The sequence below is a fragment of the Rissa tridactyla genome, chromosome 4, assembly GCF_028500815.1.
Source record: "Rissa tridactyla isolate bRisTri1 chromosome 4, bRisTri1.patW.cur.20221130, whole genome shotgun sequence".
Taxonomy (NCBI): domain Eukaryota; kingdom Metazoa; phylum Chordata; class Aves; order Charadriiformes; family Laridae; genus Rissa; species Rissa tridactyla.
The window spans coordinates 29,316,455-29,428,801 of record NC_071469.1 but is presented as its reverse complement, the minus strand read 5'-3'; the positions used below and the strand labels follow the sequence as shown (position 1 = coordinate 29,428,801).

The following is a 112,347-nucleotide window of genomic DNA, read 5'->3' as shown; positions in this document are numbered from 1 at the left end:
GAGGGGTACGGATACCCCAGTGCCTCCTCTGTGGCCTCCAGCAGTTGTGCTCCTAAAGCCTCTCCCAGTTGAAACCAGTGGCTCCAGCTCCCTTCTTCCCATTGCCCCTCACCTTTTACTCCTTCTTGGAGCACAGCAATCCCCTCCCTGGGATGGGAGCACTGCTGCCTGCCCTCTGGGGTGTGGAAGAGCCAGGAAAAGAGTGGAAGCACAGGGAATGAATCTCCCAAAAGCACACTAGGTCTGGAGCACAGCAGGAGCCCAGCACATCCCTTGTGGCCAGGTCCCTGGCAAGCGAGGGAGAGGGGAGGTCACTTGGCAGGTAAGCAAGTTTGACAGGAGTGACAGGGCTGAGTGGGTTCAGGCTTTGACCTTGGCGCTGGCAGTGGGCTTACAGAGCAGCGGCATCAGAGGAAATACCAGCGGGTGCTTTGGCACTTCCTGGGACGCCATCAGCTCGCCTGCCTGCCCCGCCAGGGCAGAGCCAGTGCTTGGGCAGGAGCTTGCATGGCCCTGGATGCCGTGAGCAGTGCCCGATAACAGCCGTGGCTCGTTTCTTTGTTCTGAGGAAGAGGAATGTCCTTTCCATCCTCACCTAATTACTTTCTTATGGAGCAGTGGAAAGAATGCTTGTGCCTAAACCTGACACGAGAAAATTATCAACACCATAAACAAAGCCATAAACAAAGCAGCTGAGAGCCCGGGCAGTGCTCGAAGCTAGAGCAGGCAACCCCAGAGCAGGCTCAGTTGGGGTGCAAGCGGATTCCTGCTCCCCGGAGGCACTGGGTCACCCTGGGGAAGAAGGAGACTTGTGGCATCCCCAGGGGATCGCACCTCCACAGAAGCCTGTGCTGGAGGCCCTGATGGCTGCAGGGCTCCTGGAGCCTGTGCCTCCCCGACAGGGCTGGGGAATGAGATGTGCAAACACAACGAAGCCATTGACGTCTCTCCAGTAACTCTCGCAGCCGCCCCTGGCTGTAGCGGAGCCCGGCGCAGGGAGCTGGCATCCCTCCTCAAATCAGCTTTACTCCGTGTGTACACTAACACCCCCCCAGAGCTGGACACCGAGCTCCTTCCAGCCTCACACATGCAAACGCTCGTTTACTTTTGTAGGGACGTGCCGGTGCCGGCGCCGTAAGCGCTTTGACAGAGCAGGGTCCAGCCAGGGGCAGCAGCGAGCCCCAGCCCCGTGGACGCCTGGCACGGGGGACGCAGGCTCAGGTGCTTGGGGAAGGGAGTGACTGCATCCCCGGTGCAGGTGGGCGATGTGCAGGTGCTCGGGCACGGGCTCGCTGCCTCCCCGCCCCATGGCTCGCTTCATATACAGCCATCCCTGAAAGGGAACCCACTGAAAATGAGGAAGCGCAAGGGAGTTGCAGTGCGGGTTGAGCATCAGCGTGCTGCTCGGCGGGGGCTCAGCGGGCAAACATGAAATACCTCATTCCTCAGGAACTCGCGCAGGCAGAGTTTGGATGGCCGGGCTGCTCGCCACCAAGATCAAACCCAGGCATGGGAAGAGAGATCAGGAGCGGAGAGAGGATCGGGCAGAAAGCCCGCAGGGTTCGACAGGCCAGCCCCTGGCAGCGGGGAGCACAGGGCTCCTCTGGTGGAGGGGGGAGAGCTGCAGGTGGGCAGCTCAAAGTGCTCTTTGGGGTTTTCACTTCCCCTTAATACACCAGACAAGCTTCTAGGCAGCAGAGATGGCACCAGAGGAGAGACTGAGGGCAGACACAGCTGCACCACCTCTCCACGTCTACGCTTTCCAGGGCCAGGGCACTGAGGTGAACGAGGCAGACCTGGAAGCCAGCACAGAAAGCAAGGGGCTCCTCAGACCCTGCCGAGGAGAGGAGCAAGGATGGACTGTGCGGACAGCATGGCCCTTCTCACCTGCCATTGCTACAGCAGAGGAGGAGGAGTGCTTGAGCAGCTGAGGATCAAAGCCATGGGGCCAGAGGCAGAGGGGTCAAGGTGGGCTGTGCCCTGGAGAGATGAGTCAGGTCTCCTTGAGCCCTCTTGAAGGACAGGGAGAAGCGAGGTCTTCAGGACTGCGCTGATGGGGGTCCCTCTGCACCAGGACCCCTCATTCCCCTGCCCATTGTGTCCGCACCACCTCTGCACTAACCCCTCGGGAGGGTAGCACCTGGGAGCCATGCTTCAAGGGCCAGTTGGCCCCCAGATGTATCTCCTGGCACTATATCCCTTAGATTAATTAGCCCCTTTTCTTCCTCTTCAGAAGGGTTCACAACCCACATGTGCTTCTTCCTCCGCTGTGAGCAGACCCCTAACGCGCTGCAGATGGGACACATTCCATGGATTCAGGAGCCGCCTGCAGCTCCCGCAGAGGAAGAAGGAGCGCTCCCCCCATGCAGGGCTGAAGGGCGAGGGAAGGCTGGCCAGCCCCACCAGCTTAAAAATGAGGGTGCAAGGCCAGCCTTTCAGAGGCACAAGTCACAGCTTCTCTAAAAAGAGCCATCTTACACTATGAGGGAGGACATGGCAGCCCTAGGGAGCTGGATGGAGAAACAACTTTGAGGCAGCAGTGCAGAGAGACCTCTGGAGAGGACCTCTGTAACCACGGGCATCAGAGAGGCAGGAAAAGAAGCTTCTGAATTTGTGAATACAACCAGCAAATCCTCCACGGACCCCATTCCCAGCCCTTAGCTTTGCCACGAGATACACGCAGCTCAGCACACTCATGCTTACGGCACCCAGGGAAGGAGACGTTCCCACAAGACAGATGAGCCACTCCAGCCAGACACACACCCTGGCCCTCCAGCCACCTCCGCCCATTCTTGGTGTGTCCCTCAGAGCCTTGGGGTACCTCCCAGCCTCTGCCCATGAGGCAGCGGCCAGCAAGCAGCTGAGAACCGTGTAAGTGACAGTTTGTTGTCAGAAAATAGAAGAGAAACTGTCCAGCAGCTCCTAGTTGAAAGCCAATGTTTGCTGGTTTTATTGTTCCTTCTGCTTTCATTTAACCAGCACCATCTCTGAGACGGAGGAGGGAGGCACGGACCAGCCAAGTGGGTGTCCCACAACTGGACTCCTTGGGCGTGTTGTTGTCCAAATACATGTCTATGCATTACCAAGGTCTGAGACCACACGCTGGAAAGGAGGTTACAACAGGAGACAAAAACATGCCGCTAGGAAGAAGAAACCTGGAGAGCAGGACCAGATGGCAGAACCCGAGGGACGGGAGTGCAGAGTGAGGCCGAGCGGAGGTTGCTGTGGGCTACTGCTGCAGAAAGGCTCTGGTGGGGCTGGCTGCAGAGCACAGCTGGTTCCTTATTTATCCATCACACTATTTCAAGCCCCTTCAGCAACTCTCCAGGAGAGAGAAAAAAAAAAATATCTCAGCTACAATGTGACTCATGCAGAGCTACAGCAGCTCAGGGGAACCTGTCCATTTATAATTAATGAAGTCCTGTTTGCAACGATCCAACTGCAATCTCCCCTCTCCCCAGGAGGCTGTCCTGGCCTCTCTGCTTCTTCCATACCTGCGGCTGGAACCGCACGTGGCAGGGAGAGGGGCCTGGAAACCAGGAAAGCCTGACTGTCCCCCAGGAGCACAGAGGCTGCCCTGACCAGGAAACCCATTCCATCACGCTTTCCCTGCAGGAGCAAGCCTGCTCAGGACATCAGCCTGATGAGGGGCTTCAACTGGAGCGCTCATTAGTCAGCTGTCCTCACTAAGGGAGGAAAGGAAAGAAGGAAGCAGAACCTCTTGCCATTTTTAAGGGCTGTGACCCATGAACAGGGAACGCTCCCCATGTGGTCAGGGCACTGTTGAGAAGAGTGTGGAAAAGGCCCCAATAGTGTGAATTTCCATAGCCTTCTCTTTCCCCTTTTCACTGGAATCGTAACGCCAGGAGGCTTTTTCTGCATCAGCCATCAAACATCAGCTTGTTGCAGACTGGAAGGGAACAGGGACGCAGGAGCAACAGCTTGAGGATACGCAGGGAGCGTATCCTCAGTGGAATGCTCTCCTCAGTGGAAAGTCTCCCTTCCTGATGTCCGGTACCACTTCACAGGCAGCGCTTCCCAAGGAGCCTGCAACCTGGAGAAGAGGAAAGATAAAGATCCGAGCAAGATAATCTGATGGCAAGGACAGAAGAAACCAGGCAATCCCCAGATTGTGCCGAAGAACCTCTTCCTGAGAAATTCCTCCCACACTGAACTTCTCCCCAAAGCACCACATTTCCATTGCATTATTTTAAACAACAAAAAGACCAGAAGAAAACAGACCTGAATCAAACTTTGAATTCTACTGAGTGTTTGGGATTAAAGTTACTTCATTCCTGCTTCTGATTCCAAAGCAATTTTCCTAAAAAGCGACGACTCTCATTTCCTTCAAATTGCGGTTCCTTCCTTAAGACCCTCATCTTGGCTGCCCAGAGCACAGGGAACTTGGACTGGAAGTCCCTCAGCCCATCAGCTTTGGAAGTCAGAGGAAAACTGATGATGGCCACAGAGATCCTGAAATGGGAATGATCAGTGGGACTGACGTTATATCTGTATTTTAGTTTGGTTACTCTGCCATCCTGAAATTGCAGGCTTGCTCCCAATCACAGGATTTTAGGTGCTTTCCTACCAGTTTGGGCGCTAGAATGGCTGTGTGAGCAGTGATCTCAGCTCATTACAACGCAGTGATTTCAAGTGCATGTTTAATAGCTTATTAATAAGTGAATCTTAGGGAACTGCAAAAAGTGGCAATTATTAGGTGGCGTGTGTTAGAGCTAAAGTAGTCAGTCACCAAGCAATAGACTAGTTCATTGACACTTTACAGTCCCATTGGGCAATTATTGGGATTAGGCTGAGTACCCAGTTTCCCAGCTATGACTTCATAGGCTGGGAATCCAGCTCTGCAGTGACATCACAGCTCCAGAAGTCTCCCCCAGCAGTTGCCACGCTGACTCTGCTGTCACCCACTCTACACATAGGTGTGGCACACCCGGAGCCTTAAATAAGAATAACGAGGAATAAGAGCTTGACAAGGAAATAAATGCAGGGCAAAGCAAAGAAGATGAGCAAAGCCCCTTTCCATGCTGCGTCGGATCAAGCCGTCATCTTCTCAGAAGAGCAAGGGGCTTGGGATGGGGAAGCATCCGCTTCCCACCCAGACAGGGGCCACGCCAGGCACAAAACAAAAACTCCGTGACAGGATTACAGACATGGCACTCATGATTTTCCTGCCTCTCCCAGAACTATGTTTGGACCTCAGGGCAGAAGCAGAGATGGTATAAGCCTGCCCTCTCTGCCGATGATTAACTCTGCCTCCGTGCTGAGCTCTTGCACACACACTCAGGCCATGCTTCTGCCTTCCCTCCCTCTCCCCTTCCCCTCTCAGCCGGGCTGAGCAGGCAAGGCAGCCCCACACAGCTCAAACGCGCAGCAGTGCCAACAGCCCGGGTGGCTGCCTGCACTCCCTTGAGGCTGGCAAGCCCTGACGGCAGGGGTGGCAGCCGAGAAGGCAGCTGGCACTGCGGACATGGGAGAGACCTTCTCCTTCCTCCCTCCCACAGCCTGGCCCTGTGCATCCCGGAGCCAAGGGAAGCATGTCCTGGAGGGTGCCATGGCTGAAGGAGGTAGGGAGCTCCGATGCCCCTGGGGAACATCCCCGCAGCAGCATCAGGCCATAACCTCCTGCTCCGAGGCTGTGTGAGCTAAGCCGATCTACAGGCAATTCCTGCCGCAGATGAGCAGGAGGAAGGCAGGCAGGGAGGGATGTGGAGCAGGAAAGGTACTTGCACAAGCCAGGAGTGAAATCTGTGAGCAGAGGAAAATGAAGCAACAGCAACAGCTTGCCTTATGACCACCAGAAGGGTCAAGGGGATGCTGAAGGCTCCTGGCTGGGCACAGAGCACAGCCAGGGCCACCACAGGTGCAGCAGAAAGTGCTGACTGTGGGCGCCCCCTCTCAATGCCACTTTGGTCTCCTGTTCTGTGAGGGGATGGGACTGATACAGCCCTTGGCTTTCCTCAGCACTGCCCGTGGCCTGAGTTACCTCTGCCTCGCTGCCCCTATGGCATGTTGCTTGCTGCTCTCAGGCAGGCTCTGCTTTCCTGCAAGCTTGGCCATCTCTACAGGGGCTCTGGAGGGTATGAACATCACTGACAAAGCCTTTAGGCTACACCAATCACCCAGGGGTACCAGTGGAGCTAAAATCCTACGTGAGAGCAGGTTGGGGGAGTAGAAGGGGCAGGATAGGCCAGCAGCGTGTCTCACCTCTGAGCCTGCAGGCACCATGAGTAGCTAAGGCAGCGTGGTATCAGCACTTTGCACCCTGCCTCATCCCTGCCATCTATAGTCTTCCTGCCAGCCTGCACCCAGGGCTGGCTGTCTCCTCTGCAACCAAGGGCTGGTGCCCTCTTTGGCATCCTGCTGCTGCTGCCTGCCCTCCCACTAGGTCTGTGCTTTTCCCCTTTTCAGGAGCCAGATCCAGGCCAGCAGCAGGACACCTTCCCCAGCCCAGGGGGGGCACCCGCTTTTCAGACCAAAGGCACATGTGAAGTTTGGCCCAAGGAAGCAGCTGCCCTATTTCATTTTCCCTGGCAATGCTGGTGGGGAGCTACTGTGACCCATGGTGCCTCCTGGACCACAGAGCTGCTGGAGAGGTTGAGGCAAACCACAGAAAATACCACAGAGGCTGGTGGCCAGCTCTAGCCCCATGCTTCCTCACTAGGACAGATCCAACCAAGGCTGATGCAGCCCATGGATGCATCCAGGTTGCCCACACAACTAGGGCAGCCTCTCCTGAGACAGCTCCAGCGCTGCTGAGAAGAGACTGGGGGTTGAAGAATATTCTAGCATGTCCCTTTCTTCCCTCACAGTCTGACTGCAGGTTGCCATGAACTACGGCTGACCTACAGCTCTCTGCCTCACCTGTCCCTGCCCCGGTATCCATATCCTATATGGCACCAGCCCCATGGCCCCTGCTCAGCTCAAGCCTCCAGCTGGCTTTGGGGCCACTGCTAGAAACATTATAGCACACCTGTTCTTCAGATGAGGGTTTACAGCCAAGGCTAGCACATCTGGATTGTAAAATAGACATTTGGAAGTTTATCAACATGTTTCCAAACAGTCTGGGTATGGCAGGGACTCTGTCTCGATGCTTTAGTGGAGGAAGCAGCTGGGCTGGAAGGATGGTTCGGTGCCCTTCTCACGCCCCGTGCAGGCCAGGCCGAGCCCCACAAACACACGCACACACCCCAGAAACTGAACTGCCTCTTCCTGGCACTAGTGGTCCAGGAAGCCGTGTCAGCAAGGCTCTAGGAGGGAAACGGGGAAGTGAAATCCAGTGCCCTTCCCACCCCAGAACCCGCTGACGCAGCTGCACCGAGCTTAGACTTCAGCCAAACATCTCCCAGAAACACCGCCTGCTCAGAAAATTGGTTGGGAATCTGCACCATATGCGCTGGAGGTGGGGGGAGAAAGAACTCACTCCATCAGCTCAGTCCTGTGCAAAGCTCAGCTGCCAACAGCCTCCAGGGCTTCTGCTCTCAGCAAAATCCTGATCAGCAGCAGCATCAAGCTGCCACTAATGGGTTTGTCAGCACCAAGCAGATCTGAAGGAGGAACGTGGCCCACTGCCCTGAGCTGTTTCACGTGCACAGCCCCTCTCATCATATTAGTTTCTCAGATGTGCAGCTCTCACACCCGTGCTAACAACAGACCTCCCACGCAAGCGTTCAGTAACATACTCTGATTTTGGTCTCTTCCCAGCCATCCCTCGCCAACAGAAACACAGCTGATGCTTCAGGGTGTGAGCGACACAGAGGCAAGAGGCACAGAAGACCTGTAAAGCTGATGGAACAGGAGGCAGCTCTGCCCCCAGCTTGCGGAATGGTTGCTTCCCACCAGACCTTCAGATGGCCTAGGTCTAAGTTCACAGCAGCTGATTAATAATCCTTCTCCCGATAGTGAAGCAAAGTGATGCTAGGTACAGACGTGCTCTTCAAAACTGCTCCTCCCCTCATTCTCACCCCACAATAGCCTGGCTGGCAGCTGGTAGGGTCTCCTCATCTCCTTCCATTTCGCCCATCCACCTGCAGATGAAGGACACGTTCCTGTCCTGCAGTACTGACTGCCATGCTATGCTCTCATCACCCCTGAAAGAGGGACCACTCTGCTAACCCAGTGGCTGAGCACCGTACAAATATCTACAGGAATAGGCAAAGGTGGCACAAAAGGAGACCCGTCTTTCAAGCTGAATCAGTCTCTTCACTTCTCTGCAATGCGGTAGACTATAAATGTATTTATACCTATTTTACAGCCCTTTGAAGGCTTGGGCAGACCTGGATTCTTTCATCAGCTCCACCTGAGTGAATCTCTTCCTCTCTAACCCACGTGCCCTCAGTGATATTGAACTACCTCTTTAGAGGCACTAATTCAAAGTAGTTCCAAGCTCAGAGCACTTCAGTGGAGGAGGCTGGGGAGGGACGAGGTGTGAAGGTCAGGGGAGCACCAACCCTTCAAACACTGTACCTGCAGCAATGGAGATGCAAATGCATTTCTATAGCGCTTTGCACTCGGCCAGATTCTTCATCCTTATGTATCTGTTTCAAAAGCCTGGTGCCGAGGCTGCAGAGCTCCCCAAAATTCCGAGGAATAAGAGCAACCTGACTTAGGTGAATGTACGGAAGAGCATCAGCACAGAGAGACCTGACAACTTCTAAACAGAGCCCATGACAATGGGGCCAGGGCACTGCCCCTCAGTGCTGACGCTGGGACCCGTGTTCAGTCCTGGCTCTGAACGCAGGCTGCTTCTGCGATCTCAGATGAACCATCTAGCTTCTGCCCTCAGGTACAAAGTGCAAAAGAGACCACCCCGCACGCCCACTCTGTGTTTGCCCATATCCTTGCTGGGCCCTCTGGCACTAGAGTGAGCCACATTACTTAGAACAAAGGGCATACTGTAGGAGAAAATGTCTGAATTAACGTGAGAGCTGTACGCATGCCACTGCTTAAGGAAAACAAGCATACTTAGCTGCACCTACCACTGAGCACATCTAACATTGTCTGAAATCCATGCTAGGGCCAAGTTTGCTACTGGATACTTCTTCTATGGGACCTGGAGAACCTGCAAAGATGCTAGCAGCAATTCAGGGTGAGAGGCACTGTAAGACATGACAGAGGAGAACAGGTTGGAAAATAAGGAAAGGGGATTCAAAACATCATTTGTATCTCACCAAGCAAGTTTTCCTCTTGCATCTGGATGTGCCAGTGGGCCCATCTGCCCAGACTGTCCCAGACGGTGCATTTTTACCAACAGAGGAGGCAATGCAGCTTTGTGTTTCTCAGTAAATTGAGCTGTTCACCTCTGAGCTTCCAGGTCAGTGGATCTGCTGTCTCTTCCTCCCCTCTGGAGCATAAATCTGACCCCCACCCCAGGCCCTCCCTCCCCAAGGCAGGCAGGTCCTGCTCATGACAGCCAGCGCTTTGTTCAGCGGCTGAGCCAACACTTCCTCCCGAGGGAGAGCGTAACTCCGCAGAGGCAAAGGTCAAGTGTGCACTTCTCAAAGCTGAGGATTTGTCTTTGCCACTTAATCCAGGCTGAGATCTCACAGCCGGCACAGAACTTCTCCTGAGGCCGGGAGCGGAGCCTTTGCGGGCAGAGGAAGGAGTGTGCCTGGGGCACAGGCAGGTACAAGGGGCAAGACCAAATCTGCCCTTCACCACAAGCCTTTGGGGCACTAGCAAGGAGGCAGCTAGAAAAACAAACCCCCACCAGGTACTTCATCACTATTTTGTGAAAAAAACCTGCCCTGGCCCCCACCAGTTCAGGCCTAAAGCCAAAGATGGCCAAGTGGCTGTTGGTGCTAAACTTCCACGTTGCTTTACAGCCCTGCCTCCTTCAGGGAGGAGTGGAAGCAAGGCAGCTTCACCACTGCAGTGCCCGGAGGCAGCAGCTCAGGTAGCTTCCAACATCACCTTGGAGCACTCCTACTCTGCAGGGCTCGGCCGCAGCCCTGCAGGGAGCAGCACGGGCAAAGCAGCAGTGAAGGGCCCCATCACTCTGGTTTCACAGTGGAGGTGAGAAGGAAACAGGCTCCTACTGTCCTCACCTCAGACAGGCATGAGGTTCCCAGCCATGGCCTAGTAGGCAGGTGGTCTTGGCAGTAGAGAACATCCCCGATACTCTTCCATACAGTCACAAACTGGTTGACGTGGGATGGGACCTCTGGAGATGGTCCTGTCCGTCCCCCTGCTCAGGCCAGGATGCTCAGGGCCATGCCCGGTTGGGTTTTTGGACCCCTCCAAGGACAGAGGCTCCATAGCCTCCCTGGGCAGCCTGCTTCAGCGTTGTTCACTCTGATCTGACCTCTAACACAGGTGGCCATTGGCTACCTTTGCTGAAATGGGTTTGGTCACCACTGGATAAGCTGGGGGTGCCACTCAGGGACATGACACCCATAGGCCCGCACAACATTCTTGGCTGCACCTTCTGGCTCCAGTCCCCAAGGGGCTTCTTCAATCCCCAAGTTACAGGACCATGTTCAAGACACTAAGCCCAGAGCAAAAGAAGGGTGTCCCCTTCACTCGCACTGACCGTGCAAACACAGCAATAGCAGATCAGCCTTTGCCATTTCCCTCCATTTCTTGCTTTCTGTTCAAAGCAACTGAAGAAGCTTGGGGAGGGAGGGGGCGGGGGACATCATTTGGCAGAAAGACTTTCTTTTTTTCAGAGTTGATTGCTTCTGAGATTGAGGAGGATTAACCCTACAGCCCCTCCATAAACACCAGACTCCCCCACGGCCATCCCCTCTGCCGGCCCCACAGTCAGTACGGATCCACAAGGATCCCAGGCCCACAAGCCTGTTTTCACGGATCTGTGCCATTTTACCTCCCGGTGCTTTTCTGGTTCTCATTATCTCTGCAGAGCTGATGACACTTAGACATTTCATCTCCCTGGAGGCTTCTTCTGGCACTTTAAGCTTGATTTATGCAATGCAGCCGTGGCCGTCCTGATCACCCATGCTCACCTCTGGCTTGTTAACACCTTGGCTAGCCAAGGACCCTTCCCCTCCCACGGGTAGATCCGAATCAGGCTGAACCTCTGCACCCATCAGAGTTAAAGCCTTGGCAGCTTTCTCCTCCTTTCCCTTCCCCTCTCATTCATCGCTGGTCATTAATCACAGCAGCTTCTTTCCATGGGGGACCTGCCTCCACAGACCCAGGCCTGCCCCTGCAGCTGCCAGGCAAAACCGCAGGGGCAGGCAGTGAACAAGGGCAAACCCAATTAGCAGTTGTCAGGTAACACTAGCAATAACCTTAGCCTGGCCATTAACCCCGGCTTCTTGGAGGGCATCACCAGTTCGAGATCCTTCCCCAGCCCAGCAGAATGCTTCTGGTGGGGGAAGCAGCCTCTTCCCCAGCTTTGTGTCTTCTGCTCTAGCTAAAAACCAGTTCAGAAACGCAACAGTTTGGGATCTAAACAGCTCTTAACACTTATCACTGCCAGTCCCCAGAGGCAAATCCAAATGCAAAGTATGGCTACAACACATGTATATCTGTTTGCAACACCTCATTGGAGGAATTAAAGAGTGACAATGATACTGTACTCGGGACATGATGACAACTGCTTCCATCAAGCCAAACAAGACTGAGGCCAAAGCTGGTCCAGCCTACTAAATGGTGCTAGAGCTTCAGGCTGGGCATGGTACCAAACATTACAGTAGAGCCCCTCTACATGGCCCCTAGACATCTTTGCATTTGCAGGCCTGGCGACCTTTCCAAGCTTCTCTCCACCATCCTGCTATTCCTTTTCAGGCTGTTTCTTGCTCTTTGTCCACACTGCCTGCACAAGCTATTTTGCAGGAGGAAGGGTTGTCTCTTATGAGCTGTCTGCATCGTACCTAATGCAAGGAGGGGGTGAACTGCCTCTGCAAGACAAACCTTGCACCTCTGTGTTCTACCTGGACACATCTGTCTCACTTGTGTTTGGGAAGAGCCTGTCCTCTGTCCGAGTCAACAACTCTTGTCACCTGGAGAGGAAGGGCAACAGCACTGAACACCGTAACCTGGATACCCCGCACATTCACTCTGAGACCTTTGCAGCGCTCGCATCCAGCCAGGCCCGTCAGGGAGGAGGATCGAACCAGGGCAGCTGGACAGGAGCCCTGCAAGTCAGCCAGGTCTCCACGTACCGGCCACAGAATTTGCATTCAAAGCCGCTAACAAATGAGGTGAAGAAAAAGTCTGGAACAGGGACCAAGTCTGGATGTGGTTTGAGTCCTGACTCCAGAGCAGCTGGTGCAGCCTGGCGGGCAGTACACAACTCAGCTGTCCCAAACACCCCTGCTGAGCTGAAACATCCTCCAGCGTGGGCCAAGGGCACCCTTCCACCTCCTCTAATTCCTGCAGTCTGTTAAAATTACAGGTACGGAAAGGACCCTCTGCCCCCCTCACAAAGCAGACTTTATGCATCCAGAGAGTGTGTGTGTGTGGGGGGAATTCAAGAGACCAGCTGTCCAAAGTGGTTTGCAGTGATTCACCACAACTGAACACCCCGCACCCCCAAACTCAGGCTCGAAGACCCCATCAACACATCATCTGGAGCGCAAGCATTCCTCTGCTTTTGCCGTGCTGTGAGCTCCCCTCATCGTGCAGATGCCCCTTCCTACTCTGCTTGCGGAGCTGGGGCAGGCTCTCTTCCAGCTGGATGCCATCCAGCGCCTCCACTGAGGTCCAGAGAAGGGAGCAGGAGGTGCTCGTGGTGGTGGAAGAAGGGACACGGAGGACAAGGCTAACGGGGTTAGGTGGCACTGCAAGAACCCAACACCTGTGGATGTTGGGGTGAGAGGTACCATGGGGTCAGACCTTTCTATTGCTACAGCTTCGGAGATTTCCCTCTTTCCATCTGCCTTCCCACCATCTGCTGAGGCAACTGCAGGGGAGAGGAGATTTGCAAGGGTCACTCTTGGGCCAAAGCAGATGGAAGGGACCTGCTGCGAGCATTTTACTAGAGACGGGCCAGACAGCTGCAACATGCCCTCCAGCTCCGCCAAGGGCTCACTGGATCATCCAGCGCATGGAGAGTACCAGGGCCACGGGAGCTGTCTCACAACTGCACATGCCGCCCTGGAGGCCCGCTTGCAATGACAAAGGGTCTGCAGCTGGACAAAGGAGTGAATTAACAAGCTGTTTAAGTCCTTCCTCAGGGGCCTGAAAAAACAGATGCTGACAGGAGCTGGTCTCTCCCCCCTCCTGGGGACCATCCCTCTTGGTCAGAGATGGTTTTTCACGGCGCTCCCCAAGGTGGGGAACCAGCAGCACCTTTGTTTGCTACACAGAGCTCCAGGGCCTTCTCCTCCCCCTGCGCCTTTGAACCTGCTCCAGATGTCTCAGCCCTGCAGGCCTCCAAACCTGGCTCATTGTGGACCTAATTAACTCCCTTGTTCATTTATGGTCTTTTGTCATTAAAGCAAGTAATTGATGAGCAGAGGCAGCAGGTCCTCGTGTGTGCTCACATGGACTCAACTGCTCCCTTTGGTCTGCTGGGGAAGCCCTCTCCAGCTCGCCAAGTCCCCTGCTGCGGCCAGCCACTTCAGGATCAGCTGAGGAGAGCACGCTGCCTCCCTCTTTCCAGCAAGCTCCCTCACTACTTTTGCGGCCATCAGAAACCACCCAAGCCTTTTCAGGGCATGACACCTTTGAATTCAAGCAAGAACGTTTGCCTGGACCGTGGATCACACCCTAACCCCATCTTCCTTGCTGGCACCGAGACACCCCTTGGGGTTTTCTCCTCACTCCCTTTTGTTTGACTGCTCTTTTACCCACACCCCCGCCATGTTCCCTCTTACCCCTGGCATCACAAGGATGAGGAGCTGAGCAGGGTGGGGAGGGGGCTCTTTCACAGGGGGATGCCTGGGTAGGATTATCTGAGGGCTCCTGGACCAAACAGGCAGCTTCTCAGCCTTTGGAAACCTCCCTCGCCTTTGTTCTTTGGCCTTCTAGGGTTGGGGGAAGGGATCCCAATGAGCATGTTTGTGCTGTTCTTCTTAATAGGGTGTTGTGTAACACAGAGGGAAGTGACTACACTGGGGACCCCAGCTGAGAACAGAGACTTTAATCCTGCTGCTCAGAGAAAACTTGGAAAAAATACCTACATCTGTTCTGTTGCATTAGGCTCATGGCTCAGAGGCTGACAGCTGACCCTGGCTGCTCATGATGCCAAGGTATGGCCCCTGCCAAACAGTGCCAGGGTAAATTACCATGACTGATTAGAAAGGCAAGAGGCAGCCAGAGAAAACTGGGGACGGAGCTCTGCCTGTGCAGGTTTCTGGAGAAGGGAGAAGGCCAAGCCAGAGCGAATCATGGCACTTTGTCTTCTCCACTGCCACAGTGGCAAACAGAGCAGAGAAGGAGCAATAGTGGAAGAGAACAGGATGAGATTCAGGGAGACGGAGGAAGGTGAGGAGGCAGAGAAGAAATCACAGCTGCATTCACCTCTCCATGGAGCTCACTAAGGCTTCAGGAGACAAACCCCCTCCTCATCGAACCTGCGCTAGGCTGAGGCCACAGAGGACAAAAAGATGCTTGTGTCTACAAGCAAAGTGCATGGCTTGAGAACGGTTCAGGGCAGACGTTGGCCTCGCAGAGCAGCGCACACTCTTCCTGCCGTGAGTCTGCCAGCTCTAGGACATGTAAGAACACAGGTGTGGGGCTCCCTCACCCAGCACCACAACACAGCTCCCTTCCAGGCTCAGGCTTTGTCATCACCTCACGTCCCCCCAACAGCTCAGAGAGGAGCATAAAGGAAATTAGCTATCCAGGGAACAGAACAACGCTTCCGAAATTTGGCTAATAGCGGACACTTAGATGCTCTGGAAACATGTCAAAGACTTCTCACCATATTTGGCCGGGCTCTACATTGATAGACACACTGGGAACATGCTAGATGCTGCGCTGGGACCACAGGGCATGAGGGAGAGCCCCTTCTCTGCACAGCCCCTCTTACGGGCACCATCGGGATGCTGAGGGTGGCCCTCCCCTAGATGGGAGAGGGTTTCTGGTAAGCCATTAACACCCAGTTCTGTGAAGGATCTCTCTGTTCCTTATTCAAGTATTAAATTGGCTCAACCCTAATTAGCATGACATCTATGACAGGATTAAAGCAGATTTTGCCTTCCTCTTCCTGCCTAGGGCCACCAGCTGCCAAACACTCCTCCAGGTCAGCATTCTGCACAAGACGGTGGTTAGCTTCATGAGAAGCAGAAAGCAAGCTCCTTTCTAACTCCTGTCCACCAGGGACAGGCTTTGGCCCTAAAGCAGGAAGGTTTGTTTGCTTTAAATCTTATTTAACCATGGATGTTTTCATTATCCATATCCATGTCACACTTTTATCCGCCCTTAGGAGGACAGGGAGGAAAGCTTTTGCTTTCCTCAGTCCATCTGTGGAGCAGACAGCTTTGATTAGCCACATGCTTTTTGCCTTTCAATCCCTGCTGGCTGTCACTTTGACCTTATTTGACAAGACAAAGGGATCAGGAGAAGCTGTGTGTTTCCTCTGCACCCTTCGGCCTTTTATAAACTTCTACTTCAACACCACAACCTGGTATTGGATGCTGATCCTCTATTGGTTGCCACAGACTACATCTTCACATGATCCTACACCTCCAGCCCTGAACCGAGGAGCAGCAATCCTGCCAAGAAGTGCAGCCAGAGAGATGCCTCCTGATCCATAAGCATTTCTGCACTAGAATCTAAAGATGTCTCTCGGATCCAACACCACCAGTCTCATGACTCTACCTTCCTCCCTCTGCTGTTGCTGTTTGACCTGGTGCCTTTCCCTCTGCTCCTTACACTGCCTGGGAGCAGATCTGTCAGGTCTGAACAGGGCACGGCAGCATCAAGTGGTATGTGGCTCCTCTGAAACCCTGCCACTTTGCACTTCAGTTGCAGCTCAGCCCTGCTCAGGAGGAGGAACCAGAGGGGTTGAGCCACAGCAGAGACAAATCCTAGAAAGACATTCCCAGCGCACCTTCCAAAGACACTTCCAACAGGCCACTGAAGCCACTAACTGCAGAGTGCGAGATCAGATGGGCCAAGTCAGCTCTACTCAAAAACAGCCCAATGCAGAGAGTGTTCAAGGCAGGCACTACCTGTGCAGGGACCACTTCAGGCCAGTTGGCCCCCGATGGTGGTAACAGGGTCCTTTTCGCCCCCTGTCCCTGCAGGTGCTGCACTGTTGCAGTCATCTACTACAACTCATTCAAGCTTGTGTCAACTTCCACTCCCCCAGGCTCTCTGGAAAGGCCAGTGGTGCCTGCAGTTAATAAAAACAGTCCATTTGGTTATAATGAGCCCTAAAAAGAGAATATCAGCTCTCACTGTGCATAAGCTGCATTTTGTTTTCCTGGTCCAGGAAGTTTTCCTGGTGTTAAAACTCCCTCTCCCCTGGCAAACTGATGACTAATCTGTCTCAAAGCCTGAGGGGATACATCTAATCTGGTTAGTGTTACTGCTGTTGTTTGTTCAGATTAAGCACGTTATTCTTACTAAGCTATTTGTCCAGAGTCTCCTGAGAGAGAGTGCTGCAGGTTAATCATACATATGTAAATCCAGCTTCCTTTCAGGCATTTTAAATGTGTTGCCCGTTGGAGAACAAAAGGCCAAGGGGGTGCGGTGCAAGAGGGACTTGTGCAGAACCACACTTCCTAGATGCTCCCTTCTCATAACGTTCCAGTTTGGGGGTTAGAAACACAGCAAGAGAATCTGCCAGCCGGCTCCTTTACTAGACTAAGAGGTTTGCTGAACAAAAGAACAAAACAACAACCAACCAGACAACAGTAACCCAACCTGCAGGGTTTCAAGAGAGCTGAAGTTGGCCACTCTTAAACCTGACCAGCTCAAGTTGACTATCGGTCCCCCTCTGGTGGCCAACCAGCCACAGTCACCTTCTGTCGGCAGAACAGGGCTGCCACATTGCTGCTACCTGTCCCTGCACCGAGGCACCTTGGGCATCCCTTAGCACTGCATCACCTTGAGCATCCCTGAGCCCGGGGCAGCACGGCTCTGCTCGGAGGACTGTCGGGCAGCAGACTTCTGGGCACGGAGCTGAGTCAGGGAGCTGTCATGAAAGTCTTCTAAACAGGAAAAGATTCATTATCAGAACAGCCAGCATCTGCCCAGTCCTTCCAACTTGACAGCCTTAGGGCTATCTACAACTAGGCCCTCAAATTTTAATAGCAATATTGTGTAGCACTAGGAACCCTCACTTGAAACAGGGCCCCATTGTGCAAGGAGCTAAACATGCGGACAGAGAGAGACCGTGTGCTCTTTGGGATGGGGAATGAGATGGAGAGAAAGGACAGAAGATGAAGAGAGTGAGCAGAAGGAAACAAGACATAAGTCAGCATAAGTGACAGCAGCCCAGTGAGCTGCTCTCAGTGGGTGAGGACATGCAGCAGAAAGACCTAGGAGAGGGAAGGCTGCAAACCACTGCTGACCTCTTGCTCTAGTCATAGACAAGGGAGAAGGGGCTGCCAGTTGTCCCTAAGTAGAAGTTTGAGTCTGTTCCACACCAGCAATAGAGGCCTCCGCAAATCTGAACTCGTCTCTAAACAGCAAATAGCTTCTCCAGACAAATCTGAACCCCCCCGGACCTGGTTCCATCATCCCCCAAGAGGACTGCAAAGAATTGTCTTTCCCTGTGTTTCTTCACCCACTGCTGTAAGCGGCACTATCTCATCTTGAGGCAACCTCACACTTCAGCTACTGAAGCACAAGAAAGCCTCAAGCAGCTGTTCCTTCTGCTAAGAGATGAGATTTCTACAATTACTCAGAAAATTGCATCAGTTTACAGGCCATCAGAATTATGTTAGCATAAATGCCTAAATAAAGGGGTGGGTAGAGGCCAACACACTTCTCACAGCTTATCAGAGAATTGCCTCAAGAGGGAGAGAAGAATTTGGTCTTGGCCACTGCAGAGTCACTCCCCCAAAACCCACCCAAACTCAGTCTGGCCTTCACATGCCTCAGAGAAAACTGGAGCAGCCGTAGGCCAATTCCAGTTTCTCCATCCCTCATATGGTGCAAGAGCTCCGCTTCCTTCATCTGTATTCACTGCAGCTTTATACCAAGGCTGAGAGGTTTGGCTTTCGCCTCACTCCCCACTTCCAACCCCATGTGCAATTGCCCACGCCTCAACATACTTTGTAGCACGCCATCCCTGCAGAAGGGTAGCTGGAAACGACTGATTGGGAATTTTGGGTGAACTTCAGCTACAGCTGTTTCATTTTACTGCAAAAAAAGTTATAGCAAATTATGTCTAAAAATGAACACATTCATGCAGTAACACCTCCCTCCTACAATCAAGTTTCATGCTCTGGAGAGCAGAGATTAGGGTTTCTCACGCATTCAATGAAAAAAAAAAATCAACAACAAACAAGGAAAGAGGTTAAGGGGAAGATTCTAAAATCTCAGATTCTGCCCCATAAGGCTGAAGCCAAGGGAGGCTGAGGTTCTGGTGGAGTTTGCCATTTCCCATAAGTGTTTTCCTTTTATAGTTCCCCTAATCACACGTTCAAACTATTTCTGCTGTCATGTGCCAGGTCAGTCAGACACAAGATGGTAGCAAAACAGCCAAAACCATACAAAACATAGTAGTTCACTATGGGAACCAGGAGTTATGGCCCAGACCAACCAACCAACTCAGCCATAACACTATGAAAGCAAGAAGAAATCTTATCCAAATCAAGCATCATTTCCCCATTTTCTCGTTAAGGTATCTGAAGAAATTTCTTCTCCACAGTTCTACAACTGAGGCAAACAGAAAGCTGAACAGAGGAGCTGAATGCACAAAAATCCAGTTTCCCAAGCAGCACACCTTGACACGTCTCAGGTCAAGTGGCCGTGTATGGAATCGAGGATCCTAAGACACCTGGCAACTCCTTGCTATTGCTGGAGACGCAAGCTGGGGCGTGTAGGATTCCAGCATGAAGTGCATGGGCATGCTTTCTCTCCCAGCCCCATCTCTGTGCCAGGATAAATAGAGGCTGTGGGGTCAGCAACAGGTCACTGTCACCACTCCCTCTCCACGACATCACAAGAAACTGGTGATCAGGACAGACAACGTGGGCAGCCAGATCATATCGTGCATCCTGCAAAGACAGGCAGAAACTTTAGAACCTACTTCATGCTAAAGTGATCCAGCAAGCTGAGCTCTCTTCTTCACACCCAAACAAGATAGTGTTTCTGAAAACTCCAGCCTCAACTTGGTCACCTTCCCACGAGTAATACTGGTCATGGCATGTAAAGACATGTCCGCATGGCTCGCTGTGTATCATTTTGCTCATGCCAGGTTTGCAGACAGTCACCCACCTTTTAGTGCCCTGATTCCAACTCCAGCAGCTCTAGACTCACCACCTCTGTGATTTCCAGGGGACACTGGAACTTCAGTTTCTGGATTCTTCATAACACTCACCACTGTTTTATCTAACCTCTGTCTCCTCTGAGTTCAGCACAAAACAACTTTGTTCTCACAAGGAGCTTCTAAATAATACCATCACCCAGCACAATGCTACAGAGAGAATCCCTGAGACTTACATACACTGCGCACTCTCCTTTAGCTAGTGCTCATGGTTTGTAAACCAGAATCAGGGCTAGGTGCTGTTTTCATACTAGGTGAGAACATCTGCCTAGCTATATGGTGCAAGACACGCAGCCAGCCAATGCTACGCTGGCTAAAGATGTACCGAATCTTTATACAGCCCAGGAAACAGTGTTTTCATCGCTCTACAGGCAGCAATGCTAATGGCCACAGAATCACGTTGCAAAATCTTCTCAAGCTTTAAAGTTATTATTTTAATCCTTAAGCTACCAAAAAAAAAAAAAACTCCAAGGAGAAACAATGATAAATTTAATGCTTTTCATCAGGGCTGGAAACAGCTCAAGCCCAGAGAATTACAGAAATCGGATATTGCCCCTGAAGGCAACAAGCTGTCAACTTACTCATTACTCCGTTGTTTGTTGGTAGAGATTTGCAGGTACGCTGTTTCCACCCTGCAATCCGAAAGCATTTTGTACAACTCTGAAAGGTGCAAAGACTCAGATGCTCCCTCTTCTCCTGGCTTTGTCTAATCCTCTTGGCAGTACAGTGAAGCACAAGCGGTAAAAATACCTGCATCTCAAAGAGGCAGGTAATACACAGTGAGATGAAAAAGTAATGACACTAACTGCATTATTAATTTACATAAGAGTGTCCTTAAAATACATTGCTGGCACTCAAGAGGGGAGTTCAGCTGGGGAGAGGGAACTTAGCTATGGTCTCTACCCGGCAGAAAGCTGTGTCTTCTGCACTTGCCAGAGCAGACGTAGCTACATGGACAGAGCTCCCATGGAAGCATGCAACCACCCACTCACGCTGCAGGGAGTGCCATAACCTCTCACGGCTAATGGATGGTAGAAGGCCATGTTCAAGGGGTTGCAGTCAACAGCTCAATGTCCAAGTGGAAACCAGTGACAGGTGGCGTTCCTCAGGGGTCAGTACTGGGACTGGTGCTTTTTAACATCTTTGTTGGCGATATGGACAGTGGGATCGAGTGCATCCTCAGCAATTTTGCCAATGACACCAAGCTGTGTGGTGTGGTCGACATGCTGGAGGGAAGGGATGCCATCCAGAGGGACCTAGACAGTCTTAAGAGGTCGGTCCATGCAAATCTCGTGAAGTTCAACCAGGCAAAGTGCAAGGTCCTGCACCGGGGTCACAGCAACCCCAGGCACAAATACAATGGATTGAGAGCAGCCCTGAGGAGAAGGACTTGAGGGTGTTCATGGATGAGAAGCTCAACATGAGCCGGCAATGTGCGCTCACAGCCCAGAAGGCCAACCGCATCCCGTGCTGCATCAAAAGAAGCATGGCCAGCAGGTCAAGGGAAGTGATTCTGCCCCTCTGCTCTGGTAAGACCCCACCTGGAGTACTGTGTCCAACTTTGGAGTCTTCAGCACAAGGACATGGACCTGTTGGAGTGAGTTGAGAGGAGGGCCACAAAGATGATGAGAGGGATAGAACACCTCTCCTATGAAGACAGGCTGAAAGAGTTGGGCCGTTCAGCCTGGAGAAGAGAAGGCTCTGGGGAAGACATTATAGTGGCCCTTCCAGTACCTAAAGAGGGTCTACAGGAGAGATGGGGAGGGACTCTTTACCAGGGAGTGTAGCAAGAGGACGAGGGGGTAACGGTTTCAAACTGAAAGAGGGGAAATTTAGATTAGATATTAGGAAGAAATCTTTACTGTGAGGGTGGTGAGGCACTGGAACAGGTTGCCCAGAGAACTTGTGGATGCCCCATCCCTGAAAGCATTCAAGACGAGGCTGGATGGGGCTTTGAGCAACCTGGTCTAGTGGGAGGTGTCCCTGCCCATGGCAGGGGGGTTGGAACTAGATGATCTTTAAGGTCCCTTCCAACCCAACCCATTCTATGATTAGCAGCTGCTTCAGCCCATTTTCCAGCCTACTGTGCAGAGGCCTCACAGAAGTCTGCGAGCCTTAGCCCAGAGTCCTGCCTCTTCGCAGAAGCTCACAGGTCCTGGGTTCAGTCAGGCATCCTCAAAGGCTGCAGGTGGAGAACCATCCTCTCCCCCCTGCGGCAGACCTCAGCGAGATACCCGAAGACCTGGAGAGGCCCCTTGCCCATGGACAGCACTAACCAGCTTGATTCCTTCCACACAGCCCCAAAAGAACACTGAGCTGAGAAGGCAGCATTTTTAAAATATTTTATTTATTATACAAACTATTTACAAAATCAGCTACTACAACCACAGGCTTCCAAATTTTGGCTGAACTCTGCCAGAAATTCACCAGCAGGAACTAGGATTTCACCTGTATCATTCACAGCTCCTGGCTTCTGAGAACATGCAACATGGCCTGCAGGTGCAGGCTGAAGCCAGGCCCTCTGCACCTCAAAGCGCTTCAGGAAACACAGAACCTGTCTGAGATGATACCAGAATCCTGAAGATTTCTACAGAAGGGCCTCTATTAGGTGCAAATAAATAAAGGGTAAAAAGAAAAGTAATGAACCTCTGCCAGAAGTAACGTACAGTATAGGTGACCAAAGCACATCCCCATTGCCAGTGTTAAGGGCAGCATAAAAAGTGACTGCCCTGGGAAAGGGTATAAAGCTAGACAAGTTTAGAAACATTGTGATGGATCTCAGAAACATGGAACCAGCTAGGGGCCTGTGGAAACAATGGGGATGGGTTTAATTGACTAAGAGCACCCATCACAGTTCTGACTGCACTTGTGTTAAGAAGAAAGTCCTTGGCATCTGCACAGCTGCTGGGAAGTATGAAGTGCTGGCTGCAATGCCATGAGAAGCATTTAGGAGCTCTTTCCAGCAGAGGAAGACTGCCCAATGTCCAACTACTTTGTCCTCAGAATAAAAAAGTCCAGCTCAAGAGAAGAAGGGAGAAGGTTCCTGAGGAAGATGTCACTGGCATAGTTGGCCCATAGCTACAAGGCTGAAAACATCCTCACCAGGTGAGACTGCAAGACAAGGCTGCAACACGGGAACAGCACCAAGCTACACCTCCTAGCAAACAGGAGTTAAGCCGAGCACTGCCACCTCCTCTCAGTCCCTGGAGAAAGCAGTGAAGTGGTGGCATGGAGAACACAGTAGCTGTAACTCTACTGACCATGGAAACCATCTGCAATAAAATAAATAAAATGGTACCACGCTCTCCACCCAAAGGAGGCCAGGACCTTGCAGAATGGAGCCTGCACTAAAAAAGGGAGAACAGCCACTACTAAAGTGATCTGTCAGAGCACAACAGTGGCATCTCTCAAGCTGGCAGCCTCACAGCACCTCAGTGCCAGTGAGGGAATGAATTCACAAGGCAAAGAAATCCCCCTGAGTAGTCTCAATGCTCAGCTGGCTGCTTTTTGGCACCAAAATGGCTTATTTTTTTCTGTACAGAAGTAACACAGCCCAAGAACAGCTAAGATGCTGCCTTGAAGACATCTTCTAGGTGTAGAATGTTTCCCCCCAAATTCCCAGTCAATTCATCTGAACTATACTGGAAAAGCATGCGCAGTTATGTTAAAATATCCATACCATGCAGAAGTCTGCCCAGATCAGCTTGAGGACAGCAGAAGGGGACTGAAGAGGATGATGTGACTTTTTATCTAATATGGTGTTCTAAAATTAGCTTAGGGATGCCAGTCTGAGACTCCATTCTGGAAGAAATCCAGCGTTTCCGTAATCCAGTGAAAGTTTACATTGCAGGTAGTGGCAATACAGGTTTCTCACATTTTGACTCCTGCATGCTTTTGACTCCCGACCTGACCTAAGGGACTGCTGAGAACTTGAAGATCTTGAATTTTTCTTCACTGAAGAACTCAAAAGATTCTCAGATTCCCCATCCCTTTATTTCCCTGGAAGGGGTGAATGGACTGCCAGCAACAACAAACCCCAATCATAAGCTTACTTCTCGTGCTGGTCTGCCCACTCTTCTCCCCACAAGCCAGACAATGGTGAGTGCAGGCTGTTGAGTGATCACTTGAGCAAAGTTCTAGTTAACATTTTGTGCTGGAAAACCAGCAGCACTGAATGGAACAGGAGAAAAGGAGAGCTGAAGAAAGAAGGTAGGCAGATTGGGAGGACAGAAAGCCAGCTGCTCTCCAGGCACCAGCACCCTTCTGGAAACTCTGCCTGAAATGCAGTAGAGAAAGAGAAGCCTCAGGTTGCTGCATGATAGAGGTAGAAGCCAAGACCCTGTGGGATGCCCAGGTGGAGGTACCACATTCTGCCCAGTACCATCACCCCAACAACAAATGCAAACCCAGTGCACACTGTAGCTGCTTACTGACCTGTCACTGCTACTACATAACATACATACCCTGAAGGTGAATGTGGGATAGGCATTGGTGCTCAGCATTGAGGGATCACGCTCATGCCCATACTCTCTCTCCTGAGGAAGGGAAAAGAAGGCAAGGGCATGGGACAGCTTCCTGTGCAACATCAACTGTCAGAAACATTCAGTGGAGGAGAAACTCCTCTTCCAGTTAATTTGCAGGGGCTCATTACCAGCCACTGCTGGAGAAGGACGCTTCTGCTGCTGGACCCTGGCTGGAGGTAGTACAGGATCACTGTCAGGGCCAGCACTTGTGCTCCGATGAGATTGTTCTCCCCTTTGGGTTACTCCCTCCAGTGGATACTGCCCATTTTTCTCTGCGGCACAGGTGACAGCAGTATCCAGAGCAAGATGGAGAAGAAGAATCAGAAACCCTTCTGGGTCAGGTGCTGAAAGGAAGGGCAACCCTATACTCTTCACGAGTCACAGAGTTAGATGAGCTATTGCGGAGCATCACTGGGGGAGTTGAGCCAAGACATGGAAAGTTACTAAGGCTTCCTGTGAGCCAGGTTTCCAGCAGAGCTCCATGCTGGTCTTTCCTCTTCATCCCAGAGAGCTATGATAACAGCAGCTCAGCACATCTCCTGCACCTCACTGTAACTTCTGCTTATGAACTTCATCTTCTCACAGAAGGATGGGTGTACAGGGTACAGGGAAATCAAGTGCAAATCTTCTTGATGAATGCACCGCAGTCCTTTTGCTGTTTCACATTGAACCAAAGGGAGAATGAGGGAAAGGGAAAAGGTGAGCTCTTGATGACATATTTGGGATACGGAAAGGCCACGTGACATCTTCTGGATGACAAATTCCTTTACATGGAGTCTTTACTCTGCCTCCGTTGCCCATGTGAAGGGAAGGAGAACAAGCAGAGGACTGAACCTGGGTCTTGCCACGAAAAGCCAGGAGGCTAAGCAGTCTCCTGGAAAGGGGAAAATCACAGCATGCCAAAGCCCTCACAACCCTCACTGATAGCTAGCTGCAGCATCTTGTGCACTTCTTCATAGGAGTCATAAGTAGGGAGGCACAGCTGGTTAAAACTGTAAAACAAAAGAAAAACTCTGTTCAGACTGGAACTGAGAGGGGACCGTCCCCTTTATCAGCTGCTTTTAGATGGGTAGACATGAGCGTCACACACACAACATGTTATATATATACACTGCTTGCCCACCACAACTAGCTGGTGTCATTCCCAAAAGCACAATGCAGAAAGTCCCAACGCCCCACGATACTTGCCAAGTGTGGGCTGTTGGCAAAGTACTGTGAGTTGGAGCTGCAATGATCTGGAAAGATGGACAGAGTGCAGCAAACCCTCCTGGGGGCAGCTGGGAGGAACCAGTTGTGAACTGCAAGAGCCTGGCCAGCTCTTCCTGCGTGAAACTCGAGACCACAGTCCAAAACCACCTCATGACCTGTTAGGAAACAGGAAACGTAAAGCCAGGTCAGTCAAGAAAATCAAATAAGCATATAAGCAAGTTGCAAGAAGATCAGTCAATTGCCCTTTGCAAGCAAGTGCTGTACTAAGAGTCAGATATTCTTTTTGTTTTACCAGGGTGACACATAGAGGCAAGTATTACATAGTTTCTTCTTATCAGTTAAGAGATGTCCCACGCTACTACCTCCCACCAGTCCTTTCCCTTAAAGCAGAAAGGCTTCTGCTCTCCCCACAGAGATTTAATTTTAGCAATACCTGCACATGCAATGAGGTAGGTTTACAATGCAGTTCATTTGATTCTCGCACTATGCTAATCTCTTGCTTTTTCACATCCTCTGGTACTTTTGCAGGAAGGTGGAACCATCAGTGTTTACAGCTGGAAGCTTGTACTCCCAATCTCTTTTTATCTTGGGCTTTTTGGCAGCTTCCATTATTTTTTTTAAATGAAGTTGCTACCATTCCCATACCCCTCCCACTGGGAAAGGGAGGGAGGGATGTGAACAATTACAAGATACAAATTTAGGCTACTACATCAGTAGTCTTTACCACAGCACTGAATTCCAAACACTCCACGTAGGCTGCAATCATGATCTTCAAGCATCCCTTAGAGATAATTATATCACTATGAACATCTTCAGTAGCAATAATTCCCACCAATTCCTCCCGATTCCCCGCTGAACTGTTCTTAATTAGTGCTTTGTTGTATTTTTCTTAAAAAGACCACTGCTGATGATTTTTTTTTTTCCTATTAGTAACAGAGAAGCATCATCTCTAGCCAGCCAGGCTGACGGATATCTCTAGGGGGAAACATTATTTCATAATGCATGCAGTCCTACTCCTGACCCCGAATCTTCCAGTTTGTCCTTCTGGAAGTCTAATTTCCATCCAAGAAATCTGTTCCCAGTTTAAGTTGTCTTCTGCTGTAGTTGGGCTAGCTGTTTTCAGCAAGCAAGAGGCAGAAATCCTTTCACTTGCCTTTTCACGGAAGTGCCAAGATCCTCCCACCACTACAGCATGTGCCTTGAAGTCACAGACACTGATATCTCCAGTACCGCACATAAGCAACTGAAAGGCAAGAGACTAGTCAGAAAGTCAGGAGCGCAAGAAACAAGGCAACAGCTACTGTGCAAATTACAAACGTTCAAACTGCTTAGAGAAGAAACATTTTGGCTTTATTTCAGATACAGAAAACGCTTCATTTGTCAGAGAGGAGGGGAAGTAAGGATAGAGATTGCTTAGGGAGGCAGCACTTACCTCAAGCTCATTCTCATCAAAAATAGCCAGAAGGTTCTCAGGAACTAACTCATTGAGACCTGGAAGAGAAGAGGAGAGAAGAGCAGCAAATGCCATCCCCTGGGAGATGAAGCAGAAAGGAGCAGGGAGCAGACATCATGTTACCTTTCAGGAAGTGATCCACCTCCTCCCTAACCTGATTAGCCAGCCTGTACTGCGCAAGCAGATTTAGATACAAGATTTTGTTTTCATTGGTCACTGGTATTTGAGCGCCTCCTGTCACCAGTTCCACCACCTGAAAACAGGAGAACACTTGATGTGAATGTGACCAGCAGCATTCCCCAAATCTGAACTCCCAACCAGAATAAACCTAAGCAAGGATCTACTGCCCAGAGTAAGCTCAGTTGTCTGGGGCACAGGGCAGAGTTCTCAGCCTCCCCTGCTACAGGCAGAAGGGGTTAAACTGCCCCACCTTCAGAAACTGTCTCCCTCACCTTCTCCAGTTGTCCTGTTTTGCTATACTTCTCTTCAGCAAAGACCAGATCCATCTCACTCACATCATTGTTCAGTATGAAACAAACTTTGGATTTATAGAATTCTGGGTCATCCGTTTCAAAATACTGTGTGAAAGAAAAAGGCAGGGACATGGAGGGAATTAAAAAAGAAAAAAAAAATCACAACAAACCACATATATTGTTAACCAGGGCTCTGGATCTGCTTCTACCACACCAATGTTCAACCTCTCCCCAGACCATTACAAGCTTCAGACAAGGCTGGGAAGCTTTACCTTGTAATGCATACGAAGTCCTATGATCTGAGCCAGGAAGGATCGGGTGAAGCGAGCTCGAACCAGCTGTTTGTAAGCACCTCCCAGAGATGATTCATAAAGACACTTTCCTACTAGACGACCTGCAAATTCATACACTTTGAGTCGTAAATATGTGGGACGCCCTGGATTTGGATGCACCTGTGAAGAGGAAGCAAAATGAAACATCCAAGTACCAGACAAGGCTAGAACAAATAGAAAGTATGGGACCAGTTCAAGTCACTGCATCTCTCGGGTTATCCCAGGAGCTTTAGTGTTAATATGTTAAGATCATTAAGTAAAGTTTTGAGAGAGGCACTGGAAGTGACTGTGCAGCCAAGTTACAGAATGAGTAAGGTTGCATACTTAATGAATTTTGCAGCAATATTATTTAACCAGCAGCACGTTGACGCACACAGTTCTGTGCATTCCACGTAGGAACTGCAGACTCACCAAGGCCTGGTTGTTATCACTAAAGCGAGTGAAGAGTTGATTGGTGGTATCAAATAATGCCTTACAGATGAGCTCAAACCACTCTCTGCGTGGACCTCCCCAGTCCAGAGCTAGAAGATAAAACAAGCTTGGTCATCTGTGGCTCATCAGTTCAAGAGTTTGATGCACGCTGCTCCGTATTACCTGACATGAGAGCTCATCGCAGTGAACAGCTCCATAGCAAAAAAGCAGTAGAGAGGGACTCCAGAACTCTAGGTTCTCCTCCCAAACCTAGTCTTAATATTTTTTGGGCCTCGGGTCCCTACATAAAGTAGTGATAGAATAGCACCAACAGGATAATTCACTAACATCTATGGGAAAGTGAGAGGGCTGGAAAGCCACAAAGGATAGACATGCTACAAGAAACCAGAATTTCAGACAAACTACTCCACTGTCATTCCTTTCACTTCCTCCTTAAATATATTCACAGGACAACTCACCTTCTTCATCCTGAAAAATCACTTCAAAGTTTTTGCTCCAGTCAGAAACAGAAAAATTTCGCGTTGCTTTAAAAGACTGAAAAAAAATAAAGAAAATAGCAGCAGCTGTTATTGCTTGGCACCCCGTAACCAATATGCAATCCTGCACATGCAGATGGGCAGTTTATGCAACACAAAACCCAAGAAACAGTCTAATACTTTAAAGTATAAGACAGAGAATTAGGAACTCCTAAGGTCTAATTCTTATTTGTCCAAAGCCATGGAAGCCAGTTTCTCATTTTCTATTATGAGAGACATTATCCATATAAGTACAGCTCATCTTAAAAATCAGTATGAGGTTTTAGCACAGCACAGATGTATTCCTCTCAAGTATTGTTTAAAGTATTAAAATGCTTGTGGGAAGGAACAGTTTCTGTAAAGCACTGTCAGCCCACAAGTTAGATTTAAAAAAGGAATGCTTCAGAGTGCATTAGAAAATAGCTTGAACAGTTCACTGAGTTCATACTTAAAGCAAGTCACAATGCAGAAAAGTAACAAAATATTTCAAGCGTGTAGAACTTCCTGTGTCTCAATGCTGGATTCCAATTAAAGAAAATTTCAAAAGCTACACAGCAGTCCTCAGCCATACAGGTAGCTTTGGCTTAGCTTATCTTCAAATAGGTTAGAGTGTCACGCTAGTTACACCTCTGGACTGAACACAATGGTCACATTCATTGTGCCAGTCAACCTCGGACACCAAAAGTTTACATTTATTATTATTATGGCCCTTAATTTATTTTGCCTTACACCAGGCTGTAACACCGGTGCTCATGACAGTGGAGGAATTTCCAAAATAGCAGGGAAAAAATAGTCATGGAAATACTGTTTAGAAATGAAGTCATTTTGTAGCAAGCTATTAAGCAAAACATAATTTCGTAAACACTGCAAACTCGTACGTGCAGAAGATATTCCAAAACACAGATTTACTGAGTGTAAATCAAGGAAAATCCCAGCCACTCCTGCTTTCCCCAGAAATGTTCTTTTCCATCTTTATGATATTACTGTTGCGAGACACATGTGGAAACAATAAGTTCGGGTAACTGCCTGCCCTGCGTACACAGTGTTTAGAATGTCAGTTAACAACTGTATTACGTGAATGACTCTTTTTAAGTTTGATTTCAGAAACACATCAGCTCAGGTCAACATAGGTGAAGACTTAAGGACTCTACAGAATATTTTATCATCACGCTGAAACACCTCTAGAAGCCTGTCGATGCAAGAGTTTCATGCACGCAGATCAGTGACACCTGACTTGACAGCTTATCTCACCAAACAGCTCTGTACCAGAAAAACAGTAGATAGAGACTCAGGAGCTCTAGGTTCTGCTCCCAAATCTGGTCCAGGTAGGCAGTCTCTCTCTGGGCCCTCAGATGCCAATGTAAAGTGGGGACAGAATAGGACCGTCAGATTTCCTGCTTTTACAGGCTATGCATGCATTTACCCTAGACATCTCTCAGGGCTTGATTTACTCTGCAATGAGTTCCTTAAATATTTATCAGCACTGAAGTTTCCCAATTACTTAAGAAATTGATCTGATCTTAATGGCTGTAGAGAAGGAACACAGCATCCCACACAATACCAAACCTGAACACTGAGGAGCTACCCTGAGATTATTTTTTTCCCCCTGCCTTCTCAAGCTGTCTACTGGCATCTGCCTTGAAAGAGGACTAATCGTTTTTTGCACAGTTGTCCTTGCACATGCAAGTCTGGATTTCCTTAGGCACTGAGCAGAACAAGAAGGATGGAGGAAGCACTGGGTTTAAGCAAAGTGACCTGTACACTCACCGACTCCAGCAGACAGTGACGGCTGACCTTCAGTGTGACCTTCGAATGAGGTCTTTTCATATGCACCTGACGTAGCTCTCGCTGAAAGAAGTTCACTTTGTCCTGGAAGGTCTCCGAGCCTCCTGAGAATAGTGACGATTTGGGTTAGGCCTGAGCTGTCAACACCTCAAACATCTAGAAGGTATTCCTAAGACTAACTGCACAGGTTAGCTTTACAGCCCAGGATGAGTTTATTGCAGCAAAGTTTGGAAACAGAACTCTAAAGGCAGCCTGCAGTTAGTCTTGCTGACATTCAGATACTCACAGGTGCGCTTTCAAAGAGCCTGACAGAAAAGCCAAACTGAATAGGAACAGCCGGCACGATGAAATACATTCATTGGAAGCACCAACAGGAACAGAAAATGAGACTCCAGGAATCAGTTCTCATCAGAGGTCATTCAGTGCTGGCCATCTTCATCCCCAAGGGAAACTAGCAGACTCAAGTGCTAACTTCCTGACTACCGTACCCACCTCACCACCCCTTTACCTATGTTTTTATGCAGAGAGCGAATGAAAGTGGCTGCCAAGATGTTCCTCTCCTTGCAGCTGAGCTCCACAGGGGGTTGGATCCCATCATCCACCACCAGTGTCAGTAATTTGTGCACAGGGTCAGGACCAAGGTATGAAAACTAGCAGCAAAAAGATGCAAGAAAGGGTAAACCCATCATGCAGAAGGCACAGCATGTTCAGTAGACAGAGCAACATCACTTGCTCTCTAAGACTTTCTCTGCTTACCCATGCAGATGCAGTTAACATCCAGTTCAAGCATCTGGACTCCAGTTAGGAGGCTGCTTCAAACCTCACACCCTACCCTAGGGGCTTCAGTGGATTTTAGCAAGGTTATGAGGAAAATAAACAAGAGAAATGCAAAAGAAATCAAGATTTTTGCCTAGGAGTGGGACAAAAGGCAGGTAGGAGTGATACAACTGGCTCCTATTCATAAATACTAGCAGGATTTAGGCACTGAGAGGGAATTCCAAACTCTGAATTTTACACAACAAAGTGTTGCTCTCTGGGTGGCAGCCCTTCTCTCCAAAATCAAAAATCAGACTATCACTCACAAGGACCACAAGCTAATAATAGGGAGGTGCAGTGACAGCTAGACAGAAAGAGGCTCACCTTTGTGCCAGGACATACTCTAAAGGTGAAAAGGCGCCATGGAATGATCTTCAGGTAGAATTCTTTCACTGAGAATTGCTGAGTAACCACAAGGAAAAGAAAATGTTAAAGGTCACACATCTGTTAAGGATTGCCTCTGAAACGCGAGGCACAAGACAGATCTGTAAGGCCAGATCTCCCTCCAACCCCAGGGACAAGTTTCTGCAACATTTGGTGACACCCTCCTCTGGCACAATGTGTAAAAACCTTTAAAGCTGTACAGAACTGTAAGCAGCTTGTCAGTAAGACTCTACTGCATGCATTTACAATACATATGGGATACCAGCATGACACAGATTTTACAGCAGTAAGCTGTTGTGTTCAGTAGAACATTACCAGTCCAATTGGAAGGTAAAGTTAAGTGGACTTGGGAGGCTGAATTCAGGACAAGATTGTAATACATTGACAAAAAGGTTTTGGAAAAGGTCACACTGCCTAATAGAACTATTGCTACTACTCCCCGATTTCCACAACCATTTCAAACAACTTTTAAAAAGGATTTGCAATTGCTAAATCCAGGACATTTATAGAAATTTCTTGTCAGTGTATTTCTGCCAGAAGAAATAACTACTAACTGTGGAACTGTCACCCTCTGGAGAGCAAGCTAAAATGAAATTTTAGCATCTTTAGACAAAACACAAAACCATTTCCTCCACAAGCCTGTTTTAGCTGCAATGACTGGAAAAAATGATGAGCAGCATTTCTCCAGAAACAAAGCAAATATGAACAGCAACCCCTTAAAGAAATAACAGCATAGTAACAGTTATCTACTGTACAGGACAGATACTCTGGGTATATATAGAGATATCCACGGATACAATTACACAAACGTCAGAATCACATTAATAACTTTGACACTTAAAGGGAACCTGCAACAGTACCCACTTCTGGTGATCTTTTACCAGGTAATGCAATAGAAAAGAGTACAAACGTCCAGAAAGATACCCCAAGGATGAAAGGATGCTGAGCTCATGAGGACCCAGCACTCATTCCCAAAGTCAGTTTTCAGAGCCACATGCAGCAGAGATTTAGAAATCTCTAGGAACACCTTCCCTCCCTCCTATAACAGTTTCACAGTCCTTTCTCTCTTTGTCAGGAAAGCAATTCCTGGATTAGTCTTTTGCTTTGATATTTAGCACTGCATTTTTCAGAATGCATTCAGATCGATAGATTAATCATAGAACCTTAGAGTACCAGGCAGAAGGGACCTCAAAGATCATCTGGTCCAACCTTTCTTGGCAAAAACACAGTCTAGACAAGGTGGCCCAGCACCCCGTATAGTCAAATCTTAAAAGCGTCCAATGCTGGGGAATCCACCACTTCCCTGGGGAGATTACTCCAATGGCTGATTGTTCTCATTGCAAAAAATTTTCCTCTCGTGTCCAATTGGAGTCTCCCCAGGAGTAACTTGTACCCATTACCCCTCATCTTCTCCATGTGACACCTTGCAAGAAGGGAGTCTCCATCTTCTTTACAGCCACCCTCTAAACACTGGAACACGGTGATAAGAGTCTTCCCTAAGCCTTCTTTCCTCAAGGCTGAACAAACGCAGTTCTCTCAGCCTTTCCTCATACGGCAGGCTTCCCAGTCCTTTGATCATCTTTTTTGCCTTTCCCTGGACCCTCTCCAGCCTGTCCACATCTTTTTTTGCGTAGCAGGGACCAAAACTGAACACAGTATTCCAGTTGTGACCTGAGAAGCGCTGAGTAGAGTGGGATTAATATCTTCTTTATCTCTACTGCTGATGCCCTTGTTGATGCAACCTAGTATTCTGTTGGCTTTCTTTGCTGCAGCAGCGCACACTTCACTCACACTGAGCTTCTCCCTCTGGACCCCCAAGTCCCTTTCCACACAGCTGCTCCCCAGCCAGGTAATCCCAGCCTGTGCTGCAGTCCTGGATTATGTTTTCCCAGGTGCAAGACCTTACATTTGTCTTTGTTGAACTTAAGGTCCTTGTTAGCCCACTCTTCCAGCCTACCCAGGTATACCTGCAGGTATACCTACTTCCCCACTCAGTTTGGTATCACTGGCAAACTTCACCAGGGTACACTTGATCCCATCATCCAGATCACTTACGAAGATATTAAATGGCATCGGGCCCCACACCGAGCCCTGGGGGACCCCAATCATGACAGGTTGCCAGTTTGAAAAGGAACTATTTACCACCACCCTCTGGGTAGGACCTGTCAGCCAGTTCCCACTGGCTGACACACTGCACAGACCACTTGTCTAGACCGTAACACATCAGTTTCTCTAGTAGGAGGCTGTGGGAAACCATACTGAAAGCCTCAGAGAAATCCAGGTAGACAATGTCCATCACTTGCCCCACGTCAGCTGGGCAGGTCACTGTGTCATAGGAGGTAATCAGGTGTGTCAAGCACAATTTGCCCTTGGTGAATCCATGCTGGCTTTTCCCAATCATGTGCTTCATTTGACTTGTGATAGCCACCAGGAGGATTTGTTCCATAACTTTCCCAGGGACTGAAGTAAGACTGATGGACCTATAATCTCCTGAATCCTTCTTTAAGCCCTTCTTGTAGATGAAGGTGATATTAGCCTTCTTCCAGTATTCTGGGACATCACCCAATCTCCACGACTTCTCAAAGATTACAAAGAGCGGCCTCGCAACAGTGTCAGCCAGCTCTCTTAACACCCTCAGGCAGATATTATCAAAGTGAATTTAAATTTATTAGTAGATTTAGTGGAATTTTCTTTCTTATTGTATTTATTTATTCTTACTATAAGAGAATCCTTAGTTTCTCTTGAATTGCTTGAATCCTGTTTCTTCTACTTATACATTTACCCTTTGTCCTCTGTCCACTTTTTTCCTTTTCTTTTCCCTGAAACATTCAAGAAACGGGGCAAAGACATTAAATCTGAGAAGTGTCTTCCTCTATGTTCCAATCTACAGGTATCGGAAACTGGGAAAGGGAAATGCAGGTCTGACCTGACCAGAGCAAAAGAAAGGCAAACAGAATATCTACCGAACACTCAGAGAGAAAAGTCCCAATAGACTTTGGATCAGACCTAGAAAGACACATGGAGTCTTAAAACTTCAAGGAGCATTTTAACATTATTCTCAGTCATGAGCTCCAAGTTTGCTGGCTAGCCTTAGGCAAACCTTTTTTAACCAAATCTGAGGCACCTAATTCTGGAGATAAGATATAGGGCATAAGGAAACTCTTAGTTGCAGTGTACTTTAAACATGCACTCAACAGTGGTAACTTTATGATATCTACCTTAGGTGACACATAGCAGTACACTTTTTTAGGTTTCTTCACTTTCTCAGGGGTTTGGCTGTCAGAGGGAGAATCTTCATCTTCATCCTCAGTTGCAGTAGAAGGACGGCGCTGGGAGGAGCTCAGGTGCGTTGGTGGAAGTTGCCACTGAGTGTTGGTATAACTAGGAGCATCGTAAAGGTAGGCTTCAAAGTAAATACTGACACCTGAGGTGGACACATTGCGTTCTACAATGTTCTTTTCATTTTCTGAGGGAAATAGATATAAAAGAGTTGTGTAAATCTTAATGGAGACCAGAATAAAAAACCTAAAGAATCCACAGACCACCACCAAATTAGTTATTAAGATTTTAAAGAAAAGGCTACACATCCAAAGGAAAACCTGGTCAAGGGAAACTCTGATAAAGAGAACCCAGGAGTGGATGAAAGGATTTCAAGACAGCAGTTTGTCTGTTCTGGCTTCAGTGACTGGTTCAAGGAAAAAAGGCATACAGAACCTCTGCCTCAGAGCACCAGCCTGAAGGCATAGCCATGTGTCAGCCACATTGCAGACTAGGTCACTCCTGAAGAAACCAGGAATTACAAAATTGTAAAAAAGCACACAAGTTACATGCAGTGTTCTTCAGCCATACAGCTTACCAGACAATACATGACTGGCTCACAGTATGGCTCAGATGCCAAGTTAGCACTTGGCAAGCAATAAAAATTGCCTAGTTTCAAAGGTAAGCTTCCTGAGATAGGTGAAAAAACACGTGTGCCCTTATCTGCTGATGGAACAGAGAATATCAGCCTTCAGAGATCTCCCTTGTCAACAGCAAATTCATTTACCTCGGCATTTTTAAATGAATAGGCATTTCTTTAGCAATTAGGCATGGCTAGCCTGCAGGGAAGTCACATTTAGCTCTGCTACACCAAGTGTCCAAAGCATCTATTAAGAGGACACCTGGAGAATGAATACTGAGTAGCTCTTGACTCACCACTTAGAACAATGATGTCAAAATCACCATTGCTTATGGGCTGGTTCTGGTAGGAGATGCAGGCATGGAAACACCCCCTACAGTGCAAGGTGAGTCTGAAGAACACTTCGCAAGTCTGCCGATTGGACACCACAGACTTCTCAAACACAACATCAGAGCTCTCTTCTTCTTGAGGACCCAGCTAAACAGAAAACAAATTAATAAGGTGAGGGTCTCTAGCTCACCTGAAGTCAAGCAGCAAGGGATGAGGTTGCACTCACCTCGTAGATGGAGATATTGTAATTGTGCTCATCTATCAGGGACACAGAATTGCTGGTGGGATTGTCATACTCATCTCTGGGAACTATCTGCAGAGTGTGCTGCTGCCCACAGGTCAGCACCAGGGTGGAGAAATGGCAGACAATTTTGGTTTTGGAGGGAACCACCATCCCTGAAGCAGACAACAACAGTTTAGAGTCAAACAAATTACAAGGTGAAGCTACAAAGAACAGAAGAAAAGCAATCAGGGGCACAATACTCTTGAAAACGGATCAAAGTTAAACACATTCTATGCCCCTACATTAAAAAAACCAAAGTATCTGATCACTGAAATACACAGTGCGGTGCACAGGGTTTGCCTTGGGTCATAAACTTCGTACTGATAAAGCAAACCTAGTTACTGGCCCTCCAACAGATGCTTTTTGCACCACTCTAACCTTCAGCTTAAGAACTTGCTCCCACCGCACATACAAACAACAAGACAGCTGACATCCAAGGAAACCTGCAAATTCAGCTTGCCAAACCAACTTTAGCCTCAAGGGCATCTGAGTTAAATGTAAGCTTCCTCTTTCTGAAGGGGTATCTCAGCAAGCCTTGTATCTATTCACCATGCAATGGAATAGAGGTACTTTCAATGAACACATATGTGAAGTATAAAAGATGCTGACTGGGGTCAAAATACAAAAGTAGAAGGAAACAAATTCAAAATGGATAAAAAGGAAATGTTCTTGAAGACTGTATAATCAAAGATATCAACTGCTCCAGGAGCTTAAAGGAATAGAGTAGGGTGTTGAAGAGTCAAATCATGACAGTATTTCCACAAATAAATCAATACTTTCACAAAAGGCATTCTCTGACTCTTCTCTGATCATGGAGAAGTTACTACAAAATGGAGAACGTGACATAAGTGGTTAGGGAGTTTAAGCAGCACTAATTACTTATTCTGTAAGGCAGTTTCTATTCTGACACGTACTGGTAGTCACAAGTATGTTTTAGTCATGGGTCTATTGCTGGAATCTACACATGGCAGGAGGTAAATGGTGAAAGGTAACCCTTTCCCTGTCACCTACCTATTTTAGCTGGAAACACATTTACCTAGCTGCCTCCAATACCTCCAAATGTATTTTGAATCATTAGAGGGCCACTTAGACCTTACCTGGCTGGAACACCTTGTAGTAGGGGCTGTAGGCCACATTCAAGCCACCAAGTTTTACAGTGATCTCGTATCTCCCAGCCCTGCGCACAGTGAAGGCCACTTTTACCACATTGGAATTAGGCTCCTGAAGAACTTCTTGGGTGACAGGAATATCAATTGCTAGCTCCACATGGCAGATGTGAACTCGCAGCCCCACAGGCCGGTGAGCAGGGAAGGGTTGCCCATTTTTATAGAATAACTGCATGGGAAATGGAGAAGTCCAGGTCAGCAAAAATATGCAGTGCACAGAGGAAGAGAAAGCAAGTCGCCTTGGGGAAACAAGGGCAAGAACCTCAGCTCAGCAAAGGAAAAAAAATTAACATCCAGCACTGTCACACAGGCTGTGTTCTCCCAAGCGAACAGTGCACAAGTGGGTATTGAACAGCCTCATTCTCTTTTGTGCTGGGGTTCAAATGAGTGCCCTGAAAAGAACACGCCTCTAGGCACTTTTTCTCTGCACTATTACTGCAATATCAGAGCAGAAACTAAGAGAACCCGCTACCAAAAGGAAAAAAGCAAAGCCACATCCTTTCAGAGAAACAAGCAGATCTTGAACGTTTGTACAGCTAAGCTCTGGAAAAGCTCTCACCAATCTGTCACATAAAACAGCATGGAGAAGATGCTGACCTAAGGAGCTGAGCCAGTCTGTACTGACAAAAAGCATCAGCATGACAACAATGCGTTAGATAAAAAGAAATCACAGACAGCTCAATCACAGAAGTGATCTGCTGTACAATTTCAGAAGGTAACACACCTTGACCAGTACTTCCTTACAAGGAAAGAATTACACCTTGAAACCCTATGTGTCTGGCACTTCAAGAGCTAGCAGCTTGTGGGCCAGATCCTGCCTGCCATCTGCAATCAGCCTGTAGTCAGCAAAAGGTTACTACTATTCCCTGTTTCTAAATAAGGGAGGGCATGGGGCCTGAAGTAGCATGGGAATAAATTCAAGCAGCAAGAACAGAACAAGTCCCTCTCCCCCTAGCTCTTTTTCACTGCCTGCCCTGGAGTTAGAACTTCTCACTCACCCTCAAGCAGAATGGTTTTCCTCAACTTCCCGAGAGGCACGAGTATGGCAACCTAGCTGAACCTTTCTTCTTATTTTGATACCCTTCTGGGTGGGGAAGGTGGGGCATAAAGGTGGGTGCATGAGCCCAGCAAAACCTGTTCAAACTTTCTCCACATAACTCCAAACTCTCAGTATTCAGGCCCCTCACACATCTTATTTGCATACTTGTCCCATTCTCCTAGACTTGGCCTTTTGAGATTGGAAGGAAACAAGTGTTCTTCGCAAGCTTTTCCAGGTCAAACAGAATAACACTCAATTTTTGAGGAACGAGGCGTGGCCATAAAGCTTTACAGCTCTTAGGTTGGTAAAATGCCCACTCCCACGCTCCCAACTTCAGCTGCACAATCAAAACATAACACCAAGTCTGTTGAAGGCAAGGCTCAGCCCACTCACTTCCCAGTAAAGGAAGCACTAGATTGGACAAGCCTGGTCCCTTCCGGCTCTTCAGAGGATTCTAAAGAGAAGGAGACGAGATTTTAAGGAGCGCCAAACCTCATATGTACTTACAGAGTTCTGCAAGACAGTTACAGGGGGCAGAAGGCATAAACACATAGCTTTCCTACTCCTAAATTACATCCAGCTTGGCCCCAAGAAAAAACATTTGAAGAGCCCATCCCTAACTCAGACCCCTGTTCCTGCCTCCAAAACTGCATAGAAACAGAAATATTCCCTTACATGCACTCGGAAGGCCATGCTGTGGCCCACCTCACAGGGGTCCTTCCAATCCCAGGAGATTTTGCAGGACCGGGGATCCAGGTAGTTGCCTCGCACGTAGTCATAAATAGTTCGCTCCCCTCGACGTTCCCGGTCCTCATGCTGAAGGAAGCTGACTATACGTGCGGCAAGCTCAAAGAGGAACTTAATGGTGAAGAAGAAAGCTACCACAGATACCGTGATCCCACCTGCAGCAAGGAGAGAACAGAGGGTGGTTGCAGCAGCATGGCTAAGTCAGACACCAAAATCCCTTACGCATCAGCCAAGATACCTTTTATTAATGACATTCTACTCAACTACAAATTAGGTGTTTAAGGCAGAAGCTATTGTGTGAACATTTATGGTTTGTGTTATGCTACAAGTAAGGTTAGAGAATAACAAGTCCCTTAAAACTCTGCAAATGACTGCAAACAGAGGAAATAGGTAAAGCTAGTAGAGTCTCAGGTATGGCTAGCGGACATCCCAACAGAAGCACGGAATTCCCTTTGAGTTGCAGATTAGAACTACAGAGATTCCTTCAAGGGAGACAGTCATATAAGCACACAACCCCTGCACATCACATTAAGCCTGGATTAAGAAGCACCACAGAGGCAACAACCCTGCACTAGTTCTCGAAAGAAAAAGTAAGGGGATGGCTTAGGAATGAAGTCAATGGAAGGACTTTAGGAACAAGAAGAATGGTGGAGAGGCAACTCTGCCAGGTGGAGGGCACAGTGCAGGGTGACAGTAACTTCATGTTTGTTAGGTAGACTCTGAACTAACATGAAAGCAGAGGCTTTCAAGAAACCCTTCTAAAGCCTATGGATAGGTCAACGAATACAGTGGCAGCCTTTCCTTCACTTACCAATAATGTAAAACATCAGGTCCCTTCGGTGAGACACACAGCCGAGGATCACAGCTGCATCTAGAACACAAAATAGGCCAAGTCCAGTCCAATGACTCTTCCTCACACACATTGGCCTAAATTTAATCTATGATTCCTCAGACAAATACCTATCAATCATCTATCTTCCTCTCCAAGGACACCCCTAAATCCCATTATTCCATAAGACTGTGAAATATGCAAACACCACAGCATGCTACAAAGAACAGTTCTCCCTTAATCACAGATTCCCATTCAGATTCAGCGATCTACAAGAAGGACAACATATCACCCTCAGAAACCAGCAAGGGCAGGCTCTGGGTACTGGAAGAAGGAGCTACTTTTTGCAGGATCACCAACTTCGACAGCAGCAGCCAAAAGCCACCCATCCAAACTGACACCTGCTTGCTTCTGCAAGTCACAAAGTTAACTTGTAGTCTGCCATGAAAGCACATCACAGAGCCACCACCAAAATGGACAGACGCTCACCCTCAACCAGCAACCTTAGAAGAAAATGCTACAGAATAAAAGAGTTGCAGTCAAGACCATCCCCATTTGTTCAAAATAAACAAAATCCTTCTAGGGCAGAGCTGAATCAATTTTTTTTCCCTGTAGCTCTACTATGAAAATATGAATGCAACTGGAAAACAGGCCATCTGTATTTTCCTACTCAATTCTGCAAAGTGAAGCCTCTCCACTGAAACTCTCGCTGATCAACACGCAAGCTAAAACCTTGGTTTTGTACACTATTAAGATTACAGCAATTTTTGAGAGACACCAATCTAGAATCAAGTTCTCACTGAGGGGACTGCTAAACAAACATGTAGTAAAAAGACCGCACCCAGAACAACAACACGCTGTTTGGTTGATAAGACAGAGCTGACAGATGGAACAAGAGCAGCAGCAAGGAACGTGTGTGACAATTAGACAAACGATTTGGCATACACTAATGCACACAATATAGCTCGCCATGTCACCATTCAGTTAGTGAGAAGCTACATTGTGCATTCAAGCTGCTTTTGCTTTTTTTTTTTTTAAACAAACACAAAAGGGGAGTTATTCATCAGTCATCTCAACAGCAGCAGCAATGGACACCAGCATGCAGAAAGCTTAAATGAGGTATTTCCCCCCAACAATAGCCATGACTTTCCAGCCCAGCATATCTCCTTTGCTGGTCCCCACAGATACCCCATCCCTCCAAGGCCTCCACAGATACCCCATCCCTCCAACCAAAAAGCAATCACGTACCTTTACACAAGTGCCCATGTTCTAAAAGCCAAAAGGCGGGTACCCATTCTTCAGCATCCTTCCTCTTTGTGCCCAACACTGGGGCAAACGTCAGCAAGAAGAGGCCATAGAGAAGATTATTACAGAAACTCCTGGAACTCGCAGCACAGAATCATTGCTGAAAGGTGAGGACTTGAGCACAGCAATTTCTTCCTCTTTGTGGAAAAGGGCTGTCCTGCAATGCTGCTCCCTGGAGCCTGTCGTTTGCTAGGTTCCCTGGAAAAGGAAAAAATTGGAGAGAAAAAGGTTAGATCTCTCCATTGTTGTGGACAAATCTAGCAAGTAGAAACATGTGAGAGGTGTAAGATAAAAGAGTATCACTAGATGTCAAATCCGTAGGAGAGGTGCTGTAAAGGTATTGCTGTTGATGAGGTGCTAGGCTTCACCACATCCTCAACCTGTCACAATCGCATTGCATTATATGACCCCTGAAACTAGCAGGTTCGATACGGAACAAAATACATCCTGCCTCCACAGATTTCCATCAGACTCATGGGTTTCATGGAGCAGCTAAGAACCTGTGTGCCACTCATGAGGACTGCTAAGATCAGGTACCACTTCAAGCCTTCACACCCCCAAAAATGCCATGTACTATCCTGAAACTGATTTTGCCCAGATTTTTGCCCAGACTATTTATAGTCAAGCCTAAAAATAAAAATCTTTAAAAGTTCTTGGACCCCAAAGCAAATCACATAAAATTTTTTTGCTGCTGCTGTTTTAGGTATTCAGGAAACCGATATCCTCACAAGGAATTTAAGTTTCAGCAGCACTATCCACTAAATTACAGCTTTTCTGTTAGGATTGACATAAAAAAAACATAAAAATCTAACAAGAAGGATTGATGCAGCCCACAAAAACCAGGACATATGCCAGAAGAAAAGCCACAGAGCCTACCCAGTTGGTATCTACTCATTCAGATTATATAAAGGAGTGAGAATAAAATGAACAGATCCAGGCTCACCACAGCAGCTGTCTGTAAAGACAGTCACCTCTTCTGGGGATGTAAGCGATACGCTCCTCCTGCCTGCCATACCACCACCTCGGCTGCCACTTCCTCCTTCCTCCCCCCTCTGCCTTCCTCTTCAGATGGCTCTTATTTCCCTCCATCCCAATAATCATACAGACCTGGCTGCCTTTGCACACTTCCACTAAGCTTTCTAATGCACATGAAAGCCGACAGGTAAGTCTGTGCAGAGCTCCGACTGCGCTGCAGAAGCAGCCAGACTCTCACTGTCTTTTCCTCCCCCACATCTCAAGGAAAATCCCACCCACTCAGCTATTTTCTTCTCTCCTCTGCTTGAGCGAACAGTATTGCAGTTCCCAGGGCACAAGTTCTCATTCTCAGGTAAAGCTTCAGGTTTCTAAACTCATATCTCTGTGCATTAAGAATCACAGACTTCACAATTTCCTTAATATTTTAGTTCTTTCACAGTACATATCCAAGATGTGTGACAAATGCCTGGTTGAAACTCTGCTCCAGCTTGGCCTGGCTGTGGAAGGTGTGTGTGCCTCCTCCCCACAAAGCTGAGGAATTTCACAGAAACTTATCAATGTTTGGGAATCTGTGACATCTCCCTCCAGCATCTTACAGAACCAGGCTCTTCATGTCCCCAAAAAAAACATCAGTACAGAACTGGCACTGTGGGTTCATCCATCCAAGCTATTTCTGCCTCAGTCCATAACCCATTCCCCTCTGTAAAGCACACCACAAGTCACACAGCCTCTTTCTCTCACACTTAAAAAGAGAAAGACCCATCATTTCAACTACAAGGGTTTTTAAGTCAATTGAAGCACGAGTCTCTTGACCTGTGTTGCAGAATTTCAGAGCTCGCTGGACACAGGGAATTAGTTATTTCCCTCAATCAGCACAGCAACTTCTCATTTATTATCTCTACGTGAAGTGGTAAACAAGACACCATGTCAGGTGGCCACCAGAGATGAAGTGGCCATCATACAATCTACTTCCTTCTAGCAGACGCACTGCCAGCAGCTTTAAGGATGCTCTTGCAGCTGGGATACACTGGGGTAAAGAACCTAGTTGCAAGTAGGTGGTATCCAAGATATGTTGCCACTCACTTATCAGAATGCAGATCTAAATTAAAATAGTGTCTGTGCTAAGAACTGCCAGCTAACAATCTGGGAAAGGAATTCTGAAAATCAGCAATATAAGGTGCCATCATAGCTAGGCTGGAAAAAAATACTGAATTGTCCGACAGGTCTTAGTGATCTTGATCCAAGGACAGAATAAGAAACTGCCTCCTGCCATCTGCAGGGAAAATAGGGATTTGGAACACTTCACCTTGGTTTGACTCAAGGAGTAGTGGCATAATTGGGATACACAGCATGGAATCATAAAATAAACTATATTAGCGCCATGCTTCTATCAAGTTAGCAAGGAAAGAAAGACCAGTAACAGGAATACATTTTGTTTGTATTACTGCTGCTGTGAAGGCAGAGGAACACAGTGCAAAGCTCCAGAAGGAAGCACAGCTGTAGCCACACATACAAAAGGAACTATAACACAGCAATGGCACATTCATGTGGCTACAGCTACAAAGCCAGCTGGGAGCATGCTATACAGAACTGATTTACTGAGGTCCTAGGAAATCTGTTGTGCCTCTTGGGTTTTTTTGGTGCACTGATAAATTTAACTTCCTTTCTTCTCTCTCAACAAGTTCCAAAATTCAGAAGAAAGATGGGTTTAAAAGCTTTCTGCACGTTGATACTACCTCACCCAACCAAGACATGAGAACCCTTCATCTCTGCACAGAATGTCCTCTCAATCCATGTCCACGAATGTCCACCACCAATGGCACACGTGTCTCATGCCATGCACAAGACAACAATTCTCTGACTGAAAAGGCACAGTATTTTCTCACATTAATTAAAGCATGCACCAACCAACCAACAGGAATGCCCACAGGAACCTAACTTTAAAATACACCCACAGAAGACTGAAGAGTCAGGGCAAAAGGCACTAAGCAGGCTCCAGTATCACCTGTCAAGGACAAAAGGCACATCAATGGCCAGTGTCCATACAAAACAGTCATTCCTCATCAGGGCTAGAATCCATCACATGCATTTACACGCAAGGCAAATAAAATAGTAACAACAGGAAGAAAAACACACAGGAAACCTTTGCCAACTGCCAACGTCTAAGGACATTTCATCGCAACTGAACCACCACCAGGGCTGTGAGCTCCTCCTGTCCTCTTCAAACAGAGCAAGTCAGCCAGATGGCAACTTCCAGGCAGGTCTCACCTTGACTCCAGATCTGCTCCCAAGCCAGGACAACATTCAGCCACTTGCCACCCTACACACCTGTGGGGAGAGCAGATTGTCCCCCTTTCTCCTTGATTATTTCCTTCACTCAAACCACTCAGGTCACCTAAGCAGCACCAAGGGAAATCCACCAACTGCACTTCCTCAGCCAACAATTAAGCCTGGTACAATCAACCAGGCGGAAAGCTCAGCCACCATTTCCTCGGTGAACCCAATTCTTCTTTCAGGCTAATTTTCTTCCTCATTGTTGGGGCCTCAATTAGAACTTTACCGAGGCCAGCATTTCAGGAAGAAACTCCTGCATAGCACCTCGCTGGCTGCGTAGCTGCCTTGGCTGACCAGCATACCAGATAAAACTGGTTGCATTTGGAAGATACCGACAGCTACAGGTTCGCACTAATCCCAGAAGCTTGCACAAGAAAGATAACAACGGGGAGACCTCTCTCTCACCCTGCCCTGCCCAGGACACTAGAAACCAACTGCCGGGGACTCTCAGAATTGCCTGGGTTGGAAAAGATCTTTCAGATCATCTAGTCCAACCATCAACCTAACACTGACAAAAACCATCACCAAACTATATCTCTAAGCACTCTGTCTACCCGTCTTTTAAAAACCTCCAGGGATGGTGACTCAACCACTTCCCTGGGCAGCCCGTTCCAATGCTTAATAACCCTTTCAGCGCAAAATTTTTCCTAATATCATCCAAGAACCTGGAGAATGTTACAGGTGCAGAAAAAAGGTACTTTGGGTCAGACTACACCGTTACGGCTGCAGAAGTTAAGCTCATTTGTCAGGACTTCGGGTCACAACTGTCGGCAAGAATTAGGGATAATGACAACTCGCTGCTTTTCACGAAGAAGTTCACGATCCAGAGGGCAGCAAGGTTAGGAAAGAGGGCAGAAAACCTCCGGAACCTCCCAAAACCGGAGAGAAGCGGGGAAGGTGGGCGGTCGGGGTGTTGCCGTTCCCCATCTCCATCCCGCACCGGCTGTGGCTCGGCGGGGCCACCGATCCCCGCGGCCTTCCCGCCCCCAACCCACCCGACGTGCCGCCGATAACACCACCGACGGTGAAATCAAAAGGGAAAGAGCCAGAGGCCGCCACCCTCCCCGCTCCCCGGGAGCGCCGGGCCCACCCGCCGCGGTCCCCCCGGGTCTGCCCCCAGCACCGGCGCCTCCGGGCCGGCGGCGCTCGCGTCCTCCGAGGACCCCCCCCCCGCTTTCCGTGAAGCGGCGGGGAAGGGGGGAAGCGCCGTTACCGGGGTCTCCGCGGCGTCGGGCCCTCTGCTGCGCGCGACCAACACCGGCTCCCGCTGCCCGTTGCTGGCAGCCGGAAGTGACGGGTCCCCCCCCCCGGCACCTTCCCGGCGAGAAGGGGCGGCACCGGAAGTAGCGGCGGCAGCGGCAACATGGTGAGCAGAGAGCGGGCGGCGGGGGGTGGTGGGGGGGTCTGGGTTGGGGGTATCTCCTCAGCTCATCGGGGCCGTGCGTTTGTCTCCTTGCAGGGGAAGCAGAAGAAGGCGCGGAAGTACGCGGTCATGAAGCGCATGATCAGCCTCCGGGATCAGCGCATGTGAGTGTGGCCGCGGCTGGGCCTAGTCCCGGTCCTAGGCGGGGCCCTGCAGCCGCCCGCGTGGGGCTGTCCATCCCCATGTCCCGGAAGGGACGGAGGGAGGGGATCCCGGCCCAGGCCTCTCCGCCGCTGGCCGCCCTTCCCTGCCGCCCCCCCCCCAGGAGTGCCCGTGTTTCCTTGCAGTAACGAGAAGGAGCGGGCGAAAGCCCCCGTGAAGAAGAAGGAGGACCCGAGTGCCATCAAGGAGCGGGAGGTGTAAGTGCTGCCGAGGCTTTGGGGAGGGAGGGATGGAGGGCAGGCGGGCCAGCCGGACATGCTGCAGGCTGCAGCCAAAGGCAGTTCCGAGCAAAGCTGTCAGTAGGAAATGGTGCCCCAAACCAAGGGAGTGGGCTTAGGAGGCCTGACGTGTCACCCTCCCACCCTGCCTTGTGTTGTTTCTGCTCGTTACCCTTCCTTCATTCTGCGCAAGTTGTATATACGTTGTTAATTGCAATTAACTGATTTGAATTCTTTGTCTTCCCGGCAGCCCCCAGCATCCCTCTTGTTTGTTCTTCCAGTATAACACGCAGTTGGGCCCCCCTTACCACATCCTAGTTGACACTAACTTCATCAACTTCTCCATCAAGGCCAAGCTGGACCTAGTGCAGTCGATGATGGACTGTCTCTATGCCAAATGTGAGTGTCTGCATCACTCGCAGCTTCTTCTGGACCCCATAACACCATGATGTGTTGGTGATGTGCATTATCGTCCTCAGGTCAATAGCTGAGGATAACAGAAATCTTGAAAAAAAGATATGTGCTATAATAATCAAGCTCATGGCTATGGTAACCCTGGAACTGTCTTTGGTTTCAGTCAAACAATGGTCTTAAATGCTAATGTCAACAAAGGTAAAGCATTAGTAACTTAAAAATCTAAAATGACCATAGCATGGTCAAACTTGGTGGCTTTACATTTTGTCACTTTGCAGCCTTATCAGTTCTCACAAGTTTAAAAATGTAAGTAGTATGTTGTAAAGTTCCATGATAATTAACTGTTCCTGGGCATGTGGCAATACTGTAGGGGTCTGTAAAGAAATACTGCTTGGCTTTAATACAGGCTTTTTTTGTGTGTAGGTATTCCATGCATCACAGATTGTGTAATGGGTGAAATTGAGAAATTAGGACAGAAGTACCGTGTGGCATTAAGGTAGGTGCAGGTTGTTCTCCGTTTCTAGAACTTAATGTTTTAGTATAAGTAAATGAAAAGCACTGTCCATGATGATGCTCTTGCACTAGAGAGTGGTTAGGTTGTTGCAAAGTCCCAACCTTGCTTTTGTTTCTCTGGCTGTATGAGATTGGTACAATGGCTCGAGTTTTGGATATTTTTTTTTTTAAACTGAATGCTAGGTCTGAGTGCACAATATTGATCTGTAAATCTTTTTTTCCCCCTAAGACTTTGAAAATAACACTTCCTCCTTTTTCTCAATATATATATAGATTTTTTTAATTATAGAAATTTATAAAAATAAAGAAATGGCCCAAGTCTTATGGAACCTCATGTTATTCCTGTAGGAGTAGATAGGACATACTGATAATCTAGAGCCACGTTATTGTGTGATCTGTACAAAACTAGTCCGATGTAGTTCGTGCTCTCCAGGTGTACCAGTCAGATGTATTGTTCTTGGCTTTTTATTGTGGCCTGTTGTGCTGTAAAGTATCCGAGTGCATCCCCTAAACAGCTTTGATGTTCCCCTTCAGAAAGGAGCTAAAATGTTTCTAGATGCATGGTACGAAAGATCAGATACTAGCAGTTCTAGTTCTTCCCACAGATAGCTTTTTTCAAATGACTTCGTTAGGCAAGAGCCTAACATTGTCGGGATCTTCAACCCAACTAACAGGTACTAAGAAATACTTAACCTGTAACAATTAACCAGTCAAATTGCATTCTTTTTTTGCTCTTAATTTCAATTAACTCTTGTGTACCATTCGCTCCATCCCTTCAGCTCTTGTTTTGAGAATAACACACTGCGTTCCTGTTCCTCCAGACTGTGTTACTGTACACTCTGGTCTGGTTGCTGTCACGCTGCCTTGTATGTCCCCACAGAATTGCCAAGGACCCTCGGTTTGAACGCTTGCCGTGTATGCACAAAGGAACCTACGCAGATGACTGCTTGGTACAGAGGGTCACTCAGGTATTTCTGTTTCTGAAATTTTCTATCCTGTGCTAACATACTAAAAAATTCCTGAACCCTCCTAGTTACCGATGACTTAAATTTCCCACAAAGTAACTGTAAAATCTCACTAAGGGTCGGTTTCAGTCCCTAGCACAACTTTATTTGAAGGAAGGTGTAGTCTTTCCTGAGCATTCTTGTTGTGTAGGGCTGCATCAAGGAGCACTTAGGATGGGAAAGCTGTGAGGTGGGAAGGCTGGACAGACGTTGGATATTTCTATGAGCCTATTTTGGTGAGTGGAAGGATGTTACTAGCCTGCAGTGGAGTTCTGTACAAGCCCTAGTAATGCCTCGCTAAGGACTCATAGGCCTCTTAGGTTAAATGAGCTGACTGAATAGAAGATTTTGCCCAGCTTTGTGTCCTCTCTGTGGTTCACTGGTGTTGAATCTGACTTGCCTCTTTTTTTGCAGCACAAATGTTACATTGTGGCCACAGTGGATAAAGAGCTCAAGCGGAGAATACGAAAAATCCCAGGAGTGCCTATAATGTATATTTCCAGGCACAGGTAAGGGACCTCTGACAGGCAGGAACACTGCCTGGCAGGATCCGTGTCTGACACTCACCATGTATGACTTCTCTCCTGCATTGTCCGTAGTGCAGGTTGCAGTAAAGGGGCTAATGTTTGCACAAAGGTAGAAGTACAGCTGCTGCTGGGAAAAGACTGGTCGCAGACCCACTTTTATTGCAGTCTGCATGTCCACTTGCTTTTACTTGGAAAACAGTTTCCTTGAGGCCAATGTTTCCATAGATCAGTTTTGCTTACCGCCAGCAGCAGCAGGACTACCAGGCAAATGCATTCTACAGGTTGTTGAGGAAAAGAACCATTATTGTTCCATGTTCTATTTGATAGCTTTGTGTAGCCTCAGCTAAGAGATTGGATTTGCTTCTTAGATAAAAAACAAACCAACTCAGAAGCATGTTAGTGCAGCAATTTCAATGCAAGAGATTTTTGCAGTATCTGCAAGTACTGTGTCACTTTATTAATTTTTTATATGCAGTAGGACCGGTGGTCTACTGTAAAAACATTTGCGTAAATTTATTTCCTGTTCTTTCCAAAGCACTCATAAAGCCTAGACTAAGAAGATTCTACTCACCTTTGTTTGTCATATCCTGTGTTTTAATATTTCTTCTACATAACGGACAGCTCAGAAGATTTATCTTGCATAGAACATACGCCAAATTGTTTCACAGTGTGGTAGATATGTTTGGTAGCATGGTAAAGAGACATGTCAGGAGGTGGAGAGAAAAGGGCCAAAGTCTTCAGATGGGATGGGAGAGATACTAGAAAGGAGGGAATTGTGCTACCAGTTGGAGACAATGAGTCTAGTAATATGCAGACAGAGCAGTATGTCAGAAATGAGAAGGTTGATTGCTATAAATGCGTAAAGTCTTAACTGATCTGTAATTAGAATGCGGCTCAGAAGATTTTTCTCTCAAAACATCTTTACCCCTTATTCCCTGTGGCCATGAATTATAAGCTGAATGGCCAAAGTTTTATTCTCTGTGGTGGTTTGCTCTTAAATGCTAAGTCAGATCTTATAAAACCACCATGTTTTTCTTTCTCTGGAGACGGTGAGCTTTTGAGATGCCCGATTCCCGAGTTTGAGGTGAAGTATAACAGCAACTTTATGAAGGCTTTTCACTTCCGGAAGTAATGTTTTTCTTCCTGGGGACCTGAGCTGCAGATAGAAATGCAGCAAAGCTGCTTGCTGTTCAGTCTGCCTGTAAGCCTGTTGCTGCATGGGGAGGGCAGCAATGTGGAGTAGGTTGTCTTCATATGTTTTCCCTCTTTCTTTCTCAGATACAATATTGAGAGGATGCCAGATGATTACGGAGCTCCTCGATTCTAACCTGTCCAGCCAAGCCATCGATGCCAGGACTCTGAGCCAGGATAAGGGTCCTTCTGGTTCCAACCCTCCTGCTTTCTTTTCTGCTGGGTCTCTGCTCATAGGACTGTGGGTGACATTGGACCAACTTTATAGCCTTGATCTTCTAAGAAAAAGCTACTTGGAAGAGTCTGGTTTTATTCATCCTTGTTCTGACTTGGCCTGATTACCTATAGCTGGGAGAAGCACATGGGAAAGAGAGGCCAGCAGTGCCCAGAACAAGCCTAACTGCCTCTTTGTTGGGGTCATTGGAAAAAGTGATTTCAGCATTCTGAATTCTGGTGATGCAATTCTGGCTGAGAATGAAACCACCGAAATTTTAGAAGTTTCTTACTGCTGTATCTGCAGCAGGACAAGTGTTCCTCCGGGAAACTCCCTCACACCTGTCCCACGAGCAAATTGGAATCTGCATTCTGGACAAAAGCTGTCAAATCTGCACCAGTTGGCGTGTCTTCTCTGGACCAATGGTCTGGAAAATTTTAATTCAGAATTGATGGGCTTCTATTCAACTGTACAATGAATGAAGTTGGGTTAAGTGTTCAGATTCCCGTGTCTATACTGGGTTAGGTGGCAGCTCAGTCCTTTTGCTTATATGGAGAGTGATAGCAGGAGAGCAGGGTTGGGTCGGGACAGACGTTTCTATCTTGTTTGCTTGACACCTGTGCACCTCAAAGGCTTATCCCTTTCGTTAGGTGTCAGGGAACAGGAGGAAGGTATCAGACTTTAACAGGAAAATGTCAAACTGTGAAAGGTATTAACGTAGGCTGGGAGCAGAGTAGGTGGGAGGAATCTGAGCAATGGCCCTGGATCAAGAGAGTCTCACAGAGACCTGCAGCATTTGCTGCAGGAAGGAAGTGGTCAGCGGAGGGAAGGAAAAGAGATGGTTAAGCCACATGGAGAAGTGGAGAGGAAAAAATACTTCAAAGATGAACTCTGCATTCTCATATCTTCTCCATTACTCTTTAATTTTTAGCAATATAATTTGCTCTTCTGATCTCTGCTCTGTGGTGAGAGGAATTGTCTTAAGACTGAGAGGCAAGAGACAATATGAGGGTTGCCAGGGGCCAACGTGCCATAGCGTGCTTCCTAGCTGAAATGCTGGAGTTGGGGTATAGTAAAGGAGGAGAAACTTTCAAACTTTAGTAGAGCTTTTATCCTGTGGTGCCTTACACTGGTCCAGGTTGCAGAGACTAGCTGAACTCGGATGTCTGTATGCTGGGCAGCATACAGTGAAGATAATACCTCTCTTCTGCTAATCATTTCTGTCCTTGGGAAATGCCCTGACGTGCTAATAACTTCTTGCTAGCACCCTGCCTCTACAGATACTGCAGGAAACTTTGGGAACACATCAATCTTACTCCTCGTACTATCTCTTTACTTGCTGCAGGCTCACCTACTAAACTCATCCCTGAAATAACAGCATACTGACACTTTCAAAACATAGCCTCTTCCAAGCTATCACTGTTGAAGTTTATCTTCTCTGCCTCCAGTCAGGAAGGGGGTAGCCAACAACCCTGAGATTTTACACTCTGTGTGTAATTGTACATTTCAAAAATAATATCCCTAGTTTTCTTCTCTCAATCCAAGTAACATTTATTTAAGGTAAATGTTTAAGTGTTGTCATGAACACTTGAAGATCATGTTTAGTCAAATGAGGACTGACACACAGTTGTAGGATTAGATCTGTGTAACTTGGTTTCCAGAATAATTCTCCATTTTGAAAGACTTCTATAAGACAGAGTTAACTGGAATTGTTTCTGTGCAAATAACTTCACTTGAATTAACCTAAATTGAAGGAAAATGGAGAAGAAAGAAATGGAGTCTTATGGTAATACTTGATATCAGTCTTTGTGGTGCTAAAGAAGAGGTCAAAGGCACAGCAACATGATGCATTTGGGGAATGTCTGCCTGCCAGCAGAATGCCTACTGGAGGGACTTAACAAAAATATATGTATGTAGCACGAACTGTGGGTAGGACTCAAAGCAAACATGCCCATTTAATGAAGTCTTTTACTCCTTAAATTAATGTTCCTTGTAATCTGCCTTGCTTGTTTTAGTAACAGGAGGAGGAACCTGGAATAGGTATAAGGCAATTCCTGAAGAAGCATTAAGAGGGTTGAAGGACAAGTAGCAGGGAGGAGGTATTGGCAGTGAGTGAACCCATCAGGAAATGTTCGTAAATTGAGTGTAATTGGCAAGACAGAAAAACTTGGGTATTCACTCAAAGAGCCTGGTCAGAAGAGAAACGCAGGACAGGAAAGGACCCCCTGAGTTACCAAGTGCTTCCCCTGCAGTCCCAGGGAACCTGTGTACCAGACGCTTAGTTCACAGGGAAGTATTTACTCCATGCACACCATGGCATCCCAACCTCAGATCCAACTTACAGTACGTCAAAGGAGGAAAGATCATTATCTGTATAACAGGAAAGAATTTGGTAAGCGAGAATGCTTTGGTGTTCCTACAAATACAGAACTCTGCCAGTCCAAATCAGAAGAGAAATTTTTTCCTGACCCAACTCTGGCAGTTGGTTTAAACCTGCACATGAGTTAGATATCAAACAGATGCCTGCAATGTTTCTCAGTAACTCTAGGGAATCCAGCCTCCCCCTTAACATCCTGTCTCTTGCTGTAGCCAGTTTCCATAGCTTCACAGACAGAGAAAACAATCAGAAAAGCCACAAAAGGAAGGTTTGAAGTTATGCGAAGAATGGGAGAAAATAATTTCTACACCTTTCTGGGGGCCACCAGAAGGCCCAAGATTGCTGCAGCAGTTCCACCAGATGGAAGTGAAGAAACTTAAGCTGCTGATCCAAGATGTGACACTGGTTAATTGAGGGTTAACTGAAATGTGTTAGAATAGCATTTAGAAGCAGGAAGAGCATAAGCTGTTAGAAAAATTAACTAAAACCAGCATGATGACATGCATTAATGTTACGGACTGTAAAAGAATAAGAGGGCACAATGTGAACTTAACAGGGTTGCTTTAGGACAAGGTAATGTTGGGTAAAGCCAATGTATCTTGGCTGGCGGGAATCAACTCCACTGCTGACCAAACCAGATTTGGGCATCGACAAAAGCATCTGTCAAGTTATTTGGAAATTAGATTTTGGCCTCCTCGATGTAGGCTGGAAAACAATTGGTACTAAAAATTGTTGAGTACATGTATTTCTTCATAAGGGAAGTAACAGGTTTCTTCACAATATTGAGTAACCACAATAAACAGCAAGAATATTGGGAGGGACCTGCCTGCAGGAAATAACCTTGAGTAGACTGATCACAACTCACTTTGAGTGAATTGATCAGGAGGATAAATCAAAGGATGTTTGCAACAGGAATTCCCTGTTATGAAAGGACAGACTTTCAAAAGCTTAGTGAGCAAACTGGCCCTAACAGCTTGGGGATATAAATGTTAAATATGTGTATGATGTGGAGGCCAAAAGTAGGTGAAGTCATATTCACTGCAAGAGGAAGCTTGGAGGAGCACCACCCTAGACAGAAAAGGATCAATAATCATCTCTAGATGAAAAGATACTAAAGAATAGAAAGGACAATTCTATGTGTATTAGATTAATTAAGATGGTAGTTTTCTTAAAGATTTGCATCTCATAACTTGAGCTCTGACTCTACTTGAAGCTTTTCTTGTAGATTCATGGTGCATCACCTCTGTGGATTCCTTGGAACTTAACAACAAATGAACACAAAGTCATCTTTTCCAGCAGAGAGGACAAAACTTTTTTCTCTGCCTAGTAATCTGGTTTTCCTGATTGTTCTCCTGACTGAAGTCTTTGGACTTTAACACCTGCCTTTCTCCACTGGCCAGGGATCCTTGATTCACCAGCCACGAACTAGGGATTGAACATGAGAAAAATTGCTTGGGTTTTCTGCGTTTGGGAAGGAGGACAAGCAAAGAGACACCACAACACTAGTGCACTGCTGACCTAAACTGTAGCCACTAGGCTTCACTGCCCAGCTGGTAGAATTCACATACTCAAGCCCTCGTGTCTTTTCTCTATAAGGGGAGTTCAGCCCTTTGCATAAATCTTTGCTTACTGGCTACAAAATATATTTGTATGTTCAACTCATACTTCAGTGTGGGAAGAGAGAAACGCAAGGAAAAATTCTTTCCCTGCTCCTCAGTGCAGTTGCTTCTGCAGTGGATGAGGCAATTTCACACATCTGCTGCTCCATTCTCATTTTGCTTCTCAGGTTTATCACCAGCATATTCACTGAAAACCAAGCAGAATTGTTCACGTCATTTCTCAGGGATGGGTCACCCAGCACGGCCCTGTCCCTGCGGAGAGGGTCCGCACCCCCATTCATGAGGCTAAAGGGCCCCTTGCCCGGGGTGCACCCTTCCCGAGGCCTGGCTCAGCTGGATTTACAGCCGCACTCATTTCACCCTTCCATCGCCAACCACAATTAATTAGCTCTGCCATCGCACTTCGGGTCACCGACACCGGGTTGACCGTAACCCCGTGGGGCTGAAGCGGCGCGGCGACACCCGCCGTGGGCCGCAGCCGCTGCCATCGAAGCGAGCAGTCACCGAAACATGGCCGCCGCCGCCTCAGGGTAACCGAGGTCACCGTCGCCCCCGTCCCGCTCGCACCGCGGCCTGCGGGAGGCCGCCCGCGGCCGTGCCAGCCCCACAGGGGCGCTTGCGCACCCGCGACAGGACATAGTGACACCCGCTTCATCGTCGCCCCCCACACGAAATGGAGCCTCCGCCGGCGTCGGCTCTGGCTCCCTTCTGCCCTGCGCCTCCCCGTTCGTGGAGGGCGGGAGGCGGCGCTCTGCAGTGGCCTCCGCCCCTCTCTATGCTCCCCTCCGCTGGGTTACCGTCCTCCCCCCCGCAGTGACGACAGCCTCCCGCTAGGGGGCGCGCTGCCGGCGCCGAACCCGCGAGCGGGGGGTGCCCCTCGACGCTCTAGCTCCCCGCTGGCGCTCTACTGCCCGGGAGGGCGGTGCGCCTCCCCCCCGCGCAGGCGCTGTGGGCCGCAAGCGCCGCCGCCGCCGCGGCCTGTGGAAGCGCCGCGCTCCGCTCCGCTCCTGCCGCCGCGGCCCCGCCATGTACCCGGCCTGGGGCTTGTACGGGGCGGCGGGGCACTACCCGCCGCCGCCCACCTCCATCCCGCCCCCGCCGCTGCCCATCCCTCCCCCCAGCGTGCCGCCTCCTGCCGTCCCGCCGATGCCGCTGCCCAGCTACCCGCCGCCGGGCCCCGCGCCCCCCCCGGCCGCCACCGCCGCCCCGCCGCCGCCGACCGCCGGTACCTCGGGGTTCCTGAGCCTGCAGGAGCAGCACTTGGCACAGCTGCAGCAGCTCCAGCAGATGCACCAGAAGCAGCTTCAGTCCGTGCTGCTGGGGCCGCCGCCGCCGCCGGGGCCGCCCCCTCCGGGGCTGCCGCCGCCGCCGCTGCCCGGCTCCTTCACCGACTGGCAGCAGCCGCCGCCGCCCGTGCCGCCGCCGGTACGCAGCTACCAGAAGCAGTTCGCCCACCGCGACCCGCCGACGACGACCCGCAAGCCGCCCGCCGCCTCCCGGGAGCGAGATGGCCAGGAGCACGGCGAGTGGGGCGAGCCGGTGCCCTCCTCGCCGGTGCCCATGGACATGGAGCTGTCCTCGCCGCCGCAGTCCCCGCAGCCCGCCGCCCAGGCCTACCTGCCCCCCGCACAGGCCTACTTGCCGCCCCCCCAGGCCGAGCCCTACCTGCCCCCGGCCCAGCCGCCCCCGGCCCAGTCCCCACCGCTCCAGCCCTACCTGTCCCGGGCCCAGGCCTCCCAGCCGCCCCCTTCCTTCTCCGAGCCCCCGCCCAACTACCTGGAGCCCCCACCGGCCACTGCCTCCCAGCCCTACCTGCCGCCCCCTACCCAGGGCTACATGGCGCACCCCCAGCCCTACCTGCTCCCCTCCCAGGCCTCCCCTTCCCAGCCGGCCCCCTCCATCCCTCCCCCGGCCAAGCCATCGCAGGCCCATTTCCCCCCACCCCAGCCGTCCTTGCCCCTGCCTGCTGCTGCCCCGCCGGACGCCACGCAGGGTGCTGCCAAGGAGGCTGGTGGCACCGAGCAGCCAGACCCCTCCACCATGACTCCCCAGGTAAGGCAATGCCACCTCCACACTCGCCCCTGCAGCCCCAGCTGGCTGCAGGGTCTGGCCAGGGCAGCGGTGGGGATTAACCACCGGCAGGTACCAGGTGCTGCAAAGGTCTCCCAGTAAGGGCAGTTAATAAAACACACCGTATTTGCATAGTACTTAAAGGATTTGGACACAGCTCTTGGAAGTCCGGGAATGGCACGGGCCAGGCAAGGCTCTGTAAATGCTTCTTTATCCAGCGGTGGTTGTAAAGATGTAACAAATTGTCATTTTTCAGGAGCAAATGAGTTCTTTAGGGAAAAGCCTAACTCCTGGCTGAATTTGATTTTGTTGGTGGGTTTATTGGTTTCTGGATAATTGTTTTACAACGTACAGCATGTGGGCAACCTGCACTGAACCTGTGTTGAGTTCCCCCGGCCTGCTGTGAGATACAGCGATCTGTTTGCTTATTGCCTGTTGCAGGATCAGTGCCTCCTGTCTTCAGTGATTTCTTCGTTTAGTTTTTTCTCTTGAGGTCGTGGTTCAGTTGTCTATCTGATCGGCACAGCATTGTGACTATTTTAATGTTACCACACATAGTTACAACTGCAAAAGAGTTTCTGTCGTAGCACATAGTTGCCCTTAGGCTTATACATTTTGTGCTACGCTGGCTTGGAGTTCTAGTATAAAACTGTATGGGGCATTAGAGGGGAGTGTTCTGAAATGCTCTTGAGGTGAAAAATGTTTTTATTATTAATGCGGTGTGCTTTAATGTGTACACTAGGGCCAAAATGCTTGCAAAATGTTCACATGCTTCAATTCCTAAATGTGAGCATTTCCCGTGAACTTAATGTGACCGTTCACATGCAGTGAGTTAGGGACTGTCCAGTTGCTTAAGGTTAAGCACGCACAAAGAGGCACGTGTGTTGAGGTCCTTGGCTATGTATACAGGTCAGGTTCACTGAGGCTTTTGCATGGTTTTGGCGTCGGCTCGTAGGGATCCAGCTGCAAGAACAAAGCTGAAGTGCGTGCTTTAAAAATTTATTTAAGTTGGCAAATTGATCTTAGGATTGTGATTTGAAGCTAAGTTTGCAAAAATCCTGTTGCATAATATTGAAGTCACTGACATTTTAAATCAGTTAATATTTGGGACACCTTTTAAATTGCATCCATTGAAATTTCATACCCATACCTGAATACATTTGGGAATGTATTATTTTTAAGTTAGCACTGTCTAACTGACTAACCACTGCCTAGCACAGTGGTGCTTTCAGCATGAATTTAATTCTGCAGAGGTTTTGGACAGTACTAGTTGATCTTTTGCAGTGATGGCAATGGGACTTACTGAATTTTCTGTTGACAAAAACCAAAACCCTGAAAAATCAGATGTAGAAAGTGACGTTGATTCAGTATTGAGGCTGCTTGCTGACTTCTTAAATTATCAATGTCAAGATCAAACAGTAAACTGTAATTCCTCACCTTTTATGTAGCCTGGAATGCCACTAATTTTATTTAATTGTTCCTCAAGCATTCTGTCCTTTCCAGAAGTCACAAGCATTGTTAGGGTGTACACATAGAAGAAGCAGAATACAGCTTGTCTGGTTTATGAGTGTTTACACAAACAACTTCTATCTTGAGTCGTTTGTTTACTCTCATACACAATTCAGTGTTAATTCAAAAGGAATATTGTAGTTTGCTGGTCATAAATTTGTTATAGCAGATTGATGTGATTTTGGCTATCTTAGACTGCAAAATTAGACAGGATTTGGAGCAACAAGTCCTTACACAATAGGAATAGGAAAAGCAAAGCATAGTGAGGTTTTCTTGCTAATGATCTTAAAAGCTGAGTAGAGAAATACTGTAATTTGTCATTTATAAGATCCTATTAAGCCTTTGTTTAAACTGGGAATTGAAAACAATTATTTCTGTTTCCTACAGTAATGGTGGCTGCAGCCAAATAGATCAGTGCTTTTCTCTTAACGTAGAAAATATTAGCAATTTGCCACGAGTTAGTGTTTTATTATTTCCCTTCCCTGTCTAAAGATAAGATACTGTTCTTTGCCTTGACAGTATTTTGAGTTTAATGTAGTTTCTCACAGGAGCGTACAGTTGGAGTAAATTGCTGGATTCTTGTGGTTCTCTACAATCAGATGCATCTTTTGTCAAGTCCTGTTAAAATACCTGTGATATTTCATTAATGGTCCACCTGATTTTTGGGTACTGTATGCTGCTACTTATTTACAGTAATAAACAAATATGTGTGGGTGCATCCGTACCCATAAATATCTGTTTATCTACATCTGTTAAAGCTACCTTAGCTTTACCATGTCACCTTTCAGCAGACTGCTGCGCTCTTTAAAAGTCCCTCCTTTGTTTTATGAAGGGTGCTAAACCATTCTTTTGCTGTCTTTACCAGAAAAGGACTGAGTGTTGCACAAAATAGGCACTATGCTATGGCCTAGGGTCACCTAAATTCATTTTGAAATAGTCTTTTGGCATGGTCTCTGCATTAATGTTTTTGGTGGAATGTCCTGCGGTCAGGAGCTGATAGTGCTGGTTTCAGTGTTCCCTCTACAATGCAACAGGCACAGTCTCTTGGTCAGCCAAAGATGGAAAAAAGCGTATGTTGATGCTGGTGTGTTTCTTGGGCTTAAGGATTGTAACTGGACTTGAAGAATGACGGTCATCATGAGGAGATAAGCCCTCAAATAACTGAACGTTTCGCCATCAGGAATTTTCTACACTAGCACTTCCGTTTTGTTCAGACCAAGCTGTAGAAATCTACCTGTCCACTTTTCTCGTTCTTTCCAGATAGAACCAGCAATACGTGTGTCACCGACTTCATCTGCTGCAAAACAAAGGTGACAGGATATTATTGTAGGTCTTTGTGTGAACCACTGGTCATATTCTGAGTTTTATCCCTTTGTCCGGTTGGTAGAATGAGGAGGAAACAAAATGGGTCCATGGAGACAAGAATTTTGTGGCAGTAGAACAGGTGCTCACCAGGCATAGTATCCAGCACCATCATGGTAAATCACCTTATAATGCCTTTTGAAAGGGATAATTGAATCAGCTTTTGTATAGCGGGGGATGTATGCTTCTCCCTGGTGTTGAAAATTGCACTTATTACGTACAGCGTATTGTTGAAGGTTTCTGAGTGAGTCCACACTGGAGCGTGAATGCGCATTTTCTACCCAAAGCCATGAGAACTCTTCTGAGTCATATTCTTGTTAAAAAGATTCTTGGCAAGAATTATTGCAGGATCAACATAAAGGCCAAGAAGCATAGCCACTCCTTTTATTTACCTCATGTCCAAGTTACAGTTTTACAGTACTTTTTTAAAAAATCCAGCTCCATGTTTAATTGTGTCTGCTAGATTGCTACCAATAGAAAACATCATTCCGGATTTGAGTGTAGGCTTTTGGAGGAAACTTGCACTTCTTTTAAACCTGTTTTAAGGTAGGCAGAATGGTTCAGTTTTGAGAAATCTCATCAGACAGCACTTACCACTTTGTTGTTCTCACAGTTATATTGTAAAATACCTGCATCTTTTTGATTCTTTTCCATTTCTGAGTGGGCTTTATATCAGTGTTTTTTCTTAACTGTGCGTACTTGGATGGAAGAACAGAGAATATGAAAGATGTAGAGCAGTCACAGATTTTCAGCGGTGGTGGAGTTTACATGAGAGCACAAGAATGGTTGCACTAGGTCAGACCAAAAGTACAGTATTTTTATCATTCTGTCTTTGACAGTGACTAAAGGCAGATGCTAAGAGAATAACTTAAAAATCAAGTGTATAGCGATGCTTTCCTAAGATATAGGAGCTGCCTTAGCTGCAAATGGTGTCTTTATTTTTAAAATCGTAGATTTTTCTTCTGTAAGCTTATGGAGCTGTGTCTTGAATTCACAGAATTTTAGCCCTTGCAGTGGTCTCTGGCAGGGACTTTGGTAGCCCAAGGCCATGTCAGGTGAAGAGCTGCCTCCCATGTATTTTAAATCTGTGTCTTGTTAGTTCTAGTTTGATTTGATGCCTGATATTTCTGGCAATGGAAGAGATACAGAACTGTCGGTTCCTATTCAGGTCTCTTTAAGACACACCACTGCTTCAGTGTTGAGATACTTATCTTTAGTCTTTTGTTATTTATGTTTGTGGCAGCTTACAGTGCTTTGAAGCTACTGTCATCTGTCTGCAGTACTCTAATTCTAGCCTGAAATATTTAAAACTTAAATCATAGAATCATAGAATGGTTTAGGTTGGAACTGACCTTAGAGATCATCTAGTTCCAACCCCCCTGCAATGGGCAGGGACACCTCCCACTAGACCAGGCTGCTCAAAGCGCCGTCGAGCCTGGCCTTGAACACCTCCAGGGATGGGGCATCCACAAGTTCTCTGGGCAACCTGGTCCAGCGTCTCACGACCCTCACAGTAAAGAATTTCTTCCTAATATCTAATCTAAATCTCCTCTTTAAACCTTGATCACTTCTTAAATAGGTACTTTTTTGGATGCAACCATATCTATTTACTACTTCAGCTGCAGAAGGAATCAGAATTAATGAAAATTCAGATGATAAATAACACTCACTATATGCTGCTTCTGATTTTTCTTTTTCCTTTCCACAGCCTTTATTCAAATGTCTCCCACAATTTCTCAGCTGTCGTTTTTGGTCTACTTGATGTCTGTGTTCTCTGTTTGTCCTCTTAATCTTTTCTGTACATTTCCTTTTTGGCTTTACTACTCCTTTACTCATATTTGTCCTCCATTTCCCCTTCATTTTAGCTGAATTAGTCTCATAATAAGTACCCACAGTTGTTAGGAATAAAAAGCACTAAAAATACTAAGTGTGGTACTTATCACGTGTCTGTAGTAATTTGGCTTATTATTGTCCATCTTTCTGCTTTTGGTTATTGTTCCCTTTTGTAAGGTCTTTGAGGTAGGAAATAATTCTGCTGTGGGTACTGTGCCTCACATAGTGGTTTCTGAGTTTTGATTCAGTCTTCTGACATCCATTGCAATACTGTTTATGATGAAGTGAGTTTTCACAGAATCACAGAATGGTAGGGGGTTGGAAGGGACCTTTGGAGATCACCTATTCCAACCCTGCTGTCAAAGCAGGTTCCCCTAGAGCAGGTTGGACAGGCACCCATCCAGGTGGGGTTTGAATATCTCCAGAGAAGGATGACCATGAGCCAACAATGTGCTCTTGTGGCCAAGAAGCCAATGGCATCCTGGGGTGCATGAAGAAGAGTGTGGCCAGCAGGTCGAGGGAGATCATCCTCCCCCTCTACTCTGCCTTGGTGAGGCCGCATCTGGAGTACTGTGTCTAGTTTTGGGCCCCCCAGTTCAAGAAGGACAGGGAACTGCTGGAGAGGGTACAGCAAAGGGCTACAAAGATGATTAGGGGATTAGAACACCTCTCTTATGAAGAAAGGCTGAGGGATTTCGGTCTCTTCAGTCTGGAAAAAAAACGACTGAGGGGGGATCTTATCAACGCTCATAAATACTTAAAGGGTGGGTGTCAGGAGGATGGGGCCAGGCTCTTTTCAGTGGTGCCCGGCAACAGGACAAGAGGTAACGGGCACAAACTTGAGTATAGGAAGTTCCACCTAAACATGAGGAGGAACTTCTTTACTTTGAGGGTGGCAGAGCACTGGAACAGGCTGCCCAGAGAGGTGGTGGAGTCTCCAACTCTGGAGACATTCCAAACCCGCCTGGACACATTCCTGTGCAACCTGCTCTGGGTGACCCTGCTCTGGCAGGGGGGTTGGACTAGGTGATCTCCAGAGGTCCCTTCCAACCCCTACCATTCTGTGATTCTGTGAAACTCCACAACCTCTCTGGGCAGCCTCCCTCAAAACAGATTAAACCACTTTTGTAGAGTATGATTCTAGTGACTACCATGAATTAATTTTCATGGGTTTTCCTGTGAAAACTGTCTTAGAAAATTTCTGTCTATTGTAGGAACAGCAGCAATACTGGTACCAGCAGCACCTGCTTAGCCTGCAGCAAAGGGCAAAAGCCCATGCTCAGGGACAGCAGCAAATGAAAGGTCCAGTAGTGAAGGATGCATCTGAGCAGAGAGCAAAGTCTGAAGAAGGGAAAATGAGTGCTTCAACTCAGCAGTCTGAAGCTGCTCCGCTTAATGAATCCCTGCCTCCACCTTCCAAAGAAGATGAGTCTTCTCTTACGTCCACTGAAACTCAGGTAGGCTTTGTAAAGTGATGCCACTCCATTTGTTGTGCTAGATGGAACAAAGAAACAGGAAAATAATGCCATCAAATTCTCATGTATACTGCATAACAATAACTAAATATGTTAAGCAATCTTAAAAGAACATTTTCTAAGCCTGCACCAATTAAAAAAAATAAAATACACTCCTTGTATATAGACTGGTATAGTCACCAACACATGCACCAAGTGGGTCCAAGCTTGACTCACTTGCACTTTCCGCAGCGTTGTCATCTTTGTCTATGAGAAACACTTTGTGATACCTGAGTACAAAATCAAGTACTTGGTAGATGAGGAATGCTGTCTTTAAGACACTATTTCTTAATTCCTCTCTTGCAGTTTGTCAGTTCTGGCTCCCCTTCATTCTGCGTGTCAGGGTTTGTCTGAAAGCCAAGAACTTTGCACAGAATATTTTTGTCAGTGTGCTTAATAACAGTTACTGCATAACGGACAGAGGTCATGACTGATGTTTGAACAGATTACTGTAGCATAGTAGATTACCCTGCAGCATGTGATCCACTTTAACGTACAGTGCGTGGGTTCCTACCAAGTGGCAAAAATAATGCTCTCAGAGTTACTTTACCTCATCATAAAAAAGCACTGTTGCCTCATTATATTTGCTGTGAGCAACAGGTAACAGACCTGCATTAATCTCTTTCCAGTAGGTAGTTTCTGTATGTACGAATACCCTAATTGCCATCAGCCTAACCTTTAGATCAGACTATTCACATTAAGAATAATGAAATAAAAATCAGCCTTCCAGAAGCTGTGGGTGGCCAGAACGTTGAAATATAGAGTGATAAAATAACAAACACTGAGAAAGTTCCTAAAAACTGCCTAGTGACCAAGTGTGTTTTTCTTCTGATAGAAGGAGCTTTCCTTTATTTCTAGTATTTGCCTTTTTGTCTAGCTCAATATTGAACCTCCTGATGACCCTGAGGAAGATTTGAGATTGCAGCAATTGCAAGCAGCAGCAGCTCAATGGCAGCAGCATCCCCATCACCGGGTTGGATTTCAATATCAGAGAATAATGCAGAAGCATGCCCAGCTGCAGCAGATAGTACAGCAGTATCAGCAGATCATGCAACAGCCTCCACACTTACAGGTGAAACACTAAGGAGATGGTGTTTGATACACTCCCTGAGTGACTTAGCACTCATGGTCTGCTGAAAAACAAGTAGTTGAATAATTTGTCATGATTGGCTCATTTGTCTACCTACTTTTTCTGCTTGGGTAGAAACCTATATTGCCTTTTCCTACTGTCACTCAACTTCAGAATGAAAAAAGAATTGACAGATGGTGATGAAGCTTCAGTAGGATGAGAAATACAAGACTTTGTCATAAGATTTTTCAGACATACCTGGGTGATATAGGAGCAAAGCTGAACACAATATTGAATTTATTCAGCTTTGAATGTTTTCCTGCTGAAGAAACAGTTCAGAAGAAAGGTCAGGTAAACAGATGATTGCATGGAGTGATTTGGTAGCTGCTCTTTTTTACAACTTTGTGTAGTACAAAAATAAATATGTACAATGATGAAGTAAACATAGATGCCAAAAATACGCACTTAAAGTAATTAAGAAAATCACCATCTTACACTATTTTTGACTCAAATAATCAGTGAAGTAAAAGAAAAGGTCTTAATAACAATTTCAGGTAATTGTATCAGTGTTGCAACCTTTAAGCTTTTAAGTAGAAGTTGATTACTGTATTAGAGAGTTGAGTCAGCTTTTTCTGTGTTGGTGGAGTTTGTACATTAAGCATTTCTTTGTAGCTTGGGCTGTCTGCTTGTTTAAAAGAAATCTCTTAAGTGTGAACACTCAAAATGTCAGACGAGATCAAGCCATGGATATTGGGACCTGCATCTACACATAATGAAAGACAGTATCTCCTTGAAAGAAGCTTCATTGTGCAAATAAGAAGATCTGGCAAAGGCTTAGAGAAAAATAATTGCTGACAGCTGAAGCAACTCTGAGTGGGTTAATAGCAGAAACTGAAACCTTGGGAAATAGTCATGTACTGTATATATTGAAAACTTGAAGACTGATTTGGGCTTTAGTCATTGTTAGCATCCGGTAACAGTACAGCTTGGAGCCCTTTGATTATAGCTTTCTTCAACTGTCCTATTTAAAAAAAAAAAAAGCCTTTTATACATAAATGTCCTCTAGTCATAAAGCGTGTAAATTATCACAATTACTTTAGACGTCACCAAATACTTGGTGTTTGCTTTTGTTTCAGTGTAGTTCCTCCTCAAGCTTCTGCCCAAGTCTGAAATTCTGCTATTACAAGCGATACTGAAATATGTGGCTCTGAAAACAACTAAGATGGTATATTGAAGCTATTCTTGTCTTCTTGTTGCAGACAATGTCAGTGGACATGCAGCTGCGACATTATGAGACACAGCAAAAACAGTTCCAGCAGCTTCATAAAGACTGGGAGCGATCAATGAACCAACAGTGGCAGCATCAGCTTCAAACCTACCCTCACAAAGACCAGCTTCAAGAGTATGAGAAACAGTGGAAAGCATGGGATGAACAGATGAAGGTCACTCAGTCCCATCTGCAGGAGAAAGTGAGCTCACTCCAAAATCTGAAGAATCAGTATCCTGCAAATGTTTCGCTGCCACCTCCGTTTGTTCCATATTCTCAATCTGCTCAAGGTGGCATTCCTATTATGCCTCCAGCTTTACCTTCAACTACACCTCCACTGGTCCCCCCGCCTCTCTCTTCTGTTTCTCAGTTATCTAATTCCTCTGCCCCTTCAGGATCCAGTTCTCAAAGCAGTCAGTCTACTGAGACGCCAAGGCCAGCTCTGCTTCCCACCCCTGGTACCTATGCATCAAAAATGGCTAGTTCAACTGTCTATTCACCTTATCATTCTCAAGGAAGTTCATCCTTTGGCTCATCAGACCACGGAAAGTCTCAAGTTCATCTTAATAAACAAACTGTCTCCATTTCATCTGAGCAAGGATGTGGGGACCTGAAAGCTACTTCCGCAGCGTCTTCAACACATGCACCTACCACGCAGGATAAACCAGTGAGGTCGGGTGGATTGCTTCCAGATCCTCCCAGATCAGCACGTTTTGAAGGTCCCAGAGGCCCTAGGTAAGGATGTTTTTGTTGATTTATACATGTTCCGGGTTACGAGACTTTCAGTGATATATTAAGAAATGAAACATATATCTTATTCTCAAATCTTCCTGAGTTTGTGTGAAGTTTGCTTGGTTGCTGGAGGCTTTGTTGTTAATGTATATACACCAATGTCTGTATTTATGTTATTAAAGTGAGGATAGATAGATGCCTTTCACCTGAGCATTATTTAGAGTAGAATGCTTCTTTTCTTTTTTCTAGTAAAATGCTTGGGCACACTGCACCCTTTTCATTACCAGAGACATAATATCCCTTCTGTGAAAATAGGAAAGCTGTTGTAAATATTTTATATGTCTTTGCTATCCTTAGTTTGACAATGGTAACTCACACTTGAAAGAGTGATCCTATGTGAAAAGTGATCTAAATTCCCAGAATTTTGTCTGGCATACTTGGAACACAGTTTAGCAAAATCTAAAGCAAAAATGTTGAAAGATTGTTTTTAAGGAGTTGCTATATATGGTAGCACTTTTATGTAAGCATTCTGAAAGTGATTCAGGAAAATATTCAGGTATATATTCAGTTAAATATACTAACATAGCTAATTACTGGCAATTTAGATGCTATTTATTTTTTAGAAACAAGAAACAGTACTCTGTAATGCAAGATTTATTGCAGAAAGAAGTGAAAATTCAAAGCTGTTTAATTTCTAGTGTGAGAGTTATGCAGCTATATGTTTGTCATTCAGTGCACTTTTCAAAATGGCTGCTTGATAAGAGAGGTAGTACTTGTCTTAAGTACAAATCAGTGGTTTTCTACCCATGTAGCATTACGTAGCATACAAACAATTATAAACAAGAGAGAGAAGGAAAGAAATTAAGATTTGAGCCTTATGATCCCAGCATTAAGATTCTTTGCCACTTTTTCTTTTGCATTATATCATAATGGTCTTAGTTTTGATGGTTGCCGTCTTTATCTTTTGGTAAGATACAGTTTTGTTCAAATTTAAATCTTCATTTTATCAGGTGGATGGCCTGCTGCGTTAATGTAAAGCTACTCTAACAGCCAGTGTTCTGTATCTTTTATGTAGTTTTATACATGGTATATCATTTAATCCAAGATCTTGTTTTTGGAATGTTTTTCTTTCATACTTGACATGATATCAGGTTGCAAAAACAACATCTGTTCTGTCTGGTCATTAGTTCGATACTGATTGATGTGATGCTTACTGAATCAAAGAACAGTGTTGTTCTGTTAAATTGTTTCTATCCTTATGTACTCTGCTAGACATTATAATCGTATCTTCATGTTTATTTCCCTTCTCTTTGCTTCCAAAGTGATCATTCATGAATAATAATTCATGAATTGCTAGCAATTTAAATGAATCTTTTATAACATTGAATAATTTTCTACCTCCTGATGTTTTTTTAAAAAGGGTTGTTTCTGGTCCTGGGGCCTTGTTGGGCGTACAGTTATGAGCAGAATATTTTCATGATTTGCTAGTGCATGTCTTTTATATGCGTTGGTTTAATGCTCAGTGATGTGCGATGACAGGCTATGGATAATCACAAATTTCTAGAATGCACATGCAGGAGCTCTGGTTTTGAGCATGCTTATGGTATTTAATTAACACTGTAAACCTTTCTGCATTTCTATATTGTGATTGCGTGACCATTCTAGGGTTTTATCGAAGCTTTTCCAAAATCCTGTTTGCTGTTTCTTCTCAATATAGTTAGTAGAAAAGAGAGTGCTAATAAATTTAAACTGAACTTGGGATAAATTAAAATATGTTGTGTGTTACCTGCTGCCATCCCAGCTAAAAAGTCCCAGGTAATGACAAGATATATAAAAAGACACATACACCCTTCACCTCTTTTCAGCAATTGATTTTTCTCAAGAAACTCTAAAGAATGGGCTTAAACTAATCTTCAGAATTTTGGAGATGAAGTGTGTCTTACAGTATGCAATCTTCTAGTTACACCTTCCATGTAAAAGTTGATCCTTCAAATCTAAATTAACTTGCCACTGTGCTTGGTAATGTCTTCTTTTTTCTCTTCCTGTTCATCTTGACCTGCCCCTACCCCACAAAAAGGCGGTTTACTGTGTTATCAGAATTATTAAAATTCTTTGAGGTTGTATAAGTGGTCTTGTTTGGTAAATTGTTTACTGAAATAGTAAATTCTGCAACAAGTCAACCACTGTTGGTAACAAAGCAGTAATGAATGAATATCTATAGAATCATAGAATAGTTTGGGTTGGAAGGGATCTTTAAAGGTCATCTAGTCCAACCCCCCTGCAATGAGCAGAGACATCTTCAACTAGATTAGGTTGTTCAGAGCCCAGTCCAACCTGACCTTGAATGTTTCCAGGGATGGGGCATCTACCACTTCTCTGGGCAACCTGTGCCAGTGTTTCACCATCGTCATTATAAAAAATTTCTTCCTTACATCTAGTCTAAGTCTATCCTCTCTTAGTTTAAAACTATTACCACTTGTCTTATTGCAACAGGACTTACTAAAAAGACTGCCACTATCTTTCTTATAAGCCCCCTTTAAGTATTGAAAGACTGCATTAAGGTCTCCCTGCAGCCTTCTCTTCTTCAGGCTGAACAATCCCAACTCTCTCAAGCCTCTTCTCATAGGAGAGGTGTTCGTCCCTCTGATCATTTTTGTGGCTGTCCTCTGGACCATTTTTGTGGCTGTCCTCTGGACCATGTCTTTCCTGTGCTGGGGACTCCAGAGCTGGACACAGTACTCCAGGTGGGGTCTCACCAGAGCGGAGTAGAGGGGCAGAATCATCTCCCTCTGTCTGCTGGCCACTCTTCTTTTGATGCAGCCCAGGATACAGTTGGCTTTCTGGGCTGTGAGCGCACATTGTCAACTCACATCCAGCTTTTCATCCCTCAGTACCCCCAAGTCTTTCTTGGCAGTGCTGCTCTCAATCCCTTCATCCCCCAGCCTGTATTGATACCAGAGGTTGCCCCAGCCCAGGTGCAGGACCTTGCACTTGGCCTTGTTGAACCTCATGAGGTTCACACAGGCACACTTCTTGAGCCTACCCAGGGCCCTCTGGGTGGCGTCCCATCTCTCAAGCATGTCAACAGCACCACTCAGCTTGGTGTCACCTGCAAACTTGCTGAAGGTGCACTCAATCCCACTGCCTATGTCGCTAATGAAGATGTTAAACAGTTCTGTTCCCAGTATGGACCCTGAAGGACACCGTTTGTTACCAGTCTCCATCTGGACATTGAGCGCTCGACTTCTACGCTCTGGTTGTGACCATCCAACCAATTTCTTATTCACCGAACAATCCACCCATCAAATCCATGTCTCTGATTTAGAGCAAAGGCTGTTGTGGGGGACCGTGTCAGAGGCCTTACATAAGTCCAGGTAGATGACATTTGTAGCTCTTCCCTGGTCCACTGATGTAGTCACTCCATCATAGAGGGCCACTAGGTTGGTCAGGCAGGACTTACCCTTGGTGAAGCCATGCTGGCTGTCCCGAATCACCTCCTTATCCTCTATGTGCCTTAGCACAGCCTCTAGGAGGGTCTGTTCCATGATCTTCCCAGGCACAGAGTTGAAGCTGATGGGTCGGTAGTTCCCAGGGTCCTCCTTTCTACCCTTTTTAAAAATGGGTGCAATGTTTCCTGTTTCCCAGTCAGCAGGGACTTCACCTGCCTGCCATGACTTTTCAAATATCATAGAGAGTGGCTTGGCAACTACATCACCCAGTTCCCTCAGGACTCTGGGATACATCTTATCAGTTCCCATAGGTTGGACGCCCGTCAGGTCCCCCAGTATGTTCAGGTTCCTCAAGTGGTGATGAACCTGATCTTGTCTTACAGCAGGGGGGGACATTGCTCTCCCAGTCCCTGTCTTGTGGTCCATCCACTCAAGAGGTGCGAGAAGAGCCGTTGCAAGTAAAGACTGAGGCAAAAAAGTTGTTGAGTACCTCAGCCGCCTTCTTGTTCGTTGTTACCAGTTTGTCAGTTGTGTTCATCAAGGAGGGTACGCTTTCTTTGACCTTTGTTTTTTTCATTATTATTATTATTTGCATCCTTTGCCAAGTTAAGGCTCCAGCCGTGCTTTGGCCTTCCTGACCCCATTCAGTGAGACCAACTGTGAATCCCAAACATCCAAGCAACTTGACTTCAGACATGAGTTCTGTATTTTCTGTAAAATTAATTTGATTTGTTCTAGTCTAAGCATATGCTTAAATACCGATTTACATAATAAAGATTAGATTTTTTTTTTACTAGATCAGCCTTGTTAATATTAATATGCGTGAATTGTTCTTCATTGGTTTGCCTGACCTGTTTCTTCATAATCAAGCAATAGCAGTTGTAGATGCTCTCAAAAGCAACTTCAGCGATGCAATTAAAATGTATTTGGTTTAGACATATTGCATGGAACTGGATGATATCACAGTTTGTTGCACTTTCTGAAAGGATCCACATTTAAAGATTTTTCTAGATGGCATTCATCACCCTAGTTAAGTAGACTTGTTGCATACTATGAAAACAAAAGTTCAACAGGAGTAGCTGACTGCAACAAAACTGTTAAACAAAAGTTGAAAGCTTTTTTTCAAATGAGTTTGCCATTTTCTTTATCAGTCAGGTTTCGGTCCTGAGATATTTAAGCCAGATTTTCTTTTAGAGTTGCATAATCTGCAAGTGGCTTAAACTGGTCTTCAGTGGACAATATTGAGTTGAAGAATATGTCTCTTCTGCTCTGGTTCCGTAGGGACTGATCCTAAGCCACACTAGGATTCCTCAGTTAGAAGTGACTTTTGGGGGATGAAACTCTTTTAGAGGATTTTAATTTGACATTTTCATTTGAATAAAATTGCCATTATGTCATTTATAGATTTGATGGACCTCGAGGAAGAGGATATGACAAATTTGAAGGCTCAAGACAGAGAGGGCCTCGTTTTGACTCCCAGCGCTCAGAAGGATACAGGTCGCGTTTTGACCGACAGAATACAGATGGACAGTCTTCGAGTAGATGGGGGACTATCCCACGAGGACCAGCAGCACAATTTTATACTTCGACAAATGCATCACATGGACATGGTTCCCGACCTAGTGGTCCACGGTGGAGGGGGCCCAGGCCTCATTTGGGGCAGCAGCAGCAGCAGTCACAGACAGACTCTCAGTCAGAAAACAAAGAACCTTTTACAGACATGGCTGGCAGTCAGCAGACTGTAAGCAGAACACAGTCTACTCCCGATGCACAGGGTGCCGGTCCCATTGAACCAAATGAGGACCTGACAAACACTCAACAGGAACCATCCAAACCTGACGTCAAAGAAACTACTTCAGACCCTCCTAAAAAGTGGACATGGAGTTCACATGATCCTAACCAGCAAGCAGAAGAGTCCAAAGCACCTACTCCACCTATTCAGAACCAGAAATCAACATCCCTTTCTAGTAACTCTGTAGCTTTGCAGTCAGATATTGCAAGAACAGGTGGTGCAGTAACCCCTGTAACAGGAAATCAGGATTTGGATTCACCAGACGACCAGTTGATTGCTTCAGATAGCACCCAGGGCCTACCTGGACCAGAAAGCAGAGGGAAAGGGCCATTTATGCATGAAGATAGAGGCAAGGGACCAGTAAGCAGAGGACGGGGCCAGGGCAGACTGGATGATGGCCGTGGCAGAGGGCAGGGGGATGGCCGTGGCTGGGGAATGGGCCGTGGCAGGGGGATGGGAAGGATGGATGGTGGCCGAGGGATGGGAAGGATGGATGGTGGCCGGGGGATGGGAAGGATGGACGGCGGTTGGGGAATGGGCAGGATGGATGATGGCCATGGCCGGGGAATGGGCAGGATGGACGAAGGCCGTGGCAGAGGATATGTTTACAGAGGCAGAGGGCAGGCTAGGCAGGCATCCATCCGTGGCAGGGGAATGTTCAGGAGAGCAGGCAGCAGGGAGAGGATGCCAGATAGGCGGTCAGGCAGCAGGGAGAGGATGCCAGATGGGCGGTCTGGCAGCCGAGAGAGGGGACTGGGTGGACGGTCAGATAGCCACGAGAGGGTATTCTCTAGCCGAGACAGAGAGCTAGCTGGGCGAACAGGTGGCTGGGACAGGGGCCAGGCAGGTAGCCGGGAGAGAGGCCCGGTCAGGCGTGCAGGTAGCCGGGAGAGGGAGCCCATGCGGCGGGCGGGTAGCCGGGAGAGGGAACCCATGCGGCGGGCGGGTAGCCGGGAGAGGGTCCCTGTCAGGCGGGCAGGGAGCCGGGAGAGGGTCCCTGTCAGGCGGGCAGGGAGCCGGGAGAGGGGCCCGGTCAGACGGGCAGGGAGCCGGGAGAGGGGTCCCATCAGGAGGGCAGGTAGCCGGGAGAGGGAAGCAGGAAGATCTGAAACAGGCAATATAGATAAACCCATGCACCTAGGAGATGACCCTGACAAATTGCCTCCATACCATCGAGATGAGACGCTGAGGGGTTCTTGGGGTCATGAAGATGATAGAATGCAGGAGGAATTTCCTTTAGATAGTCAAGATGACCCTTCTTTGGAGCACGAGAGATTGGATGACTGGGAAAGAGAACGATACTGGAGAGATCACAACTCTGATTATCAAGATGATTCTGTAGATGCATATGACAGAGATGACAGGTTACAGTCCCACCATTCATTGCCTCCGTTATCTCCCCTGCCACCACTACCTCCTTTATCATCTGATCATGACAGACGAGATTCATGGTGGGATGACTGGAAGAGGCCCAGAGAGAGGGAACTAGAGAGAGATCTAGATAGGACTGGAAGATCCTCAGACATTTATGATCAAGATTTAGACAGAGAATGGGACAGAGACTGGGACATGAGACCTATGGATGACAGAGAAGTGGGGAATCGTGACCTCGATATCCCTCCTCTACCACCATTACCACCTCTTCCACCTCTGGACAGATACCGTGAAGATAGGTGGAGGGAGGATAGGAATAGAGATCATTATGACAGAGACCTCCGAGACAGGGGGGAGCTAAGGATTCGAGAGTATCCAGAGAGATATGACACATGGCGAGAGAAGCAAGACTACCTTCCTGAAAGGAATGATTGGGAGAGGGAACGGTTGTCGGATAGGTGGTATCCAGATGATGGAGACAGACTGCGGTCTTTGGATGATCATTCAGATTCATCCCTTCCTCCACCTTCACATTCCTCTGATATGCTGGGAGCAGATTCAAACCTGGACTCTGACCAGTCGTTGGGAGGAGTGATGGTCCTTAGCCAAAGACAGCATGAGATAATTCTGAAGGCTGCCCAGGAGCTCAAAATGCTTCGGTGAGTTGTCTGGTTCTGTCACTTTGGATGGGAATCCCATTCTGTGGAAATGGTGCTCCTTTCCTAATTTGTTCATTGTTTTATGCACTAATGGCTTCATTTCTTTTCACCACAGCATGATAATAGGAGCTCATGTGGAACAAGTCATTTGGAGTACCTCCATCACAGCTTTTGTGGATGGTCTTTTCTTAAATAGGTGGTTGTCCCTTTCCCCGTGAATATGGCATTCCCTGTTTGTTACTTTCCAGGAAAAGATCTGGCCACTTCACCCGGCCAATCTTCTTGTTATCCTCAAATGAGCTTGTTGATGATTGCTTTTCAATCTTTTTATTAGTGTCAGATGAGCTTGTTGGTAATTGCTTTTTAATACTTACCTGTCAAGATCTACGTTAATGTGGTTCTTAATTCACACAATGGGACCTATTTAATTTTTGGGTACTGCTTACTTTTTAATTAAAGCATACATGGGTTTTTTCTTTTTTCTTTTTACAATGCTCCCTCATTTGAAATCCAGCATCATCAGTGAATAATTTTGTCAAGTTTGGTTGGTCCTAGTTCTGAGGATGAGCAGTACAGCAGTGGTAACAATCAGGAGGATATGAATGCAAGAGCTCACCAAGACCACGTTTTAGAAAGCAGCTACTAGACTCCCTAAGGCTTTAATAGGTGTTTATTTCAAGATAAGTAATTGAGTATCCTCTTAAACATCAGAAACATCCTAGGGCTCAGTAAATTTAGTAATACTAGAATGGAGTACATACCATCTATCCAAATGCTGTCTTTGTGATTTGGTGCATGGGTTTAGGTGCATTAAATGTATTTGGGGGAAAAAAAAAAAAACCAAACAAAGGAAAGATGAGTTTCTTTGACTATTTTTGGTGAATGAGATCTTTCAGAGGAGATTGTAGAGAAAGGAGGAAGCATCTTAGAGCAGAGGTTCATGTGGTTTGTCCTATTCATGAATTACTAAGAGACATGTAAGGATTGGTGCCTAGTAAAGATAGGCGTTTAATTTCATAAACAAGATATTATGTTAAAATAGTGGATGATTAAAATGAATGTTTGGTTATCATTATTACATTTACATTAAACAACCCACGTTGAAAGATATAGAGATGTTTTGCACTTTTCTTGAAGCTGTTTTGTTTTCAGATTCATAAGATTGCTAAGCATCTGTCCCATATGGAAGGCCTTAGTTGCATGCCAAAATGCAAGAAAAATAATATTAAAAAAGGAAGGGATAACTCATATTCTGAATAATTTAATCTTTCACTGCAATTAGATTAATTCAACAGGTGTTAGTAATTGTGAAACCTGTGTTATAAAGCGATATTTGCCAAAAGTTCAGAGCAATAGATCATTTTCAGCTTCCTGACTTTACCATTGCCTCAGGTTGCTGGGCGTGTGTTTTTCTATTTAATGTGACTAGCTGCAAGCCAGTGGACTTAATCTAAGGACCATAGTTTGGGAATCACTGCCAAAGTCAATAATTTTTTACGGCTGAAATATTTAAACACAGAAACTAAAACATTTTATGTAAGAAAGTATACACATATACCTCTTTTTAACCCGGTAAAAAGGGGAAATATAAACATGACTCTACTGATACTGAATTTTAACTTAATATGAGGTTAATCTTAAAAACTAGTTACGCTTGTACTTCTCCTCAGGTTCTTATAAGCAGGTGACTCCAGTCTGAACGGTAGGAACAACTTTAAGGAGATTGCTTATGATATATTTTTTGAGCCAAGAGTTATACCAGTAGTGTGGTGCGTATCTGCTTTCATCTCCGAAGGTAAAGCCTTCATCTGGCTTTACTTTTATTGTGTGTAGAACAGCATACTCCGAGCTGAATGCTGTTCTGTATTTGTCATCTGGTGTATTTTTCCTAAGCGAGGTGTAAAGAAGACCTTTAAGTACTAGCAATTGCTCAGTTTACTCTTTGTACTAATGCAGCACTTTGGATCCCTTTCTGTGAGCCAAGTTCCCCTTGCACTGGACACTGAACAGATGGGTTGCTGGTCAGGATGGGCTCTGTTGTGACTAGTACAGAGGGATCCCATCCTTAGTCGTTCTGTGGCCACTATGATACATGCTATTAATATGAGCAAAGAGTTATTAGCAATACAAAAACTAGATTAAAAGATGCAAACACAAACTGAAAGGAAATCGTATTGAAGAGATAAATTTTAGTAATATAGGGGTTGTAGTATTCACTACTGCTCCTGGTCTCTGCTCCATGGACTAGATAGCATTTTGATACATAAAACAAGGAAACAAAAGCTAACATCACTGCTTTATTTTTGTTGGCCTCAATCCTGTTAGTCTGAAAACCAGAGCAAGTCACTGAGAGCACTTAGACACGCATCTCCACTGGGCTTCTGGTTTGCAGAAGGTCTTGTCAGGAGCTAAAATCTAGCTTTGCTCTTTACTGTCAAAGTGGGAGTGGGTCTGACCAAGCACAAAAGCATAACTGCATGTTGCCGAGGAAATTTGTGATCAGAAAAGGAGGCAGCTAATATAGTTAATACCTCTGTGGTTATGTGAATATGTAAAGCCTGCTGTGTCCTTTTTTTCTTTGGACTTGGCCCCTAATGCTAGTGTAATACATGGTTTTCACTTCGAGCATTGATTTCTTTAATTTTTCATTTAAACTACAGACTTATAACACTCTTTTGTGATTCATGTGCAGAGAGCAAAAAGAACAGCTACAGAAGCTGAAAGAGTTTAAACCTGACATTTCCACACAGGACTCTCCTAGATCACAGAACACAAGCACAAGACCGGGTGCCTTTCAGGTAAATTCATCTTGTGTTAACTTAATAACATGCTGGTAGCAATTTCTGTTAACATGTATGTCAGATCAGTTCTGCACTCTGATGGTCAAACTTGTCTGTGGAATCCTTCCCCAGCAGCCGTTATAACCTCATCAATCTTCTGTTGAGGCAAAGCAACTTCATAGTTTCTTTAGATTTTCCAAAGCCTTTCTTATGCATTCAGTCCACTGCGTCTTCTGAGCATGACCCATTGGAGACAGTAGTGCATGAGGTTCAACAACCTAGACTGCTGTGGGATAATGTGCAAGAAACAGTGAGCTCTTCCAAAACAGGGCCGTAAGTCCCATGAAAACACCCTCCTGTTCCCTGCCTAACTAGGTACTGATACTGTCTTTAATTCTGATCTTGCTCTGCTTTTTCTACTTTAAGAGCTCTCTTCTCTCTTGAAGAGGTTAAAGGGAGAAATTTGAGGATTGGTCCATCAGAAACTGAGATATTTCAACACAGAGTGGGCATTAGCTTTCTGTTTGCTGTCTTTATTAGGAATTCTCATTACCTTCTGGAATATCAGAAAGTTCATGGAAGCTCACATTTGTGTAGTTCCATGACTTCATCTCCTATTGTGATGCAAGTTATTACTCTGCTTCTTAATCTCCTTGTTGGTTCTGGGAACTCGGCTCAGCTACTTATATTTGTTTTTTTGATAATTCATATCCGGTGAGAAGCCAACTGAACTTCTGCAGCCGTGTTAACTCAGGTTTATAATTCCTAGAACAAATAAACAATTTTGTTAAATGTATGTTGGAGGAGATACCTGAGCTGATGCAGTCTTTATTCTTCATCACATCTTGACCCCAAAGTTACTGGTACCACTAAATTTAGTTGTACGGACCTCTGTGTCTGACATTTAGCCAAACCAAGCTTTGTTTGTCCCTCCCTCCAGAGAAGTGTGAAGTAGTGAACGAAGCACTGCACATCATCTTTTTGCTTCGTTGACCACTTCCCTGTTTACAGTGCTGATAAAGTAAAATAATGGAACAGATTTGCTACCAAGAACTGCAGATAGGTTGATGCCTTTAGCAAGTGACTTTTCTCAACTTTGATATTTTGTATCTCAGACTACTTCACCTGTCTGCCCAGAGGTATTCAATCAACTGTTGTCTTTCTTGGGATTCTTACTTTCAGACTTCTGCTGTAGCTTTGAACTGTTATTAAAAAGTTCAGCTTTGCATCTACAGCCATTCTGCAAGTTTTGTTGCATGTTGCTAATAAGGCTGCCTGTAACTTGGCATCTGCTGTGATGCTGAAAAGACTCTTGTGACACAGCATATGGGGTTCCGTGGGGATGTTTGGTTTATGAAGGGGTTTTGTTTTGTTGGTTTTCTCCACTGGGCGAGACCTCCCCATTTCTTATGTTGATCTGATGTTGATTTCATTAAGAGGTTTCCAGGTGATTCTGCTCTCTGGGAATCTTTCCAGTGACTTCCAGAAAGAAGCTGGCCTTATCAATCCTTTTGTGCCTCACCAAGCTGCCCTACTTTCAGACTTTTTCAGCCTCCTCACAGACAGCAGGAATATTTGCAGACAGCAGGAGTCTTTGAGAATAAAACCGTAGACACTTTTGAATAGGCCTACTGGAGCTTAAAAGTGGTAAGGTTATTTTGAAGGAGAAAATAAATAGTACGTAAGTCTTCACATAGTGAACAAACACCAAATTAATTCAGGCCACAAGTTCTTGAAATATTGTCCTCCTACCTGTAGCACCTTGGTGGAGGTACTAGAAAATGCTTATGATTTGATTACCAATTGCCATTGTGCTTACTGACTTACAGAGGATGAGAGGAGGTTAGTTTACAGATCTACATTAAAAGTGCTTTCTGCATCTAGGTCTCTTCTCAGCTATCTTCAGAGGCACCAGTAGAAGCCCAAGCTATTAAACCTTCTCCTGCTGTTATTATAAAGCCTCCCGTGTTGTTCAGACAGTCCACCCCTGTGACAAGAACAAGTGCCCCACTGACAAGGCCTGCTACACCTATGACAAGGCCACATGCTCCAGTTTCTACTCCAACTACAACCCCAAGTCATGGTCAGTCTTTAAAACCATCACCTTCTGCTGTGGAACAGGAACGCTGGGATGAAGATTCTTTCCACGGACTCTGGGATACAAATGAGGATAAAGGAGCAAATATGGAGTACGAGTTGTGTAAACAGGAGTCAATGATGCCTCCACCCGTCTCCTCGCCTGTGAAAGTACCTGCCGTTCACACCTCTGTTCCGTCAGCTGTACCAGTGTCCCTTCCTCCAGTTATTCCACCAGTTCCTAAAGCACCTGTAATTCAGCAAACGGTGGATTATGGCCACGGGCGAGGTGGGTATTACAGTGTATTTGTTTGATCTGTAATGGAGAGCTAGTCCTCCTAATTCTTTCTAAAGGAGCATGCCATGCGAAGCATGCCGTAGATGTTCTCCAGTTGACCTGCAGGCTGCATACATTGTGATCTAATGCTAAGCAATGCGGGTTTAAGGAGTCTGTAACCTCTGGCCTTGAGTTTAATGTTTTCTTCAATGCTGTCATAATGAGCTATTTCATGTGAACTGCATGGTATGTAGCCATGTCTGCATCTAATAAACACTAACTGATGTGATCACATCAATGTGTTATATTTAGATTGATACTGATACATTCCCTTAATCCTGTTGTAGCTGAGTGGAAATAACTGTGCTAGAAAGTACTTTGGATTGTTACAGTTCTTAGGTGTGACTTAGTAAATTAAAGCAGAATGTGACTGGTGTTTGCATTATTTATATATTGCTTAATGGATACTGAGGTACCCTCTAGACAGGAGGGAGACGAAGTTCTAGTTCTGAAGGGTGTGCTCCCTAAACAGGCATTTAACACAAAAATCATGAAAGGCTCTGATTTTTAGTATTGAGCTTATCGAAGCTAAAATTCAATACTAGTTTTTTTTTTAATAGAATTAATTTCCCTCATTCTTAGTTTTTAACAGGAGTGAAGTCACTCTGGAAAGAAGTTCTTAAATTGTGCACTGTCATTTAAAGAGTGTTTTTTCTCTCTCTTAAGGTGGCATAACATGAATTGAAGCCATATTGATTCCATTAAGTTGATGTTTTACTAAAAGCTGTTAGAAAAATTGTCACTGTTAAGAATCTAAAGTGAGCATTTCAGTTACTAACCTTGACATTACAGTAGGTCTATGAGTTATTGAAACCTTCAGAGCATTTTAATGTTTATAATCTTCTGACCGTGCATGCTACCTGAACTGATCTGAAAAGGCAGAAGTCCCGTTCTTAAGATAAAGTGGTACACATATTACATGCATACACAAGCCCGCTTCAGGCTTCCAAACCCACAGTGTTGTGTATTTATGTATAGCTCTTTTTGCATTAGCCATTAAAAAAAATATGCTAAGTTATTCCAGTCACTTTTAATGCCATTGACTGATTGCTTTTCATGACAAAGGAAAGGAAATGGAAGAGGGGTATTTTAAGACTTTGATTGTTTTTTGGTTATTTTTAACCAGATATAACTACCAGTAAAGTGGAACAGATTCCATATGGGGAGAGGGTAACCCTGCGTCCAGAACCTCTACCGGAGAGGCAAACATTTCAAAAAGGTAGGGAGCGCTTGGCTAGCTCTCAGACAGTTAGTTATCTCTTAAGAAAAGTTGTAAGGCACTAAAAGCTTATTTTAAACTACATAACTCTTGTTTAAGCGAGAACCAGTTTATTTTCTCCAGAGGCCCATAAGAATAACAGTTTATATTATCAAGAGGAATAATGCAGTCAATGACCTAGCTACTTTAAAAATTCAGTTTTGTAGCTTTAAAGAGCATTTCATGGTATGGTTGTCTGTTACAGTTTGGAAAAGAGATTCAGTGGCTGATTAAGCCCATTCTAGCCCTCACATATGTTTCTATATACTCTTCTTGCACTCTTGTTTGTTGCTTTTCTTTCAAAAATAATAAAAAATTCAGAGTATGTTTTAGTAGTTTGCATTTCCATGGGTTTCTACTTTCAGAGCACCCTGGTCGTTACAACAGAGAAAGAGATCGTGAGCCTTATTTTGAGCGCCAAGGTAATTCCAACACAGATCATCGGGATTTCAAGAGAGAGCGGGAATTGCACAGAGACCGTGGTTCTGTGGATTATGAACGAGAGAGATTTGAAAAAGAGCGGCATCCCCGAGATGATAGGTATGTGTTTTTTGGAACACTATTGAAATCAATACAATTCAGGCTGCACTGGGCATCAGGCTGTCCATTTTGCCTGTGAGGTACATGTTCATTTCTTTCTGGAATCCATAGTAGAAATCCACAAAATACTGTTTTGGCAGGGTTCTTCCTACTACACCTTCAAGGACTCAGTCTTACCGTGACAAGAAAGACCATCCTTCCTCCAGGCGAGGTGGTTTTGAAAGACCACCATATGAACGAAAGACAGATCGTCCAGCATATGATCATGGGCCTTCCATGTTTGGAGGTACAGTTTCTCAATCTTGAAGCCATGCTAGAATATTATGAAAAATATGGACTTGCAGAGGTGAAGATTAATTGGGAGAAGATTAATTGATTTACAGTATTTCTTTGTTCAGTGTATATATAATTAAGGAAAATTTATTTGGGCGGTGTCATGTAGTTTTGTTTCTCAATGGTGATAAGATCAGGAATGCAACAGTTATATACTCTGCTTAAAAATGTTTTTGGTTACAGTAGGTTCAAGATTAGAAATTTTAATTATTTTAGGGACAAATCCATAAATGTATCCTAAAATAATGAAGGTCTGTTTAAATCAGCTCAGCTGGGTATGAACATCTTAATTTTTTTATTTTACTGAACTAAGAAAATTCTTCTGTCCAAACACTGGAATTTGAAGGTGATCGTAGAAATTACCCTGAGGAAAGAATTCCTATTTCTGCTCCATCAATGCCTCGTCAGCCACCACCTGCTCCACGAGTGGAAAGGAAGCCAGAATCTAAAAATGTAGATGATATTTTGAAGCCACCAGGACGGGATAGCAGGCCGGAGAGGGTGCGTATGCATTCTGAAAGCAGCAATCCGTTTCTATGAGGTCTGCATTCAGATAAAATGCTCATCAGTTTAATATGTTGGGAACAAGCCTACATTTGAGGGAGCTCTAGAAATTCCCTTGGTTCCTTTTCAAATGCCTGAAGTGTTGTAGCATAGCTATTAGGAATCCACAGTAGATGTAAACTTCTGGGAATGCTAGTTGAAATTCATGTTAGTAGGTAATGTTAATGTATTTTATATTCTTCTAAGATCTTTGCTTGTGTGTTTGAGGTAACAGAGAAGAGGCTTGGCTTTACACAGAGCCTGAGATTTGGCAATGCCCCATATGAAATAAGAAAGAAAAAGATTCAGGCTATAAAACGTATAGACAAGTTTCAGTTAATTTTATCTGAACCAGATCTATAACATCTTATGCCATATGAGCTGCTGGGCTGATTAACATCATATACTCTTATTCTGTGGAACTACTACCATTCCTCACAACCTGGTTTGTAAAATAGGCAGGGGGGCATGGTACTGGCTTGGCTTGATGATACGCAAAAGTGCGAGCCCAGAGCACATAATCTTCTAGAGGAAAATTTTTGCAAAAGAGATTCTGTTAGATGTAGTACAGTATCCTTCCTGTTTCCTTACATGATCTTCGTTTCAGATTGTAATCATCATGAGAGGGTTGCCTGGCAGTGGAAAGACACATGTAGCAAAGCTCATCAGGGTATGTAAACAACTGCTGACTGTATAGTGCCGCATGTCTTTTTCGTGTGCTTCCTCTGCTGTTTTCTTTCTGTTTGTCTGGAATTTCAGCCTGTTGTTATTTCATGTTCCATGTCTTCATGTGGCATCTGAATCCCCTCCACTATTAGCAAGCATTAGGGATGCTACTCTCCTCTTGTTTTGAATATAGAGCAGGGAACTGCTGTTTGCCAAAAGCATTTTGAAGATGCTCTGCAGCAGAATGGAGTTTTTACAGCAAGAGTGTATGTTTTCTTTTTGCTTTCCCCCCAGGATAAGGAAGTAGAATGTGGAGGACCTGCACCAAGAGTGCTCAGCCTGGATGACTATTTTATCACTGAAGTGGAAAAAGAAGAGAGAGACCCAGATACCGGGAAAAAAGTGAAAAAGAAGGTAATTTTAAATCAGTTGCTTATCTTGACAAAGAAACAAGACATTCTGAAACAACACAGTGGAAATCAGAATTTCAGTCTGTGGCTTTGGAAGAGTGCAGAGGTCTGTGGCCTGTTCTTCAAAATAAGTCAATATAACTTAATGGCAGAATGGGCAAATTCTTAAAAGTTGACCTGGAAGATGTTGTTCTCATACCAGTGTACTTTGTGGTCATGACATTCAGCAGTTGAACATTAGCAATTTAATAGGTGTCCTCTTTCTTAAATGCTTTTGTCCTTGATAAAGGTGATGGAGTATGAATATGAAGCTGATATGGAAGAGACCTATCGTACCAGCATGTTTAAAACTTTCAAAAAGACCTTGGATGATGGCTTCTTCCCCTTCATTATCCTTGATGCTATCAATGATAGAGTGCGACATTTTGAACAGTTTTGGAGTGCTGCAAAAACCAAGGGTTTTGAGGTAATGGAGCCTACAAGGCATTTGAACTTGCTAGCACCTGTATGCTGGTATTTCTAAACTTCTGAATGCAGAGTCCCTCCCGCATCCAGGAAAAATGCTCTGGTCTACAGTTACAAATTTACCTTTCTTAGAATGTACAACTGCAGAGTGTATCACCAGGCAGAAAAAGAGCTCTAAAAATTGATTTGCAATATTTAATATTACCTTTCTTTTTCTAGGTGTACTTAGCTGAAATGAGTGCAGATAACCAGACGTGTTCCAAGAGGAATATTCATGGACGCAAACTAAAGGACATCAGCAGGGTAACTGTATACATCTGGAGTTATAGGATTAATGATAAGTTTCATTGTGCTTTCAGGCCTGCTGTTGCGGGAAAACCATTGACCTCTTTTAGACTACATAGTTCTTACACTTTTCCTCTAAGAAGAGTTGGTAGTTATTTCGTGGGATTGATTGAAATTGCTTTTCCTAAGTACAGATACATCTTGTTCATGATCAGAAACCAAATTTTCCATTGAATCTGTTACATTTTTAGAGGTGTTTCATTTTTATTTGTTTTTGTATTAGATGTCTGATCACTGGGAGGCAGCACCACGTCACATGATGCGCCTGGACATTCGTTCTCTGTTGCAGGATGCTGCTATCGAAGAGGTGAGAATCTCTGTGCTTGTTAAAATTACAAATTATGTAGATGTGACTATACTGAAAATACAAAGCAGAGATGTGTATGATCACAACAGGGCAGTTATATGTGGTGCTGTAGAAAGTGAGAATCGCCGAGTCAGTCAAGTGTATTCCATTATTCTTACCTATTACCCAAGCATGAAGGTACATGTTACTTTTTATTACATTTTTGGAGACCAGACTTACGTGTCTTTGAGGAAGAGTTGAAGCCATATTGCTCTTTAGCAAGTGTTGAGTACGAATTAAATAGGATCTTTACTCTCTCAGAGGAAACTCAGCACTTTTTTAGGTTACTGGATTAATTGGATCATAATTTGAGGAAGTAGTTTGATAAAATAAATAAGTAAATAAATGAATTTGAATTCCTTTCAATCCCTGCTTTGAGAAATACAGACCTGTTGCAGAAAATTGAGAAATAAAAAATAACATGTAGCAGATGATTACATTTGCTGTAGAAGTATGCTACCTTTTTATTGCATTTGCAGTTTGCCATGCCGTGCATCTTTGATGTGTCAGCTTTCTGTATTGTTGCATTCTCTAGCAGATGTTTCAGGAGCTCTGGGAATAAATTAGAATGTTAATCATACGGTCATCATGAATGTACCATAGCTGGATGTTGCTGTCACAACAGCTCTTGCCACAGCCATAGAAACTGGTGAACTGCTGAAGTAGGAAGAGTGTTTAGTTTACTCTTTGCAGTTTGTCATGAGGTCAACAGGTTATTTCTGAATCCCTGAATTCTGTGTGTTGGAAAATAGTAATCTTTAAGAGGACAGCAAAAGGCTCAGCTCTCAAGTAGGCTCAGAGAAGGGCAGATTTGGGATTCGCTCTGTGTGCATCAGAGTTTTAGTAATGGTATGAAGAACTGGGCATACTTTGATAGTTTTAGGTATTCCACAGTATAGACATGAATCCCTGTTAGAGATGGGGACCCCAGAAAGTATTCCATTAGATGGACAGGGTTAGATGCATGTCTTAAAGCATCCATTTTCTTTATTATGTTAATCTCGGTGGTTATTATTCTTCACTGTGATATTTAAATATATAAAAGATAAATACTTGATAGAGGTGTTCTATGCAGAGAGCACCACTCCAGTGATGTGTAAATGGCAAGTTTAAGATCTTTGTCTGATATTTCGAGTTTTGAAATATGATTGTGTGGGAAGGAGGAGAAGTATCTTACTGTTACAGATACTGGTAGTGCAAAGAATGCATGCGAAGGAAGAGAATAAAGGATTGCTACTTTCACACAGTTTGTCACACTATTGGTAGAAGGGAACCTGCTTCTGAGAGAAGCCAAAATGGAGCCAGTATTCATATGTATTGCATCATCATACTTTCCAAGATGAATCCTTTCTTTCCTCTCTATTTGAACTTGGAATCTTCTACTTACTCTGCTAAAAAGATAATACTTAAAAATCAAATAATGCCTTGTAAATCCATGCTTGTGCTTTGGAACAGGTAGAGATGGAGGATTTTGATGCAAATATTGAAGACCAGAAAGAAGAAGTCAAGAAGGATACAGCAGAGGAGGAAGAAAGTGAACTGGTAGGAGACACATCACCCATCTCTAACAAAATGTTTGTTAATGTGTCTGAGGGGGAATCTCACTCTTATAAATGCCAACCTGTTGCCATTCTTAGCTGTGCGATCTTAATACACACATTTCTAATTGTTTGTCCTTAAACATTTCTAGGAGAACTTTAATGTCGTATTATTCCTAACTGAATTTTTTTAAGAATCTGAGTATATGCCACGAACAGCATTATCAGTGGAGCATGGCAACATGCCTCTTAGAGACATTTATAAATTGCAGTACACTATAGCGCTGTCTTCCACATTATCTGAGAATTACACTAAGTGGAGGGATGGGAAGAATGGACAAAGATTAATTTAGCTTATTTCCTTTCACATGTCTAAAGAACTCTTTTCACCTGGCACAGTATATGACAACAGTTATGAAAAAGAATGTTTTCTCTGCCAAGGCTCACTGACTTTCTCAGTAGGTATTTCCAGGATGAGGGATTAGGTCTCTTGGATAAATGAAGGTTAGAGAATTGCCTGAGGGCTGGTGTTTTTAGGTATGTATTTAAAAGGCTACAGAAGTCTTCCTAACATAACTTCTTGGTATGTGTTGGAGCTGCAGCTGGCCGGTGTTCGATGATTTGAATGTGTCAAACCCTAGTTCCCACAACCAAGCAGTTAAACTCCAATAACCAGGAAGTAACCAAAAATGTCTGAGATGAGCAAAGTCCTTTTTCTTGATGGAAATTTCCTGTTCCTCAGGAGTGGCAGTTTAGAAAGCAGTTGAAATACAGAATAAAAAAAAATTAAAGCTTAGGAAAAGTGGTTTTTAATAAACATCTGTTTTTTGCAACATGACTCATTTATTCTCTTTACTAAATTATTCCTTGGCACAGAGTTTGAGACTTCATGCAGTGTGGTTAGAATATTTCAAAGACGCATCCATGTTTACAAGAATATGGCTGCTAGTCTCATTTCTTGGAAATTAGCTATATCTAGAAGAGAAAGTTGTCTTTAGCTTTTGAGACATCTGTGCATAAATGTGTGTGTGTCTGTCTGTTTATGGTCTCTGGGGAGTGTCCTAATGTACAGCACATATAACAATAGGCCTTTCCTTTATGAGACAAGGAGAAAGCTTGGTGGTAAAAACAACATAAATTATTAATAACTAAAAGTAATCTACATATAAGGATGTTTTCTGTTCAGATTCACAAGAGATGAAAAATAGCAAAGAATTATCTGCTGTATGTAATCTCTGCTATTAAGTCACATGGCTAATCTCAAGAGAGAGGTATGTCAGACAGAAAGGTGGAACAGAACACTATATTTGGTATCTGTTGCCTTCTTGAGAGCAGTTGGTAAGGGTTCTTCAATTCATTTCGCTGCATTTAATACTGTGGAAAAAGAGAGGTCTGAAGCTCCTGCCATCTGGCAGATGTCCTTGAAATATCCAACTGTATCCAACTGCCTTGTACCAAAGGATGAAGTCTGAATTTTTTTTTTATCCTATCTGAGAACCGGGATACTGTACAGATTCAGCACACAATAGGCCATTTCACACCATCAAAGTCACTCTTTTATTGCTATTATCAACTCCCATAGGGTTGTTTGTAGCGTTTAGACAATTCTTGCTTTTCTGTGCTTGATGGTATGAATTACTGATGCAATTAACTTAATGTTCTCACCAGTGTATCACACATCACTTTGTTCAATACAGGCTTCTAGCTGTGGTGTAAACTTTTTGAGCAAATTTTAATGTGCAACTTGGTTTAAAAGTATAAATACACATATATGCATGAAGTTTATTTGTTACAAGGAAATATTGCAGCACAAACTGTCTTAGTTATTATTAATTAACAGACTTGATTAAAAACAATAAGATACAGAGCTCTGATAATCTCAAGTTACTTGATATATGCTTGATAGAAAAAAGGTCTTTCAAGGATTTTGGAAGAGCAATGCTGTACATATTCAAAAGCAGTACAGCTCTCTGGAATAGTACACTCTGATTTAGTAACCCTTAGCATTAACAAATACACGTATATGTTTACCACAGTGGAAGCAACCTATAAATAGAGCAGGAAAGAATTTAGTGTAATAAAACTGGTCTGTGGATTGTTTGTTTTCTTGTTGAAATCTTCTAGAGTAGTTCTTTTCCCTCTCTATTAAAAATCATTCTTAAAATACTGAAATTCTCACAGCAGTTCTATTTCACTACATTGAGCTTTTTATATGATTGCAGAGAAACATAAGTAGGTTTTCTACCAAATCTGAACATGTGAAATGAGTTATAAGGGGTTGCTTAGTAGGTATTTACTTGTCCAAGAATATAAAATGAAAAGATAACAAGAAGGTATCTAAAATAAATACATTTTGCTAGATTTAATATCATTATGCTCACTAACAAGGAATAAACTGGCTAAAGATCATTACATGTAAAACGTATGATGACATTACTTGTAGGGGAAAAGTGTTCTAAAAGAATCGTTTAACTAAGAGCGTTATTTTAAAATGAAAAATAACACTTAACTCTTAGAGACTCAGCAGATACTGTCGTTTAAACTGAAAAAAAGAATTTTGTTTAGTTGTGGACTAACCACTCATACAAGAATTTAGCATGTTCTTTCAGAAGGATTAAGTGAAGCTTGTGTGTAGTAAATCTGGGAATATATTCTTAAAAGCTTATGACCACGGTAACTTTTTCGCTTGTATTTGTAAAGCTTTGAGTATTCTTTATGCCTGATAAGTTGTGTTGCAATAACTTTGTCACCTGGGATAATATGAAAGAGTAACTGTGCACACAGCGCCATTGCTGTCTGTTAGACTCATTCCGGAGTTCTGTGTTTGCAGAGGGCAGCACTCTTGTAATGATTTGCAAGGGCTGCTAAAAATCACTGAATGGGAAGTGGATGCAGAAGTTCTGAAATACCGAGTAATTTGTTTCCTTCATCTGATAACAAGAATTGTGCCTTACAAAAAGAAATACCTTAAGCTCCCATTATAATGCTGTTTCCAGTTCAAAAGTGATATGCATGTGTGTCTCTCTCTAATCCTCCGAGCTTCTCTCTGTGTATGATTTAGGGTTACATTCCGAAAAGCAAATGGGAGATGGACACTTCTGAGGCAAAGCTAGGTGGGTATTTATTTTTTCCTGTTTCTTAAAGTTGGTATCTGATGATGTTTGCAAAACCTGAATTTTCATTTTTACTATCCCTCCTTACCAAAGACAAATAAATGTATTGATCTCATACACGTGTCTGAAACTGCGAAAGCCTCTATGCAGAAAAGGAATTTGTCTTCTGCCAGAGGCAAGGGAGTTACGACTTTCTAACCATCGCTGGTTTATATGCTCATTAATTGTTCTTCCATCTGTTCAAGGAGTACTTTGTCTTTTAAAATTTTTAAAAAGCAGTATTTCTATTCTTTATTCACCTCTTCCGTGTTATAAAAAGCAAAGAGTCAACTTACATTGCACTGCATTCTTGTTCATATTGCATGCCTTTTTTTCAAGCCTAAACGTCATCAGTAACTTCTTACTTTCTTGGAGACATGCCTAGTGGCGAACTGTATTGAAGATGTTTCTTGCTCTCCAAAATTGTTACATATGTGAGGACAAACTAGCGCCATGCTTTTAAGTTGGTTCTGAATGATTAGGCCTTGGTGTATCTTTTCAACAACTTAAGTATTGAAAAATTGAAGTTCGTTATGCTCTTCAGTTCCAGAAGAGTACTAGAATTCTTCTTAGTAGGAAGCAAAATGAACTTTCCCGGAGCACAAGGGCACCATTTTTGCTGCACTACTTGTTCTGATTAGTGCTGCTGGTTGCGTTAGACATAAGTGTTAATACTAGGATTCGGTCAAAGTCTTTCAGGCTGAAATGCATGCACCATGGCTACGGTGGAAGGTGTACACATGGAAAAGGGTTTCTAGTCATTATGATCGGTTTGGGTTTGTTTTTTGATGAATAGTAATGGTTCTAAGTGAAGATTTTATCAATGCAATCTGCATAAAACTGCCGTTTTCTGTAGTGCCTGAGAAATAACAAATATCTGAATGGGGACACAGCATGTCTTAACATTTTGAGGTTCTGCTTCTGCATGTGTGGTACAGCCCTGTGTATCATTACTTTCTAATAACCAAAATTACAATTGTACCATAGAAATAGCATTAGAAGTTCTGCCTTACATAAATCAGCCTTTCATCTTTTGCTGTTAACTGCTTAGTCAATACCTCAACAGCACTCTTCTGCTGCTGTGCTCTCTTTTAAGTCATTTAAGTATTTGTGGAAGATATTGATGTTTTGGCACCTGCAGTACAACTGGAGGAGCCTTGTACTCAATGATTCTGGCATATCAAACAGCTAGGCAGCTTGACAGAGTTAATTCAGGTTTGCTCTGCACTTTCGTTATAAGAGTTGATTGTTGTAATATCTCAAGATTATTTCTTAGGTTTAGAATGATTTTTTCCCAATTACGTATGAAACAATAGCACTGGAAAACTGTGTTGTTGAAGAATGCTCTGATACATGGTGCTGTATTCCAAATAACACAGACTTCTTTAAACACCGAGTGGTAGGAACAGATGCGTTGCGCTGCATGTGGTGAATCTTAAGTCATCCTGTGCGTTTTACAAATATCACGGGAGTCCAAAGTGTGTTCTAAAAATATTTAAGTTTTGTGTGTAGTTTCTAGCAATGTGGAGACTGTGTCTACAGCAGAAATTTATAGATATCTTTCAAAATCTACCCCTCTCATGATCAAATACTACTAACAAATAGAAACAGAGAACTGTGGTGTTTCTTTCCATATGAAAACTCCGTAATATGAAATGTCTCCACTTAAACGTAAAATGGGGAGCAAGCAGCAGAATCAGTTTTATGCTAAAGTTACTTGCAAGGCTGTTGCAATAATCCTTTAACAATCAAATTCCGTTAACAAACTGGATGCTAGCATGCTGCGCTACATGGATACAGGTGCTGAGGAGGTCTTTCTATTAAATCTGTATTCACGATTTTACTTTATAACTACCTCTAGATTCATTTTTTATAAATGTATAGAACTACAGATGAAAAGTAAATTCTGACAGAACATACATTTTAAAAAAGCCAGGCATTCCTATGTAACGAATGCTGTTTCTTTGAAAAATTGCTCTGTAAGGGCAGACAACTTTTTTAGCTCAAGGTATGCATTATAAGCACTTGCAGTCTGTGAGTAAGAGTTACTATATTTAATTCACAGTAAGACTTTGTTGTAGATGACCAATTAAAACTATTTCCTGAAAGGCATGTAAACTGTGGTATGCATTTGTTATTCCAAAGTTGAGTTATTTCCTGGGAGCTGGCCCGCCCATTAGGTTCATTGCATTAGTCCCTGAGGGCACACATTTGCAGAAGTGATTTAAGAGCAGAATTCAAAAACAACGCTGTAAGTCTTGTTTTGGTTTTTTTTGTTTTCTTTCTGAGTAGATGTTGTTACAGGAAAGCACGGTAAGATCTTACGATTGTAATAAGCCTCAGAAAAGGTCTGAAAAGTTTGAGTCCTTTAGCTGCAACGCTGACTTGTGACAATCACCGTACCGTGCGCCCCAGAGCTCTTGCTTTAATTCAGATTTACTTTGGCAGGGGTGATGCATTCCTCTGAGTGTGTGTGGTATATCATTTCCTTATGTGTTGTGAGTGCACAGCCACATTTTTATTCTAAAGTCTAATCGCTGGTCTGTCTTAGTGCATAGTGCACACAGGTTCTTGTATTTAAATTTACAAAAGTGGACTCACATTTTTAAAATTTTACTGTATTCCAAGTGTTTAGCGCAATACTCTGTTTCAAAGTGCAGCTTAGTGGTGAGTTCTACAGACTTTCAGGAAAGAAGTGAGCGCTGGCTCAAACCACGACACTGAAGTTTTGATACTGTTGTAAAATTTGCTCTAGAACACAAATAATGTTTTACATAAAACTTTGTGGCTTTTGTATGAGAAGGGCAAAAATTTAGCGGATTGATTAATTTTGTTTTCGAAGGAGGTAATTAAGTCAGTTACTTTCAGATGCTTTATTGTTAAAATTCTAAAGGTGAGTTTGCGGTTTTTCAGAAATGCTGCTGCTACTTCATTGTTCTTAAAATCGAAATGGTAAAATGATGTTTGATAGTTCACTAAATAATCATCTGTCATAAATATTCACAAGCGCCATTGTTACAAAATGATACCTTGTCTTATTTTCAGAGAAGAATATTCTGAAATGATGCTTTGTGGTAGGCTTTGGACATTTCTGTAGTGTCTACTGCATGGCACGTGTATCTTGAACTGCGATAGTATGGATGAAAGCAGATCCTCTGAAAGGCAATCCAACTTCAAACGTGGAAGCAGATAACATTATAAAATAAATTCTGTGTAGCCGTAACAAAAAGGGACATAGGGGAACCTCATACTCTGAAGGCCTTCTGAACTCCTCTGTTGAGGTCTGAGAGCTGCACTTTTCTTGGCGATGTTTTCAATCGGTCTGCGTGCAGCAGGGAGTGGGAGCCTGAACTCTTCCTTCCACCTTGGTAACGGGATGAGCTTGCATCGTAGCGTGTTGCCTTCCAACAGGAATATGTCTGTGCACAGATTGCCAACAGAGCTCCTGGATTTTCAGTTCTTCCTGTTCCTAAATGCTTCTCAATGCATTTAAGGCATTTGTTGCCCTCCTTTTTCGATGTTTTGGGTTTTTGTTGTTTGGGGGTTTTTTGTGGGTTTTTTTTTTCTGGAAACCCTTGTGCTACAAGTGATCTACGGTGATGGATCTGAGAGTAATACTGAGGAATAGTGCAAGTACATTATGAGCTGAAGTAACAGAGGAATATTGTATAAATCAGTTTTGTCTGCTAGAAGGAGTGCCGTCTGTCTTTGGAGATTAAGCTTCAAATTTGGCAGATTTAACGTAGAGCAAAAGAAGAACTTTAACTGAATCACGTAACAAGATACCATGTAACAGATACAAATATTCTGTACAGTTTTCTTAAATGTTGGCTTTTTTAAAAGGCAGAGGGGGATTAAAATGTTTTCTTAGAAGAAATTCTGTATCTGTTCCAGGGAAATGGGACAAAGGGTGGAGTCTTTAAAATTTTTAGAGTTGTATGAGGGAGAAATTACTTCACTAGTTTATGGCATTTAAATTATACTAGCATGTCTACATCTCCATTGCCTCACATTATCTCCGTTGTTGCTCTTTTCTCTCCCATATTAAGTAAAAAAACTCATCTCTCAACTGAACTTCTTTAAATACATACCTTTGAACATCCTCTTCTGATATCCAGAAAATAAATACACTGCCTTGTGTTTGGTTTATTTCTGAGGTGTTTTGGGGGTGAATTTAGTTGCATCAGTGACTTATGAAACAATGTTACTGACATCACTGGAAATGGTTTACAGACTATAACTGCCAAGCTTAGCGTTCCTTCTGCGTATCCTTGAATTGTTGGCTTATAAAATGGTAGCATACATTCACAGAAGTACTAGGATTTCCTTTGACTTGTAAAGCTGTTTTTCATTTTCATGCTTTGTTGTTCGTAATCTTACAATGAATACTTCATCTCCTTTCCAAAAGCAATTTGCCACATAATTTCAAGAAGGTGTTGTTTTTTCGCTGAAAGTAAGTGTCCAAAGACAAACAAAATTTTAGAACCTAGGAATGGAATCGTTTCTCTTCATGCCTTATCGATTCAATAAGAAAAAAAAGAAAATTATGACTGTTGGACAAACGTGCTGCTCAAAATGTTCATGACTGTCCTCTTACACCATGAAACAAAATATTGAGATACATATATATTTTATTTTTTTCCAGTCCTGGAAGATGTTCTGAGTGTGTTTTCCTTGTGGAGAGAGAAAAAGAAAGGGGGGTGGGGGGGTGTGTGGAATCAGCGTTTCCAAGGAGCCTTTTGTTTAGCAGAAACAATATCTCAAAAACTTGTCTTTGATGCATTAAATTATATCATCACTTGTTTCCTGATACTGCGTGTATGCCATGTTTGACACAGTATTAAACCCCAAATTTGGGAAAAACGCTACAGCTTTAGTATTGTGTTCAAATACAGAAAGGTGGATCTGTGGTTCCTAGCTATTGGTGGCTACATTGTACCTGTGAGGACAGACTCCGTATAGTGTGAACACCAGAAGAGCAGACTTTTCTCCCTCATACAAATAAAAAGATTGAGTGTTATTGCCACGCAGTTAATGTGAAAGATCAATAAAACTTGAAAATGCTGTTGAGTCTTCTCTAGTTTATTTCAACTCTCATCATTCCACCTGTCAAGACAAGCTGGATGTACAAGTTCTGCTGCTCATTCTTTTGAAAATTTTTCCACTCTCGTCTTGTTTGTGTGAATAATAGAAAAAAATTCTCCTTTAACTCTGAGGCTCTGTGTTTGTTCTCAGACAAGCTGGATGGTTTGCGGACTGGCACTAAAAGGAAACGTGACTGGGAAGCAATTGCCAGCAGAATGGAAGATTATCTACAGCTTCCAGATGACTATGAAACACGTGCTTCTGAACCTGGAAAGAAAAGGGTAATAAATTTTCAAATGACTTACTGTCCATATATGACCATTTAATGGTCTCTGTGATAAAGAGTTTGTACCAAGTCATTCAGAGTCTATGAATATGACAATTTTACTGACTCACTTTTCATTTTGCTGTTCCATTAGATTCTGTAAGAGAATATTCTCAAGAGTAGGGTCTTCCAGAGGTAAACCAGATTAGTTATGAAGTGAGGAATTGTAGATAATAAAGATTAACTATGCATGGCATGGCTTTTGAGATTGGGAATGGAATCATGTCCCATTTCTTGCCGGGGGAGATGACGCGCTTTGTCTTTGGAGCAACCCTCAGAGTCCTTTTCTCATGCTGTATGTTTTGTGGTGAGATAGTGTCATATACAGTGCAGATTCCAAGACAAGATGGTGATTTTATTAAGCTACTTTTTTGTTAGGTTCTGTAAGAGAGGCACAGAAACAGTACACTGTTCAAAATGATTCAGCTGAGGAAAGTATCAGCTATGTAGGTTTTATATCAATTAAGGCTTGTAGACGTTGCCTCCTGCATATACCTTGCGTAAAGCTAGGGAGATGGTGTACAAGAAGTTGGCTTCAGTCACTTTATATGTAGTTCTGTTCTGAACACAAAATGCTGCATTTTCAAATATGAATGTGAAAAAAGGGGCAAAAAATCATAGAGGAAACTGAAAGAGAGGCAATAGGAAGAGGTAATACTTTTTTTTTAAAAAAAAAAAAAACAAACAAAAAACCTCCAAAATGGAAGCTTTTGCCACTAAAAGTCATTTGAGTTAACTGTCAGTGTTTAGGCTTTGTTTTGTAATGTCAAATAGAAAACATTGGGTAGTACTAGAGAGCGTGAGAGAGAAATACTAAGGCATGGTCAGTGGAAGAAAGCAGACATTGCTTCTCAGCAGGAGTGTCTGGGGAAATCCAGGTATAATGTGGAATAGGGAGGTGCTGGCAGAAAGGTGATAAGCCTTGTCACCAAGTAACAAATCAGCCTGAATGGGACTAATCAGTTAGGGTGTCAAGGAAGAAGCTCCTTCATTTACTGTTATTTCTTGTCTGGCAACAGTGTGTTGCAACTGAGGTTCTGGACTGTAGCTCTTCATCATCACCTCCCTCACTCCCTCCCACTGGTGTCTGGGTTTGCGGGTAATGGAGTGACTCTATATGTTTGAACAGGGTGAATGCAAGTGGTCTGCATGACCATGAAGAGCTACAGAGGAGATGGCTGCAGCTGTAAAGACGGGAGATAACTTCTTCATGCATTTGTTTAGTGTAAAGAAATAGTGAAAAGATTTAAATAGAAATGCGTCAGAGAAGACAGAGAAGAAAACTGTCCCTCATTCATTCATTCATTGCCAAGTTGCTCTTTAACACTGTTTCTGTAGTTTCATAGTTGTCTTCTAGATGTTTCCATTGTGCAATTGAAAGACACATTGTACAGAAAACAAAGACACTAAATGAATCCTTGATAATTCTTCATGCAGAAAGCATTGCTTTGATCAGAGAAATAATTGTAGTAATTACACTTCAGCTCTCAGAATTATAGCATTGAAATGGAAAAGGCTAATCATCTGTACCTGTCTTTTACTCCGTGGAACACCTGGGATATTCAATTAAAAATAATGTAACTGCTGTATTTTCCATCTTTACCCATTGGAAAACAAATTAATACTTACCTGATGAAATGAAAATGAGTACAAATTAGAATTCTTGTACTCTTATCTGCAGTGGAAAACCTAGACTTGTCTCAGGATTTCTTAAGAGATTGTCCTACTGATAGTATGTTCTCCATAGGTGCGGTGGGCAGATCTAGAAGAAAAAAAAGATGCAGACAGGAAAAGGGCCATTGGTTTTGTTGTTGGACAAACAGATTGGGAGAAGATAACAGATGAAAGTGGTCATCTTGCTGAGAGAGCCCTCAACCGCACCAAGTATATATGAAAAAGTAGTTAAATGGAATTTTGTGCCTTTAAGGTAGGTATTCAGTCTTCCTGCATGTTTATAGCCTTGATGGTTTTTAGGATTTTTTTTTACGAGTTGAGGTTGCCGTTCGTGTCATTGTTAGAGTTCTCCCAGGCGAGATTATTTGATGTGGAGCCTTTTTTAATAGGTACCAGCTGTATCCATGTCAGTGTGCACCCTCCTGCATATCATCTAAAAATAAAAGGAGGAGGATTGTCAGCTATCAATCTCCAAACCTTATGAATAGGAAGATTATGTTTTCATTAAAAGAGTAGTTTAGCTGTGTGCTTAGTCCTGTCTAGTTCAGATTTTGCTTACTGTATCTTAATTCTGACCACACTAATTGCTATTTTACTTGGTGTAACAAACTTTTCCTTTCTTTACAGGCCATTTGCTCTGAGGAGAAGTGAACCAAGGTGTCATGAGCATCTTGCATGGGTTATGTCACTCCCACCTTCACAGTTTTTCTTTGTTACTTTAGTTTCAGCAGTTTTCTTGAGATATTGGCAGATAACCAGTGCCCTCAAAAAACCCAACAAATCCCACTGCACCTAAATGAAAGAGACAGTTTACTTTTTAATATTTTTGGAGGGGAGGGAGGGGGAGGGCCAGTAGTTTTAGCTGCTGTTTGTGGGATAAAGTGGAAGGATTAGACAGACGTTACCTCCACTGTACCGTTACAGAATGTTTATCACCTTTGCTTTGTGGCCGTTCTCGTTTTATACTGTATGTACCTTGTAGCTTATTGTATTAGGAAGCAGAACAATAAATTTCACTATAAACTCAGTGTTCTTGGTGCACCGTATAACATGGGTTTTGTTTGACATTTAAAATGTGGTCTGTGTTCACGTGTTGACAGTGCTCAAAACCATCCTTACCTGGAAGAGGTGCTGTGCTCATATTCTGGAATGTGTCCTGTCTTCTAGGTTTATCACCTGCTCTTCTTCTCGTAGACAGCTCCATTAAAGGCCCTGGGTTTTGCTGGCCTTTAGGAGCCATACCATTCTCATTCTTCCTGGAGAGCAGAAATGATCGTTATTTTTTGGATCCTAGTTTCTCAATTATGTCAAATTTTCATTACTACGTGAGTATAAACGCTGTTGGATGGCTCTGAAATACTCAAGGTAGTAATGTATGAAAAACATTTCTTTAATGCTCAACTTGAAAACGGGTACTACGGAGTTCTCTGGAGGGCAGCCTAGAAAATTCGTTTTGGTCTTACTATGTCCTTTAGTCAACACTGATCCTTATCAGGGTATTTCATTCCATTCATAAGTCTACTGTCGTGTAGAGAAACATCATTGAAAGAAGCAACAAAGAACAGAAGTTATACCCTTCTATTCATTTAATAAATGTGTTTAGCTTGCTAAAAAAGATAAACTAATAGCAGTCCACACTATTAAAAGTGGTACAAATTCTTCATAGAGGTTGGTATATCGCTTCTGACACAGCATCAGGTTTGCTGATGAAAACTTTCTTTTGTCCTCTCAGGTTTTGAAGCAAATGCCTTGTATTAACAATGTTGTAACCAGGCAAGGTGTTAAATCTGAAAGTAATTGCTGTTTTACTGGTGAATCGAATTTTTTTTTCTCCTGATCTTTATGAGGGAAGAAAATGGAGTCCAGAATTTCCTTCTCTACTATTTGTTGCTCTGCTGAGTAATTACATTGCGGTTTGCATCCAGGTTGGTAAATGAATTAGTTCTGGTGTGGTGGTAGTTCGTGCAGTTAAAGGAGAGCTGTGGTGCTAATAGGTGGGTTTGTTTGCCATTCTCGTGTTTTGGTTTATTGGATGTTTCTCAGCCTTGTCTGTGGTGCATGACTGAAAGCTCTTTGGTAAACAAGGGGAATAGCTGAGCTTGTGTTACGCCCTGAATGTGTTTAATACAAGAAAATCAATCTTCCCTGAATGCAGCATTTTTAAAATGGAAGGTAGTAAATGCACATTTTCTGTGTACACATACTATTATGTAGCATTATATATTTTTATTTTTTTAAATGTTGCTAAATAGTCTTTGAATTCTGACTGAGAATTGTTGACAAAGGGAAACTAATAGTTAACAAGAAAAATCAGTATTGTGTATTGCTGTGGAAATCAAGGAAGCTTTGCTTCAGAGAAGTTACTCTCAGGTACGTTTAAAATGTGTTTCAGTCTATCTTCAATTGTCCATAACAAAACTGGAATTCTTGTGGCATGCCATTGTTACGAGTTGATGCTGTTTCTTGACTTTTAAGAACTGATAATGGTTTTGTCTGTATTTTTGGTAATGCATCCGAACCAGATCCTTTTCTAACATTTTCCTTTACAGGCTAAACAATATTTCTGGAGCATGTAAATGGATAGCATGTGACAGAACTGATCATATAATTTACTGTTTTTAACAGTTTTGAAAATAATTTTAGCAGATAACACCCAGAGGGGTCACACTGTTTATTCTGTGGTGCACGTGTAATTAGAGAGAGATGAGCAGAGAATACGCATAAAGTTATACTTTGAGAACAGAGAGAAAATGTATCATTCTTCAAGTTTAGGGCAAAATTTCAATTCTGAAAACATACTGTTGCAGGCTGTTTGTCAGACTGTTTGATCAGCTGAAAGGTTTAGGGTATTTTTTGTTGTTGTTTTCCTCTTTTCCCTGGAGTTCAGAACTTTTCCATTTCTGTAGTACAGAAATATCATTCCATAATCTTTGCCATTTCTTTCAGTTGGTTTGAACGTTTAGCAGGTCAGTCCTCATCTGCTTGATGAGAATTGGCTCTCAAAGAAAATAATTTATGCCAGCACTACAACCTGGAACAGATTCTACATACTCCAGTCCTTCAGTGAATGAAGAAATTGAGCAAAAAGGAAAAATTCATCATTGCTGCTGACAGAACTGAGAATAGCTAGGTAGTGCCATGCTTGGCTTTTAGTCAGGGGTTGGTGATTAGCTGTTTTGCTTTTGTCTGGAAAATCCTTCACTACAGAATCCAGTAAGTTTTTATCCTGATTTAGTTCTTACTCATCTTCTGCTTGCTGATATTGGCAGTAGAATCTTTCACAGTGCTGAACAGAAAGAATACCCACTTGCGTTGATGTCTAAATAGGAAAATATGCATCCAGTGCTCTCGGATAATGATCCATCTTTGACCATGCGTGCAGTTGTGCTAACTCTGAGTTGGACTGTTTCTGTGCAGTGCATCGCACTTAAAAATACAACTCTGAAAAAATCATCAGCTGCTGCAGAACAAGGCTGCTGCCTCTTGAGCAAAGTTGACTGTTAAAACAGTATTTTCTGTGAATTACAATTTCTTATGGCACTTCATTTTTTTTCTCAGGACCAGCTGCTTTTTAAAGAATATTGAAACTACATGTCTCATGGTAGAAGTACATATGCTTTTTCCAAGGGAATGTGCAACCCAAGACATGCTGCTACTGTGTGAATAGAACTTAGTTGTCACCTTCACTCACCTCGTGGATTATTGTAGGATTGCGCGTTAGCGTGATGGTCTGACTGTGGTATGAAAGAGTGACTATATAGCATAGAATATTATGTTGATTCTGGAAATGTCATGGTTTTTCTTAAATGTTTACAACAACACAGATAAACAACTTACCTTGCATTATTAATTCTCAGTCTTTAGAAGGGAAGAATTGGTGTTGATACAAGTTAAGAGTTTCATTTTTCACCCATCAGGTTGGGTTTGGTATTTTTTGGACTTTGCTTCAGTCATCTTTGTGAACCCTGTCCATTAATTGTGCCTTGCCTGTCTGTTGGTAAACAAAATACATCACTGTTATTTTCTGTTTGTAAGGCGTTGTTTTAACTATTTTCTGAAGCCTTTGAATCTCTGAACAACCATTTAGATACCATGAAGATCCTGAGTAGGATTTCACTAGTGGCTCTTATGAAAGGATTGAATTGGAAAAGTAGAGTTGTAATATTACACTGAAACAAATGTATTAACCTATCCCCTAAAAGCCGGCATCTAATCCAGTTGAGTAGTTAAAAATGATGAAGAATTGTGATTTGCAAGTCACATTAGAAAGTACGCTTCCTGCAGAAGAATAGTCTGTCATTACTGTGTTTTTAAATGACAGAGAAGAACATGACCTCACTAGCCAAAATCTGTTTTCTCACAATTTAAGATTGCAACACCATCGGAACACTGTGAGAATCCTTTTCAAAGGAATGAAGTAATTCAGCCTGTGGGACAGCTTGTTGCCACCTGAACAAATTTACTGTTACCAGAAGAAAAAATATTCTTTGTCCGTTTATTTAATGCAGCTGTCATGGCAAATCATTTCATACCCTTCGGACACAATTTTCCTTAGCAGACTGTGCCATTTTGTTATTAATATTGCTGCCAAGACATTTTGGAAACCCACACAATATTCAACAGACCTCAGGACTTGAAGAAAACGTGGTTGATCTGGGTTTGGAGGCAAATAGTGCTCTTTGCTATGAAGTTCCTAATGTCTCTGCCAGCGTGCATCAAGCTAACTGTGAGTTGACTGAACCAAAACCCAGGAACTCTTGTTGTAACTCCACGTACATGGACTGGAAAGGGGAAGCCACATACTGATGGCTACGTGGTTCCTTTTTACTATGCCTCTCTTCGTTATTTAATGTTTCCCATATTACTTCTTGGAAACGAGGTCTCAATACTGACCTTGAGGTCCACTGCCAATCTGGCACCCAACTGCACCAGGACAACCTGCATATTATGAGATAATGTATTTGAGGAGCAGAGGTGGCCATCTCAGTTGAGATCTGCACATTTGCAGCATGAACTCTAAGTGGGTAAAAAAAAAAAATTCAAGTTCTTACAACGTGGTGGTGTAAGACTGATTATACTTAGTTTTCTTAACATAGTAGAAATGAGAAGAGAAATAACAGAAATTTCCTAGAATTTAAAATATGAATGTCATAATTCTCTTCCTGTTTTGAGTCTCTAGGGCAGACCCCTTTATTCTCTTATGAAACTTGAATCAAAGTTGTTTTCTCTTCTCCTGCTCATCCGTTCCTACGGGTGCAAGTCAGAATCTTTCAACCAACTAAAGGAACACCAAATGACTCTTCTGATTTCTGCTTAAGATTTATAACTTTCTTCTTCATGGTGAAACTGTTTTGTTTCATCCTAACAGTGGAGTGTTCCAACAATTAATGGTGTCTCTTTCTACCACTTCCAAATTTGCATGGTACTGGATCTGCAGCCTCGCGCCTTAGATCTTCCTCATGCATGTAGGTTGGAAAATTGGTAATGACGGTATTTCATTTAGGTGGATTATCACTTTCTAGCTGTTTGGAAGCAGGATGTGCTCTTTTATTCATGGTTTTGCTTAAACCAGGTAAGGGCAATTACTGTTACCAAACAAAAAATACAGCAAGTTTACTGGAAATGGAGAGACAAAAAAGTGAAGTCGCTTAAGTTTTCCATTCAGGTTTCTAGTCAGGAGCCTCTGGTCTCTTTGAACTGTAGGATTTAGAGATTTTAATATGCAAAACCTTAAAGCTGCCTGGGTGGAAATGACAGTTTCATTTTTTTCCTGATATTTTTCTGGCTTGTGCAACTCTCTGATGGAATCTCATGGGGAGGGGAGACCTTTCCCTAGGGCTTGTGTCCTGGCACACTGCTTCCCTTCTATGTGTGTACAGGGACAAAGTTTGTTTCCTTAACTGGTCAAGGTAAATGTGTATGAATGGGTGTTCAGCTTTACACAAGAAATTTCTCATGCTTTTTATTAGGATGGCATCTGAACTGTCTACTGTGACCAGTATATTCATATATGAAGTTGCAGTGTTTGAAGTTAGTACTTTCAGGGGAATGCATGAAGACTGCAAGGTTGTTATCACTTCACCAGTTCCTGTGACGTTGCTGTCTTTGGAAAGAAACTATAACTGCAGTGCTCCTTGCAAAGAGAGAAAAAAAAAACAAAACAAAACCCCAAAACAATACAAAAAAAACCCCAAACAAATCTGAGAAGTGGAAACTCCATCTAAGTGAAGAAAACATGAAACCAAAAAAAAAAAAAAAATGGGAATTCAGTTAGTTTAATTATCTGAACTGGAATCTATCTTTGTGGCTAGAATGTGGTAACAACTCCACTGCCTGAGGTGTCGGCTTTAGCAACTGGCTGCATGTGTGTTTGTGGAGAAGAATCTGAAATTAATCCCTGCCATGTCAAAAGCATAGAGGTGAGCAAGCTAATTTAGAAAGCAGTTTGTCTTGAAAAAGCCTGTGAAGGGTGATTTGAAAGTACTTTTAAATTCTTTTTAAAAGCAGAAGCCGTAACAGATTACACGTAAACTGAAACATTGGCCGCAAAAAAATAGAAGCATCTTTCAAAACCTAAGGTTTTTTCTGTTTAAATCTTGTAGGATGTTACTTTTCTTCTTTGGGGATTAGCACAGAAAGGGAACAGACCTGTAGTTCTTGCCTGTTGCAGAGTCTATATGGCCTTAAAACACACAAAAACCTGAATACTTGTTTTCACAGGTAGGTAATACAGACAATGACTTTAATTTGGCACGACACCATACGTGGATGACAAGGTGTCTTAAGCAGCACTTAAAAAATACCTTTTTGTTCTGTTTTGGTAAGTCTGATGCAGATAGTAATATAAGTTTGGTTTAATCACTGTTGCTGATCCAGGTACTAGCCTTTGTACATGTAGCTTCTGGGTTTTGAGAATACTATATTACTCTTTGAAGCACAGAAAACACAGCTTTACCAACACCTACATTATCTCAACTTATTCATCTGTGGATGCTCAGAACTCTTGTGCAAGTGATGAGTCTTTATTGCTATTCTTTAAGGTGTCTGTTTTTCCATTTCCTTTGAACTGAAGTTGCCACATTCTTTTCTTTGAAGAAAAGGTGGACAGATTGACTTGTCTGGTAGCAGATCTCATTGTACTCCTCAGTTAAAGTCACACAGAAATCAAGATTTTTTTAGGTAACGACAACCAGATGGCACTAAAGCTTTGATTTTGTGTTAGGATTAAATTGGAGAAAAAACAAAAGCTTGAAATTGTTTCCACTGTAATTAAATTTTTGTGGTTTCATATTGCCCAATACAGTTTTAAACCATTAACTTGTACTTCATGAAAGGAAAAATGACTACTTTTCTGTGGAAAAAAGTTCAGTGGATTAATGTTGCGCTATTGTGTGGAGTATCACTTGCAGTTCACAGTCAAGATTTTGCGCTCCATTGAACCTACGTGATGCATAAATATGGAACAAGATCTTCCTTTTGCCTTAAGGAGAGGCATGAAAATTAAAAGGTCTTTTTATATCCTGCTAAAAAGCTTGACAACTGCTGACATCTAATGGAAAATGGGATTTAACTTACTAGCGTCTGCTTTTGGATTCTAGAGTATTTAAATATATTGTAGGAAGAAATCATTCTTTGAGAGCCTTCCAAGGTTTCTTATTGAATCTTGCTTTTTTCGTCTTGGAATGAAGAAAAATAAGGATGAATAACCAAACCAAAGCACTAAAGATTCTTCTGGCAGAAGAACCCACTGACTTCACTCTGGCTAAGAAATCTCAGAACTTCAGGTTCATCAAAGACGATACGGGGAATGTCTCACAAAGAACCGTACTTGAAGCTCTAATGTGAATGGTCCAAACAGGTTTGCACAACGTGTGACGTGATTACTGCACGTTTTGCAGTAGGTGCTTTGTAGATAAGGAGGAATGGGAATACCCTTTTCCAAGGAGTTTACAATCTACGGATTCCTTTATTAGGAATATAGTGATTTGTGTCTCCTTTCCCTTCTCCCAGCAGGCAGAGGGAATCTGCTGTAAGGCTGAAGGGATGGTCCTGAAGTAAGCTTGGGTATAAACTTCCTCATTTTTCCCTAGAAGTCTGCCTGTTGTAGCCTCATTGCAGTGAATGTGTTTCAGATGTAGCTTGAGAAGAATGTTCAGATACCCTTTAAGCAGTTTACCTACAAATCTGTCAGGGGGAGACGCTAACATGGTGAGTATGCTGCACTGCTAGTAGTATGCCAACAGTGCACATCTGTACCTCCTACTTGAAGATGAACTTGGAGCAGAATAAAAAATCTGGCTAAAAAGCTAGATTTACCTTCAGTAAAACCAGATGTGACTGTTCGGCTTTGGATCAGTTTGGGGAACTGATGAAACCTTCAGTAATAAGTATTTCTCCATCACCTCCTTTGTCAGTTGTGTCCGGTACTGGCTTGTAGAAGATTGTCTAGGTCCTGTGGATTTCCATCCTTCTCTTGTTCCTAAGCTAGACTTACGATGTGCTACGTTGAAGGAAAGGACTATCTAGAAGTTAAGACTGGCACGATTTATGTTTTGCCAAATGCAAAAATGCTGACCGTGTCGTGTTGTCACGTTGCACTCTGCTTTGATAGTTTCTTGGATTCTGCGTCTAAATCATAGACTTGAGTTTCATTTGAAAAGCCACAGTTGTCCAGAGAATTTTAGTCTCAAAGGCTCTTCTCCACTACGTACCCTAACACAGCAGCATCCAGCGCAGTCAGAGTTTTGGAGACAAGTTCCTCAGTAGCATCTGTTACAGCTGGGAAGTCTCGTAGAGATTGTCCTTTCTGAAGGACTATTGCAAAATTTCTCTCTTCGGATATTTCTTCTCAACGTCTGACCTTTTTGACGATAAGTTCTGTAAACAGAAAATACGAGTGCTGTGTTCTTGTTCGTGGACAGTAGTTTACCATTCCTAGTGAAACAGAATTTCAGAAATACAAATTACTTGTAAATCTGCGCGATTGATGTGAGCTATGGGGTTGGTGATGAGGTGACTGCATTTTTGCAGGAGTGTAATTTATGTATGTTGTTCATCTGGGTGGTTTTATTCACAGAGGGATTGATTTCAAATGTCACTGCCTTGGAAAATGCTCTCTGCAGCGGTTCCATATCAGTCCCTTATTTAGATGAATGCCTTAGGTTGAGACTTTGGTATATTAGTTCTTCCAGTTTAGGGGGGTTTACCTTTCTAGGATAAAGATATATAGCTTATCTCTTGTAGTACACATTAATTTTTCCTTTTCTGGACCATTGTGGCATTTCCTTTTATCTTTATTTGTCCTTGGCTACATGCATCAAGATGAGGGAAATCCAATTTCAAGAGTGGAAGCTACTTGTTAGCCGCGGTGTACAGGAGAGATCAATAATGTACTTCTTCTCTCCTTGTGATAATTAGCATAACGGGCATCTCTTTTTCGGTGTTTTCTAGCACAGGTCATCAACAGATCTGTAATGCGCCTCATATGTATATTATGTAAAACTTAAATAAATGTGTGATGCTGAAATCAGTTTCCTTTACATTCAGTTCTCCAGCTAGATTAGTCCAGTCCAGCAGGGATTTAAGACCTGTACGCGGCCTCCAGACCCTTCTGCACTGCTATCTTTCAAGTTTCAGTCTTTGCTGTGATTTTTTTTGTATTCTCTGTGTTTGTGTCAAGTAGCATAGACCTGGTGAGTACAGAGTTCAGTATAGCTGAATGTATTGATGGAGTCTGTGTATTGTAGAAACATTGATAACTTTCTGCGCTATCTTGGTTGCTTTCTTTATTTTAATATGACTGCTTTCGTTGTTCCCTACCTTTGATACACCAGCTGTGGAGAAGGAAGACCTCTGGAAATAGTAGCACTAAAATTGCATTGAGTTTAGTCATTAACGTTATTAAAATATTTTACAAATTCCCAGTTGGCATCTTCCCTGGCAAAGAGGATATAAATCAGCAGCAAAATCAAGAGTGGGCAGTGTTCTAGGGCATTTTGGAAAATATAAAAGGGTAGAAATACATTGTGAAACAGTAAGAATTGGAGTTCAGCGTTCGGTGTCAGAGTCCTTTTTTTTTCTTTTTTTGCTAACTTTTTTTCTCTAACTTTCTAACTGTGATAAAAGACAAAGGTTTTGAAAATAGGGTAATATGTAAAATGCTGCCTTTGGTGATCTCAGGGAGAAGAATGTTCAGTAGCAATGAGGCACCATTTTTTGACTTAATGCTGTTATCAACTGGGATTTGGCTTTTTTGTTTGGCTGGGGATTTTTTGCTGATGTCATTGTCACGGAGTTTGGTTTATTTTAAGAGCAGTTTTGCCTTTGGGAGCAGCAGCCTACCTCCAGCCGCGTCACTGACATGTTGCCCTTGAACCCTATGCACACAGGGATTCCGTCCTGCGCCCGGGATGCGTCTGAGCCAAGCTCTCAACAGTTAATGTGGAGCAGATAAGCCCTGTTACCAGAGAGGGAAAGGCACAAAGATGCATGTCGTCAGTGATGCTGCTCAGAATCACCTTATAACTTCTCATAGACTAATTAACTTGATTTTTATCTAGGGGTTTACCCTTATGAATCGGTCCTCTTCCATTTCGCAGATGGGCTGGGAAGGTGCTACATCTTTAATGTGGGATGGTGGATGAATCGCTTGTCATTTTGAACTGTTTATGGTGTGGATTCATGTGCTGGGGCACACTGAATGTCCAAAGCTACGCTGCGGTTGCATGTATGGATAAACATACCTGTGTGATGAATCTTAACAGTGCAGAACTGAGTGGTCGCAGCAGGGGATTTTCCCAATGCTACAGTTCTGTTTCAGTGGCTTATGGGGAAAACAGGCATTGGAGAGGCATCTGCATAAAACCTTCCTCCCTATTAATCTCAGTGCTCCTTTATTTGTACCAGGATTTAGGGCTATTGTATTTAGATCTTTCACGTGTAGGGCCTGATTTTTTGTAACACCATATTTACCTTGTCATTACTGCATGATTTTTTCAATGTGCATTGTTGTGTTTTGGACACGGGGCTCTTAACTCCATGGTTTCTTTTCAGTGGAAAAAGCCCCTGAGTGCTTGCAAACACATGGGCATTCAATAATATACTGAATAAAGACAATTGAACTGGCACCAGAAGGCTTACAGGAGAAGCTTTGTGAGATGGTGAACTGAATTTTGCAAACTGCTGAACTAGCAAGATCCCTGGATTTACCGGAGTGCGTCACAGGGACCGTGCAAGGGCCAGTAAATTTTTCTGAAAAGACATTTGAGAGATTACACGCTGCTTTCAGGTGATGGCGGTGCCGTGCTCCTGAGGAACACCTTCCATGCAGCATCATTTGCAAAGAGGGGAGCTGCTCTGCAAAGGATTGCCGCTGCTGCTGCTAGTTGCTACAGAACAACCTCTGTGGAGGGAAGAGCCGGATGGCTCCGAGGCTGGTGGTGGACACAACAGGCCGTACAGTAGTATTAAGAGAGGTAAGAGCTTCTGATGGCACCTGCCAGTCTGCTGGCTGGCTGAGGCCCTAATGTTTGTTATTTGTTAAGAAACAAATCTCGAGAACTGAAGTTAGGGTGTTCCCACAGAAGGGTCGGCCTGTGTTTTATGACGCGGTCAAAAGCTAAACTTGCTTTTGCGCAACCAGTAAACTTGGGGGCAAATGGTCACAGATGGTGGTGTGGTGATCTGAGTAAACCAGTAAATACCACGAGGAGGTGGTGGGCTTCACTAGGAGTGTATTGGTGCAGACAGACCGTGGGCTGTTAACAGAGAACAGGGTGGCCACTGGTGTTCCTCAGTGTGTGAAGGAAAGGAACGGCTGTCTTTTTGTTTGAAATACAATTTTATGGAAACAAGCTTACAGCAACTTGGGAGAAAGAGGATTCGGTCGTTTTGTCTCAGCTGTTCGAGAGTTGACGCGGCAACAGTTTGTTCGGCACCAAGCAGGTGCTCTGTGCCATTGCAGTCTTCCCCACAGCAGCTGCTCAAGAAACACTGGTCCAAAGACAGCGGTCCTTCCGGCGTGAGGTGGCCCCTTCTGAAAAATGAAATGCAATCATCTTTATGAGCAAGCCCAGGATCTGCAAGGATTTTGTTTCCCTGATTGGTGTGACTCTTCAAATGCAGACAGCGTTGCCGCCACCATCATCCCGGTTACATGGAGTTACGGAGGATGCTTATACAAGCAAATTGTAAAGTATAGTGTTAATGGACATTTCTCCAGTTAAGTACTAACATATGGGTGAGTATAGTATTGTCAGTCCTTTACATTTCAATAAATAATCAAAGCTCCGTGAAGTTCTTGAAATAGAACATTTGTCACCAGATCAAACACCCGTGCCTTGGCTTGGCTTGTTACAGCCTTGGGAAGCCAAGACCCTGTGCCATGAGAACGGAGACCTTCGCTGAGCGGACCATTACTGAGGTGGTGTTTCCAGCTTCCAGATGCTGCCAGTTCCTGCAAAGATTGCTCTGGTCCTTCGGATAACGTTGCTCATTAAACATTTAGTCAGAAACGGAGATGAGAGCGAAGCTCAGGGGTGAGAAATAGCTGCAGAATAAATGGTATGCTTGAAGTCGCAGCACGATGAAGAAAAACACGGTTTAGGAGCTTTACCTGAGCTCTGACAGCAGCGGTGACGCCGGGTGCCACACAGGGGCTTGCGCTCTACCCAGGGGTGATTCAGAGTTCACTGCCAAGGAGGAAGCCCCTGGTGTTCCATGCTGGCTTGGAAACGCCGTGCTATGGGCACGGCCTTCCACGAAAGAAACAATGAGCTAAAAAAATCTTTGTGCCAGCAGCTGTCAGAGCTGAGAACATCCAGCGTTGCTGCTGCTTGGTGTAACGCTGCCAGCTGCAGCCCGGGACACTTCTAAGCATGAATAGATGATATTCTGCCTTATAACCATTGCTCGAGAGAGGAGGGCACCGTGGCTTTTAAAAATACCGTTTCTATGGCATTATCTTTTTGTAACTGTAGCTACTATTTCTAAAGTGTTTTATTTAAAAACTGCCTTTGTAATTGTTTTTATTTGAACGCCGGTTGTTCTGCCCATCATGGGGTCTCAGTAGATGCAGAAATGCGTAGGGCTGGCCTCCCTTTTCCCTTGAGCATGAATTCATGGTGTTTTCAAAAGTTGTCCTTATTTCTACTGTTTCTTACTCACAGACCTGGAAATTAGAAATTGAAAACAATTACGTAAGCTGTTGAATATTCTGTGCTCGCTCTCTGAGGACGGGTTTTTTATAGAGATGTATAGATATGTATATACACATATGTGTCGTCAGGTATTTTTGCTTAGTTTTTTAAAATAATATGAAGTATTTTTCTATAATTTCTGTTCTTTGTGTAAAGCTATGGATGACACGTACGTGCTTCAGGAAATCCAGTAAAATATTTTCCTTGAAGTTTCAGGTTTTTTCCTCTATCTTGTGTTTTTCATAATCCCAGCTTTTCACTTCACCACTTGCTTTTAGCTGCTTATTTTCCATGATTGCGATAAGACAAAAAGATTGATCCTGTTGGGTACAGGCTGGCACTTCTAAGGGTGATCCTTGTGTTAATCTAGTAGAACAACTAGTGATAAAACAATAAACGCCGGAGCAATAAACACCAGGAGGGAAGCTGCCATGTTTGGCTCATGCCAGTTGGACTTTATGCTGTGTCATTAAGAGTTGCTTAGCAGGTAATGGGAAATAGCCACAGAGAGTGTCTAGTGCCCATTTTATTGGAATAGCAAACCCAAGAACGGTGTTTGATGACAATACACACGATGAAAATTATCCTATGAACATTTAATCAAAAGCCAAGTGCTAAAAATCCAAATTACTAAATTTGGGAAGCCTGTAGAAGTACTGCAGAGGCTGACAGTAGGTGTGATTGCTTACTGTAAATATGCTGAAAGTCATCTCAAAATGAGAAAACAGGAAATTTCTCAAATTTTAGGTCTTGGTAATGTTTGTATGTTACCAAAAAAAAAAAGTTGATCGTGGCAGGGGACTTAATGACATGGGACTTCACCTGCGACTTGGCAGCCTGTACACTTAGCTGAGAAGAAATGAGTGTATAAATACGGGCTGTGTCCTCTCACGGGGTGTTGAGTGTTGACCTGAATCTGCTTTTCCTTGAGATCCATGGCACAACTCTCCTGAATAGCCATTCTCAAGCATTCTAGGTCAGGCCCGCTTTTAAAAATGAGTTTGCTGGTTTGGTATTTGTGCATGGACACATGTGCTTGTTCTCTGTCAGCCTGCCTCCCATCTTCTCCAACCCCAGCTGCCTCCCCTCCAAGAGGAGCATTACTGCTGGCCAACCTGCTGGTTTTGGGTGGTGGAGACGAGTCTGAGGTACCCTCTCGCTCCTTGGTGCACCCTTACTCAGAAGTATCTTCCTTGAAAGCCCCTGGGCTACACAATGGCCTCCCTGTCATGATGGCTGCCTGGTCTGGGCAGAGCTCCCAGAGAGACATCTGCCTTCATCCACACCGCTCATCTCTGCACCCAGCCTTCCATGCTTGCCCCTGAGCTGCTGCAGGCAGGCTGGTGAGACGAGGCACCCGAGAAGGGAGCACGCAGGCCCCCTCTGTGTGCTCCATTGCCACTGTCTCATCAAAACGGGGCTTTTCGTTGCGTAAGTCAAGGGAGAACAGCCCACCCGCCTGCTGCTGTGAGGCTGGTGTCTGGCACAGCTCCGCTCCCCAGTTCCCATCCCCTGGTCCGTGGGTCTCATTAATGTGGTGTTTTGTGGTGTGCAGAAAGGAAGAGTTTTGCTGCCAGCTGGGAGGTGTCAGTCTGTCCTGAGGGACCCCACAGGGAGCTTTATCCTTGACCCTGATCTCCGCAGTCTCTCCGTGCATCCCTTCACCTTCCCCTGGAGTGGCGCCAGGTCTGCAGAACAGCAGAGGAAGGGGTGAATTCTCCAGCTGAAAAGCGACCTCGGGTGTTTGTGGTATTTGTAACTGTAACCTGGATTAATCCATCCTTACAGTGCATGTAATGGGACAGCAAATGTTGAGATATTTCATGAGCACAGGCCACGGGCTCACCTGGGGATGCTTACCTGGAGAGACCTGCCCTGATGCCAAATACACATCTGAGATGTATTATTTGAGGGAAGGTCCCTTTCAAAAACATTGGCTTGAGCTAGGGTCCTGTAGGGCTGGTTCACTCACTGCAGACAAGATCAGCAGGAGTAAAGAAACAAAACAGAAATGTTTTATTGCTTGTCAGAGTTTCCCCCCAAGATATTACAGCACAGGGATGAACGTTCACTAGGAACTTCCTCAAGGTCTAATTAGCTGTACATGAGTAATTAGGGCTCTTAAGGTAGGTAATTACTTTCAATTACTTTACTGAAAGAGTGGTCGGGCACTGGAACAGCCTGCCCAGGGAGGTGGTTGAGTCACCATCCCTAGAGGTGTTTAAGAAACGTCTAGATGTGGCGCTTCAGGGCATGCTCTAGTGGCAGAGATTGTAGGTTGTTTGGTTGGACTCGATGATCTCAAAGGTCATTTCCAACCATGAAGATTCTATGATTCTATGAGAACAAAATGTATGACTCCATAAGGGTTCTCAGGGCCTCGCCAGCTTGGTCAATGTGGTCACATCTCCCTCTTTTGGCTGCTGCAGGGCACCACCAGCCTGGAGGCAGGAAACAGTGATTTTTGGTGCTTGGCAGCCCTTGCTGCTGTTTAGCTGTGCGGAGTGAGCGGGCGCATTGCTGTGGATGGGTCATGAATGCAATTGGAAACGTAAAAGGATAGCCCTGAGGAATTGTTCCCAGAGGAGACAGTTATGGGTGGCTGTGGGCTTTTTTGCCTATACCACAGAAATTTGGATAGAGTAAAGGAAAGGATTTTTATTTTTTTTTCAAGGTGCAGCTGAGTCAGCAGTAGGTGAGCGTGCTACCCTCATTGTTTCCTTGGGTAATTAGTGGGAAATGGTAAAGCAAGAGCCTACCCAAGCGTGAGGGTGGCGACCATAGTCACCGTGTGGGCAGCAGCTCTCCCTTCTCCCCCCAGCCCCCCAAGCAGGTGCACTTTGTCAGTAGAAATCTCCCTGTGACAGGCACACTTTAGTCTTTGTATGAAAAAAACCCGCTAGCATGAAATGCAATTACACACCATACGCTGCACAGCACAACCAGTGAAACCCTAATTTCTTAAGGATTCACACCCTATTGCCCTTATGTTTCAGGCTCCCTCACCCCTAGAATAACCCCAGCTCTCCCCACGTCCCAGCAGACGTGCCGCCCTCTCTGTATCGGTGCTCCCGTGAACCTAGATGGAGGGAAGACAGCATGAATGCCCCCCGCTTTCCTTCTCTGCCAGCAGGCTGCTGTTTTCCAAGGCTCTCGCAGGAGCGTGGGGCTGCCATTCAGCCCGTCCCGCTCTCAGCATGGCGCAGCAGAGCTAGTGCCTGCCTGGGGGCAACCAGATGAGCACCCCCTGAGGAGGCAGCTGCACCCCCATGCTCCCTCTCCAGGCAGGAGCTCTGCCCGCAGGGGGAGCGTGGGGTGGGCGGCCAAAAGGTGGGAAGATCCCCTCTCTGTGACGCTTGGCTGGAGGTGGGCAGGGGGTTGAAAAGCTGCTTGGGGAAGACGCCAGGCAGACAAGCGCCCTGTGCCCTTCACAGAGTCTCTCTCTAGCCCTGCTTTTTTTTCCTTTTTCTGTTGGATGGGAAGTCTACTTGGGCAGAATTCATCCCATAGATACGAGGGGCAAAGCCTCATCACAGGCAAAGGACAACTGCAGGGTGCTGTTTGTTGTGGTCTTGCAGGTCCGCGTTTCACGGAAGCCAGTGTAAAACACAGCTCTATAGTTCCTGCTCCCTTGCAGTTATATGGCAAACGCTGGAGCAGCCAACGCTGCTCCAAACACTGCGGCCAGTCTTGTTCATCATCTTCATTAACAATGGGGTTGTGGAGTCTCCTCCTTGGAGATACTCAAAAGCCGTCTGGACGTGGTCCTGGGCAACTGGCTCTTAGTGGCCTTGAGCAGGGGTGCTGGACCAGGTGACCTCCCGAGGTCTCTTCTGTCCTCAGCCACTCTGTGACCCTGCGATTTGCGGCACTGTCTTGCCCTCAGCCCCCCAACCTGCCGCTTTGCTGACACCCACAAACTTGCGTGTTAGCAGAGGAAGCAAGAAACTGTTCCTCCAGGGACTGTCTGTAAAAGGGCTCTGTTCCAGCCAGGATGTCTTCAGCAAACCTGTTTCTTATGTCCCCTAATTATTTAGCTACAGCCAAAAGAATTTCCTAACCCCTTCCCTGAGCCGGGCCGTTCATTTGCTTTTGCAGCAGCGCCGGTTTTGCCTGCCTGATGCATTGCTTTGGCTCTGCAGAGGTTACTGCTGGCAGGAACGGCACCGCCCTGTCCTTCAGGGTGCCACCAGCAGCACTGCTCAGGTGCTGTTCGTTTGAGTCCAGCGCCTGTAAAATTTGGGACGTGTCTCCCTGTGATCCTCCTGATGGCTGTTGCATTTGCCCTGAGTTGCAGTTCCGAGCGGACTGACCGGAGGCATTGGGATGAGGGTGGGGGTTTAAGTGAGGATGTTGGTTAGTGGGGGCTGCTCGGCCCCGCAGGGACGTTGGCAGGAGGAGTGAGCCCTTTTGTCACGGCGTTATTCTTTTCTCAACAAAAGGCAAGAAATTCCCAAGGGTAACATGTCAGAGCAGACGTTATCAAATAGGTCTCTAGGGGTGTAAAGGGGTAACTTAAACTTTGCGTTTATTTAAAAATGGATTGAGTAAATTTGGTTTTGGGGATGTAAAATATGCAAACCTCAAGAAACGAATATACAAATGCAAGCAGGAAATCTGGCTAGCTGCACTCATGATGGGGAGAACCACTGTAAAACTGCCTCTATTTTGGAGACCCCCACCCACCCTGGCATTATCCTTCCTTACCCCTGCAGATGCGCTGCCTGTGGATCACCCCGTGTGCTCGTCTGATGCTGGAGCTGTGAGTTTCCTCTCCCGTGTTTCTTGC

General features: G+C 44.8%; 3 protein-coding genes across 18 annotated transcripts; 2 read left to right on the top strand and 1 right to left on the bottom strand.

The window, feature by feature from the left end:
- Positions 1-2,897: 2,897 nt before the first annotated feature.
- On the bottom strand, positions 2,898-45,500 carry AREL1 (apoptosis resistant E3 ubiquitin protein ligase 1). Of its 6 annotated transcripts, none has more exons than XR_008466341.1 (22): positions 45,411-45,500; positions 40,832-41,086; positions 39,566-39,625; positions 38,683-38,909; positions 36,900-37,137; positions 35,746-35,915; positions 35,486-35,666; positions 34,510-34,757; positions 31,232-31,309; positions 30,600-30,741; positions 30,074-30,195; positions 28,250-28,325; positions 27,771-27,880; positions 27,300-27,479; positions 27,007-27,132; positions 26,678-26,807; positions 26,534-26,592; positions 26,255-26,344; positions 25,081-25,256; positions 23,833-24,884; positions 16,981-17,084; positions 2,898-4,054 (listed from the first exon to the last, which is right to left on the bottom strand). XR_008466341.1 is itself a non-coding variant. In XM_054200917.1 (20 exons), exons 3-20 carry the CDS (start codon positions 39,579-39,581, stop codon positions 24,782-24,784), a joined length of 2,472 nt encoding a protein of 823 aa, XP_054056892.1. In that variant the 5' UTR covers positions 39,582-39,625; positions 40,832-41,086; positions 45,411-45,500; the 3' UTR covers positions 21,700-24,781. The 6 variants fall into 6 exon arrangements, 2 of the variants coding, with proteins under 2 accessions (XP_054056892.1, XP_054056893.1); XR_008466342.1 differs by lacking the exon at positions 2,898-4,054 and adding an exon at positions 16,101-16,264; XR_008466340.1 differs by lacking the exon at positions 16,981-17,084.
- Positions 45,501-45,504: 4 nt separating this feature from the next.
- FCF1 (FCF1 rRNA-processing protein) lies at positions 45,505-50,363 on the top strand. Of its 2 annotated transcripts, none has more exons than XM_054200920.1 (8): positions 45,505-45,563; positions 45,657-45,724; positions 45,908-45,979; positions 46,251-46,399; positions 46,838-46,910; positions 47,808-47,895; positions 48,346-48,440; positions 49,737-50,363. In XM_054200920.1, the coding sequence occupies exons 1-8, from the start codon at positions 45,561-45,563 to the stop codon at positions 49,783-49,785; spliced, it is 597 nt and encodes a 198-aa protein (XP_054056895.1). In that variant the 5' UTR covers positions 45,505-45,560; the 3' UTR covers positions 49,786-50,363. The 2 variants fall into 2 exon arrangements, with proteins under 2 accessions (XP_054056895.1, XP_054056894.1); XM_054200919.1 differs by having other exon boundaries at positions 47,707-47,895.
- Positions 50,364-54,829: 4,466 nt separating this feature from the next.
- On the top strand, positions 54,830-95,411 carry YLPM1 (YLP motif containing 1). 10 transcript variants are annotated; one of them, XM_054197824.1, is made up of 21 exons: positions 54,830-55,911; positions 61,848-62,090; positions 63,025-63,219; positions 64,476-65,218; positions 70,069-72,489; positions 75,182-75,287; positions 77,391-77,634; positions 78,809-78,901; positions 79,306-79,480; positions 79,621-79,766; positions 80,127-80,314; positions 80,964-81,026; positions 81,317-81,436; positions 81,722-81,898; positions 82,117-82,200; positions 82,466-82,549; positions 84,044-84,130; positions 87,188-87,239; positions 92,514-92,644; positions 94,436-94,615; positions 94,990-95,411. In XM_054197824.1, exons 1-20 carry the CDS (start codon positions 54,886-54,888, stop codon positions 94,580-94,582), a joined length of 6,525 nt encoding a protein of 2,174 aa, XP_054053799.1. In that variant the 5' UTR covers positions 54,830-54,885; the 3' UTR covers positions 94,583-94,615; positions 94,990-95,411. The 10 variants fall into 10 exon arrangements, with proteins under 10 accessions (XP_054053799.1, XP_054053794.1, XP_054053793.1 ...); XM_054197819.1 differs by having other exon boundaries at positions 77,154-77,634; positions 80,160-80,314; XM_054197818.1 differs by having other exon boundaries at positions 77,154-77,634.
- The last annotated feature ends 16,936 nt before the right edge of the window (positions 95,412-112,347 follow it).

Coding starts and splice junctions, on each gene's coding strand:
- FCF1 (XM_054200919.1), top strand. Junction 45,980..46,250: donor GCCATCAAGGAGCGGGAGGT/GTAAGTGCTGCC, acceptor TCTTCCCGGCAG/CCCCCAGCATCCCTCTTGTT. Junction 47,896..48,345: donor TGGTACAGAGGGTCACTCAG/GTATTTCTGTTT, acceptor CTTTTTTTGCAG/CACAAATGTTACATTGTGGC.
- AREL1 (XM_054200917.1), bottom strand. Junction 31,310..34,509: donor ACTGCTATGTGTCACCTAAG/GTAGATATCATA, acceptor GTGGTTACTCAG/CAATTCTCAGTGAAAGAATT. Junction 27,480..27,770: donor GTGATAACAACCAGGCCTTG/GTGAGTCTGCAG, acceptor TCCTCTTCACAG/GTGCATCCAAATCCAGGGCG.
- YLPM1 (XM_054197818.1), top strand. CDS start 54,886: ATGTACCCGGCCTGGGGCTTGTACGGGGCGGCGGGGCACTACCCGCCG. Junction 72,490..75,181: donor CAGGAGCTCAAAATGCTTCG/GTGAGTTGTCTG, acceptor ATTCATGTGCAG/AGAGCAAAAAGAACAGCTAC. Junction 81,027..81,316: donor ATGTAGCAAAGCTCATCAGG/GTATGTAAACAA, acceptor CTTTCCCCCCAG/GATAAGGAAGTAGAATGTGG.